The sequence below is a fragment of the Carassius gibelio genome, chromosome B3 (assembly GCF_023724105.1).
Source record: "Carassius gibelio isolate Cgi1373 ecotype wild population from Czech Republic chromosome B3, carGib1.2-hapl.c, whole genome shotgun sequence".
In the NCBI taxonomy this organism is placed as follows: domain Eukaryota; kingdom Metazoa; phylum Chordata; class Actinopteri; order Cypriniformes; family Cyprinidae; genus Carassius; species Carassius gibelio.
Window position 1 is genome coordinate 550269 of NC_068398.1, and position 144179 is coordinate 694447.

Here is a 144179-nt window from a genome sequence, read left to right on the forward strand (position 1 = left end):
GGTTAGTGAAGCTGTATTTGGACACACTATGGGTTAGTGAAGCTGTGTTTGGACACACTATGGGTTAGTGAAGCTGTATTTGGACACACTATGGGTTAGTGAAGCTGTATTTGGACACACTATGGGTTAGTGAAGCTGTGTTTGGACACACTATGGGTTAGTGAAGCTGTATTTGGACACACTATGGGTTAGTGAAGCTGTGTTTGGACACACTATGGGTTAGTGAAGCTGTGTTTGGACACACTATGGGTTAGTGAAGCTGTATTTGGACACACTATGGGTTAGTGAAGCTGTATTTGGACACACTATGGGTTAGTGAAGCTGTGTTTGGACACACTATGGGTTAGTGAAGCTGTATTTGGACACACTATGGGTTAGTGAAGCTGTATTTGGACACACTATGGGTTAGTGAAGCTGTGTTTGGACACACTATGGGTTAGTGAAGCTGTATTTGGACACACTATGGGTTAGTGAAGCTGTGTTTGGACACACTATGGGTTAGTGAAGCTGTGTTTGGACACACTATGGGTTAGTGAAGCTGTATTTGGACACACTATGGGTTAGTGAAGCTGTGTTTGGACACACTATGGGTTAGTGAAGCTGTGTTTGGACACACTATGGGTTAGTGAAGCTGTATTTGGACACACTATGGGTTAGTGAAGCTGTATTTGGACACACTATGGGTTAGTGAAGCTGTATTTGGACACACTATGGGTTAGTGAAGCTGTGTTTGGACACACTATGGGTTAGTGAAGCTGTGTTTGGACACACTATGGGTTAGTGAAGCTGTATTTGGACACACTATGGGTTAGTGAAGCTGTATTTGGACACACTATGGGTTAGTTAAGCTGTGTTTGGACACACTATGGGTTAGTGAAGCTGTGTTTGGACACACTATGGGTTAGTGAAGCTGTATTTGGACACACTATGGGTTAGTTAACCTGTGTTTGGACACACTATGGGTTAGTGAAGCTGTATTTGGACACACTATGGGTTAGTGAAGCTGTGTTTGGACACACTATGGGTTAGTGAAGCTGTATTTGGACACACTATGGGTTAGTTAACCTGTGTTTGGACACACTATGGGTTAGTGAAGCTGTGTTTGGACACACTATGGGTTAGTGAAGCTGTGTTTGGACACACTATGGGTTAGTGAAGCTGTATTTGGACACACTATGGGTTAGTGAAGCTGTGTTTGGACACACTATGGGTTAGTGAAGCTGTGTTTGGACACACTATGGGTTAGTGAAGCTGTATTTGGACACACTATGGGTTAGTGAAGCTGTATTTGGACACACTATGGGTTAGTTAAGCTGTGTTTGGACACACTATGGGTTAGTTAAGCTGTGTTTGGACACACTATGGGTTAGTTAAGCTGTATGTGTGTACATAATACAGGTGTACACTGTATATATTTGTTACGTATTATACGTATATAAATACTAATGCATTCATTAATACATTATATATATGTTTATATGTTAAATATATTGATACATATAAAATATAAGAATATAAACATATGCACCATAATATCAATTGTTTGTACATGTGCATATGTAATGTAAACAGACATTCTTTAGGATGCGATTGCTCTCGACAGCCCTAGGGAGTACGTTAAGCTGTGTTTGGGTGGGTTATAGTTACCCTGTACTGGGTGAGGAACACAGAGCCCTTCTTGGTCCCCTTGAACAGCTCATTTTTGGGCGTGATGTCACTGAAGGAAAGCTCGACGTTCTTGCATTCTCGTAAGATGCTGAAAGAGCAGGATGAAACAGGAAGTGAGGTCACACTGGAAAGTCAAGCACACATCTGTTCCCAGAACAGCACCACAGAGTTTCTCAACACATGTGAACAAACATGTTACTACAGTTCCTTCAGAAATCACCCACACGGTCTGTCTGTCCTGGTGAGGATCGAAAAACCCCAAATAACACTGTTCTGTTCAGATACTCTCAAACATCACTGACCAATATAACTCTCTACCCCATCTATCACATATGAAGAATCACACTTAATGAAGGCCTCGACTGGATACACTTCATCAGAAATCATATTTTCACCATCATCATGTTTAATCTCCAGCTAAAGAACCAAGCCAGGCTTTCTCTTCCAGGGCCAGAAGATGACTCTGTATCCCTGTGTGTTATTTTCAGGGAAAACATGTTTACTATTTTAATGATGTCTTCACTATGTTTCTGGGCCTTGAATGTGTGTGTTACACTGGGTTTATGGAGGGTCAGAGACCTCCCGGATTTCATCAGAAATAAATTAATTTGAGTTCTGAAGAGGGAACAAAGGTGTTATGGGTTCAGAACAACATGAGGACGAGCGATTAACGTCATAATTTACATAATTGGGTGGACTGTCCCTTTAAATCAGACATCTTAACGTCGAGGGGCAGAATCTGCGCAGTCAACTAAACAGTCACTAAATCATACGATTGACATTCATTAATGTACCAAACTACATCTCATCCATGACATCACAGACAACAGATGACAATATGCGTGTGTGTGTATGTGTTCTTGTCTATCGTGTTATTGTTATCAGATGCGGTGTTTGTCTCGTAGTTTGTTGTTGTTTGTTTGAGGTGTAGTTGGTACCTCTCTCCGGCCTGGATCAGGACTCCTCCGTTTGGGTGATGGTTTCGGTTCAGCGTCATGTCGATCAACACTCGATGAAAACAGATGTTAGTTTCAGCGCGACGCTATTCAGTAAAGGAGTGTGTTATTAATCCGTGATCAGTGATGAACGCTTCGATAAACAGCTGCGCACTTTATTTCCGGCACCACGTGACTCCTCTCTCCGCCCCGCGCCCGTCACGTGACCTGCGCTGCGCTATGACGCCAGCTCGGCAGTTGTATTTATTTATTTATTATTTTATTGAACCTACTGAACAAAATATACATCTACAATGGCACTGATAAATGTAAATAAACAAATATTAAGTCACATAACAGACAAAAAATTACATAATCTGGGAGGAAAAAAAGTGCAAGAGAGAGAAAGAGAGATTTCATATATTCCAGTGAATTTGGCACTGACTGAATTTCTGTCTCCAACTAATAAGACATATTTTAAATTCAGAGTAAACACACACACACTCTCTCTCTATCCCTCTCCTTCTTCTTCTCTTCTTCTTTATTTATTTAAATGTCTGTCGTTATGGGGTATTATCCTTTCATTGCTATAATTACATTCCTTTATTAAGAATATAGCCCTGTGTATAATTCATATAGAGTCATGCAGGTTTATCAGATAAATGGTCAGTCAGTTCTTATTGTTGACTGTGATCTGTAATAGTTATATTAGTTATAGTAAAGCTGCACTGATTTCACCTTAGCAGCTGAAGGCTTTCTGTTATTCATTCATTCATTTTCTTTGACTTCATCTGGAACTGTTTACATTCATCTGAATAATAACACCATTTACTGTCTTCTAATTTATATCTAACATTAGAACTGAACTTTATTTCTTCATAATTCAGTAACTTTGCAACATTGATGCTGTCATTTTCCTGTTCCTATTCAAGATGCTTTGAAACAATCTGAATTATAGAAAGCTCTATAGAAGTAAATAATTCATTGGAGGAACAACAAAATATAAAAATAATTAAATAAAATCAATTAGATTTCATAAACATTTTACCGGAATTGAAAACCTATATAATGACAAACACGTATATTTTAATCTGAAAATGACACTGAAATCACACATTGTTACTTTATACAAGTGATAATTAATGTTCATCCTGAAATGGTTATGTTCTGTTCCTCTTGGACTTGTGTTTGTTTTCATTCATCCCTTCTGTTCCCTGATCTAGTTTCTGTCTCCCCTTGAGTCATTATGCTCAGGTGTGTCTTGTCTTTTATCCTAATCTGTCCTCCTATTTAAGTTGTAGTCAGTTCACCGTTTCTTTGTCCAGTATTAGTTGTCTATTGACTACATCCCTATGTGTTTCTCTTGGTGCCTATTCTTGGATTTACTCTCTTGTGGACTATTTGACTTGATGCTTTTGTTCTTTGTGCGTTTATTATTCACCATAGCATGACAGAATACCAGGCCTAAACAATAGTATGCGCTGTCAAGTTTTGAATAGTGCTTTTTTATAATGCAGATAGTGTCAAAGCAGCTGTGGCCTAATGGTTAGAGACTTGAACTAGTAACCAGAAGGTTGCTGTCTCGGTGCTGGCAGGAGTTGTAGGTACTATAGGAGAGGAAGAATTGTATAAACTTGTTAAATCATCTAAACCTATGGAATGATATTCCGGACATTATTCAAAAGGAATTGCAAATTGTATTTGCAATTGTGTTTTCAATTTGTGGACGCATAAAATGTGACATATTGCAAATGCAAATCGTGCATTACCGTTTGCATTTTCATTTAAGAGAACGCAGTGTCTGCCAAATTTAATGCAAAGTCCGTTTGCAACTGTGTTTCCCATATCTTACGAGCTGTGAGCGTGTTTGCACTGGGACGTGATCCTCAGACAGAAGGAGACGAGGATGAGCCGTGTTTGGATCCAGAATCACAGGAGCTGATGACACACAATCAACAGATCATGATCAAGAGTGAACACAACACAGATGATTATGAATTATGACACTTGTCCTGTTGTTTAAACACACCAGACATATTCCTCTTGTCATTGTCTAAATGACTGTCAAAATAACCTGAAGTTTTAAAAAGACTAAAACTAAAATTAAAATATTATTTTTTATATATATTTCAAATTGTCAGCAAACACAAAGGAAACACAAGGGTAAGTGAAGACAACAGCAGGTTTATTAATGTTACAGGCAGGTGAAAGCCATACAAGGCATACAAGTTGTGGCCTAGTGGTTAGAGAGTTTGACTCGTAACCACCTCCACTGCTCCGGGTGTGTGTTCACTGCTGTGTGTGTGTGTGTGTGTGTTCACAGCTGTGTGTGTGTGTTCACTGCTGTGTGTGTGTGTGTTCACTGCTGTGTGTGTGTGTGCACTTTGAATGGGTTAAATGCATACCATGACCATACTTAGCTGTATGGCACGTCACTTCAGTCCCAAGATGAGTATGCCTGGAACTAATGGGGTATTGGAGCCTTATCTTGTCAGAGTAATCAAGCTCTTTCCTCTTTGCAGGTAAACCGTAAGCAGCTTGTAGGTAAGTACGCATAGCCACTTGGAGAGCAGACAATGTGACAGCAGGGAGCTTGATTAGTAGTGACAGGTGGTCTTGAACAGTAATCGGGTGACTGGGACCTGGTGAGCGTGGTGGGTGGTGATGTTGGATCCCTGACAGTACCCCCTCCTCTGTTGGTGACTCCTGATGCCCGTGATGATGAATGTGAATGGGTTTTGAGCTCACTCCAGCCAGTGGCGCTACTCCTCCAGAGCCAGTTTGATAGTGAGCAGTTCTCGGTTCCAGATGTCGTAATTCTGCTCCAATGGGGTGCGCTTCCTGAAATAAAAGTTGCAGGTCTGGGTGTGTAAGGATGGGAGCTGTGCAAAAGCCCTACTTGAGCTTCTCGAAGGCGGCCAGGGCTTTAAGGGTCCAGGACAAAGACTTGGGCTGCTTACAGAGCAAGGACGTGATGCGTACAGTGAGAATGTGGAAGTTACAGATAAATATACGGTGGAAATTGGAGAAGCCCAGTAAGTGTTGGAGTTCTTTGATCGACTGGGGTCTGGACCAGTTATGGATGGTTTGGACATTTCCCTGGTCCATCTGAATCCCTTCAGGGCTGGTGATGTAGCCAAGGAACTGGATGGTGGTCTTGTGGAACTCCAGGTATAGGTGGTGCTTCCTAAGCTGTTGGAAGACCTGCATGAGGTGGTGGCGACATTCGGCCAGGTTGCAGGAACAAATCAGGATTAAGACAGATGATGAGTTCACTAGGCCAATAGGCATGATTCTACCCTTAGAGAGTGTGGCTCCAAGACACTGCCTGTTTCCTAAATACATCCTGGAATGCCGTATAATCAGATGGAACTGAGGGGCTATCCTTGGGCCCTGGGCTTTCAATGAGAGTGGAGTTGACTTGTGAGACAGGGCGTCCCAGGATGATGTCTACTGTGGGTCCCTCCAGTACCAGAAACAAGATGGTCTCTCAGTGGAACTCCACTTGAAAGGAGATGGGAGTTGACCCGCCCTCGCCCTAGTGTTTTTCCTTGGATGGTTTCAAACTGGAGCTCCTGGGCTTGTCTCCCAGTGTAGGTGAAGGTGACTTAGGAGGACTTGGGAGATTAAGTTTCCTCAGGATCCCAATTCTATGTTGAGAGTTCTCACCACTGGGCATGGGGCGTGTGAAGGGCATGTCTTAATGGAGTGTCCAGATGATCAACAGTTCAAGCAAGGGCTGATGACCGATGTCATGCATTGTGTCATCATAGATCATGGCCATTTAGGCCTTGGTTTCCTGAAGATGGTACTCCTCTGGTACTGCTTGGTGACTTCAACATCCACTTAGATAAACCCCAGGCTGCTGACTTCAAAACTCTGCTCACCTCATTTGATCTCAAGCTAGTGTCCACTACAGCGACTCACAAATCAGGCAACCAACTTGACCTCATCTACACGCGCTGTTGCTCTGTGGACACCACTTCAGTTACTCCACTGCACACATCTGATCACTTCCTCATTACTGCTAACCTAGCACTTACTCCTGAAGTGGCACACACTCCAACGCAGGTCACCTTTCGACGGAACCTACGCTCACTCTCTCCATCTCGCCTATCTGCTGTGGTTTCATCCTCTCTTCCACCATTCTCTCAGTTTTCTGCTCTGGACATTAACAGTGCTACGGACACTCTTTGCTCCACTTTAACATCTTGCTTGGACAACTTTTGCCCACTGTTGTCTAGACCAGCACGCACTGCCCCATCTGCCCCCTGGCTGTCCGAGGTTCTCCGAGAACATCGCTCTAAACTCAGGGCTGCAGAGAGGAAATGGCAGAAATCAAAAAACTCTATGGACCTCAGTGTGTATCAATCTCTCCTCTCTTCCTTCTCTGCAAATGTCTTCACAGCTAAAACATCCTACTACCACAACAAAATTAACAGCTGCTGTGATGCTCGGACACTCTTCAAGACTTTCTCTTCTCTTCTTAATCCGCCGCCTCCACCTCCTCCATCGACTCTTACAGCGGACGACTTTGCAGCTTTCTTCACAAATAAGACCATCAGTGACCAATTCTCCACACCGCAGACTGAGGAAAACTTCACAATGACCGATGCACACTCTTTATCCTCCTTCTCCCCACTCTCAGAGATGGACGTCTCCAAAATTCTCCTGTCCAATCATCCTATTACTTGTCCACTTGATCCTATCCCCACTCACCTCCTTCAAGCGATCTCTTCTTCAGTCATACCTTCACTTACTCACATTATCAACTCTTCTCTTCAATCTGGAACATTTCCCTTAGCATTCAAGCAGGCTCGGGTAAGCCCACTGCTCAAGAAACCATCTCTAAATCCAGCGCTTCTTGAAAACTACAGACCGGTATCCCTGCTTCCATTCATTGCAAAGACACTTGAGCGAGCTGTGTTCAACCAGCTTTCTATGTTCCTTGGACAGAACAACCTCCTGGACAGCAACCAATCTGGCTTCAGAAGTGGCCACTCAACTGAGACTGCTCTGCTCTCGGTTACTGAAGCCCTGCGACTAGCAAGAGCAGCTTCAAAATCCTCGGTACTCATCTTACTGGACCTGTCTGCTGCTTTTGACACTGTTAATCACAAGATTCTCCTGTCCACCCTCAGAAAGATGGGAATCTCTGGAACTGCTCTCCTGTGGGTTAAGTCCTACCTCTCTGACAGATCATTCAGTGTGTCTTGGAGGGGTGATGTTTCAAAGTCACACCACCTTGCTACTGGGGTTCCTCAAGGCTCAGTACTTGGACCACTTCTCTTCTCCATCTACATGACATCTTTAGGATCTGTCATTCAGAAGCATGGCTTTTCTTATCACTGCTATGCTGATGACACCCAACTCTACTTCTCATTCCAGCCTGATGACCCGACGGTAGCTGCTCGCATTTCAGCCTGTCTGAGTGACATTTCTAGCTGGATGAATGACCATCACCTTCAGCTTAACCTTACAAAGACTGAACTACTGGTGATTCCAGCTAACCAATTGATTCATCACAACTTCTCTATACAGCTAGGCTCGTCAACCATAACTCCTTCGAGGACAGCCAGAAACCTAGGAGTTGTGATGGATCATCAGTTAAGCTTCACTGACCACATTGCTACAACGACCCGGTCCTGCAGGTTTGCCTTATACAACATTAGGAAGATTAGACCCTTCCTGTCAGAGCAAGCAACCCAACTTCTTGTCCAAGCTCTTGTTCTCTCCAGACTGGACTATTGTAATGCTCTCCTGGCGGGCCTTCCTGCATGTACTGTCAAGCCCCTGCAAATGATCCAGAATGCAGCAGCGAGGGTTGTCTTCAATGAGCCAAAAAAAGCTCATGTTACTCCTCTCCTCATCAGGTTACACTGGCTACCAGTAGCTGCTCGCATCAAATTCAAGGTACTGATGCTTGCCTACAAGACAACCACTGGCACGGCACCAACTTACCTAAACTCACTGGTTAAATCCTATGTGCCCTCAAGAAGTTTGCGTTCTGCAAGTGAACAACGCCTTGTGGTGACATCCCAAAGAAATTCAAAATCACTCTCACGGACCATTTCCTGGACTGTGCCCAGCTGGTGGAATGACCTCCCAATCTCAATTCGTACAGCTGAGTCTTTACTCATTTTCAAGAAACATCTAAAAACGCATCTTTTTCGCCTGCACTTAACCTACTAACACCAGTACTTTTCCTTTTCTTGTCTCTTTTTTCATTTAATAAAAAAAAAAAAAAAAAAAAAAAAAAAATTATATATACCTGGCTATGCGTTCTATACTAGACTAACTGAGACTTGTCATGGCACTTGTATTCTGTTGTTGTTCTCTTGTTGACCTGACTGCTTCTATTGTTCTCATTTGTAAGTCGCTTTGGATAAAAGCGTCTGCTAAATGATTAAATGTAAATGTAAATGTAAATGGATGTGTGAATTGAACCCCTGCTGGTAGGCGGTCAGTAGCACAGACTCGTTTAATCCACTTGCGGCTGCTAGAGAGTTGAACTGAAATGTACAATCACTCACCAAGGCTTTACATTGGCGCAGGTGAATGAGCTGGTCAGACGGAGACCACCTTGAAGTGGGCAGTGAAGGCATCAAAGGAATTAATGATGATACTCTGTGAATTTAAAATAAATAGAGTCTAAATAGTGTGCGCCAATAGAGGTGCTTGTTGAGAGAGGAAGGAGAGTAGAAAAGCCACTTTGGACTTTTGTGGTTGCATCCGGATGTAAAGTGACACTTGGAGTAAAAAATGGCTACATTCTACCACCTCACCTAAATAATGAGAAGGAAGGGCCGCGGGACTGGCAGGGTTAAGGCTAGATGGCACACAGCAATAACTACTGGGCATGCACACATCAATATAGCATCATTTATCACACAATGTATAACAGTGGTTACTATTTTTTCATTATTGTAAGGGGTAGGTTTAGGGTTGGGGTAGGTGTAGACTAGGGCTGCACGATTCTGGATAAATTGAGAATCACAATTTGTTTTTTGGTCTCATATAGAGATCACGATTCTCCTATGATTCTTTTTTTATTATTATTACTATTATCATTATCTCAAGTATATAAATTAATACTTTTATTTTGCAAGGATTCTTTAAATTGATTTAAGTGTGACAGACATTTATAACAAAATATTTATATTTCACATAAATTTTGTTCTTCTGAAATTTCTATCAAAGAAACCTGAAAAAAATCTACTCATCTGTTTTCAACAATAATAATAATAATAACAATGAATAATAATCAGACATGTTTCTCGAGCAGTAAATCATCATATTATTCTGATTTCTGAAGATCATGTGACACTGAAGACTGGAGGAATGATGCTGAAAATACAGCGGAGCATCACAGAAATACATTACACTTTAAACCAGATTCACACAGGAAACAGTTATTTTAAGTTGAAAAATATTTCAAAACTTTACTGTTTTTGCTGTACTTTTGGATCAAATAAATTCAAATAAAAACATTCTTATGGTTCAAAAACTTTTGTCTGGTAGTGTATATATAATATATTTAAACCCCCAACAATGTTCCATCGTCTATATATAACCATGTGCAAAGGACAACATCAATATTACTGAATAAAATCAACGCACAAGATAAATCTGGCAATTATAAAGCATTGTTGCTTTTTAGAACAGTAAATCATGCTCGTATTTTTTTGATCGTCAATCAAAACTAAGTGGAATACTAGGTTGACATTTAAACATTCAAAGTGTTATTCCTAAAAATTATCAAATACACCATCTTTTACATAAATCAAAATTGGAATTTTTATGTTTATCAGAAACATGGTTGCATCAAAATTCCCCTGCTGATATGTTAAATGTGTGTATTATGGTTATGCTGGTGTGTAATCAAGGCGCACGAGGAAGACCATATACAAAAGGTACTTTTAATATTCATAGGAGAATAAGGGCACATCCAACATAAGACAATATACAAACATAACTCAGGTTACAAACACGGACCAGGAGGAACTCAAGACAGGCTATTTAAATGAGGGAGAGATCAGGTGAATGGAGACAGGTGGGGATTAATCAATTAAAAACATTCTTATGGTTCAAAAACTTTTGTCTGGTAGTGTATATATAATATATTTAAACCCCCATTTTTTATATTAGTTTTTATTTTATATAATTATTTTCAATGACTCACTCATAAGTCATAAACCATTTCCATTGTTTCATTACTGGATGAATCAGCGTTTTTTAACAATTCTCCTGAATTAATAATTAATTAATTGACAAATACATTTTTAAGACACTTGTCGTTATTTGAATAACATCGACACAAACGTTATTTGAAGTGCAGTACTTTCAAAAGGGATTTGCTCTATTTTGATCGCTGCCATATAGACATCAATGTTTATATCTGAACTATAAACTTTATTCAAGAGTGCGGGGATGGATGTGGTTTGTTTATAAAGCTTTTTCTCTGGTGGTATAAATAATGTAACAATTTACTGTTTTTAAACATTAAAATAATATACACTTTTATTTCATAGTTCTTCAACAGGTAGGCAAACAATGTCATCATTTTTCACTTTTTTCTCCTCAACAGGTAACGTTACGATCAAACACAACAGGTAAGTATCCACAAAAGTATTCAGCTAATCAACAAACAATGCGCAAAATATCAAAATCAGCTGCACTGGCAATGAACCCATAAATACACTGCTTAACAATGGCAGTTTTAATTTAATATCTGATTTAATTTAATATCTGAAAAGAAGGTAGAAAAATATAAAATACATAAAAGTCAGTTGGATAGTCTTGAAAAAAACAAACAAAAAAAATAGACTGGGACGCAAATTTAACATATGAGGGTGTTAAATTCATTAATGCCAACAAAGTGTTCAAGTCTACGCAAAAGAATGCTGTGGTCAATTGTGTCAAACGCAGCACTAAGATCCAATAAAACTAATAGAGAGATACACCCACGATCAGATGATAAGAGCAGATCATTTGTAACTCTAAGGAGAGCAGTCTCAGTACTATGATACGGTCTAAATCCTGACTGGAAATCCTCACATATACCATTTTTCTCTAAGAAGGAATATAATTGTGTACACACAGTGCCAAAGCTACCAGTACCTGGTTTAAGGACCATGGTGTCCCTGACCTTAACCATATAGAAAATCTATGGGGTATTGTGATGAGGAAGATTCGATATTCCAGACCGAAGAATGCAGAATAGCTGAAGGCCACTATCAGAGTAACATGGTCTCTCATAACACCTGAGCAGTGCCACAGACTGATCCACTCCATGCCACGCCGCACTGCTGCAGTCATTCAGGGGAAAGAGACACAACTAAGTACTGAGTGCTGAAAATGCTCATACTTTTCATCTTCATATTTCTCAGTTGTCCAAGATTTCTACAAATCGTTTCTTTGTATTGGTCATATTAAATAGTATTGTAATTTTCTTAGATACTAAATTTGGGATTTTGCTTAGTTGTCAGTTATAATCATCAAAATTAAAATAAATAAACATTTGAAATATATCAGTCTGTGTGTAATGAATGAATATAATATACAAGTTTCACTTTTTGAATGGAATTAGTGAAATAAATTTTTTGATGATATTCTAATTATATGACCAGCACCTTAACATATTGTCGGTTTAGAAGATTTAAGAAGTTAATCAATCAATCAATCACCTTTATTTATATAGCGCTTTAAACAAAATACATTGTGTCAAATCACTGAACAACATTCATTTGGAAAACAGTGTCTCAATAATGGAAAATGATAGTTAAAGGCAGTTTATACAATTTTTCATCTCCTATGGTAGAGAATGAGTGGAACTGTTCCTCAGGGGTCTATAGTGCACTGTCTGATGTGATACTGTAGCTGACGGCTGAATGGTTTATCTCTAATAGTATCAATATTAGTAGTAAAATAGACACTTGTTGTAAACACTTATTGATGCTTTATTTTTTATTGATTTAGCCACTGTATTGAATAAATACCTGGGGTTATGTTTGTTTTCTTCTAAAAAAAAGATGAAAAGTAATCGGATCTAGCAGTTTTTAATGCTTTTCTGTAGGATAGGTTACTTTCCTGCCAAGCAATATGAAATACCTCTAGTTTTGTTTTCCTCCAGCTGCGCTCCATTTTTCGGGCTGCTCTCTTTAGGGTGCGAGTATGCTCATTAAACAATGGTGTTATGACTGTTTTACTAAGTCTTCCTTGAGCGTAAAATCTACAGTATTAAATCTAGAGTATGATTTCGTCAATGAGTAGGTCCTGAGATGTGTTGTCTAACCCCAATAGAGTTCAGAATGTGTATAAATGCTGATCTCAATGCATCTCTTTCATTATCAAAATGGATATTAAAATCACAAACAATTAAAACTCGGATGTAAAATCACCAAACTCTTTAATAAAGTCTGTATGGTGCCTTGGTGGCCTGTATACAGTAGCCAGTACAAACATAACAGGGGATTTATCATTAACACCTTACTTCAAACGAGTTATACTTGAAGCCTGCCCTCTGAGAAATACTGAAACGTTGTTATAAATTGAAGCAACACTTCCACCTTTGCCTTTTAGACGCGGCTCATGTTTATAACAGTAATCTTGGGGGGTGGACTCATTTAAAATAATGTAATCATCAGGTTTAAGCCAGGTTTCTGTCAAAGAGAGCCCATCTTGATTATGATCAGTTATCATTTCATTTACAAAAATGTATTTTGTAGAAAGGGACCTGATATTCAATAAGCCGAGATTTATAATTTGTTTATCCGTATTGCATCTATTTTTTATTTGTTGAACCTCAATTAAATTTTTTGTAATTTTTGTATTTTCTAGTTTAGGGAACAGACACAGTCTCTATAGTGTGATATCTAGGTGAAAGAGTCTCTATGTGCTGAGAATTAACTTCCTGAGAGATGGTGGTTCCCCGGAATCTGAATGACTCCACTGCAGTCACAGGGCTGTTCATGATGGTGAGTGGGGGGAGTGCAGGGGGGTTTCTCCTGAAGTCCACGATCATCTCCAGTGTTTTGAGCGTGTTCAGCTCCAGGTTGTTGAGACTGCACCAGACAGCCAGCTGCTCAACCTCTTGTCTGTAAGCAGACTCATCATGCTCTGGATGAGGCCGATGACTGTAGTGCCATCTGCAAACTTTAGGAGCTTGACAGAGGGGTCTTTAGAGGTGCAATCATTGGTGTACAGCGAGAAGAGCAGAGGGGAGAGAACACATCCCTGTGGGGCACCAGTGTTGGTGGAGCGGCTGTTTGACATGAAATTTGGTCTGGAGGGCTTTTGGGATGATGGTGTTGAAAGCCAAACTAAAGTCCACAAACAGGATCCTCACATAAGTCCCTGTTTTGTCCAGATGTTGCAGGATGAAATACAGTCCCATGTTTACTGCATCATCCACAGACCGGGTATGTCATAAGAATGCATTAAAACTTAAAATAAAACAACTCGAATCTCTAATTGTTTTCATTTTTTTATGAATATAATATGATACTGATATTTTATTTACTTTTATGTGATATGGAAACATACTTAGATATAAACACAAAAAGATAAATGCCTTGATCTCGTAATCATTTGTGCAGTGTGCACACTTATACAATAATAAGAGAGAGGTGTATGTATTTCATTCTTTTAAAGTACCTCCCACCTGCATACAGAACTACATTTTGAGGAACTGCGAGTCAGGATTTGAACCGGTCATAGGTGGGACAGTTGCACTAGGCCAGGGTTCTCCAAACTCAGTTCTGGAGGGCCACTGTCCTGCAGAGTTTAGTTCCAAGAAGATCCAAAACTCCTGGCTGAAAGTTTCTAGTATGCCTAGTTGGACCTTGTTTAGCAGGTCAGGTGTGTCTAATTGGTTTTGGAGCTAAACTCTGAAGGAAAGTGGCCCTCCAGGGCTGAGTTTGGAGAACCCTGCCCTAGGCTATCAATGCAGACAAGAGTCCCTGTCCACATTCCACACATCAAAATGACTGTGATGTGGCACAGGGATTCACTAGGAAACACAACAAAATGGCACTTCATGAAATAAAGGTTTCTGACCCCTGGTTTAGATTGACACTTTTTCCACACTTCTTGGGTGAACTCAAGTGACAGTTAAGGGATTTTTTTAGTTTGAAACTCTTTCCACACTGATCACAACTGAACAACTTCTCTCCGGTGTGAATTCTCATGTGATATTTGAGGTTCACTGCTGTTGTGGAGCTCTTTCCACACTGATGACAGGTGAAAGGCTTCTCTCCAGTGTGACTTCTAATGTGGATTTTAAGATGTCCTCTTTGAGAGAAGCTCTTTTCACACTGTTGGCATGTGAATGGCTTCTCTCCAGAGTGAACTATCATGTGGACTTTAAGGTATGCATTTTCAGCGAAGCTTTTTCCACACTGTTGGCAAGTAAAAGCTTTCTCTCCCGTATGATTTCTCATGTGGACTTTAAGATGCTGTTTTTGTGTGAAACTCTTCCCACACTGTTGGCAGGTGAAAGGCTTCTCTCCAGTGTGAATGCTCATGTGTAGTTTTAGGTTTCTTTTTGCAGTGAAGCTCTTTCCACACTGAGTGCATGTATATGGCTTCTCTCCAGTATGCATTCTCATGTGACTTTCAAGATTTCCTTTTTGTGTGAAACTCTTCCCACACTTTTGGCAAGTGAAAGGCTTCTCTCTGGTGTGAATTCTTATGTGGCGCTCAAGGTTTTCTTTTTCAGTGAAACTCTTCCCACACTTTTGGCAAGTGAAAGGCTTATCTCCAGTGTGAATCCTCATGTGACGCACAAGGTTTCCTTTTTCAGTGAAACTTGTTCCACACTGTTGGCAGGTGAAACTCTTCTCTCCAGTATGAATTCTCATGTGGCGCTCAAGGGTTCTTTTTTCAGTGAAGGTCTTCTTACACTGTTTGCAGGCGAAAGGCTTCTCTCCAGTGTGAATTCGTATGTGCTTTTTAAGGTTTCCTTTAAGAGTAAAAATCTTTCCACACTGTTTGCAGATAAAAGGTTTCTCTTCAGTGTGAATTTTCATGTGTCTTTTAAGGGTTTCATATTGGCTAAAACTTTTTCCACAGTGTTTGCAGCAGAAAACTCTAGTTCCTGTCTTCTGAGCTCTTATTCGTGTGGAAACCTCTTCAGTCTGTGAGCAGCTAAGATATTTTTCTTCAATTATGAAATCACAACTTTTCTCAAGCAGGTAGTTCTCTTCATTTTGATTCAGTTCTTGACCCTCGTCTTTTAGCACCTTCAGGTCTAAGGTGAATAGAAACAAAAACAAGTTAAAAGATTGGTGCACCCCAAAATTATAATTTCCCCATGATTTACTCACCCTTCAAATCATCCTAGGTGTAAGACAAATATTCTTATTTAAAACTTTATAAACAAAACAACCAGATTCTAGATCTATGCTGATACATATTGACTTCCGTGACGTAGTGCTCCTTTGATGTGATTATAATGCGTAGTATATTGTAGGAGTGTGCTCTACATCACAGAAGTTTACGCAAGTCAAATGTGAATAACCGTCAAAATCTCCTTTACACTTCCTATTCACTTCAATTATAAAGCTAGCAACAACGAGGATATATATACATATAAACTCTGATTGTGTTCGTCTGAAAGAAGAAAGTCATATACACATAGGACAGCTCAAGGGTGAGTAAATTAAGGGGTAATTTTCATTTTGGGGTGAACTATTCCTTAAGCCTAGACTCCAGGTCAAATAAAAGCCATAATTAGGAAAACCATATAACATGAGTTAAGCTTTGAGAAAGAAACAAACCTGTTTGTTCCTCAGTATCTTCATGTTTGATGCTGAACACTTCTGTAATCCTAATGTCTTCACTCTCCTCTTTAATAAACGACATCTTTATAATAGTGTGTCATGTGGATGATTATCTGTGAGTTTGGACAAGATGAGAATAATTAACAGAAAGAAAATAATCCAAACTAATTGTGTTACTCAGTGGGGATGCAATTAAAAAAAAATGTTATACTAAGCATTACACAATGTTACATTCAGTAATAGAACATTCATTTAAGAATTCTCTTTAGAAGCATAAAATATCCTGAACAGTTTGGAACACTTCAAATGCTCAAAACACAAACCTTTCTTCAGCCAAATCACAACAGAGCAGGAGGAGGCACAGTCTTATGATGTCATATCTCCCCTCCAAAATAAAAGTCCCCATTCACACGCTAAAATCAGAAATGTGCAGACATATTCAATTACAAATAATAAAACACACCAACGATGCTCAGAGTTAAATTCTTGTTGAAATACAGATTTAAATGTTAAATTAAAATAAAATATGACATTTTGTAAATGGCTACATACATTTTATTTCATCTTTTTTTTATGAATATATGTATAAATCTTTAATTCAACAAATATATTAATAGTTATCAACTGGCAAAATTAATTATGATTGTGTATATCCTCCCTGATTATATTTTTCTTATAGTAGATTAGTGTAGTGAAAAACTTGAGTAAGGACATCAGCCAAATTACCTAATAGGGTTTTCTTAAAAATAAAAAAAATACAATAAATAAATAAAACTGATAAACACATGCAAATAATAGTTTTTTATTGGACATAAAAAAGGACCACAAAGGAAATTCTATGACTTTTTTGTTTTTTCACTTGTGTGAGGCGTACTTGAATTTTTTTTTTAATTGTCTTAAAAAAGCAACAAAAACACAAAAGAAAACATCAGCAAATGTTAATGTTTGTTAAATAATATAGATTCATCTTTTTAAGTGTTCCTAACAGCAATATAATATAAAATGTCACAAGAATGTAAATGCAACATAAAACCAACTTAAATTTAAATCTACCCCAAACTATAAATTTTATTAATGGGATAAACCCCTTGAGATGTAACATCTCTTTTTCGAGGGGGTCTCACCATATAAAGTTAAGCAATCGTACATCTTAGGATCATATAAAACATAACAAAATCACAATTAACATTTCAAACAACATTGTTTAAACATCCAAAAAGATGTAATGGATCTAATGTCTGCAGGCAAGTTATTCCAATCTATAGGTGCTTTAAACATAAATGCTCTTTTGCCAATAGTTATTTTTTGTTTGTTTGCTCGAGGAACACACACACACACAAAAACCTGAATAGATTGCAGAAGTGGATAATTTATTAAACAAGGTACAAAATATTGTTGCAGGTAACTGGGATAATTAAAATAAATATATTTAAATTATAAATTGAAGCCAATTAATGTCTACTAACATACAGTTATGTCCATTGAAGTGCATCATACATTGAACAATGATGAGTAAAGAAAAGAACAACCCAAAACAAATCTGCAAACTCTTTTATATGCTATATTAAGAGGGGCAAGATCTGATTTTGAAGCTGTTTGATAAACCACATCAAAGTATTCTATAAATAGAAGTATTAGTTGAGAGGCAATTTTCTTACGAACACTATTTGTAAAACACTTCTCACTGCTGTGTGTGTGCACTTGGATGGGTTAAATATAGAGCACCAATTCTGAGTATGGGTTACCATACTTGACAAAATGTCACGACTTTCACTTTCACACTTTTGAGAATGATATAAAGTACCAATTCCAATACTGACTTTGTGCAAAACATTATTAACATGTGATTTAAAAGAAAGTCCAGAATAATGCCATTTTATATAATCAACTTTATGCAATGGAGTACCATCAATACATGATACACCATGAGAAGTAGGATTTGGATTTAAGTCTCTGTCTATAACCAAAAATCATAATATATGACTTGTATAAGCCTTAATTTATTAGCCAAAAAACACTCTTGTAACATGTTAAAGAGATAACTGAATTTGTATAGAATTGAAATTAGAAACATATATGATGGTATCATCAGCATAAAGTTGAACCTTATTGGGTATTAATGGTAAATTATTTTCATAAATAGAAAAAAGAAGCGGTCCAAGTATAGAACCTTTGTTGAATCAAAAAAGCTGATTTATTCCCATCTATGACAACTCACGGTTTTCTATTATGCAAATATGAATTAAACCACAAAACTGTATTTTCAGAAAAACGAATAGCATAGTTTATCTATGAACAAATAATGGTACACCAAATCAAAAGCTTTAGTTAAATCAAGAAAAAATGCACCTGTGATTTTTTTTTTTTTTTATGTGAGTTTGCCATCGTCTGAAGCTGAAAACACATCATTAGTAAACTTAAGAAGAGCAGTTGTAGAATGATTAGACCTAGTAACCAAATTGAGATGATGCTAAAATATTAACACATAAATAATTAGAAATTTGATTATAAATAATTTTTTCAAAAACCTTAGATATAGAATATATAATAGATATAGGTCTATAAGTATTAGGATCAAGAACATCACCTCCCTAATAAATTTGAGTAATGCGAGCACATTTCCAAATAACTGGCAACTCACATGTGCTCAAAGAGAGGTTAAATAAATCAGCAAGTGGATACATTAGAATATCTGCTTCTGTGACACACATGTATCCATTTTGTTCTGTTATGGAAACCAACAAACTATATATTACTACAAATTATGGGAACTTTAAATGAGTAATAATTTGGGTCGTATACAATAAGAGAGAGGTGTGGGCATTTAATTCTGATAAAGTAACACCCACAGCACACAACTATATATTTTGAGAATTCCTTGTTTTATTAAGTTACTGACAACTTAAGCCCGAGACACACTACACAATTTTAGCAATCCTATAAGATCATTGTCTCACTATGCGACTTTGGTTTAATAAACTTGGCTATGACATGCGTGTGCTGGGGCATCTCAAATTAGAATGTTGTGGAAAAGTTCATTTCAGTAATTCAACTCAAATTGTCAAACACGAGCATTAAATTTATAGCACACAGACTGTATATAGTATATTAAGTATATTAGTATATTAAGTATATTAAGTCTTTGGATCTTTTAATTGTGATGATTTTGGCTCACATTGAACAAAAACCCACCAATTCGTAGGCTACGACGCACTTTCTAGAGAAGAATAACACTTTAAATACAGTTGATCCTTTACGCTTAAGGAAGGTTAAGGAAAACAGTTTGACACCATGACACCAAAATGGAGCGCAGCTGGAGGAAAACAAAACTAGAGGTATTTCGTATTGCTTGTCTTGGAGGGGTGATGTTTCAAAGTCACACCACCTTGCTACTGGGGTTCCTCAAGGCTCAGTACTTGGACCACTTCTCTTCTCCATCTACATGACATCTTTAGGATCTGTCATTCAGAAGCATGGCTTTTCTTATCACTGCTATGCTGATGACACCCAACTCTACTTCTCATTCCAGCCTGATGACCCGATGGTAGCTGCTCGCATTTCAGCCTGTCTAAATGACATTTCTAGCTGGATGAATGACCATCACCTTCAGCTTAACCTTACAAAGACTGAACTACTGGTGATTCCAGCTAACTCATTGCTTCATCACAGCTTCTCTATTCAGCTGGGTTCATCAACCATAACTCCTTCGAGGACAGCCAGAAACCTAGGAGTTGTGATGGATCATCAGTTAAGCTTCACTGACCACATTGCTACAACGACCCGGTCCTGCAGGTTTGCCTTATACAACATTAGGAAGATTAGACCCTTCCTGTCAGAGCAAGCAACCCAACTTCTTGTCCAAGCTCTTGTTCTCTCCAGACTGGACTATGGTAATGCTCTCCTGGCTCTCCCTGCATGTACTGTCAAGCCCCTGCAAATGATCCAGAATGCAGCAGTGAGGGTTGTCTTCCATGAGGCAAAAAAGCTCATGTTACTCCTCTCCTCATCAGGTTACACAGGCTACGAGTAGCCGCTCGCATCAAATTCGAGGTACTGATGCTTGCCTACAAGACGACCACTGGCACGGCACCAACTTACCTAAACTCACTGGTTAAATGCTATGTGCCCTCCAGAAGTTTGCACTCTGCAAGTGAACAACGCCTTGTGGTGCAATCCCAAAGAAGTTCAAAATGACTCTCACGGTCCTTCTCCTGGACTGTGCCCAGCTGGTGGAATGACCTCCCAATCTCAATTCGTACAGCTGAGTCTTTACTCATTTTCAAGAAACATCTAAAGACTCATCTTTTTCGCCTGCACTTAACCTACTAACACCAGTACTTTTCCTTTTCTTGTCTTTTTCATTTAATAAAAAAAAAAAAAAAAAATGTATATACACCTGGCTATGCGTTCTATACTAGACTAACTGAGACTTGTCATGGCGCTTGCATTCTGTTGTTGTTCTCTTGTTGACCTGACTGCTTCTATTGTTCTCATTTGTAAGTCGCTTTGGATAAAAGCGTCTGCTAAATGATTAAATGTAAATGTAAATGTAAATGCTTGGCGGGAAAGTAACCTATCCTACAGAAAAGCATTAAAAACTGCTAGATGTGATTACATTTCTTCTCTTTTAGAAGAAAACTAAAACATAACCCCAGGTATTTATTCAATACAGTGGCTAAATTAACGAAAAATAAAGCCTCAACAAGTGTTGACAATTCCCAACACCACAGCAGTAATGACTACTTTACTTCTAAAATCGATACTATTAGAGATAAAATTGCAACTATTCAGCCGTCAGCTACAGTATCACATCAGACAGTGCACTATAGACCCCCTGAGGAACAGTTCCACTCATTCTCTACTATAGGAGAGGAAGAATTGTATAAACTTGTTAAATCATCTAAACCAACAACATGTATGTTAAACCCTATACCATCTAAGCTCTTAAAGGAGGTGCTTCCAGAAGTAATAGGTCCTCTTCTGACTATTATTAATTCCTCATTGTCATTAGGATATGTCCCCAAAACCTAATTAAGCCTCTCATAAAAAAAAAAAAAAAAAAAAAAACACAACTTGACCCCAAAGAACTTGTTAATTATAGACCAATCACGAATCTCCCTTTTCTGTCCAAGATACTAGAAAAGGTGGTATCCTCACAATTATATTCCTTCTTAGAGAAAAATAGTATATGTGAGGATTTCCAGTCAGGATTTAGACCGTATCATAGTACTGAGACTGCTCTCCTTAGAGTTACAAATGATCTGCTCTTATCATCTGATCGTGGGTGTATCTCTCTATTAGTTTTATTGGATCTTAGTGCTGCGTTTGACACAATTGACCACAACATTCTTTTTCATAGACTTGAACACTTTGTTGGCATCAGTGGAAGTGCATTAGCATGATTTCAATCGTACTTATATGACCGCCATCAGTTCGTAGCAGTGAATGAAGATGTATCATATCGATCACAAGTGCAGTATGGAGTACCTCAAGGCTCAGTACTAGGGCCGCTACTCTTCACGCTTTATATGTTACCCTTGGGAGATATCATCAGGAAACATGGTGTTAGCTTTCACTGTTATGCTGATGATACGCAGCTCTATATTTCCTCGCAGCCCGGTGAAACACACCAATTTGAAAAACTAATGGAATGCATAGTCTATATAAAAAACTGGATGACGAGTCATTTCTTACTGTTAAATTCAGAAAAAACAGAGGTGTTAATTATAGGACCTAAAAACTCTGCTTGTAATAACCTAGAACACTGTCTAAGACTTGATGGTTGCTCTGTCAATTCTTCGTCATCAGTTAGGAACCTAGGTGTGCTATTTGATCGCAATCTTTCCTTAGAAAGCCACGTTTCTAGCATTTGTAAAACTGCATTTTTCCATCTCAAAAATATATCTAAATTACAGCCTATGCTCTCAATGTCAAATGCAGAAATGTTAATCCATGCATTTATGACTTCAAGGTTAGATTATTGTAATGCTTTATTGGGTGGTTGTTCTGCACGCTTGGTAAACAAACTACAGCTAGTCCAAAATGCAGCAGCAAGAGTTCTTACTAGAACCAGGAAGTATGACCATATTAGCCCGGTCCTGTCCACACTGCACTGGCTCCCTATCAAACATCGTATAGATTTTAAAATATTGCTTATTACTTACAAAGCCCTGAATGGTTTAGCACCTCAGTGTTTGAATGAGCACTTTTACATTATACTCCTCTACGTCCGCTACGTTCTCAAAACTCAGGCAATTTGATAATACCTAGAATATCAAAATCAACTGCGGGCGGCAGATCCTTTTCCTATTTGGCGCCTAAACTCTGGAATAACCTACCTAACATTGTTCGGGAGGCAGACACACTCTTGCAGTTTAAATCTAGATTAAAGACCCATCTCTTTAACCTGGCTTACACATAACATACTAATATGCTTTTAATATCCAAATCCGTTAAGGGATTTTTAGGCTGCATTAATTAGGTAAACCGGAAACACTTCACATAACACCGTACTTTCTACATCATTAGAAGAATGGCATCTACGCTAATATTTGTCTGTTTCTCTCTTGTTCCGAGGTCACCGTGGCCACCAGATCCAGTCTGTGTCCAGATCAGAGGGTCACTGCAGTCACCCGGATCCAGTACGTATCCAGACCAGATGGTGGATCAGCACCTAGAAAGGACCTCTACTGCCCTGAAAGACAGCGGAGACCAGGACAACTAGAGCCCCAGATACAGATCCCCTGTAAAGACCTTGTCTCAGAGGAGCACCAGGACAAGACCACAGGAAACAGATGATTCTTCTGCACAATCTGACTTTGCTGCAGTCTGGAATTGAACTACTGGTTTCGTCTGGTCAGAGGAGAACTGACCCCAACTGAGCCTGGTTTCTCCCAAGGTTTTTTTCTCCATTCTGTCACCGATGGAGTTTCGGTTCCTTGCCGCTGTCGCCTCTGGCTTGCTTAGTTGGGGTCACTTCATCTACAGCGATATCATTGACTTGATTGCAAATAAAGACAGACACTATTTAAACTGAACAGAGATGACATCACTGAATTCAATGATGAACTGCCTTTAACTATCATTTTGCATTATTGAGACACTGTTTTCCAAATGAATGTTGTTCAGTTGCTTTGACTCAATGTATTTTGTTTAAAGCGCTATACAAATAAAGGTGACTTTGACAATTCAATACCAATATACTGAACCATCTGTTTATGCTTTTCTAAATCCCAAACAGAGTCCAGACATCAGTAAAGTATGCATCTATGAACATGTTTTATAGGCTTTTTTAGATTTGGGAAATACACATGCATTACAGACGTTACAAAAAACATTTTGGAGACATAAAACCATCATTTTGGTTGGCCACCTACTGTACATCATAAGTGAAAAAAAATATTTAGAAACATTCTAAGTCATTTTAGAAGAAACAGTGAAGAACAACATTTTGTATAAACCTAAGTCTTTCTTAAAAGTGTTTCTTCTTTAAGCTGCCTGAACAAGAACAGTTTGTAAAAACCTCTGCTTTTCTTTATGAAAGAGTAAGCAAACGGCAAGTAACTTATATGCATGTGTAAAGAACATGAAACTCATAAGGAAGCACAACAATACAATTTATATCATGAAGCAAAATTCAAAACAAGGAACTCTATCTTTGAGCTGACCTGAATCCCAGCTGAATCTGCTGGTTTTGAAGATTAACTTTATTCACTGTGAAAACTTTAGATAATGTTTCTTCATCATGTCACTTGTGATGACAGATGTATGCAGATGATATTTCATAGCTTGATGCATTACTGTGTCATCTTTTTGTAATGATGCGAAACAGAGCTGAAAGATCTGAAGATGATCTACTTAATGTGATTGTTTTTTATATGTCTGTTCAGGGCAGAAGATTGACTGAAATGCTTCCCACATGCAGTGCATTGATACGGTTTCTCTCCAGTGTGAATCCTCTCGTGTGTTTTCAGATGTGATGACTGACTGAATCTCTTGTCACAGTGTGAACACTTGTAAGGTTTTTCTCCAGTGTGAATCCTCTGGTGATGTTTTAAACAGGTCGCTGAAGTAAAAGTCTTCTCACACTCGAAGCACACATAATCTCGCAGACCAGTATGTGTTTTCTGATGTATTTTCAAACTTTGCAGACGTGAAAAACTCTTTCCACACAAAATACATGAATGTGGTTTCTCCTTTGTATGAACTCTCAGGTGTGTTTTCAGGTCTGAAGTACTCAAAAATGTTTTCCCACATTGATCACATGTGTACAATTTCTCTCTAGTGTGGATGTTCATGTGCCTCTTAAGGTTTGCTGATCGTCCAAAACTCTTTTTACACTGACCACAAGTGAACAGCTTCTCTCCAGTATGAACTTTCATATGCACCAAAAGATTTCCTTTTATTCTGAAACTCTTCTCGCACTGATCACATGTATACGGTTTCTCTCCAGTGTGGATCCTCTCATGTATTTTTAGAGTTGCTGACACACTGAATCTCTTGTCACAGTGTGAACACTTGTAAGGTTTCTCTCCAGTGTGAATCCTCTCATGCAGTTTTAAACTGCTCGCTGAAGTAAAGGTCTTCTCACACTCAAAGCACACATGCTCTCTCACACCAGAATGTATTTTCTGATGTTTTTTTAAATGTTGTAGATGTGAAAATCTCTTTCCACACAAATGACATGAGTGTGGTTTCTCCTTTGTATGAACTTTTAGGTGCTGTTTCAGGACTGAAGCTCTCAAAAATGTTTTCCCGCATTGATCACATGTGTACAGCTTCTCTCTAGTGTGGATGTTCATGTGTAACTTAAGACTAGCTGATTGTGTGAAACTCTTCCAGCAATGATCACAAGTGAACGGTTTTTCTCCAGTATGAACTCTCATGTGAACATCAAGAATATGTTTATATTTGCAGCTCTTTCCACACTGAGTGCAGGTGAAAGATTTATTGGCTCTTGTTTTCTTTAATATTATCTGTTTGCTTTCACAGCTACTCGAAGGGTTTTCTCCAGATTTGAAGTGATTTTTCTCCTCAACTTCAATCAATTCTTCATTGTCCTCATGTTCTTCAATCAACACTGAAATAACACCAAAAACGGTTCATATGTCAGTAAATCATGAAAAAGTAAAGAGACATGAAATTGGACCCTGAAATAACAGTGTAAACTAGTCAATTTCTATATAAAATTGTGATATTTTGATGAAATTGTATAAATGCATTTAGTACATTATATATATATATATATATATATATATATATATATATATATATATATATATATATATATATATATATATATATTGTGATTTCTTTTAGGCATAAATCTCATGTTTCTGTAGGAAGAATTTTTAAATAAATTTGACCAAGAACACAATTATCTAACAAATAATATAAAGTACCCCTTTCATAGAAAGGTTCTTTTATTATTTTATTTAGTTTTACTAATGAAGATCTCTAAAGATATTTCCAACAAACAAAATCTAAATCTACTTGTATATTTATAACCATCAGCATTGTCAGAGAAGAATCAAGAATAAAGACCAACCTGTTAGTTCTTCAGTATCTTCAGTGTGTTTAATTCTGCAGGGTTCTGGATCTCCCATCTCCTCTCGGTCCTCTTTAATTAACTCAAACTTTACAGATTTATTCCTGAAGCTTTGATGCTCGTCTTCACTTGTAAACTGATGGGAATTTTCCAGCTGAATTTCTGTGGAAGAAGCAGATTTGCCATAATAAACAAGAAACCATGATGCAGTGTCTCTTTGTGAATCAACATACCACTCATGATATTAAAAGAGACACAAAAGTAAGAGTGTAGAGCACATCAATTTAAAATGTTAATTCAGTAACATTGAATGCTGTATTGCCACAGCCGTATCACTCTGCAGCCCAAGACTGGTCACCCGCTGACGCTTAGCAGGGTTGAGCTGGTCAGTACCTGGATGGGAAACCTCCTGGAAAAACTAGGTTGCTGTTAGAAGAGGTGTTAGTGAGGCCATCAGGGGGTGCTCATGTAAATACAGTAAGATTGTTATTAATGCCGGCACTAATGATGTTCGACTTCCAGTCGCAGATCACAAAACATAACATTAAGGAGGTGTGTGAACTTGCAATTATGATGTGAGACAGTGTAATATGCTGTGATCCCCTCACTGATCCCCTCACTCAGATGCATAGAAGATTGTCATCCCTAAATGGCTGGATGTCTAAGTGGTGCCCACAGAATAAAATAGGTATCATAGACAATTGGACGAGCTTCTGGGGCAGACCTGACCTGTTGAAAAGAGATGGTCTTCATCCCTCCTCTTCTCTCTAGAAATATGGCACATAGTCTTAGAGTTTATACTTGACTAACTGGGGCCCAGGTCAGGGAGCAGACAGACTGGCTAAACCGACCGTCTGCTAGCTGCCTCCCGTCACAGAGGTCAGTTAATTCTCAGCACATAGAGACTCTTTCACCTAGATTTCACACTATAGAGACTGTGTCTGTTCCCCGAACTAGAAAATACAAAAATTGTCAAAATCAATTTAAGAGTAACAATTTAATTGAGTTTCAACAAATACAGAACAGATGCAAAATTGATAAAGAAACGATAAAGCTTGGCTAATTGAATATCAGGTCCATTTTTACAAATGCACTTTTTGTAAATAATATGATCATTGATCATAACTTAGATGTGCTCTGTTTGACAGAAACCTGACTAAAACCTGATGATTACATTATTTTAAATGAGTCCACCCCCAAGATTACTGTTATATACATGAGCCACATCCAAAAGGCAAAGGGGGAGGTGTTGCTTCAATTTATAACAACGTTTTCAGGATTTCTCAGAGGGTAGGCTTCAAGTATAACTCGTTTGAAGTAATGGTGCTTCATATAACATTATCCAGAGAAACAAGGATTAATGATAAATCCCGTTATGTTTGTACTGGCTACTGTATACAGGCCACCAGGGCTCCATACAGACTTTATTAAAGAGTTTGCCGATTTATATCCGAGTTAGTGCTGGTTGCAGATAACGTTTTAATTATTGGTGATTTTTGTTGGTCATGCGGTTCAGGCTTTGGTGACGCAGGTGTCCGAGCTCACCCAACAGTTCCAGCTATTACAAGCTCCTACTGCGCCACTCACACCGCCTGTTCCTCCAGCACCATCAGAGACCCCCTCCCAGCCAGAACCACATCTCCCAATTCCGGAGTCTTACTTGGGTGAGCCCAACTTTTGTAGAGCTTCCTTAACCTGCTGTGACATGCACTTTTCCCTCCAACCCAGAAACTTTGCCAATGAGAGGGCCAAGGTGGCCTTCGTGTTAACCCTGCTCTCTGGGAGGGCGGCATTATGGGGAACAACGGTGTGGGAGAACCAGGACCCATGCTGCGCCTCGTTTCAGTCACTCTCCGCCGAGATGAGACGGGTCTTTGATCGGGCCGTCGCCGAGGGGGAGGCGGCCAGGAGGCTTGCTGAGCTACGTCAGCATGAGAGATCCATCGAGTTCCAAACCCTGGCGGTGGAGTGCCATTTGAAAGAGGAGGCGCAGTGGGACATGTTCCTGAATGGGCTGGTTGACCGCGTCCAGAAGGAGATCTAAGCCCTGGATCTCCCTACTTCTCTGAATGGGCTCATAGGACTGGCTTTGCGGGGCGACGCACATCTGACGCGGATGGACTGGTCCTCTAACTCCATTCTAACCTGGTGTAAAAGATGTCATGAGTCTTGTTTAGTCTCTGCCTGTCCATCTGTGTCTATGTCTGTGTTACAGGAGGAGGCGGTGGATTTGTCTAACTCTGCATCGTCCCTACGACTGTGCCATAGAATTACTGTCAGGTAAGTCTCCGCCTAAAGGCAAATTATATTCACTTTCTGTTCCGGAAAGGGAGGCTATGGAGAAATATATTTCTGATTCTCTAGCTTCGAAGTTCATCCACCCTTCCTCTTCTCCAGCGGGGGCGGAGTTCTTTTTTGTGGTGAAGAAGAACGGATCACTGCGACCTTGTATTGATTACAACATCACGGTAAAGAATACTTATCCTTTGCCATTGATGTCTTCAGCCTTCGAGAGGTTTCAGGGACCATCGATTTTCACAAAACTGGACTTACGCAATGCTTATCATTTGGTCCGTATCAGGGAGGGGGATGAATGGAAGACCGCCTTTAATACCCCCAGAGGGCACTTTGAATGTTTGGTCATGCCCTTCGGGCTTTCCAACTCCCCAGCGGTCTTCCAGGCACTCGTCAACGACGTGCTGTGAGATATGATTGATCAGTTCATATATGTCTACCTGTAAGACATATTGATTTTCTCTTCTTCTCAGAGGTTGCTAGAGAATGGGCTTTTTGTCAAGGCGGAGAAATGCGAGTTTCATGCACAGTCGATTCCATTTCTGAGGTATATCGTGTCAACTGAGGGAATACGCATGGATCCCGAGAAGGTTAAGGCTGTGGTAGAGTGGGCAAGTTCAGAGGTTTCTGGGATTCGCCAACTTCTACCGGCGTTTTATTCGCAACTTCAGCCAACTAGCCGTACGTCTGACCGCCTTGAGCTCCGCCAAAACTGTGTTCAGGTGGTCAGACACAGCTGAGGCTGTGTTTGCCAAACTGAAGAGCTGCTTTGTTTCAGCCCTCTCTTGATCACCCCTGACCCAGCACATCAGTTTGTGGTGGAGGTCGATGCGTCGGAGGTGGGGGTAGGGGCGGTGTTATCTCAACGTTCTCCCTCAGAAGACAAGGTCCACCCATGCGCGTATTTTTCTTATAGTTTATCTCCTGCTGAACGAAATTATGATATTGGTAACCGAGAATTGTTGGCAGTTAAGATGGCATTAGAGGAATGGGGCCACTGGTTAGAAGGATCAGGGGTTCCTTTTATTGTATGGACAGATCAAAAGAATTTAGAATACATTAGCACTGCCAAAAGGTTGAACTCCAGGCAGGCTCGGTGGGCACTTTTTTTTCGTACCACCCGGGTTCCAAAAATATTAAACCCGACTCTTTGTCACATTTTTGACCGTTCCGAACGCCAATCCACTCCCGAGTGTATTTTTCCTGAGACATTAGTGGTCTCCACACTCACATGGGAGATCGAATCGAAGGTCAAGACGGCCTTAGAAGGGTTAACGCCTCCGCCCGGGTGTCCACCAAATTGCTTATCTTGGCCGGAGGAATTGGGGTCCAACGTTATCCAGTGAGGACATTGCTCTAATGTGGCTTGCCATCCAGGGGTTAAACGAACTAAATTTTTGGTCAAGCAACGATTCTGGTGGCCACTTATGGCTCGCACCTTCACAGTTTTGTTTTGGTTTTGGCCTGGTCCCACATCGCTCTAGATTTTATTGTCTATGGTGGAGTACGCCCACAATACCTTACCAATATCAGCTACGGGCCTATCTCCTTTTGAATGTAGTGTAGGTTACCAGCCACCTATTTTTCCCAGTCTGGAATCCGAAGTCACGGTCCCCTCAGTTCACGCCTTCGTCCAGAGGTGTCACCGCACTTGGACTAGAGCCAGCGAAACGGTCTAGGTATCCCGTATACATCGTGGGTCAAAGAGTGTGGCTTTCTACTAAGAATATTCCTCTCCGCTCCGTATCTAATAAATTGGCTCCCAAATTGATTGGCCCATTTACTGAATAGCACTGACTCGCGAGAGAAGTGATTCCAAATTACGCTTTGCTGATGCTCTCCACACACCATGTGATTGGCTGTATGCTGCACGTGTTACACTTCTTAATCCCCCCTTTCTTAAGCACTCCATAGTTATTTGCAAACACCGGTTCAATCTCTGAATTGACCGAGTATGTTTATATCGAGCCGGGTCAGCCCACTGATCCTGATCTAAACCAGGCTGGCTTAATCGGGTTTTGTCAACTCAAAACAGGTGCACCTCAATAAATTAGGATGTCATGGAAAAGTTAATTTATTTCAGTAATTCAACTGCAATTGTGAAACTTGTGTATTAAATAAATTCTATACATACAGACTGTAGTAGTTTAAGTATTTGGTTCTTTTAATTGTGATGATTTTGGCTCTCAATTAAAGGGGGGGGGGTACAATAGTGTTTCATGTATTCAGAGTTTTTCACAGTGTTAAAGAGATGGATTCTCATGTTAAGCATGGCCAAAGTTTTCAAAAATAATTTAGAAGAATGACTGAGAATTTCTGTGCTGAAAAACTTACTTCCGGGTTGATACAAGTTTCGACTGTTTTTTTTTTTATCGTGGATCTAATGCGCATTTCTCTTTGCACATGTTGACCCGAGGAGAGCGAGACCGCGCACATCAATGCGCTTCCTCGGGAGATATTCGGCAGCGATGCATAGGATTTGTTCAAGAATGTCTCCAAATAACTTCGTTTTTTGATGTGAGGAAAAGTTTACTGTGTTCAGCTTCCCAAAGAACCCAGCATTACATGAACAGATGATGCAGTTTGTTTTTCTGGGGCAGCAATGGAGTATAGCAAGTGCCTCTGTGTGTTCTCGTCATTCAGTGACAAATGTTGTATAAACAAGACCCAGGTCGACGCTGGATTTGCACATCGTTTGCTATTAAAAAATGATGAATATTATACTATCATAGACTATATGCTATAAAAAACGATGAATGTTTGTGTCTTACCCTCCTTGTGAAGGGTGTCAATGATTGTCTTCTGGACAACTGTCTTCCCCATGATTGAGTAGCCTAGTGTTCCAAACTGAGAGACCATTTTGAAGACTCAGGAAACATCTGCAGGTGTTTTGAGTTGATTAGCTGATTAGCATGTCACCATATTCTAATTTGTTGAGATAGTGAATTAGTGGGTTTTTGTTAAATGTGAGCCAAAATCATCACAATTAAAAGAACCAAAGAATTAAACTACTTCAGTCTGTGTGCATTTAATTAGTTAATACACAAGTTTCACAATTTGAGTTGAATTACAGAAATAAATGAACTTTTCCATTACATTCAAATTTATTGAGATGCAACTCCGCAACTCTCGAGTATTCATCTCGCTACATTCTACAGGCCACTGAGGTTTATGGCTGTTTATTGCTGTTGTGGATCTCTTTCCACACTGTTGGCAAGTTAAATTATTCTCTCTCATGTGACTTCTCATGTGGAGTTTTCACGGAATTAGATAATTTGTCTTTGTCACGTCACTTGTAATGAAAGATTTATCCAGATGATATTTTATTGTTTAATGCATTACTGTGACACATTTAGTGAGAACGCATCATCAGACCTGAAAGTGCTGGTTGTGAAGATGATCTACTTACTGTGATTATTTTTTGTATGTCTGTTTAGGGCAGAAGATTGATTGAAACACTTCCCACATGCAGTGCAATGATACGGTTTCTCTCCAGTGTGAATCCTCTCATGTGTTTTCAGATGTGATGACTGACTGAATCTCTTGCCACAGTGTGAACACTTGTAAGGTTTTTCTCCAGTGTGAATCCTTTGGTGCTGTTTCAAACAGTTTGGTGACGTAAAAGTCTTCTCACACTCGAAGCACATGTAGTCTCTCACACCAGTATGTGTTTTCTGATGTTCTTTCAAACTTTGTAGACTTGAAACCCTTCTCCCACACAAATTACATGAATGTGGCTTCTCTTTTGAATGAACTCTCAAGTATTTTTTCAGGACTGAAGCTCTCAAGAAAAATTTATCGTATTGATCACATGCGTACAGTTTCTCTCTAGTGTGGATGCTCAAGTGCCTCTTAAGGTTTGCTGATCGTCCAAAACTCTTTTTACACTGACCACAAGTGAACAGCTTCTCTCCAGTATGAACTTTCATATGCACCAAAAGATTTCCTTTTATTCTGAAACTCTTCTCGCACTGATCACATGTATACGGTTTCTCTCCAGTGTGGATCCTCTCATGTATTTTTAGAGTTGCTGACACACTGAATCTCTTGTCACAGTGTGAACACTTGTAAGGTTTCTCTCCAGTGTGAATCCTCTCATGCAGTTTTAAACTGCTCGCTGAAGTAAAGGTCTTCTCACACTCAAAGCACACATGCTCTCTCACACCAGAATGTATTTTCTGATGTTTTTTTAAATGTTGTAGATGTGAAAATCTCTTTCCACACAAATGACATGAGTGTGGTTTCTCCTTTGTATGAACTTTTAGGTGCTGTTTCAGGACTGAAGCTCTCAAAAATGTTTTCCCGCATTGATCACATGTGTACAGCTTCTCTCTAGTGTGGATGTTCATGTGTAACTTAAGACTAGCTGATTGTGTGAAACTCTTCCAACAATGATCACAAGTGAACGGTTTTTCTCCAGTATGAACTCTCATGTGAACATCAAGAATATGTTTATATTTGCAGCTCTTTCCACACTGAGTGCAGGTAAAAGATTTATTGGCTCTTGTTTTCTTTAATAATATTTGTTTTCTTTGACAGCAACGCGAAGGGTTTTCTCCAGTTTTGAAGTGATTTTTCTCCTCAGCTTCTCTCAATTCTTCATTGTCCTCATTTTCTTCAGTCAAATCTGAAATAATAAAAAAAAAAACAGTTCATTTGTCCGAAACGGAACCCTGATATAACAGCATAAAGTAGTCAATTGCTATACAAAATTTTAATAATATTGATGCGATTTTATATATATATATATATCTGAAACTTTCCATAAGTGAAGTACATTGCTTTTTAATAGAAAGTCATAGTCAGAAGTCAGAAGAACACTGACTGCAGTAAAGCAGGTTTGACGAATCATTGGTCTGGCGTTTGTAAGTTAAACTAATTTTCCACTAAAGTTGAGTCTGGGGTGTGTGCGATTGTGTGACTAGCGAAAACGATGCATATTTAGATGTTTTTTTTTTTTTAATAGCTGAGATCAGGAGGTCATTTCACCAGCTGGGCACAGTCCAGGAGAAGGTCAGTGAGAGTGATTTTGTGCCTCTTTGGGATGGCACCACAAGATGTTGTTCACTTGCAGAGCGCAAGCTTCCGGAGGGCACATAAGTTTGAACTAGCGAGTTTAGGTATATTGGTGCAGTGGCAGTGGTTATCTTATAGGCAAGCACAAGTACTCCTTGAAGACCACTCTGGCTGCTGCATTCTGGATCAGTTGCAGAGGTTTGATAGAACATGCAGGAAGGCCCGCTAGGAGAGTATTACATTAGTCCAGTCGGGAGAGAACAAGAGCTTGGACAAGAAGTTGCAGGACCAGGCCATTGTAGCAGTGTGGTGTGTGAAGTTTTACTGATCATCAATCAAAACTCCTAGGTTTCTGGTGGTCCTGGAAGGAGTTATTGCTGACAAACCCAGCAGCATAGAGCAGCTGTGATAAAATTATGGGTTTGCTGGAACCAGAAGCAGTTCGGTCTTAGTGAGGTTGAGTTGAAGGTGATGATCTTTCATCCAGCTAGAAATGTCTCTCAGACAGGCTGCAATGCAAGCAGATACCGCCGGGTCATCTGGTTGGAATGAGAAGTAGAGTTGAGTGTCATCAGCGTAGAGGTTAGAAGAAAAGCTATGCTTCTGAATGACAGACCCTAATGACGACATATAGATGGAGAAGTGAAGTTGTTCAAGCACTGAGCCTTGAGGAACCCCAGTAGCAAGAAGTTATGGCTTAGAAACCTCACCTGAAGGATCTGTCAGAGAGGTAGGAATTAACCCACAGGAGTGTGGTTCCAGAGATGCCCATCTTTCTGAGGGTGGACAGGAGAATCTGGTGGTTAACGGTGTCAAAAGCAGCAGACAGGTCCAGTAAGATGAGTACTGAGGATTTTGAAGCTGCTCTTGCTAGTCGCAGGGCTTCAGTAACTGAGAGCAGAGCAGTCTCAGTTGAGTGGCCACTTTTGAAGCCAGATTGGTTGCTGTCCAGGAGGTTGTTCTGTCCAAGGAACATAGAGAACTGGTTGAACACAGCTCTCTCAAGTGTCTTTGCAATGAATGGAAGAAGGCATACTGGTCTGTAGTTTTCTAAAAGTGTTAGATTTAGAAAGGGTTTCTTAAGCAGTGGGCTTACCCGAGCCTGCTTTAATGCGGAGGAAAATGTACCAGAGTGAAGAGAGGTGTTGATAATGTGAGTAAGTGAAGGTATGACGGAAGAAGAAATGGCCTGAAGGAGGCGAGTGGGGATAGGATCAAGTGGACAAGTAGTAGGATGATTGGAAAGGATAAGTTAGGAAATCTCTGTCTCCGAGAGTGCAGAGGTGGAGAGAAAGTGTGTATTCGTCGTTAAGTAGTTATCATCAGTTTGTGGTGTGGGGAATTGGTCAGTGTTGGTTCTTGTTTTATTTGTGAAGCAAATTACAAAGTCATCAGCTGTAAGAGTTGATGAAGGAGGAAGGGGAGAAGGACAGAGAAGAGAAAGTTTTGAAAAGTGTGCAAGAGTCAGAAAAGTTGTTAATTTTGTTGTGGTAGTATGTCATTTTTAGCAGCGGAGACATTTGTAAAGAAAGAAGAGAGGAGTGACTGATACACACCAAGGTTGGTAGAGTTTTTTGATTTGCACCATATTCTCTCTGCAGCCCTGAGTTAAGAGTGAAGTTCACAGAGAACTTGAGACAGCCAGGGGGCAGAGAGAGAGTAGTGTGTGCTGGTCTGGATGAAAGTGGGCAAAAGTTGTCTAAACAAGATGTTAGAGTGGAGTAAAGAGCGTCAGTAAGACAGTTTGTGTCCAGTGTTGAAAACTGAGAGGGTGAAGGAAGTCAGGATGAAAGCACACAGAGTGTTGGTTTTGATCCAAGTCTCAGTTAGGGCCAAGAGTTTGAGAAGGTATAGAGTGGCAATTGAATAATTAAATTATGATTTGTAAACAGCAGACTGACAGTTCCAGAGTAGAGGACAGAAGGATAGGCTGTAAATGATTAGGATTGGCCTGCCTCCAACGTACAGTGTGTGATTTTGGAGTGTTCGTGGTAATAGTCGAGATTCAAAAGCACATAGTGAGTACAATTATCCTAAACAAGTAGATGAGAACAAGTTGTACAAAGAGTAAATAAAGGTAAAGAAAGGGGAAAAAAGCAATAATCAAGTGCCTGTCCTTCCTCGATGGAGTCGTGCAGAGTTGATGGTCTTTGCACGAGGGCTACCATGGAGAACTAACCAATTTTGTACTTGCCTGGGTACTCACAAAAAGGAGATGAGATGAAGGAGAGTTGGGCTCCACGCCGAGCTCTATGACTAAAGGGAGCTCCTGGCTGGATTCTGGAGAGCATTCTGGAGCCTTTATTGGATTGTACTTGACAGTAGAAGTCATCTCTAGATGGGGACAGGAGCAAAATCTGTGTCGAGTTTGGGGGCTGGAGCCATTTCTGGGCTCCAAGACATCCCATCATATTCCACCAGTACTCCCAGGGGCACTTACTGGGTTATTGAAAGGATTTGCATGGGCTGATCAACAATGGAGCTCATACTGTGTTGTCTTTTGATGTTCTAGTCTTCTGTCAGTGGTACACAGATCAGAGAGAGAGAAGAATAATGTTGCAAACAGGCTTTAATTAACACAACAGCATTGATAAGGCAACATGTGATCTTACACTTCACTGCTGGTCATAGAAAAATCTTGAATCTTGAATAAGCATAACAGATTGAGCAGGAGGAAGATCAGACAGGTGAGGAACCACACACGTTTATAGGACTTGATGGAGAGATAAACGCTTTCCTTTCATTCCTTGTTGGAAGAGCACACGGAACTTGGAGATGGAGACACAGAGCTGACTGGAGATAACGAACTGGAGATCGGAGATAGGAGAGACTTGGGAGTGCAAACAAACAACCGGTAAGTAGATGTCAGGTGAGTAACAATTCAAGCCGAAAATCTGGAAGGTCTGTGTGTGTGTGTGTGTGTGTAGTCCTTTTAACCAGTGCAGGTGGAATGAGAGACAGCTGGTAATCGTGACTGAATGATTGGTGACAATGAGCAGGCGAGCAGGAGGAGGAATTGTGGGAAATGACTGGTTACAGACAAGAGATTTTCTGGTTACAGACAAGAGGTTGAGCAGCTGGCTGTCTGGTGCAGTCACAAAAATCTGGAGCTCAACATGCTCAAAACTGTTGAAATGATGGTAGACTCGCCATCATGGACAGAAGTCATTCAACCACCATCACTCAGGACCTGAAGTGGGGCACTCACATTGACACCATAGTGAAAAAAAGGCTCAGCAGAGGTTGAACTTCCTTTGACAACAAAAAAAAAAGTTCAACCTGCCACAGGTGCAGATGACACAGTTTTATACAGCTGTTATTGTGTCATTTCTGTGGTCTTCTATAACTGTCTGGTTTCTATAAATGTCTGTGCGCCAGAACATCTAGGCATAACCCCCCCCCCCCCATGCCATCTCCATCTTAAACAGCTAACACACGAATTATTACCAGTGTTCTGTAATTTATTTCTTTAATTCATTCTCCATCTCTAATTATTGTCTCCCTGTTCTCATGTTGAATATGTCTGTAGTTGTATGTATGCATGCATGTACCAAGAGCAAAAAAAAATAAAATCTGACAGTGATATACAGTATACCGTCTGTGATAATATGGTTAGTGTTGTTGTAATGATGTGCCATCTGACATTATCAGGTAGATCTATTAGTCCATTAAAATTGTAAATTCAAGGCATTCTAAATTGTAGACAGGCAAAAATGCTACTGTATGCTTTTCATATTTATATAATTCAATTATTCATCTATATCACGGAAAGAGTATATCACGTTTTTCTGCAGATATCAGCGTGATAACAAATGTAATAATAAACAGTTAAAGTCGGCATGAAACGGAAGTTGAGATTGTCATTTTTTCCTTGCTGTGACGTATATCCGAGTTTAACGGCTTCTGAAATTATAAAAAAATGTAGGGCGGGGCTTGGTTTCGTCCATCGGGGAATTGATTGGATCGTTGGAGGTTGGGCGTTGCAAACAAAATGAAGGCAGATTTGAATGCTAGTTTACATTCAGTTGTGGAGGATTTCTCTCCACCGTTACCCTCCCATGAAGGATTTTTTATTGAGGAGCCCGGCGACGAGAATGAGGACGAGGAGCTAAATTTTCAGGCAAGAATCAGCCCATATTTATACGAGCCTCCTGCAAACCAAGATGAGTCGAGTGAAGTTGTCGGTCAAGTTCACCCTCGAGAGTTTCTCTGAGAGGTGGCGCAAAAAACGAGAAAGACACCTATAGCCGCACCCTCATCGGCTCTGGCCGCACCCTTTCGTCATGGCACGTGACCGAAAGAGAAGAGAGGTCGTTTCGAGGGGGGATGGTAGGGTAATGTATTTGATTAAAGATTATAAGGGTACATGAATTTAAAAAAAATAATGAAGTACACAGATAAATCATTTATAATAAACACTACAATATTACATATAAAAAGAAGATTTTTTCAAATTTGATTTCATGCCGACTTTAAAGTTAGCAATAAGAGTGACTTACATTTCTAGTTTTTGTCAATTTTGCCAATAAAAATAGTTCCAAATTAAAGATCACAGCACTGTTTTGCATCTTTTTTGAGTAAAAGTTTACTTAATGAATGAATCAACATTTTGAACAAATAGGTTGAATAAAGGATTCAGTGATTCACTTATTAACAACAGTCAAATGCTTTATTCCTTAATAAATCAGCCGTTGACGCAATGACTCACTCATTAACTGCCATATAACTGTCATTTTCTGCCATATACTGGCGTTTAAATTGAGACTTTTTTCATGTCTTAAATCATTTAAAATAACAGTATTTAACCTTTTAATTTTAAAAACTGCAGTATAAATGCATCCATGTCCCCACTGAGATACATAAAATTTGTAAATACATCTAAATGCTGTTTCAGATGCAGATTCCAGAAATGTTTTCTTGGCATAAAAATAAGGAATAAAAGACACCAAGTACTGGATGAGGTGCTCCTTATTCTTACCCAAAAATACAAAATTGAACAAAAACTTAAAACTGAACATTATCTTGCTACTCACGCTGTGTATGAAATTTTACATTTTGCATTTACTTGTACTTTAACTTTCAATAATTAAGTACATTTGAGATTTTAAAAATACTTTTCTTAAGTATAATAAATATCACATACTTTAATACTTTTACTCAAGTAATATTCTGAAGGTGACTTTAACGTCTGCCAAAGTAATTTTCTGGTAAGATCTCTGTACTTTTGCTTGAGTATGACTTTCAGGTGCTTTATACACCACTGACACACTTTAATACTTCCTTTTTCAATAAAAACTCTTTCCACACTGAGTGCATGCATAAGGCTTCTCTCCAGTCTGAGTTTGTATGTGCTTTTTAAGGTTTCCTTAATGAGTAAAACTCTTTCCACAGTGTTTGCAGATGGAAGGTTTCTCTTCAGTGTGAATTCCCATGTGTCTTTTAAGGGTTTAGTTTTGAGTAAAGATTCTCCACAGTGTTTGCAGGAGATACCTCTAGTTCCTGTCTTCTGAGCTCTTATTCGTGTGGAAACCTCTTCAGTCTGTGAGCAGCTAAGATATTTTTCTTCCGTTTTGAAGTCTGGATTTTCCTCATTCAGGTACTTCTCTTCATTTTGATTCAGTTCTTGACCCTCCTCTTTCAGCACCTTCAGGTCTAAGGTGAATAGAGACAAATACAAGTTAAAAGGTTAGTTAACCTCAAACGAGAATTACCCCAAGATTTACTTACCCTCAACTTCTTTCAGACGAACACAATCAGAGTTATTTATCAATCAATCACCTTTATTTATATAGTGCTTTAAACAAAATACATTGCGTCAAAGCACTGAACAACATTCATTTGGAAAACAGTGTCTCAATAATGCAAAATGATAGTTAAAGGCAGTTCATCATTGAATTCAGTGATGTCATCTCTGTTCAGTTTAAATAGTGTCTGTGCATTTATTTGCAATCAAGTCAATGATATCGCTGTAGATGAAGTGACCCCAACTAAGCAAGCCAGAGGCGACAGCGGCAAGGAACCGAAACTCCATCGGTGACAGAATGGAGAAAAAACCTTGGGAGAAACCAGGCTCAGTTGGGGTCAGTTCTCCTCTGACCAGACGAAACCAGTAGTTCAATTCCAGACTGCAGCAAAGTCAGATTGTGCAGAAGAATCATCTGTTTCCTGTGGTCTTGTCCTGGTGCTCCTCTGAGACAAGGTCTTTACAGGGGATCTGTATCTGGGCTCTAGTTGTCCTGGTCTCCGCTGTCTTTCAGGGATGTAGAGGTCCTTTCTAGGTGCTGATCCACCATCTGGTCTGGATACGTACTGGATCCGGGTGACTGCAGTGACCCTCTGATCTGGAAACAGACTGGATCTGGTGGCCACGGTGACCTCGGAATAAGAGAGAAACAGACAAATATTAGCGTAGATGCCATTCTTCTAATGATGTAGCAAGTACATCTGGTGTTATGTGAAGTGTTTCCGGTTCACCTTATTAATGGAGCCTAAAAATCCTTTAACGGATTTGGATATTAAAAGCATATTAGTATGTTATGTGTAAGCCAGGTTAAAGAGATGGGTCTTTAATCTAGAATTAAACTGCAAGAGTGTGTCTGCCTCCCGAACAATGTTAGGTAGGTTATTCCAGAGTTTAGGAGCCAAATAGGAAAAGGATCTGCCACCCGCAGTTGATTTTGATATTCTAGGTATTATCAAATTGCCTGAGTTTTGAGAACGTAGCGGACGTAGAGGAGTATAATGTAAAAGGAGCTCATTCAAATACTGAGGTGCTAAACCATTCAGGGCTTTATAAGTAATAAGCAATATTTTAAAATCTATATGATGTTTGATAGGGAGCCAGTGCAGTGTGGACAGGACCGGGCTAATATGGTCATACTTCCTGGTTCTAGTAAGAACTCTTGCTGCTGCATTTTGGACTAGCTGTAGTTTGTTTACTAAGCGTGCAGAACAACCACCCAATAAAGCATTACAATAGTCTAACCTTGAAGTCATAAATGCATGGATTAACATTTCTGCATTTGACATTGAGAGCATAGGCCGTAATTTAGATATATTTTTGAGATGGAAAAATGCAGTTTTACAGATGCTAGAGACGTGGCTTTCTAAGGAAAGATTGCGATCAAGTAGCACACCTAGGTTCCTAACTGATGACGAAAAATTGACAGAGCAGCCATCAAGTCTTAGACAGTGTTCTAGGTTATTACAAGTAGAGTTTTTAGGCCCTATGATTAACACCTCTGTTTTTTCTGAATTTAGCAGTAAGAAATTACTCGTCATCCAGTTTTTTATATCGACTATGCATTCCATTAGTTTTTCAAATTGGTGTGTTTCACCGGGCTGCGAGGAAATATAGAGCTGCGTATCATCAGCATAACAGTGAAAGCTAACACCATGTTTCCTGATGATATCTCCCAAGGGTAACATATAAAGCGTGAAGAGTATTTTATAAAAATACCCTGCACCCTCAAGCATTATAATTGTAGTGAATGAAATTTTTAAGCTTAAAAATCATCCAACATCATAAAACGCACTTCACACAGCTCCAAGAGGTTAATAAAAGTGTGTAAGACAAATATCTTTATTTAAAACTCAATAAACAAAACAACTAGCTTCTGGAGCCATGCGGATACACATTTGACTTGTGTTAATATTCGTGACGTAGTGCACACTCCTATGTGCTGTGCAGCTCATGTGATTATAATGCGTAGTACATCACAGGAGTGTGCACTACACTACATCACAGAAGTTAGCGTATGTCAAATGTGAATAACCATCAAAATCTCACCCCCTATTCACTTCCATTATAAAGCTAGCAAAAACCAGGATATATATTTTTTAAATAACTCTGAATGTGTTCGTCTGATAGAAGAAAGTCATATAAACATAGGACAGCTTGATGGTGAGTAAATTAAGGGTTAACATTAATTTTGGGGTGAACTATCCCTTTAGCCTAGACTCCAGGTAAAAAAAAAAAGCCATAATTAGGAAAATCATATAACATTCTTCAGAAACATCATTAATTCCTGTCAAGCTGTACTGTGAATAAGAATCAAATGAGTTTAGCTTTGAGAAAGACACAAACCTGTTTGTTCCTCAGTATCTTCATGTTTGATACTAAACACTTCTGTAATCCTAATGTCTTCACTCTCCTCTTTAATAAACGACATCTTTATAATAGTGTGTCATGTGGATGATTATCTGTGAGTTTGGACAAGAGGAGAATAATTAACAGAAAGAAAATAAATCTAAATGTGTTATTCCTGTGCAATTGCACTTTGCTCAAAACAAATAATTAATAATAAACTACAAAATTTCATACTAAGCATTGCAATGTTACATGTAATAAAACATTAATTTAAGAGTTCTCATTAGAAGCATAAAATATCCTGAACAGTTTGAAACACTTCAAAAACACAAACCTTTTCTTCAGCCAGAACAGAGCAGGAGGAGGCACAGTCTTATGATGTCATATCTCCCCTCCAAAATAAAAGTCCCCATTCACACGCTAAAATCAGAAATGTGCAGATATATTCAAATACAAATAATAAAACAAAACACATCAACGATGTGTGTGTGTGTATATATATATATATATATATATATATATATATATATATATATATATATATATATATATATATATATATAAAGCTAGGGCAGATTGAAAAAGGCTTGCTTTACTGCTCAGTCAAAAATAAAAAGACTTCCTGATACATTTTGTCAACTGCTTTCTGGATAATAGGGCTTGGGCGCCGCATTGCATTCTGGGACGTGGCGGTCCTGCTGGTAGCTTCGCGAATGTAAACATTCAGCAAGAATGATGCAGAGTTGGGAGAAAGAGAGAGGATGGTACAATCGCGAAAAGGTTGTGGGATTTAAAGGGATACACAAAATAGGGATGTCAGGGACCGGTATGTGCACAAAATCAGCACTATTAACGGTTTGGATCCATATGAAATTCCCAACAAAGAGTGGAGCACCGACGATTACTTGCTGCCACACTTTTGCATTACAGATATCCTCGGCTACATTGTTTGTTTTGTGAGCGCCTACACTTCAGAACAGTTCCGAAGCTACAAGTCATTGGAGTCTCATGTACAGTTCACAAATGGATATGTTCAGGAGTTGCAGATCATAAAACCGGCAAACAGTATACGTTACAGTAATCTGGACAAAGGTAAGCTGCGCTACACCTTGCTGTTTGGTAAACGTTAGCGCTAACATCCATTCACACATGTACTTTTAACAAAAGTGTAGTTAGAAGCTGTCAACCCTCCCGTTTTCATCCGGGGTTCTCACGTATTTGAGCTCTTTTCCCACTGTCTTCCCGTTTTAGTATTTTCCTGTAAAATATCCCGTTAGCCCTTCGATCGGACCTGTCAGTCTCTGTACTGTTGTCCTGTTGCTACCCCTTGCCCTTCCAGCGAAACAGATGTTTTCAAAGCATTGTTTTGCTCACTTGAAAGCAACCTTTAGCGTAAGGTTGGGCTTTTTAAGATAGCGTGGTTGTTGTGAGAGCACAATTTCACGCAAATCTGCAACTAAAGTCACGTTAGACCTAGCTTCACAAATCGCTTAACGTTAGTTAATGCAGCAGTTTTGTTTTTGCTGTCAGCAGAGGGATAGCAACAAAAAGATGAATGTTGAAATTTCCCGTATTTTGGATAAGTAACCCGAGAAATTTCCCTTATTTTCAATGTTGACTTAAGCTATATAAATGAATATTCAGATGTTATGTTCTCCGTGATCGCGCCTCCAAGCAGGAAAGCGGTGTAAAGTTAATCCATTCTCATTTTATTTTCCCCATGGCGATTATGTGTTGCGCTATTACACCCCACAATACAGCAACGGTTTACCATGGTTGAAATAGATTTTTAATTAATCAAATTAAGACACACGAATGAGAGGGAGTATGTCTAAACACTGCGCAGTAGACCGAGTAGCAGTAAAGGACGCTATCAACGTGGTGGCCATGCCAAGTAATGACGTCACGACGCCCAAGCCCTATTCATGAAGAGAATCCTAGTCATGAACTTTACTGACATCACTTGTGGAACCAGATTAAGAACATCTTGTTTCAGTGAGTATCACTGATGGAATCTCGTTGGATGATTTATCTTCTCAATTTTATTTTATTTGGTTTTTAGGAATTTAACCCCTATGACATGATCTGGGAAGATGGCGCCGTTGTGGTTTGCATGCCGTCTATCGCTCAGCATAGGCCCGAGTTTGTTTGTTTTAAGCTCATTTATGAAGTGTTTAACACAGTGTGCTTCACCAGTTTTAACATATGACCGATTCACCCTTTAAAGTTGGAAGAAATTTCATATAAACAACTCATCAGTTTTCATGGTGCTCCACCTCCCTTTCTGAAGTCAATTCCGGACTGTATACGCCACTGGCCTTGCTCCCTGCCGGGCAGAAGGCGAAAGAGACGACGTGGACGACAAGGTGGCCTAGCTGTTAAGCTAAAATGCTACCCGTTCTTCCCCAGGGAGCTTTATGAAGGACTTCGGGATATGTTACCCGCGCTGGCGTTCTCTGGAGCCAGTGCATGGTTGGATTGTTCCCGTGTTTCCCACCTCGCTGGAGCCGCTCCTGGTTTTTCGCGCGCCTCGCACTGCGCGGGGAGGAGTGTGTCAGGGGAATCTTCGGCTGCTGCCTCGAGCGAAACAACCTGCGGCCTCTCCTGAACTTCCAGCGCTGCTCAGAATGGCTTTGATTAACGCCAGGTCGGTAGTAAACAAGACTTTCATTATAAAAGACTCTGCTCGCCACCTAGACCTTCTCTTTTTGACTGAAACATGGATTACTCCGGGGGATATTAGTGCCTTTTCTGAAATGGTTCCGTCAAACTCTCTGTTTTTAAATTCACCGCGTACAACGGGACGAGGTGGTGGTCTGGCCTCTATTTATAAAGACATTTTTTCCTGCCGTCCCGTAGTTTCAAAGGAATACCAAAGCTTTGAGCTACAGTTGTTTACTCTGGAGCTATGCGACCCTGTTCTGTTTGCACTGATTTATCGTCCCCCAAAACCTAATTCAAATTTTCTGAAGGATTTTGCTGACTTTTTGGGAGATTTCATTGCAAAATATGACAAACTAATGATTGTTGGGGACTTTAATGTTCATGTCTGTTGTGCAGCAGATTCCTTAGCAAAGGAATTTATCAATCTGCTAAATGCATTTGATCTGATGCTTCAGATCAATGTACCCACTCATCAGCATGGCCATACACTGGATTTAGTGCTAACTTACGGCTGCTCTCTGAATGAACTAGAGGTGTGTGAAAATGGTTTCTCTGACCACAAGACTATTATGTTTACGATTCCATCTTTTAACAAAACTGTTACGCCGATGTATTCGGCTCGCCAGTCGCGGCTTATCACATCAGCTACCAGGGAAGCTTTTCGCTCAGCCTTTAGTGAAGGTTTGCTACAAAGTGACGTTCTAAACACCGATGCAAGTGCTGAAGAACTACTTCCCAGTTTTAACTTCACCTGTGTTCATGCTCTAGACCAAGTGGCTTTAAAGACTCATCTCCATAAACTGAAATCTGAGCCTTGGCTTAATGACACAACTCGCACTCTTAGGTGTATTTGCAGAAGATTTGAACGAAAATGGAGGAAGGACAGACTTCAGGTTTCAATGCAAATGTTCAGAGACTCACTAACTCAATATCAGAAAGCAGTGAAAACGGCGAGATCAATTTATTTCACTGACATTATAAACAAGAACTGTCATAAACCAAAAACTCTGTTTAATGTTATAAATTCCACCATCAACCCCTCCACTGGTCTTGATATAGAAGTGGCATTAGTTTCCTGTGAAGACTTTCTTTGTTTCTTTGTACAGAAGACACATGGCTTAAGAATGGGGCTAAACCCAGTTTCATCTGACCCTTCAACTCTCTCTAGATGTACTGCTGTTTTTAGTTGTTTTACTCCTGTTACAGATAACCATCTGATAGAAATAGTGGATCACATGAAAGCATCTGGTTCCCCAACTGATGTAATGCCCCCTCTCTTCTTTAAGCAAGTTATAGATGTGGTTGTTCAAAATCCTCTGTCTTTGATAAATCACTGTTTACAAACAGGTACTTTTCCAGAGTCGCTTAAACATGCAACTGTCTCTGCTTAAAAAACAGGGTATGGATCCTACTATTCTGACAAATTTTAGGCCCATCTCTAATTTGTCTTTCATTTAAAAAATTATTGAGAAATCAGTTCTTGATCAAATACAATCTTTTATGGCTGAAAATTTGATCTTCAAGGTTTTCAATTCTGGGTTTAGAAAACATCACTCTACTGAGACTGCTCTGCTGAAAGTTTCAAATGATATACTGTTAACATGTGACTCAGGCAACTATGCGGTTTTACTCCTTTTAGATCTCACCACTGCATTTGATACTGTCAATCACGCTGTACTTCTCGATCGACTGGAATATTGTGCTGGCATTACTGGCAGTGCCCTGCAGTGGTTTAGATCCTATCTGACAAATAGGACCTTTTCAGTGAAGTTAGGAGATCATACCTCAAGTAAAGCTGCGATAACCAGTGGAGTTCCTCAAGGATCAATTTTAGCTCCCTTTCTTTTCTCTCTCTATATGCTCCCTCTTGGCTCTATCTTCAAAAAGTATGGGCTATCATTCCATTGCTATGCGGACGATACACAAGTTTATCTGCCTCTAAAACGGAATGCACTGGATGGACTGAATGCACTATTGCTTTGTTTGAGTGATGTAAGGGCTGCAGAGAGGAAATGGCAGAAATCAAAAAACTCTACGGATCTCAGTGTGTATCAATCACTCCTCTCTTCCTTCTCTGCAAAGGTCTTAACAGCTAAAACATCCTACTACCACAACAAAATTAACAGCTGCTGTGACGCTCGGACACTATTCAAGACTTTCTCTTCTCTTCTTAATCCGCCGCCTCCACCTCCTCCATCGACTCTTACAGCGGACGACTTTGCAACTTTCTTCACAAATAAGACGAGATCCATCAGTGAACAATTCTCCACACCACAGACTGTGGAAAACTTCACAATGACTGATGCACACTCTTTATCCTCCTTCTCCCCACTCTCAGAGATGGACGTCTCCAAAATTCTCCTGTCCAATCATCCTACTACTTGTCCACTTGATCCTATCCCCACTCACCTCCTTCAAGCGATCTCTTCTTCAGTCATACCTTCACTTACTCACATTATCAACTCCTCTCTTCAATCTGGAACATTTCCCTTAGCATTCAAGCAGGCTCGGGTAAGCCCACTGCTCAAGAAACCATCTCTAAATCCAGCGCTTCTTGAAAACTACAGACCGGTATCCCTTCTTCCATTCATTGCAAAGACACTTGAGCGGGCTGTGTTCAACCAGCTTTCTATGTTCCTTGGACAGAACAACCTCCTGGACAGCAACCAATCTGGTTTCAAAAGTGGCCACTCAACTGAGACTGCTCTGCTCTCGGTTACTGAAGCCCTGCGACTAGCAAGAGCAGCTTCAAAATCCTCGGTACTCATCTTACTGGACCTGTCTGCTGCTTTTGACACCGTTAATCACCAGATTCTCCTGTCCACCCTCAGAAAGATGGGCATCTCTGGAACTGCTCTCCTGTGGGTTAAGTCCTACCTCTCTGACAGATCCTTCAGTGTGTCTTGGAGGGGTGAGGTTTCTAAGTCACACCACCTTGATACTGGGGTTCCTCAAGGCTCAGTACTTGGACCACTTCTCTTCTCCATCTACATGACATCTTTAGGATCTGTCATTCAGAAGCATGGCTTTTCTTATCACTGCTATGCCGATGACACCCAACTCTACTTCTCATTCCAGCCAGATGACCCGACGGTAGCTGCTCGCATTTCAGCCTGTCTGAGTGACATTTCTAGCTGGATGAATGACCATCACCTTCAGCTTAACCTTACAAAGACTGAACTACTGGTGATTCCAGCTAATCCATTGATTCATCACAACTTCTCTATACAGCTGGGCTCGTCAACCATAACTCCCTTCGAGGACAGCCAGAAACCTAGGAGTTGTGATGGATCATCAATTAAGCTTCACTGACCACATTGCTACAACGACCCGGTCCTGCAGGTTTGCCTTATACAACATTAGGAAGATTAGACCCTTCCTGTCAGAGCAAGCAACCCAACTTCTTAAATGAGGCAAAAAAGCTCATGTTACTCCTCTCCTCATCAGGTTACACTGGCTACCAGTAGCTGCTCACATCAAATTCAAGGTACTCAAAATCACTCTCACGGACCTTTTCCTGGACTGTGCCCAGCTGGTGGAATGACCTCCCAATCTCAATTCGTACAGCGGAGTCTTTACTCATTTTCAAGAAACATCTAAAGACTCATCTTTTTCGCCTGCACTTAACCTACTAACACCAGTACTTTTCATTTTCTTGTCTTTTTCATTTAATTAAAAAAAAAAATAATTATATACACCTGGCTATGCGTAACATACTAGACTAACTGAGACTTGTCATGGCACTTGTATTCTGTAGTTGTTCTCTTGTTGACCTGACTGCTTCTATTGTTCTCATTTGTAAGTCGCTTTGGATAAAAGCGTCTGCTAAATGATTAAATGTAAATGTAAATGTAAATGTAAAGAAATGGTTGTCTCTAAACTTTTTAAATTTCAATGAGAGCAAAACAGAATTGATTGTTTTTAAACCCTCTGTTTCTGTGACTTCTACAATTCCAAATTTGGGTGAGTTATCACCGTATGTTAAGCAACATGTAAAAAATTTGTGTGTTGTATTTGATGAGCAAATGAAATTTGATAGACAGATTAATACTGTGGTTAAATCTTCCTTTTTCCAACTGCGGCTTCTTGCTAAAGTAAAATCTTTCCTATCTTTTAAAAACCTTGAAAAAGTGATACATGCTTTCATTACCTCCAGATTGGATTACTGCAACTCACTGTATGCTGGAAATAGTCAAATAGCTCTTTCTCGTTTACAGCTGGTTCAGAACGCAGCAGCAAGATTTCTGACCAGGTCTCGTAAGCGGGATCATATCACTCCAGTTTTACAGTCTTTACACTGGCTGCCTGTACACTATAGAGTTGATTTTAAAATTGTATTAATTGTGTTTAAGTCACTACATGGTATGGCCCCTTCATATATATCTGAACTTTTAATTGAACGCAGTGAAACAAGATCTCTACGGTCATCAAACCAGAGACTACTGTTTACACCAAAGACGAGGCTGAAGTCCAGGGGCAGTGTGTTTTCATCTATCGCCCCAAGACTTTGGAATGAGTTGCCCTCTTCTATTCGATTAGCTCCCTCTGTGTTCATTTTTAAGTCAAGATCAAAAACCTGTTTGACAAAGCTTTTATTTCTGGCTGAAGCACTTTGTTTTACCATGTTTTATTTATAGTTTGCAGTTCCTGGGTCTTGTCCAGGTGAAAGCTGCCAACTTCTCCACCCCATTTCCAGAATGAGATTCTCTGACTACCTTTATCTCCAAAGGACTGTTGTTGAATCTTCCAAAAGTTTTGGCTTGGGGTCCTTCAAATGTGCAGCAGCACTTTCCACTGCAACAATAACATGAGGCTGCCCGCTGACGTGCCTGACTTTAAAGTCAAAGTCACCTTTATTTATATAGCGCTTTAAACTAAATACATTGCGTCAAAGCAACTGAACAACATTCATTTGAAAAACATTGTTTCAATAATGCAAAATGATAGTTAAAGGCAGTTCATTATTGAATTCAGTTATGTCATCTCTGTTCAGTTTAAATAGTGTCTGTGCATTAATTTGCAATCAAGTCAATGATATCGCTGTAGATGAAGTGACCCCAACTAAGCAAGCCAGAGGCGACAGCGGCAAGGAACCGAAACTCCATCGGTGACAGAATGGAGAAAAAAACCTTGGGAGAAACCAGGCTCAGTTGGGGGGCCAGTTCTCTTCTGACCAGACGAAACCAGTAGTTCAATTCCAAGTTGCAGCAAAGTCAGATTGTGCAGAAGAATCATCTGTTTCCTGTGGTCTTGTCCTGGTGGTCCTCTGAGACAAGGTCTTTACAGGGGATCTGTATCTGGGGCTCTAGTTGTCCTGGTCTCCGCTGTCTTTCAGGGCAGTAGAGGTCCTTTCTAGGTGCTGATCCACCATCTGGTCTGGATACGTACTGGATCCGGGTGACTGCAGTGACCCTCTGATCTGGATACAGACTGGATCTGGTGGCCACGGTGACCTCGGAACAAGAGAGAAACAGACAAATATTAACGTAGATGTCATTCTTCTAATGATGTAGCAAGTACATCGGGTGTTATGTGAAGTGTTTCCGGTTCTGGTTTACCTAATTAATGCAGCCTAAAAATCCTTTAACGGATTTGGATATTAAAAGCATATTAGTATGTTATGTGTATGCCAGGTTAAAGAGATGGGTCTTTAATCTAGATTTAAACTGCAAGAGTGTGTCTGCCTCCAGAACAATGTTAGGTAGGTTATTCCAGAGTTTAGGCGCCAAATAGGAAAAGGATCTGCTGCCCGCAGTTGTTTTTGATATTCTAGGTATTATCAAATTTCCTGAGTTTTGAGTACGCGGCGGATGTAGAGGAGTATAATGTAAAAGGACCTAATTCAAATACTGAGGTGCTAAACCATTCAGGGCTTTATAAATAATAAGCAATATTTTGAGTAATTGAGTAATTAAGCGTTTGAGCTCCGTCACTATATTCTTTTCATTGACTATTTTTAACTTAAAAATCTATTTTATACATCATCGTTTCCGTTTATATAATGTGTGAATATATCCTCTATTGTATTCTACAACAAAAACAATCAGAGCGCCTCGGTATCACTAGTTTTATTTTGATCTCCCGGGTCCGCTATTAGCTTTTAGCCCGTTAGCATCAGCAAGCGTGGTTGCTGCTAACTGCGCTTACATTGCTAATACTCTATTCACACACATTACCTCTGGACGAAGGCGTGAACGGAGGGGACCGAAACCTCGGATTCCATACTGGGAAAAATAGGTGGCTGGTAACCTACACTACACTCAAAAGGAGATAGCCCCGTAGCTGATACTGGTAAGGTATTGTGGGCGTACTCCACCATAGACAATTTTTGGCTCCAGGAGGAAGGATTCTTGGAGACCAAACATCGCAACACCCTTTCCAAATCTTGGTTGGCTCTCTCGGTTTGACCATTGCTCTGGGGGTGAAACCCTGAGGACAGACTTACAGTAGCTCCCAGTAATTTACAGAATTCTCGCCAAAATTTAGACACAAATTGGGGTCCCCTGTCAGAAACCACGTCTATCGGGAGGCCAGGTAAACGAAAGACGTGGTCTATGATGGTCAACGCTGTCTCCTTGGCTGATGGCAACTTGGCCAAGGGAATAAAGTGGACTGCCTTCGAGAACCTGTCCACCACGGTTAAAACAACCGTGTTGCCCTGGGAGGGCGGGAGGGCGGTAATAAAATCTAATGCGATGTGGGACCAGGGTCTCGAAGGGACCGGCAGCGGTTGGAGTAACCCATCAGGGGGCCGATTGGAAGTCTTACCAGTGGCACAAACCGAGCAAGCCAAAACAAAATTGTGAATGTCGCGAGCCATAAGTGGCCACCAGAATCATTGCTTGACTAAAAATCTAGTACGGTTAACACCTGGATGGCAAGCGACATTAGAGCAATGACCCCACTGGATAACGTTAGACCTTAATCCCTCTGGCACAAATAAACGGTTCAGTGGGCACCCAGGCGGAGGCGTTACCCTATCTAAGGCCGTTCTGACCTTCGATTCGATCTCCCATGTGAGAGTGGAGACCACTAATGTCTCAGGAAAAATACACTCGGGAGTAGACGGGCGTTCGGAATGGTCAAAAATACGTGACAAAGAATCGTCTATTATTGGAACCCGGGCGGTGCTAAATAGTAAAGTCAAAACGTCGGAAAAAAGTGCCCATCGAGCCTGCCTGGAGTTCAACCTTTTGGCAGTGGTAATGTATTCTAAATTCTTGTGATCAGTCCATACTATAAAAGGAACCCCCGATCCTTCTAACCAGTTTCGCCATTCCTCCAATGCCATCTTAACTTCCAACAATTCTCGGTTACCAATATTGTAATTTCGTTCTGCAGGAGATAAACGATTTGAAAAATACGCGCAAGGGTGGACCTTGTCGTCTAAGGGAGAATGTTGAGATAACACCGCTCCTACCCCCACCTCTGACGCATCGACCTCCACCACAAACTGACATGTAGGGTCAGGGATAATCAGAATAGGGGCTGAAATGAAACAGCTCTTAAGTTTAGCAAACACAGCCTCAGCTGTGTCTGACCACCTGAACGCAGTCTTGGCGGAGGTCAAGGCGGTCAGAGGCGCGGCTAGTTTGCTGAAGTTGTGAATGAAACGCCGGTAAAACTCTGCTTGTAATAACCTAGAACACTGTCTAAGACTTCATGGTTGCTCTGTCAATTCTTCGTCATCAGTTAGGAACCTAGGTGTGCTACTTGATCGCAATCTTTCCTTAGAAAGCCATGTTTATGCATTTGTAAAACTGAATTTTTCCATCTCAAAAATATATCTAATTTACGGCCTATGCTCTCAATGTCAAATGCAGAAATGTTAATCCATGCATTTATGACTTCAAGGTTAGACTATTGTAATGCTTTATTGGGTGGTTGTTCTGCATACTTAGTAAACAAACTACAGCTAGTCCAAAATGCAGCAGCAAGAGTTCTTACTAGAACCAGGAAGTGTGACCATATTAGCCCGGTCCTGTCCACACTGCACTGGCTCCCTATCAAACATCGTATAGATTTTAAAATATTGCTTATTACTTATAAAGCCCTGAATGGTTTAGCACCTCAGTATTTGAATGAGCTCTTTTTACATTATAATCCTCTAAGTCCGCTATGTTCTCAAATCTCAGACAATTAGATAATACCTTTAATATCAAAATCATCTGCGGGCGGCAGATCCTTTTCCTATTTGGCTCCTAAACTCTGGAATAACCTACCTAACATTGTTCGGGAGGCAGACACACTCTTGCAGTTTAAATCTAGATTAAAGACCCATCTCTTTAACCTGGCTTACACATAACATACTACTATGCTTTTAATATCCAAATCCATTAAAGGATTTTTAGGCTGCATTAATTAGGTAAACCGGAACCAGAAACACTTCACATAACACCGTACTTGCTACATCATTAGAAGAATGGCATCTACGCTAATATTAGTCTGTTTCTCTCTTATTCTGAGGTCACAGTAGCCACCAGATCCAGTCTGTGTCCAGATCCAGGATCACTGCAGTCACCCGGATCCAGTACGTATCCAGACCAGATGGTGGATCAGCACCTAGAAAGGACCTCTACTGCCCTGAAAGACAGCGGAGACCAGGACAACTAGAGCCCAGATACAGATCCCCTGTAAAGACCTTGTCTCAGAGGAGCACCAGGACAAGACCACAGGAAACAGATGATTCTTCTGCACAATCTGACTTTGCTGCAGCCTGGAATTGAACTACTGGTTTCGTCTGGTCAGAGGAGAACTGACCCCAACTGAGCCTGGTTTCTCCCAAGGTTTTTTTCTCCATTCTGTCACCGATGGAGTTTCGGTTCCTTGCCGCTGTCGCCTCTGGCTTGCTTAGTCGGGGTCACTTCATCTACAGCGATATCATTGACTTAATTGCAAATAAATGCACAGACACTATTTAAACTGAACAGAGATGACATAACTGAATTCAATGATGAACTGCCTTTAACTATCATTTTTACATTATTGACACTGTTTTCCTAATGAATGTTGTTCAGTTGCTTTGATTTATTTGAAATTAGTCATTCTTGACCCAAATTTTTCATCTAAAAAAAAACATATTTAAAAGATGGCTAAAACTTTGAAAATTAACATTGTACATTTTAGATATATTTTGAACTTTCTGACTATAGATGCATCTAATTTATATTAAATGTGATGAAAATTCCGCACTTTCATTATTGCATGATGAGTTGGTCACAGGCATGTAAAACAGCAATAAGGCCCATGAAATCATTGTATAAAAGTTCATGACAACAAATTTCAGCTATTTCATCAGTCATATTCTTAAAAAACGTAGTATATTTAGTTTTGAAAACATAATTAAGCTTTCTTAAGTATGGCCATCAGACAGTGGAACAAGTTGGCAATAGAGTTTTTTATTCATAAATTTTTACACTTTTTTTTTTACATCAGGCCAAAAAATGGCTTCTTCTAAAACAAACATGTTCACATAATGCATTGTAATTGATGTATACATGAGAGTGTATTTGTTAATGAATGTTGAGGAATAAAAGGGTCTGGTAATTTTAATGCTGTTTTGGGGTAAATGTATTATTAATATGTGTATCTATTTGTCATCAGCCTGCCCAGGGACTACAGGTGGAAATTAGCATAAGCGCTACAACCTGGTATAATGCATCTCTCCTTTCTAAGGTTAATGTATATTTTACAGTGTACCTGTTCAAATAAATAAATAACATAAAAATACAAAAGCCCCTTTCACACTGCCATTCCAGAAAATACACGGGTAATGTGTCCCGGCAATTGTTCCTGGGTTGCTACATTTTGCCCCTTTCACACTGCCAGTGATTACATGGAATATGTGCGTGCGTACACACACAACCCGTAAAGGTCCTGTAAAGACACGTGACATAAGGATATTTTTATCCTTGCGAAAGTTGATCAGCCTTCAAAACACCTGGTAAAAGAGTAGCACGCTAATGTGCATCATCACTACGACACCATTTACGGCATTATTTTTGTTCACACCGAGTTCATTCCAGGACTGAACCCAGCAATGTTACTAGGTCTCCGACCCGGGATCAATCCTGTTTGCGTTCACACAGAAGGTGATCTGGCAATTTTCCGGGTCCAACGTGCAGTGTAAAAGGGGCTAAGGCGTCCTGAACAAGAGCAGTTTGTAAAAACTTTAATGAAGAAAAGCAGAAGAGTAAGCAAACTACAAGTGACACATATTCATTATGTGAACAACAGGAGATATAATTTATATCTTGCAGAAAAATTAAAAACAAGGATTTTATTTTTTACATTATTCTTTGTTGAGGAACTCCATCTTTGAGTTTATCTAAATCAATCAGTTGATTCTGCTGGTTCTGAAGATGAAGATTAACTTTATTCACTGTGAAAACTTTAGATAATGTTTCTTCATCATGTCACTTGTGATGACAGATGTATGCAGATGATATTTCATAGCTTGATGCATTACTGTGTCATCTTTTTGTAATGATGCGAAACAGACTGAAAGATCTGAAGATGATCTACTTAATGTGATTGTTTTTTGTATGTCTGTGTAGGGCAGAATATTGACTGAAATGCTTCCCACATGCAGTGCATTGATACGGTTTCTCTCCAGTGTGGATCCTCTCATGTGTTTTCAGAGATGTTGACTGATTGAATCTCTTGTCACAGTGTGAACACTTGTAAGGTTTCTCTCCAGTGTGGATCCTCTCGTGTCTTTTTAGGTCTCCTGTCTTACAGAATCTCTTGTCACAGTGTGAACACTTGTAAGGTTTTTCTCCAGTGTGAATCCTCTCATGCAGTTTTAAACCGCTCGCTGAAGTAAAAGTCTTTTCACACTCAAAGCACATGTACTCTCTCACACCAGAATGTATTTTCTGATGTATTTTCAAATATTGAAGACGTGAAAAACTCTTTCCACACAAATGACATGAATGTGGATTCTCTTTTGTATGAATTCTCAGATGTGTATTCAGGTCTGAAGTACTCAAAAATGTTTTCCCACATTGATCACATGTGTACAGTTTCTCTCTAGTGTGGATGTTTATGTGCCTCTGAAGGTTTGCTGATCCTGAAAAACTCTTTCCACACTGACCACAAGTGAACAGCTTCTCTCCAGTATGAACTGTCATATGTACCAAAAGACTTCCTTTTGTTGTTAATCTCTTCCTGCACTGATCACATGCATATGGTTTTTCTCCAGTGTGGATCCTTTTATGTTTATTCAGGTGTCCAGACCGATTGAGTCTCTTGTCACAGTGTGAAAAGATGAAAGATTTATTGGCTCTTGTTTTCTTTAATATTATCTGTTTGCTTTCACAGCTACTCAAGTGGTTTTCTCCAGTTTTTAAGTGAATTTTCTCCTCCACTTCTCTCAATTCTTCATTGTCCTCATTTTCTTCCGTCAACTCTGAAATAACAGCAAAAAGCATTTATTTGTCATTAACTCATTAAAAAGTGAAAAGACACAAAGTTAAACCCTAATGTAACAGCGGGTTCTGTATTTGATTTAGTAATATAATTGAATATCTCTAAATATATTTCCAATTACAACAAACACAATATAAATCTACTTAGAACCATCATCATTATTAATGAAGAATGAAGAAGAAGCACCAACCTGTTAGCTCTTTAGTATCTTCAGCATATTTAATTCTGCAGGGTTCTGGATCTCCCATCTCCTCTCTTTCCTCTTTAATAAACTCAGACTTTACAGAAATCTTCCTGAAGCTTTGATGCTCATCTTCACTTGTAAACTGATGGGAATATTCCAGCTGAATTTCTGTGTGGAAGCAGCAGATTTGCCATAATCAACAAGAAAAAAAGTAACGTGACATTCAGCCAAGTATGGTGACCCATACTCAGAATGTGTGCTCTGAATTTAAACCATCCAAAGTGCACACACACACAGCAGTGAACACACACACACACACACACACTGTGAGCACACACCCGGAGCAGTGGGCAGCCATTTATGCTGCGGCGCCCGGGGAGCAGTGGGGGGTTCAGTGCCTTGCTCAAGAGCACCTCAGTCGTGACTGTAGTTAAAGGCACTGCAGTTATTATATCACTATATTAAAAGAGTGTAGACACAAGGGGTGGGGGGGGGGGGTGATGGATAAGACACATGCCTTAGGTGTGAGAGATCCAGGTTCGAATACACTGTGAAACACCAATGTGTCCCTGAGCAAGACACTTAACCTCTAGTTGCTCCAGAGGCGTGCGACCTCTGACATACAGTACAGACCAAAAGTTTGGACACACCTTCTCATTCAAAGAGTTTTCTTTATTTTCATGACTATGAAAGTTGTAGAGTCACACTGAAGACATCAAGGGCTATTTGAGCAAGAAGGAGAGTGATGGGGTGCTGCTCCAGATGACCTGGCCTCCACAGTCACCAGACCTGAACCCAATCCAGATGGTTTAGGGGTGAGCTGGATCGCAGACAGAAGGCAAAAGGGCCGACAAGTGCTAAGCATCTCTCGGGGAACTCCTTCAAGACTGTTGAAGACCATTTCAGGTGACTACCTCTTGAAGCTCATCAAGAGAAAGCCAAGAGTGTGCAAAGCAGTAATCAAAGCTAAAGGTGGCTACTTTGAAGAACCTAGAATATGACATATTTTCAGTTGTTTCACACTTTTTTATTATGTATATAATTCCATAGATAATTCCACATGTGTTAATTCATAGTTTTGATGACTTCAGTGTGAATCTACACTCTAAAGAAAACTCTTTGAATGAGAAGGTGTGTCCAAACTTTTGGTGTGTACTGTATATAGCAATTGTAAGCTGCTTTGGATAAAAGCGTCAGCTAAATGAATAACATAATGTAATGTAAAAGTATGAGTGTCGAGCACATCAATTTAAAAGTCTCATACAGTAACATTGAATGCAGTAATGCCACAGCCATATCACCCTGCAGCCTAAGACTGGTCACCCGCTGAAGCTTAGCAGGGTTGAGCTGGTCAGTACCTGGATGGGAAACCTCCTGGAAAAACTAGGTTGCTGTTAGAAGAGGTGTTAGTGAGGCCATCAGGGGGTGCTCACCCTGTGGTCTGTGTGGATCCTTATGCCCCAGTATAGTGGCCTCCTAATAATCCCCAACCATTGAATTGGCTCTATCATTTAGAGTCTTTTATGATTTTCTGGTCCTGTTGGTGTCGCTGTTGGACAGTGTTTTCTCTACTTCCTGTTGGCCTTCTGTAGCTAATCATAGCTCCGTGTAGCTGTTTTTATTTTATTTTTTTCTCTATAATCTTTCTTACTATCACTGTCTGTTTGTTTGTTTTTTAAGTTGTAAAATATAACTTAATTCACACCATATTTCTGATATTATCGATCAGTCTTATCAGATTAATTTTGATCGTTCACTCTTCCGTGACTGCAGCACACCTGCAAAGCGTTAGCACTCGTTAGCTTGTCATTAGCGTTTTCTTTTCTCCTCTCCTCTCCTCTCCTCTCTCACGCTGCAGTTTTTCACAAGTTCATCAAACAACCGCAGTAAGAATATTTCCTCAAGCACGGTGAGTAATGGCTTCTCCTGCAATTGTTATTTGCACCTCTTGCCACATGTACAGTTTATCTATCTCTGTCGCTGATGAGGGATTCACATGTGATAAATGCAGGGAAACAGTTAGGCTGACAGAGAAGATTTCAGAATTAAAGACACGCATCCAAACTTTAATTGAGGACAGTAAGAGTGTTAGGGCTCTAGATACAGCTTTGGATGCGTCTAGCTCAGGGATTCCTGTACATTGTCCGGTTCCAGCAGAGCCCCTGCAGCAGGGCAACTGGGTGACGGTGAGGCAGCGTAGTCGTGGGTCAAAACACCGCTCTTCTGTTCCGATCAAAACATTAAACAGGTTCTCCCCACTCAGTGATGCACCCACTGAGAAACCTGATGAAAGTGCTCTAGTTATTGGTGATTCTATTGTACGGAACGTGAATATAGAGACACCAGCCACCATAGTCAAATGTTTACCGGGAGCCAGAGCGCCTGACATCTTGGCAAATTTAAAAGTGCTGGCTAATGCTAAACGTAAATACAGTAAGATTGTTATTCATGCCGGCGCTAATGATGTTCGACTTCGCCAGTCGGAGATCACTAAAAATAACTTTAAAGAGGTGTGTGAACTTGCAAGCAAGATGTCAGACACTGTAATATGCTCTGGTCCCCTCCCTGCTTACCGTGGTGATGAGATGCATAGCAGATTGTCATCACTCAATGGCTGGATGTCTAAGTGGTGCCCACAGAATAACATAGGTTTCAGAGACAATTGGATGAGCTTTTGGGGCAGACCTGACCTGTTTAAAAGAGATGGTCTTCATCCCTCCTGGGGTGGCGCCACTCTTCTGTCTAGAAATATGGCACATAGTCTTAGTGTTTATACTTGACTAACTGGGGCCCAGGTCAGGGAGCAGACAGACTGGCTAAACCGACCGTCTGCTAGCTGCCTCCCGTCACAGAGGTCAGCTAATTCTCAGAAAATAGAGACTCTTTCACGTAGATATCACACTATAGAGACTGTGTCTGTTCCCCGAACTAGAAAATACAAAAATTGTCAAAATCAATTTAAGAGTAACAATTTAATTGAGTTTCAACAAATAAAAAACAAATGCAATATGGATAAACAAATGATAAAGATTGGCTTATTGAATATCAGATCCATTTCTACGAAAACACTTTTTGTAAATAATATGATAACTGATCATAATATAGATGTGCTCTGTTTGACAGAAACTTGGCTACTTTACTTTACTTTATTGGTTTATAGTAATGTGGACAACCTCTTTTAATCAAAAGAGCAGCTTTAGCCTCTACGGCTAATTTCCAGCTGTAGTCCCCAGCCAGTTATTAATTGGCATACATCAATAAATACATTGCAATTAATACAAGGCTTAAGCAAGAGCTTAGACAGACAAACAAGGTGGTACAAAATTGAAACAGACAAGCAGGCACAAATTACAAAGACATAAAAGCAGGTCAAGCAATAAACTAGAGAAAATTGACACCAAAGATAATCATGCAAAGGCCACATTGAAGCACATATAAGACATAGCATTGAGACAGTCAGCAGAGATCAAGTGGCAGAAGCATGATCATGTCACATCTAGTGCGCACATCACATCTAGCATATTAATGTGTGCAGGTGTAATTGTCGGTTAGCCAATTTTTAAGGTGTGCAGTAAAAGTCGAATACATATGTATGTTTTTAATTGTAATGGGCAATGAGTTCCAGTTATGTATTGCAGTAAAAGAAAATGATAATTGACCAAATGCACTTTTTCTTAGTGGGATTACTAGGTCGCCACGTGTGGTGCTTCTGGTATTATGACTGCTGTTATTACGTTGGATTATGAATGAATTGAAAGGAGGCGGAGCGGTATTATGTAAAATTTTGTGAACCAGACAAATATTTTTGTATTTGATTACATTTTCCCAGCTCAGCAGTTTATAGTTTTTAAGGATTATACAATGGTGTAAACTGTTAGGCTTCTGGTCCAAGATTTTAAGAGTTTTTTTATAAATAGTTGCTAGTGGCTTAAGTGATGAGCTGTTAGTTTGTCCCCAGCTTGTCAGACAATATGTTAGATGTGACATAATCATTGCATCCATAAATAATTTAGCAGCATTAAAAGTAAGGGCACTTCTAATATATCTAAAATTAGCTAAACTAAACTTGACCCTATTGCAGACTTTCTTAATATGTGTTTTAAAAGAGAGATTAGAATCAATAATAACGCCCAAATATTTAAATTGTGGCACAATAGTAATGTTTTGACCCGAAATTGATATGATTGACACACTATTACATTGTCTTTTTGTAAAAAACATTCCCACAGTTTTATCTACATTTAATTGAAGACATGAGCGATTTAGCCAATTGGTGATCTGGTCCATGGCTTTGGTCAATTTTGTGGCAGCCAGATTTTTTGTCTTGGCATGCACATAAATTACAGTATCATCCGCGTACATTATTGTATTGATGTCAGGGCAAACTGATGGCAAATCATTAATATATAGACTAAACAAAAGCGGGCCAAGTATTGATCCTTGTGGCACCCCTGTGCATAAATTAAGAGCTAGTGAACGATGGGTGTTTACAGAAACAAATTGAGTTCTACCAGTTAAATATGACTCAAACCATTTAATTGCAGAGGGGGAAAAATTAAAAGTAGAGAGTTTGGCAATAAGGACCTGATGGTTGACTGTGTCAAATGCTTTACGGAGGTCTAAAAACACAGCGCCAACAACACCTCCCTTGTCCACCATTTCTCTAACAGTCTCTAAAAAGTAACAGTTAGCCGTTTCTGCGGAGTGATGGGCCCGGAAGCCAAACTGCATCGGATGAAGTGTGAAGGGACTATTATTAAGAAAAGAGACGAGCTGTTCTGACACACATTTTTCAGCAACCTTAGAGACTACTGGAAGAATACTAATTGGGCGGTAGTTAGATATGTTCCGTGGGTCATTTGACTTAAATATGGGAGTTACAATTGCAGTCTTCCAGGTGGTTGGAAATATCCCCTCTAGTACTGACTGATTAAAAATTTGTGTGATAGGATAAGATAGATGTTCTTTCAGGCATTTAAGCATTTTCGAGTCCATTCCATAAATATCTTTTGTTGATGAGATTTTAAGAGAATTAATAATTGCCTGAGTTTTTACTTCACAGATAGGTTGAATGCTAAAAGAAGGCATGCTTTCATCTATTGTGACAACATTTCCAGTTATTGGGGAAAAATTCTGTGCGATTTCATTCACAGAATTAATAAAATATTCATTAAAAGCTACAGCTATTTGAGCTGGGTCTTGAATTAGTTTACCATTCAGGTTCAATTCTAACTGGTTTCTAATCTTATGGCTAATTCCCATCACATTCTTAATCTGTTCCCAGATCAGTTTTGTGTTACCTTTTCCCTCATTAATAATTGTCATAAAAAAATTGGCTTTAGCCTTTCTTATCACTTTAATCACTTGATTGCGTAATGAAGTGAACCTATACCTATCACTATTTAATTTTGTTTTTAATGATCTTTTTAAAGCGGAATCTCTTTCTTTCATCAAATTAAATATTTCAGTATTGAGCCAGGGGAGTGCATTTGCTTTTTTCTTTCCTTTTACCTCTCTAGTAAACTCCTTAACTAGGTTTTGTAGCTTGGTAGAAAACATTTTGCTAACTTCTTCTATGTTAATCCCAGTAAATATATCTATCCAATTAGTCTGCTGTACTGCCTTTTGAAAATTATCCATTTCATTCTTAGGAATCCTAAGTTGCTCCACGGGTTTATTAGAATGATGAAATCGCTTTTTTGTAAGTTTTCTCGACAGTAGAGTCAGATTATGATCAGACAGTCCAGTAATAAAATTAAATGTTTTTACAATTCTTTCAGGCTTGTTACTGAATATTAAATCTATCTGTGTCTGAGACGATGTGGTTATTCTAGTAGGACCTTCCAACAATTGAGTAAAATCCAGACTATCTGTAATCTGTTTAAGGGATTTCCTATTAGTCTTATTAAGCCAGTTACAGTTAAGATCACCAAGCAGTATTACCTCAGTTTTAAAATCACATGCTTGAAGTAGCTTTTTAAAAGTGATATAGAAATTATTATTAGAGGAGGGTGGACGATATACAACAATTAACACAAAAGACATTTCAGGTGAGAGCAGTATATTCACCCCAATACACTCCAAATCATGGTCAAAAGGCCAACATATCTGCTGACAGTTAATGTGATCTTTTATGTAAATCATTACCCCTCCCCCTCTTCCCTCACATCTATCCCGTCTAAAAATATTATACCCTGGTACATGTAATGCAGCAGATGGAGAGTTTTTATGTAACCAAGATTCTGTCAGACCTAAAAAATCTAAGTTGGAGTTAATAAGAAGATGATGTACTTCTTCAGACTTTGGGCTGAGGCTACGGATGTTCATATGCCCTCCAAATAGACCCTTTGGTTTGAGTTGTTGATCCCAGATCAGTCGAGAGTGATTGACAGTTTTAAAAAAGTTCAGTTTGCGGTGTTTTTTCAAAGCAGGGTTTGTAATGTTTTTGAAACGACTGTGGGTTGTATCGTGCAGATTTTCACGCTTACCTTGAGCGCAATCACCAGTTACCTTGACATCCGCACGATATGATCGATTAGGGTCAGAAACGCAGGGCAAGGAATTTGTAGTTGTTTGCTCCTCAACGGCGACAGCCCCGCCGTCGTCGGTCCACGCGCTGAAAGATGGCCAGTCAAGGCCCTCAGCACTCACCAAGCCCGGCGTCTCAGCCCGTTTCGTCCGAGATCTTCGCTCCCCGTCATTGATAAATCCACCTGCCGGTCGATGCAGAATGAGCCCCAGCCCCTCAGGGGCGACTAGTGCGCTCGCTGGTGCCTTACAGCTGGCGCCCCGGAAAATCGGACCTGGGCACGGGTGCACATCTCCGGACAGCAACAGGTAGAGTATGATGATAATCCCACTGTCACTTTGGTGTGTGCCCCGGACTGCATTATTTCGCTTGTGTTGAACCCGGCCGACCGCAGTGTTTACAAACGTCTGCATTAAAATGTGCTTTCCATAACCGAAATGCTTTACTGACCTTGTTTCTCGATACACTGATATATTATGGGGAACTTGCTGTGTGTTTACCCACTGTCCTGAATCTGTGAGGTTTAAAATAATTCCAAAAACTAAAAGTGCCAGGAGAGCTCCTGACGCACCTGTCCCGTTGACTGCCGCCATATTCAGGCTAAAACCTGATGATTACATTATTTTAAATGAGTCCACCCCCCAAGATTATTGTTATAAACATGAGCCGCGTCTAAAAGGCAAAGGGGGAGGTGTTGCTTCAATTTATAACAACATTTTCAGGATTTCTCAGAGGGCAGGCTTCAAGTATAACTCGTTTGAAGTAATGGTGCTTCATATAACATTATCCAGAGAAACCAATGTTAATGATAAATCCCCTGTATACAGGCCACCAGGGCACCATACAGACTTTATTAAAGAGTTTGGTGATTTTACATCTGAGCTAGTTCTGGCTGCAGATAAAGTTTTAATAGTTGGTGATTTTAATATCCATGTCGATAATGAAAAAGATGCATTGGGATCAGCATTTATAGACATTCTGAACTCTATTGGTGTTAGACAACATGTTTCAGGACCTACTCATTGTCGAAATCATACTCTAGATTTAATACTGTCACATGGAATTGATGTTGATAGTGTTGAAATTATTCAGCCAAGTGATGATATCTCAGATCATTATTTAGTTCTGTGAAAACTTCATATAGACAAAATTGTAAATTCTACTTCTTGTTACAAGTATCGAAGAACCATCACTTCTACCACAAAAGAGTGCTTTTTAAGTTATCTTCCTGATGTATACAAATTCCTTAGCATATCCAAAACCTCAGAACAACTTGATGATGTAACAGAAACTATGGACTCTCTCTTTTCTAGCACTTTAAATACAGTTGCTCCTTTACGCTTAAGGAAGGTTAAGGAAAACAGTTTGACACCATGGTATAATGAGCATACTCGCACCCGAAAGAGAGCAGCCCGAAAAATGGAGGGCAGCTGGAGGAAAACAAAACTAGAGGTATTTCATATTGCTTGGCGGGAAAGTAGCATATCCTACAGAAAAGCATTAAAAACTGCTAGATCTGATTACTTTTCTTCTCTTTTAGAAGAAAACAAACATAACCCCAGGTATTTATTCAATACAGTGGCTAAATTAACGAAAAATAAAGCCTCAACAAGTGATGACATTTCCCAACACCACAACAGTAATGACTTTATGAACTACTTTACTTCTAAAATCGATACTATTAAAGATAAAATTGCAACCATTCAGCCGTCAGCTACAGTATCACATCAGACAGTGCACTATAGACCCCCTGAGGAACAGTTCCACTCACTCTCTACTATAGGAGAGGAAGAATTGTATAAACTTGTTAAATCATCTAAACCAACAACATGTATGTTAGACCCTATACCATCTAAGCTCTTAAAGGAGGTGCTTCCAGAAGTCATAGGTCCTCTTCTGACTATTATTAATTCCTCATTGTCATTAGGATATGTCTGCAAAACCTTCAAACTGGCTGTTATTAAGCCTCTCAAAAAAAAAACACAACTTGACCCCAGAGAACTTGTTAATTATAGACCAATCTCGAATCTCCATTTTCTGTCCAAGATACTAGAAAAGGTGGTATCCTCACAATTATATTCCTTCTTAGAGAAAAATGGTATATGTGAGGATTTCCAGTCAGGATTTAGACCGTATCATAGTACTGAAACTGCTCTCCTTAGAGTTACAAATGATCTGCTCTTATCATCTGATCGTTGGTGTATCTCTCTATTAGTTTTATTGGATCTTAGTGCTGCGTTTGACACAATTGACCACAACATTCTTTTGCATAGACTTGAACACTTTGTTGGCATCAGTGGAAGTGCATTAGCATGGTTTAAATCGTACTTATATGACCGCCATCAGTTCGTAGCAGTGAATGAAGATGTATCATATCAATCACAAGTGCAGTTTGGAGTACCTCAAGGCTCAGTACTAGGGCCGCTACTCTTCACGCTTTATATGCCACCTTTGGGAGGTATCATCAGGAAACATCGTGTTAGCTTTCACTGTTATGCTGATGATACGCAGCTCTATATTTCCTCGCAGCCCGGTGAAACACACCAATTTGAAAAACTAATGGAATGCATAGTCGATATAAAAAATTGGATGACGAGTAATTTCTTACTGTTAAATTCAGAAAAAAGGTGTTAATCATAGGGCCTAAAAACTCTGCTTGTAATAACCTAGAACACTGTCTAAGACTTGATGGTTGCTCTGTCAATTCTTCGTCATCAGTTAGGAACCTAGGTGTGCTATTTGATCGCAATCTTTCCTTAGAAAGCCACGTTTCTAGCATTTGTAAAACTGCATTTTTCCATCTCAAAAATATATCTAAATTACGGCCTATGCTCTCAATGTCAAATGCAGAAATGTTAATCCATGCATTTATGACTTCAAGGTTAGACTATTTTAATGCTTTATTGGGTGGTTGTTCTGCACGCTTGGTAAACAAACTACAGCTAGTCCAAAATGCAGCAGTAAGAGTTCTTACTAGAACCAGGAAGTATGACCATATTAGCCCGGTCCTGTCCACACTGCACTGGCTCCCTATCAAACATTGTATAGATTTTAAAATATTGCTTATTACTTATAAAGCCCTGAATGGTTTAGCACCTCAGTATTTGAATGAGCTCCTTTTACATTATACTCCTCTACGTCCGCTACGTTCTCAAAACTCAGGCAATTTGATAATACCTAGAATATCAAAATCAACTGCGGGCGGCAGATCCTTTTCCTATTTGGCGCCTAAACTCTGGAATAACCTACCTAACATTGTTCGGGAGGCAGACACACTCTTGCAGTTTAAATCTAGATTAAAGACCCATCTCTTTAACCTGGCTTACACATAACATACTAATATGCTTTTAATATCCAAATCCATTAAAGGATTTTTAGGCTGCATTAATTAGGTAAACCGGAAACACTTCACATAACACCGTACTTTCTACATCATTAGAAGAATGGCATCTACGCTAATATTTGTCTGTTTCTCTCTTGTTCCGAGGTCACCGTGGCCACCAGATCCAGTCTGTGTCCAGATCAGAGGGTCACTGCAGTCACCCGGATCCAGTACGTATCCAGACCAGATGGTGGATCAGCACCTAGAAAGGACCTCTACTGCCCAGAAAGACAGCGGAGACCAGGACAACTAGAGCCCAGATACAGATCCCCTGCAAAGACCTTGTCTCAGAGGAGCACCAGGACAAGACCACAGGAAACAGATGATTCTTCTGCACAATCTGACTTTGCTGCAGCCTGGTTTCGTCTGGTCAGAGGAGAACTGACCCCAACTGAGCCTGGTTTCTCCCAAGGTTTTTTTCTCCATTCTGTCACCGATGGAGTTTCGGTTCCTTGCCGCTGTCGCCTCTGGCTTGCTTAGTTGGGGTCACTTCATCTACAGCGATATCATTGACTTGATTGCAAATAAAAACAGACACTATTTAAACTGAACAGAGATGACATAACTGAATTAAATGATGAACTGCCTTTAACTATCATTTTGCATTATTGAGACACTGTTTTCCAAATGAATGTTGTTCAGTGCTTTGACGCAATGTATTTTGTTTAAAGCACTATATAAGGTGATTGATTGATTGAATCTCTCTCCTCTCCACCTGAAGCTGGTGTATGTCCAAGTGGATACTGCACACTGGTGATGGTTGAAAAGAGATCCTGATATGGTTGTAAAGTTCTTTGGGTGAACAGCAATACACAAAGTGCTATATAAATGCCTCATTCAACACTGCATTCACATAAATGCTTATTCACATGTTCTATGTATTCCTGTTGTCTTTAACAACTACAGGTAAATATCTAATACACAAGAGCACGTGTGTAAATAGACCACCCAAAACAATCTTTTCATGTCATCACACAGCTGCTAAAGTTGCTTTGACAATCTGTATTGTAAAAAGTGCTACAATGGTTGCGTTAAAAATATATAAATAATATATATTATATAAATATTCCACATTTCTGACACAGGACCTAGTACACAGACTCCTTGTTTTTGGGCAGGACAGCAGAGAAGTGAGGGAAACTAGATTGGACTGCGAGTCAGGATTCGAACCCGGGTCACCAGAGGGACAGCAGCACTATATGTCAATGTGATAATCACTAGTCCAGTGGTCTCCAAACTCAGAACCGGAGGGCCACTGTCCTGCAGAGTTTAGTTCCAAGCAGCCCCAAAACTCCTGGCTAGTTAGACCTTGATTAGCTGGTCAGGGGTGTTTAACTGGTTTTGGAGCTAAACTCTGAAGGACAGTGGCACTCCAGGACTGAGTTTGGAGAACCCTGCCCTAGGCTATCAATGCAGACAAGGGTCCCTGTTAACATTCCACACATCAAAATGACTGTGATGCATGTGGATACTCCGTTCATGTGTAAGTGAAAGTCATGACATTTGCCAAGTACGGTAGCCCATACTCTGAATTAGTGCTCTGCATTTAACCCATCCAAGTGCACACTCACAGCAGTGAGAAATGAGCATACCTTGAACACATTTGGAGCAGTGGGCAGCTATATATCCAGCAATTGGGGGTTCAGTGCCTTGCTCAAGGGCACTTCAGTCATGGGTATTGAGGTTGGAAGAGAACACTGTTCATTCACTAACCCACCTACAATTCCTGCCAGCACTAAGACTCGAACCAGCGACCTTCAGGTAACAAGTTCAGCTCTCTACCCATTAGGCCACAGCTGCCCTGGTACCTGGTCAATTAATGTGTTTTCTCTGATCACACAGATATCTAATTGTAAAAACAGGACCAGGGCATATGCCCTCAGAAAGAAAATTCCTGTCATATGCAAATAAACTGACAGTCAACACTTATAAGCTACTACTAAATATTGTAGAAACTTAATTTTCTGTAAAGTTGCTTTGCAATGATTTGAATCATAAAAAGCGATATAAAAATAAACTTTAATTGAATTGAAAAGAGAGAGCATTTTTCCACATTACAAATTAAACCATACAAAATGCATCTGGTTTTTGAAGTCACATATGTAACCTTTTTCGCCTAAAAAAACATGCCAGAATATATGTTATAACAGCTTGCAGTAACCAGATGTGATGGCACTACTGCAACACACATCACCACAGACCTGGGCGTCACAATGTCGTCGACGTGCAAACTGAACAAATATTTAAAATATATGCTATATGGGTTGTGGCACAGAGATTAACTAGGAAATGTAAAAACGGCACATCATGACTTTTTTTTCACACTTTTTACGTGAACAAGTGAAAGTTATGAGGTTTTTATCAAGGTCTTTGAGGGACTGGCTAAAAACCTAATCTGCTCCTCCATACCGGATACTTTGGACCCTCTTCAGTTTGCCTATCGCCCAAACAGATCCACTGATGATGCCATCTCTCACATCCTGCACTCTTCTCTCACACACATTGACAGCAATAACAGGAACTATGTAAGGCTGCTATTTATTGACTATAGCTCAGCTTTTAATACTATAGTCCCCATAATGCTAGCTTCTAAAATCATAGACCTTGGCCTGAATTCTTCACTCTACAACTGGATTTTTGATTTCCTCACCGGCAGACCTCAAGTGGTGAAACTAGGCCAGTACACCTCCAGCTCCATCACCCTGAACATAGGAGCCCCACAGGGCTGTGTCCTGAGTCCCCTGCTCTACTCTCTCTACACACATGACTGCGTGTCCTCGCACAGCTCCACATCCATTATCCATTAAATTTGCTGATGATACTGTGGTTCTGGGCCTCATTCACAACAATAATGAGACCACATACTTGGATGAAGTAGAGAAATTAACATCATGGTGCCAGAACAACTGTCTCTCTCTGAATGTGAGCAAAACTAAAGAACTGATTGTGGACTTCAGGAAGAGACAGCAGCAGCCCTATACTCCTCTTATGATCAGCGGGACCCCTGTGGAGAGGGTAAGCAGCTTCAAGTACCTTGGTGTAAACATCTCGGAGGACCTGACTTGGACTACTCACATTCAAACACAGGTTAATAAATCCAGGCAAAGACTGTACCATCTGCGACAGCTGAGGAAATTCAGGGTCTCACCAGCAATCCTGAAAACTTTCTATTCTGGGGCTATAGAAAGCGTATTGACTCAGTGTATCTCAGTGTGGTATGGGAACAGCTCCAGTCAAGACTGCAAAGCCCTGCAGAGAGTTGTGCGCTTAGCTGAGTGCATCTCCGGGTCTGCTCTCCCCTCTCTGCAGGACATCTACCTCAAACGCTGCAGAAGTAGAGCTGTTAAAATCATCAAGGACTCCATCCACCCCAGTAACCATCTTTTCACTTTGCTGCCATCTGGTAAGTGCTACCGTAGCCTGATGGCAAAAACCGAGAGACTCAGGAGGAGTTTCTTCCCCCAGGCCATCAGAGTCCTAAACTCAAAACCAGCTTCTTAACATCCTCATGCCTCCACTTAATGTTCACTTTATCTTTTTCACTTTATTCACTACCTCACATAGACACACTGACAGTGTCACCCTGTTTGCACATTTGCTTCTTGTACATTCCTGTGTATCTTAATATTTAAGACTACAGTTTACATTCATGCACATTATTTTGCGTTCTATATTTAATTCTACAGTATACATCTTTTTTATATTTTATTCTTATATTTTTATTATTTACTTTTATTTAATTCTTACATAGCTATATTTATGTATATTTTCATCTGTGTTGTTTTCTTTAATAATTGCACTGTCCATGGAGCGGACCTGACTCACATTTCACTGCTGGTTATATATGCTATATATAATTTTGTATGTGACAAATAAAAATCTTGTGGCCTGTAACATGAAGCCGGTTTCCATTTTTACACAGGTAAGTTTCACATTTAGCTTGAGCAAACTCTTACTTTTCAGACTTAAGAAGATGGGCTGGGGTTTTGAACAGGTTTAGTCACCATGGTAAGTTATGATACAAGGCTACCCTGCTCCGGAGCAGGTTTTATCCTGGGTTAGAGATATATATACCCTGGAGAATATATTTTGTGCCTCTTTTCGTATGGCACCACAATGCGTCATTCACTTGCAGAATGCAAGCTTCTGTGCGGTGCATACGTTTGAACTAGTGAGTTTATGTATATTATTGCAACTCCAGTGGTCATCTTGTAGGCAAACATCAACACCTTGAATTTGATGTGAGTGGCTTTTTAGCATCCAGTGCAAATCTGATGAAGAGAAGTGTAACGTGAGCTTTCTTGATAGTACGTGCATGAAGGCCCGCCAAGAGGCCTAGTCTGTCTGGAGAGAGACAATAGTCTAGTCTGGAGAGAGCTTGGACAAGAAGTTTTGCAGCTTGCTCTGACAAGAAGGGTCTAATCTTTCTAATATTGTAAAAGCCAAATCTACAGGACCAGGTCGTTGTACCAATGTGGTCTGTGAAGCTTAACTGATCACCAATCAAAACACTTAGGTTTCTGGCTGTCCTGAAAGGAGTTCTGGTTGACCAAACCAGCATTATAGAGCAGCTGTGATGAAATTATTGATTCACACCATGAACACACACCCGGAGCAGTGGGCAGCCATTTATGCTGCTGCACCCGGGGAGCAGTTGGGGGTTCAGTGCCTTGCTCAAGGCCCGAGACCCACAACCCTAGGGTTAGGAGTAAAACTCTTACCACTAGGCCACGACTTCCCTTTAATCTGAACTCTTCCTTGCTGGTTAACGGTGTCAAAAGCAGAAGAAAGATCCAGCAAGAGGAGTACTGAGGATTTGGAAGCTGCTCTTGCCAGTCTCAGGGCTTCGGTAAACGAGAGCAGGGCAGTCTCAGTTGACTGGCCACTTTTGAAGCCAGATTGGTTGCTATCCAGGAGGTTGTTCTGTGCAAGAAACATGGAGAGTTGAACACAACTGGCTCAAGTGTCTTTGCAATGAATGGAAGGGATATGGGTCTGTAGTTTTCGATTTAGAAAGTACTTGATTTAGAAAGAGGTTTTTAAGCAGTGGGCTTGCCCTAGTTTACTTAAATGCTGTGGGAAATGTACCCGTGTGAATAGAGGTGTTGATAATGTAAGTAAGTGAAGGTATGACTGAAGAAGAAATGGTCTGAAGGAGGTGAGTGATTATGTTGTGGTAGTATGTTGTTTTTAGCAGTGGAGACTAGGGCTGTAGTACTCGAGTCCGGTCTTGGACTCGAGTCCGGACTCGAGACATTTTTCTGTCGTCTCGGACTTGTCTCGGACTCGTTGAATTTGCACTCGGACTTGTCTCGGACTTGGCCATTGGACTCGCCAAGTCTTCTAGTTGGTCTCGACCGAGTCCAGCAAAAAAATAAAATAAAAAATTTCTCCTTCAAAACAAAACCACATTTGCATGATGTCACGACTGAAAACGTGTGTAAAACGCTAGGCGCGCCGCTCTACTTATTACCAAATGACTCTGTAGCCTGCGCTTGCGCTCCAGTGGCGTCTGCTGTTGCTGGGCAACCATGACCCGCTCTTCATGATGACGCAGAAGTTTCAGCAAAGAATAAATGGAATTCCAGCACTTAAAATCACTTGCAGTAGCTCTGCTAATAGATTCATTTAAAAAATGGCTATCCTTGTACAACTATGATCATCTGTTTCTCCATCTTGCCTTAGCTTTCAGTATTGTTCCGGGAAAGGATGTGCATGACCAGCGGTGCACTTACTGCGACCTGGAAAGTTTAGATGTTTCTAATTTAATTTTTTACCTGTTAGATTGTGTTTTATTTACGTCTACACCTAGATAGCCTTTTTTTTTTATCAATAAACGCATATTAAATGTATAGCCTTATGCAACAATTACATATGCAAATTTTAAAAACTTTATATATGACATTACATATTTACATTTTCATGTAACAGCCAGTATTTGTATCTGTAACAATCACAAATTTTTTCCTATCTGCATTCGGATACAATATCGTACAGTTACTTGATAAGACTGTTATGACTTTTTATATATTTTTTCGTAGTTATCACTGAACAAGTATGTCGTGTTAAACTGAAATAATTATTAATTTCTAAAATAATATTTATCATGCAAGCAGAGAGATGTCATGACAAACGTTTAGTGATCATTTGAACACGACTGAATCTATTCAATGCACACATTCTCATTACGCAGAACACTTTAAGCGAGTCTTAATGTTAATGAACTTCACTAAACAGATGTGTGTGTTCCGCGCAAACCAGCAAAAGGTAAATATGCAAACATGTAGGACAAGTAGACAATGTATCCGTATCGAAGCTGATTATTAGTCTACTCTTGAGAGAGAACCGATTTGTTTTTTGAGAGACTGAGACGCGCAGCGCGGCTGTTTGATTGGTGAGCGCGCTGTGCTTCGTATCATGGTAGCCTAAGCTTTCAATATTTGCCTTTTAAATATATACAAATAATATAACGTGTAGCTATGATGTATTATTATAGGTAAAATTACTCTTGCAACGCTCTGATTTCTGAGAGATGCACAGAGAGGCGACAACAATGCGGTGTTTGATTTGCGCTCTTTTCACTCATAAAGTTTACATTCATTCACTTCTGGCGCTGATGCCCTGGCTCACCTGTTATCTAGCAAACACCAGACTCTGTCAGCTTTAGCCAAGTATTCAGGCAGAATTATTCCTTGTGCGTTATTCGTTTTTTAAGCCATTATACTTGCCATTCCGAATAAGGCATTCGGCTTCAGGCACAACCCTAATTATTACATATTTTATTTTTACATGCAACATAGATAAGGTCATATAGTAACAGCTCCACGCAATATTGTAATTCTAAAATTCACGTCGTACTTGCAAACACTTTGTATGCATTATGGTTAATGCATGCTGGAGTAGTCGATTGTTTCTGACAGTGCTCGACTAGTCTATGCAAGCACTAGCACAGTATGACAAAAATTTCGCTGTATTTATGTGTGCATGCACCCGATTCGAATGGCGCATGGCCAGTAGAGCCAAACGTATCCATTCTAGCCTTGCTGCGCGCATTTGTCATATCCCGAGCTTTGCGTGTGTCTGTGCACTGTGCCAATTAGGCATAGTCATATACATTTTTGACCACAGATATAATGTCAACAAAAAATAAAGTACATAAAAATGATTTGACCTTACAGTTCCAAACTTTGTTTGTTTATCCAAGTTTAGCTCCCAGGGTCGGACTGGGGGTAAAACCAGTACTCATTAGCAAGGCCCCAAAGGAAGAGAGGGCCCTTGAAAAGTATGAATCTGAAATATATATTTTTTACCTGGATATTTTCATGGGTGGGGGCAATGGGGGCCCATCAGGACTGCCTATGCATAGGGCCCAGGATCTTGTTTAACGCCCCTGTTAGCTTTAACCCTAATTATACACTCTTGAACCTAATCAAGCTCTTACTAGACACACTAATCTTCCAGGTGTTTTAAGGCCAGTTGGAGCTAAACTTTTCAGGACATTGGCCATCCAGGATGTAGTTTGGAGACCCCTGTCCTACAGAGTTGTTACTTTGCACATGCTTTTTGATCATTACAAATAATAATGTAAAATGATTTTCTTAGAATAGGAGATATGCTGTCTCTCGCATCACAAACATTATCAGTAGTTAAGTATGTGGTCTTGAAGAGGACCCTTTTTTCTTTCATTTGGACTCGGTCTTGGACTTGGACTCGAAACTTTTGGACTTGGACTTGACTTGGACTCGAACCTCTTTGGACTCGGTCTTGACTCGGTCTCGACTAGTCCTGGACTTGGACTTGACTTGGACTCGACAAAGCCGGACTTGACTACAGCTCTAGTGGAGACATTTGCAGAGAAGAGTGGAGTGACTGATACACACTAAGGTTGGTAGAGTGTTTGGATTTGCACTATTTCCACTCTGCAGCCCTGAGTTTAGATGTCTTCACGGAGAACATCAGACAGCCAAGGGGCAGAGGGGGTTGTGCCTGCTGGTCTGGATGAAAGTGGGCAAAAGTTGTCTAAGCAAGATGTTAGAGTGGAGCATCACTGTTTGTGTTCAGTGCTACAAACTGAGAAAGGGAAGGAACTGAAGATGAAACCATAGAGGATAGGCGAGAGGGAGAAAATTGAGCGTAGGTTACGCCGAAAGGTGACCTGTGTCCGGAGTTAGTGTGACGTAAGAATTGTTGAGGAAGGGGCCTGAGGTGTGCAGTGGAGTAGCTAAAGTGTTGTCAGGTGAGATAGGGAGACCAGCACCTCCAGCACAGTCCCCCCCTTCCCAATCGTGCGAGGGCTGTGGCAAAAATTTTGCTTTGTAAACAGCAGACTGGCAGTTCCAGAGACCAATTGGAATAGAGAGCTGGGTTTTCTGTCTTTTTTGCTTGTTTTCGGTTTTATCTGCTGTGCACAAATGCAGTGCACTACTAATGTACAACAGACAGGAATTGCTGTACATCGCCAATTCAGCCAACCATCTTGAATTTAATGTTTTTATACCTCCGGAGCTACAACACATTAGTCGCTCCCAAAGTCAATGCCACCACCCCCAGGAAGGCCCCGCAGCACCAAGCTAGAGCAAGGTAGCTGACCCGAGGAGAGCACTCCGGAGATGGCAACGCAAGCGAGGCAAGAGGGGAGGGCTTCATGCTAAGCTAAAAGTTTGCACTAGCCGACCGCTACCCAGCCTGTTGTTAGCTAATGTGCAATCTCTGGAAAACAAACTGGACGAGCTCACAGGAAAGCTTACATCACAAGTGGGAAATAAGAAAATGTGCTCTGATTTTCACAGAGACCTGGCTCTCAGAGAAAGTCCCGGAATCTTCTGTTCTACTACAAACTTACTCCCAATAGTGTGAATTCCCATGTGTCTTTTAAGGGTTTAGTTTTGAGTAAAAATTCTCCACAATGTTTGCAGGATATACCTCTAGTTCCTGTCTTCTGAGCTCTCATTTTGAGGTGAACTCCCTTGTATTTGTTTCTATACACCTTAGACCTGAAGGTGCTGAAAGAGGAGGGTCAAGAAATGAATGAAAATTAAGAAAAGTACCTGGTTGAAGAAAATTAAGATTTCAAAACAAGAAAAATATTTTAGCTGCTCGCAGAACAGACGAACACAATGATAGTTGTTAAAAAAAATACCCTGCACCTTTAAGCTTTATAATTGTAGTGAATGGAAGAAAAATACTAACCCTGGTGCCATGTTGAACTACATCTCAACTGCGTCACACCAATAGGCTGTTTCCGTTTGGCGAGATATTCTCCAAACTGGCACCAGGGTGAGACTATGTCAGTCTTTGTACTTCCGCTCAATATATGCGTTTTGCGGCTTAATCTCCTGATACGTAAGTCAAATGTTAATATTCCTCAAAATTTCACCCCCTGTTCAGTGACACTATAAAACTAGAAACAAACAGGATATATTTTAAAATATTCTGATTGTGTTCGTCTGAAAGAAGAAATTCATATACACATAGGACCGCATATACACATTTACTCATCTTAATTTACTTGAGGATGAGTAAATTAAGGCGATAATTTTCATTTTGGGGTGAACTATCCCCAAAACTAACTATAAATTTAATTTAATTTTAAACTATCCCTTTAGCCTACACTTCAGGTCAAAAGCCATAATTAGGAAAATCATATGACATCATTAAGAAACATCATTAATTCCTGTCGAGCTGTACTGTGAATAAGAATCAAATGAGTTCAGCTTTGAGAAAGACACAAACCTTTTTGTTCCTCAGTATCTTCATGTTTGATGCTGAACACTTCACTTTCTGGAGTATTGTTGTCTTCACTCTCCTCTTTAATAAACAACATCTTTATAATAGTGTGTCATGTGGATGCCGGATGGCATTAATCCAAGAGTCCTTAAAGTCTGTGCTGATCAGATTTGTAGGGTGGTACATTATTTTTTTAATTTGAGTCTGCGCTTGGAGAAATTACCTGTTTTATGGAAGACATCATGCATAGTACCAGTACCCAAGTTAATAAATCCCAAGGAGTTCTCACATTATAGACCAATATCTTTAATGTCACAGTTAATGAAGGTGTTTGAGAGATTAGTACTAGATTACTTAAAGTCAGTATTGTGTGGTGCTGTGGATAAACTTCAGTTTGCTTATAAAACTGGTGTTGGGGTTGACGATGCACTTATATACCTCTTGCATAAATCTTTAAGTCATTTAGAGACCCCGAACAGTACTGTCAGGATTACTTTCTTTGACTTCTCTAGTGCATTTAATACTATTCAGCCCTCACTATTGCAAAGTAAGATGGAAAATGCTGGAGTACATCATGGTATGGTAAATTGGATAATTGACTATCTTTCAAATAGACCACAGTATGTGAGGAGGTTTTAGCTCCATTTTTGTTCACTTTTTATACATCAGATTTTCAGTACAATTCTAAATCATGTCACCTTCAGAAATTTTCTGACGACTCAGCAATTGTTGGCTGTATAACGGACCATGATGAGAGTAAATATAGGGAGCTACGAAAGAGTTTTGTGGACTGGTGTGAGAAAAATGGTCTTAGGCTAAATGCAAGTAAGACAAAGGAAGTTGTAGTTGATTTTAGTAGTTTTCCTCAGCAAGTGGTACCAGTAAAAATAAGAGAGTCAGAAGTTAAGATTGTAAAAACGTACAAGTATTTGGGTGTATATTTGAATAATAAGCTCAATTGGTCTGACAACACGATGCATGTTTATAAGAAAGGTCAAAGTCGTATTCATTTGTTAAGGCGACTGAGGTCCTTTGGTGTAAGTCATGTACTACTTAAGACCTTCTATGACTCTGTGGTCTCATCTGTGATATTGTACTCTGTCACAAGTTGGGGAGGGGGACTGCTAGAAAAGGAGAAAAATAAGTTAAATAAACTAATAAAGAAGGCATGTTCTGTCGTAGGGAGTGTGTTACCCACCTTTGAGGTGATAATGCAGGATAGAATGATTGGGAAACTCTATTCGATGATGAATCATGATTGTTATCCTTTAAATGAAATAGTTGGTGACTTTATGAGTACCCACAGCTTAAGATTGTTCCATCCACGCTGTTACAGGGAGCGTTATAGGAAGTCTTTTTTCCCCAACGGCAATTAGGTTGTATAATCAGTGTTATTTAAGATGACATGCTTTTTAGGATTTATGTTTTTGTATATAATTACATTGCTTTTGCAACTTGATACTGGAGAACAAGTTTTTATGTTGTTTATGTTGTTTTAAAGTTGTTTTAATTTATTCATTGTATGGTTGTGCTGCTGTGACATCTAAATTTCCCTTTGGGGATTAATAAAGTTAAAGTTAGGTTGAAGTTAGGTGATGAGAAAGAACCGTTTTGAGTCCAAGGATCTTTGGTGAATGGAAAGTCAAGGCAGAAGGCTTAGGGTTTCCTTAGAAGTGTTCTAGCTCACATCCTCACAATCTAACCAACCCACAGACTATCTGAGCTATTGTTGGGGCCCACAGAGGCATGCCCATACCAGCTCAGACTCTCCACACGGACAGAGAAGACTTGGCAGAAGAAAAATAATCTGGGTTGGAACTGTGTGTGAGCCTTTTAAAGTCTGAGAAGATTTACGCCACTCAGGATGGGCTTGTCCTATGGGAAAGGTTGAAATTCCAAGTGGGAGGCTGGAAATACTGGAGAGTTTCTACGAACCTTTGTGTGAAAGCATGGTAATTTGCATATGTAACTGGATCAGAAGTTGATATTAGTGTTGTCACGATACCAAAATTATTGTTTCGATACCGATACCTACTCAAGAATTGCGATTTCGATATTTTTTCGATACTTTTCCTGAAAAGGGAAAATACACTCAAATATCATTGCTGTGCTTTATTTTAAAACCGGGACAACACTCTAAACATATAACACAGTAATAAATAAACATATGAACAGCAGATATATTAAACATTTGAACAAAATATGAAATATCAAAATATAAAAAATAAAATAGAGCAATGACATTCAAGGTAAAGAAAGAATAAATTTAGCAGCATTATCTCAGTTATCATAAGAAACATAAGAGTAATAAATTTATCTTGATTCTGAACTTTGAATAAAAATATGAACAGCGATTATATTAAACAATGTTTCTGAAGTCAGAAGATTAAATGTCAAAAGATAAATAATATCAATTTAAGCAATGGCATTCAAAAAAAAAAATTTAGCAGCAAAATCTCAGATACTGTAACTTATTCTGTCAGTTGTGCAACATTTTCTTTCAGAGGAGAAAAGTCAGCCAGTGAGCTTTAGTGAGCGTCATCTTTAGTGAGCGTCATCTTCTTCTACCAGTCGTGGACCGATGGCCACAGTATCACTTGTGCTCGCACATGCAGTCTAGTGATGCGCAGGTCGGGTTTTTTTCCAAACCACGGGACCCGCTTTTATGAAATTATTTGGCCCGCCCCAGCCCGCAAATAAAGTAACATTTCTTTACCCACCCCGACCCGCGCATCGGGGACATCACAGAAGATACGTTGCTACTAGACTCATCGTATTTCTCGTTCACTGATGTTCCTCCCTCCCCAGCAGCGCGAGCTCGACGCTATTAGCAGCACATGCGCAGCTCGTGAACAGCTCTGTGAACTGTTTCATCCTGTCAAAGAGTTACTCAAGATGTGAAGGAGCATGTGATTTGTTGAATGTAGTGAACGAATCCGCCCTTCACTGAACGAGATCGAGAGATCTTCTCATCCGTGAACGAGTTGAATGAACTTATACATCTCGTTCGTGAATGAAATGAATGAGTGTACAGGGTCGGTGAGCCAAGCATGTAAATCTCGATCAGCAATCAGCAGACACAAAGCGCAGTGCTGCTGTGCAGATATGCTCATATTTAGCATACAGAACATAACTCCACGTTTAATCCCAGATTAATGTGAATATTATATATGAACTGTCTGACCAAACAAATCGCTGTAGTGCTTTTTTGCTGCTTGCATGAGGAGAAAAAACAAACACAGGCGTCCATAGGGAGGCACTGGAAGCGTGCGTAGCACACACCAACATTAGGGATGCACCGAAATGAAAATTCTTGGCCGAAACCGAAAACCGAAAAAGAGAAAACCAAGGCCGAAAACCGAAACCCCGAAAGAAATTATGCCAATTATTAGTACCATTGCATTTATTGCTATGACCGTGTACTAACTTTACTAAAATTAAGACATTGCAATTAAATAAATTAATATTAAAGTTTCAAAGATAATTACTATTACATAACTTATTTTTAAAAAAAAACATAAAAATACATAATTAAAAATGATTTCGAAATATTTATTAAGCACATTGCAACAATGCACAGTATAAAATAAAATTCAAACTAAAAATGTATCCCACAGTGCATTTGAAATGTTTCTCTGTAGGACTAGAAAGTGCATCACTTCTCCAGTATAGGCAAGACTGTTATCACTTCTGCGGATGGGGACTTCAGACAGATAACCATCTAGCTGTTGAGCAGTTGAGCTTGTCATCTGCCTGACATTTGAGAAATATTTGAGAGAGTGTATTTAAATAGGGCCAGGGCATAAATAAACATTTTTATCAAATTAAAGCAGAAATCTAGCATAAATACGGCTACAATCTGATATTATGTATGTATGTATGTTTGTGTGTGTGTGTGTGTGTGTGTGTGTGTATATATATATATATATATATAGTAGCCTAAGAACAAAATAGCCAACGTATTATTATTATTTGAGGCACTTTCTTGCAGAATTCCACTGAACATATCAGACAGCGAGGGTGCATGCCACTCATCTGGTGCAGAGACCAGTCTTTTCTGCGCTCTGATCTGTCTCCTGCGCTTGGCGCTTCTCCGTCTCCACGCGGGTTCTCCACATCCAGCGCGGCCTGGATCATTTCTCGTGCGCGCTGCCTTATTTCCGCATCCAAGTAACGTTAATGGTTTTTATAACGCGGATCAAGCACATTCGCGATGAAGTGCAGAGGATCCGAAAAGATCTCAATGAGACGTGTGCTAACAGACTCTATAAGACTGTACTTTTCTTTGTTTTTACTTCGTGATCCGTCTTAATTTCTTTCTTAGGAGACGCTTTAGTGCTGCGAATAAAGGAATAAGAAGAGAGAGAATGTTCTCACTGGTGTTAAGTGAATGTCGCGGGGAGCTCGTGGTCTGCGCTATGCAGGTGCACGTGCAGGTCGCGGTTTCTGTTTGCGTCATCACAACATTTCGGCCGTGTTGTTTCGGCGATAAAAGTCTATCGGCCGAAAATTTTCGGTGGCCGAAATTTCGGTGCATCCCTAGTTATAACCAACACATGCTCCTCTCAGGAAATGCTAATAAATAATCTATTAGTAGGAAGGGTCATAGGCATCAACATGTTTTAAACGAATGAAAAAAACAGCAATATAATATTCCTTGTGTACTTTATATAAACACCCCAAATAGAATCATAACAAATAAACAACATTCAAACCGTATTGCAAAAACACACTGCACACAAAGATATTATATATATACATATATATATAAAAAAGTGTGACATAGTCCGGAAAATACGGTGTGTGTATATATAATATATATATATATATATATATATATATATATATATATATACACACACATACACATATATACACACACACACCGTATTTTTCGGACTGTAATTCGCACCGGAGTATAAGTCGCATCAGTCCAAAAATACATCTTGATGAGCAAAAAAACATAAGTCGCACTGGACTATAAGTTGCATTTATTTAGAACCAAGAGAAAACATTACCGTCTCCAGCCGTGAGAGGGCGCTCTATGTCTTCAGTGTAGACTACAGGAGAACTGAGCAGCACAGAGCGCCCTCTGGCGGCTGGAGACGGTAATGTTTTCTCTTGGTTCATGTCAAATTAATTTTGATAAATAAGTCGCACCTGACTGTAAGTCGCAGGACCAGCCAAACTATGAAAAAAAGTGTGACATAGTCCGGAAAATACGGTGTGTGTATATATATATATATATATAGAGAGAGAGAGAGAGAGAGAGAGAGAGAGTTCTGTATATTGGTTAAGGTAAGATGCAAGTCTTGATTGTCTTCAAAGAATCAACGGATGTGAAGGTTTGATGGTAAACGAAACCCAATAATTGTAGATGACAGTCATCAAACATATTTACTTCCTGTCAAAGGGAGTCCACAGCAACAATCAAATCATGAACCTCGTAGAAGTATTCAATGTGGCATAATCCCAACCGGGACCACAGGTTGATACAAATCTTCTCAGCAGATACAAAAAGTCCTTCCACAAAACACAAAATGCCTCCTGTTATTTATCTGACAAAAGCATATTGTTGAGGTGGCAGTTAATCTGCACCTCCGGCATCCGTTAATTTTGAGGAACGAATTGGCCAGCGTTTAAAGAATTATTGGGGGTTTTATGTACAGATGCCTCACTGGAGGGGAATGTGAGTATGCAGGTGGGAGAGACTGAACCACTGAGTACTGCCTCAGGGGAACAGAGCGAAATCGAGAGAATTATTCTCTCGGAGCGCGATGATTTCCCCCTGGAGCCGGCTCAGGATGAGATGCTGAAACGTGTTTGAACGGGTCAGGACCATCGACGGTCAGCATCTCCATCCTGGGCAGCCAAAAATCCATATTTTGCAATAATTAAAGATAGGTTGTATTGAGTGACCCAAGACGCTCAGACAAAAGAAGATACAACAAAGTTATTATTTTCTAGGAGCCGCTGGGAAATGCTTTTTCAGACGGCACATTCTAATCCAATGGCTGGTCATTTAGGACAAGGAACGACACTAAATCGCCTTAGGACCCGAATTGTTTAGGCCGGCATTCACGAGAATGTGCACAGGTGTATCAGTTGGTAAACCCACAGGCCACCCTGTTTCAAAATTATGTGCAAAGTGGCAAAGACCATTTGAGGTCACACGGCAAGTTGGAGAGCTCGATTATGAGGTAATACGCTCAGATAGGTGAGGAGCACGTCAAATTTATCACCTCAATCTCCTAAAAAACTTGAATAAGGGAGAATCAGATATGTTGGGAAAAGTATTTCAGGAAGAACTGACGCATATCCAATGCCACGGGTTGATGAATTGCTTGACCGGCTCGGTACGGCTTGTTTTTTTCCCACATTGGACTTAAAGGGTTATTGACAGATCCCTTTGTCTCCATTATGCAGAGAAAAAACAGCTTTCACGACACCGTTTGGGTTACACCAATTTGTTACACTGCCTTTTGGGTTGTTCGGCGCGCCAGCTATGTTTCAGCGACTGATGGACAGGGTGTTGCGGCCCCATGGTGCATATGCTGCTTATCTAGATGGTATCATTATATTTAGTAATGACTGGCAATTATATTTTTTGCCTAATTATTCGGACCTCACCAGCCCCTGGACTGATTTCACTAAAAAGGAAGCACCAGATACGGTTCAGTGGACGGAGCCGTGCCAGCAGGGTTTACCCAGGTGAAGGCTGCTCTGTGTGGCGGGCCGTTGCTTCACTCTCCTGATTTCTCTCTCCCTTTTCTGTTGCAGACGGACGCGTCAGACAGGGGGCTGGGGAACGCTAGCCATAGAAAGCTAGTGTTTTGTAGAGGATTTTGTTCTTTTTGTTTTGTTTGAGAGTAAAAGTGAGAGGGCCAAGTACTTTTTTTCCCATAAAAAAGAAAACAAACAGATAAAATAGAATTAGAACAGAGAGAGCTAGACTTATTTTAACTTGATTGTTTCTTTATTTCTTTATACAGTACGTCCCTGAAACTTTCCATGAATGAGGTATATTGATCTACAAATTATGATTTTATAAACATCATAGGCACAAATTCCATGTTTGTTGTAGGAAGAAAGTTAAAATGTGTTTGTTCAACAACACATTTGTCTAACATAATTTTTTTTTTGCAACAAAAATACCCAGTTCACAGGAAGTGTCCTGAAGTATTATAATGATATTTGGATTGCTGTATGAGGAATGACCCGAACTTAGAGTAACCCCCCCCATATAAAAGTGTAATATGAACTCTAAGTGGAGGAGATGGGGTGGATGCTGATAAAGCTTCAATGGATAGAGGTAAGTCAGCTGTATTTATACCCTAGTGTTGATTGTCTTAAGTGTGCTCCACCTGTGCTAATTAGGCTAAGTATCTGACGCGCTCCTCCCAAACCTTGTTAATAAAATATCATAAAGAATAAACACCAACCTGTTAGTTCTTCAGTATCTTCAGTGTGTTTGATTCTGCAGGGTTCTGGATCTCCCATCTCCTCTCTTTCCTCTTTAATAAACTCAGTCTTTACAGATTTATTCCTGAAGCTTTGGTGCTCGTCTTCACTTGTAAACGGATGGGAATATTCCAGCTGAATTTCTGTGGAAGCAGCAGATTTACCATAATCAACAAGAAATCAAGAAGAAATCAAGAAGTGTTGTCTCTTTGTGAATCATTATATCACTTTATTAAAAAAAGTGTTGAGAGGACTGAACTATTTTCTTTAAGTTAAATTATTATTAACTGAACGCATCTCTGACTCCTGGTCTTCATTCATCACATCTCATCCTTGGGTTTTAACTATAATTCCCCTACAATTCAGATACACAGGAATCTACAAGAGGCAAATGTGCAAACAGCCTAGTGAATGATGAATATCTTACTGATAAATAATATATACCCTGAACACAACTGATAATAAATGAGGCTCAGTCATCTATTAACAAACGTGTGTGTTTATTTTAGCACTTCCTCAGTGAATACACAGCCTGCTAAACTCAAATAAATAGAGATGTGACGAGATGATCTCTAAAATCACAGATTTTATAATGATTACACTAAAATTTAATAACGATATGGACTAGTATCTGTAAATATAAAGAAGCAAAAGGAGATTTAAGTATGAATTAGATACCACTTCTGATACGATAGCTTTGTCTATTTGCCGATTCCGATATCTTAGATATCTATCCGATATATTTATATTATTCTTAAACTAATAACAATAATAATAGGGCTGTGCAAAAAATTGAATTCTATTTTCATTCGCATCTCATCTGTTAAGGCGCTCCTGTAATCAGAATCAGAAAGAGCTTTACCTTAATAATATATAATCATAGTTAGTAACATCTCCAGCTCGTGCGTTCAGATCAGGGTTGCCAGGTTTTCACAACAAAGCCTGCTGAAGTTACTTCCCAAAACTAGTCAAACACTAGCCCAATCGCTTTCCATGGGGTTCTCCGATAGATATTGCGTCCCGGGATTAAAATACACATTTTTTGGCATGTTCCCTTGGTAAAATTCACATCATAGGGGCTAAATATCACGTTATTGGGATCGCTTCAAACTGCGGACATGAAAAACAACCGAGGACTTGGCAACACTGGTTCTGGTGGACAGGGGGACATTCTTCAGAAATATCAAAAGACACAAACCTTTTTGTTCCTCAGAATCTTCATGTTTGATGTTGAACGCTTCTGCAATCCTGATGTCTTCACTCTCCTCTTTAATAAACGACATCTTTATGTCACGTGTATCTAAAGAGAGAAGAAAACGGAACTGCTTGTTGGATTGTGGAAAACAGTTCGCTTTCACTGAAACACTTATGTTTGAAATGTTTAAAACACAAACCTTTCTTCAGTCGAATTACAAGCTCCAAGTCTGGTTTGCAGCGCAGCCTTATGACGTCACACAGACGTTCCCAAATAAAAGTCCCGTTCACGCGCTCAAATCAAACACACACGAATAATAAAACACATAATCAGGGGTGTTCAGAGATTAATTCCTCCACTATATGTGTTTTAATAAACGTTGGCCAATGTTAAACTATTTACTTTTATTTGTTTATTTATTTGTAAAGAGCTTGATTAGAACAAAGGTTTGTCTTTTTACAGCCGGAAAAAGCACAGACACACACATATATGCAATCCTAAAAGTGTTTGAGTGCTTTCTGTGTCTCTTGGGGGTAAGCAGAGTGGGGCAGGAACTGTTCGAGACAACTGGGCTGACCATTGGTCAGTTTAATGGAATGAAGGAGGGTCTTTAGTAAGCTTCATCCGCTCATGTGGCGATTCGGTCGTTTATTACAGAGTAACTACAGAAATGACAACAGTAAACACCTCCTGGATCTTCATGAAGCAGGTGCCATGAGCACATACCGACACCTACCAGGTTTATTTGATCTTTTCTTCAAAAAATTAATATTTACAAGCACAATAGAAAAAATAAATAAAAACCTATGATGTAGACTACTGTTGTGGACAGCTGTTGCTTATTTTGATCAATATATTTTTTCCTATTCATGTCCCCTGGTGTGGGGATTGTTGAAATCATTTCCCCTGCTGATTTTGTACTTTTGCCCAATGAGAAAGAAATGATCAGTCTATAATTTTAATGCTATGTTTATTTGAACAGTGAGAGACAGATTAACAACAAAAAATCCAGAAAAACACATCCATTTCCATTTTTATGGTTGAAATAATGATTTGACCCCTTCACAAAACATGACTCTTGGTACTTGAAGGCAAAGCCCTTGTTGGCAGTCACAGAGCTCAGGTGGTTCTTGTAGTTGGACACCAGGTGATTGAGGTTTCCATGCTGATGTGTTGCAGCTCCCGTCACACTATAGGAGGAATGTCTGTTTTGGAGAAAACCACGTTTCTGTCACAGTCTTCCGTGAGTGTTGTGTTTGTTTGGTGTCATGTGCTCTCTCCTGTCTCTTTCGGTGCACGGCTGTGCATGAGCTCTCTTGATGATGAGAATAAGCTAATGCTGACGGAGCGCGTGCGTCTGAAGTATACTTTAGCCTTCACGCGATCAGCAACTGGCTGTTTTCTGCCTTATTGCAACTCTCTGTTCTAGACTTGCACAATGCCATTTATGTGAACATATGAAGTCTATTAAACGCCCATTGACACAGGCCAGAGACGCTGAAGACATCTTTTTTCTTATTAGGAAACAAATCAAAGAAAAAATATATTAATTCTACGGTTTTAAATATTCAGCATGTTGCTCAAAAACAAAATATATTGTGTCCAGTTGTTAGCCAACTAAAAACATAACTAATCTGTTTGATTGATCAATCCATCTGAGTGATTTTTCTCTTTGTGTTTGGTGTTTATTAACATTTAAGGAATAATTCACCCAAAAATGTAAATAGGTTATTGTTTTGTTTTGTATATCGTCATGTAACCACACAAAACTAGTGTAGGGGAATTTACAGTTAAAACCCAAGGACCAGATATGTTGCAATGAAGACCAGGACTCAGAGATGAGTTCAATTAATAATAATAATTTTACTTGAAGAAAATAGTTTGCAATTTCATCAGCAGAAGTCAGCTTCAACACTCTCGAAGGAGTTCGCAGGCCGCCCCCCGTACAATACAAAATCAACCACAGTTATACCCTGACAGAGGATACTAATTGCGTCAATACAAGAGTCAACAAAATTCTGATTGGTTCCAAAACCTAGATAAAACTCTCCAAAGACGTAGATCTGATACGCTGGACACTGGCAGTTGATCGTTTGTCCTGGGACTGTCTGAGCTTCTCCCTGTACAGACAGATACTAACACACGTACACAGAGAACTTATCTAAAATTCAAGGCTTTCTAGCACTGGCGAGTGTCTTATCATTACGGTTGGATACACACACATAATATGTGGACATTAATCTTGAGGAAAAGAAATACAGCACACATAAGGTTACACATTTCACTCTTGCCATAACTTGATTAATAGTCAAACAAGAAATCATGTTATAATATAATTAATATCAGAATGAAGGATATGGCAAATCGGCATCCACTCCTTCAGTCCCCCGTTTTAGATCAATGTGGGGTCTAATACCCCACATCTGGTCTAATAAATGAGGTCAGGTGTAGTTGTGATGCATGCTAAGAATGCAGGCTGTTGGTCAACTTAAGCAGGTGCATATACTTAAGATCTCTGGTACTGGCTGACATTTCTAGTAATAAACACATTATTTTGTACAAAATACTTCCCATAATCATTCTTACTTCCCATATACATTCATCTACTTACTTAATCCCACAATATCGCCACTTGCACTAGTCTTTCTTAAATACCTCTCTTCCTACTACAGCTACTTCACACTTACCCTCTAAAACAAAACATTTATCCAACAGCCTTAAGACTAAATTTGCATATTCATTAACCAGATTTAACAAATCATTAAAGAAAACCGCATACACTATAACCAATTCATTTTTTTTTTTTTTTTTTTTTTTTTAACCCTTAAGAAGGATATTTGCCTTATTTGTTTTCTTTTAGCATGTTTTATACAACTATGATGAATTTTAGTTAATTTGGTCATATCTTAAAATAAACTCATTACAATAAACGTATATATATTATTCTCTGGAAGCCGGGCTAAATGAATAACCACTGTTATTGCATTCCTGACATATGTCAGACCCTCAGTCACCTCACAGATACCAAATATAGACATTGCTTATAACCTAAATCCCAGTAAAGATACCCTTATTTTATGAAAATCTATAATTTTCCCCATCAATGGTACAATTATAGAGATTGATTATCTATTTTACCCTTTCATTCCAAACTTGGTGTTAAAAACACAAAAATAAACAAACCAAAAATAAGTAAGATCAATATTGAGCCATCTTAAAAAAATAAAAATAATCATAATCATAATCATTATTTCCTCGAAAACCTAGAGCAGTTCCTAGTTTATTACTTAATAGCCCTTTTATTAAGTTTTACTTTCACCACGAATCCATTTGCAGTCATCATAGTTCACATGCTGTTTAAACATACATTAACCATTAACCCAAACTTGTCATTGTTAACAACATTTGATCAAAATTACATTTTAAGTATCGAAGTGTCTAACTTCAAAAATACAACTAACCTATCCACTTATTGTCATGCATGTATGTTATACCAGGACATTACTGTTAACCATACTCATTGCCTTATTATTACCCTTTTTTTTTTTTTTTTTTTAAATGTAAGTCTTGTCAATTTTCATACCATATTACTGTACTCAGACTATATTAATGACACATTCAGAAGCAAATCCTCAATACCTCGTATTAAGTCAATTTAGTTCTCACTGTTTTGTCAGTTAGAAATGCTTACACATCAGCTACGTGATCAATGTCTTTAAAACCCTTGTTCATGTTTGTCATTTGGCAGTGATATTTATTTACTCAAAATTATTATAAACTGAAAAAGAGCACACAGATTTCCCAATACTATTACTAAATGAACAATACTATTACTTAGTTCTAAATGCCCAAATATTTATTAAAGAGACATCCTCAGTTTCTGTAAATCTGTATTGAAACAGTATACATTATCAAAAAGCCCTGTCAGTGTTCACAATATTAATTTGATTTGACCTGACAGGTGTTCATAAGCAGCTCCATAGAGCCTATTACAATTGTTTTGTTCAAACAAAATTTATTATTATTATTTTTTTTTTTTGCTGTGCTATTTCAATTAATTCAAACCTCTTGTTATGGATTTGCTCCATTAAGGGGCTATCCTCACGTTTTTGTTCAACTTATCTCTGTTCTACATAAACCACTACATAAAGCTTTTGCACTATATTACACAAGCAGGATTCACTCCTTTGTTTTCCCACCAGGCTTCTTTATGTGAGGGTGCTCTCTGGATAATTTGGTTAGTGACGTAGCCAATCTGTCACTGTTTTTCTGCCGTCAAGTCTAAAATATTTACCTTCACCATTCAAACAACAAAGTGTTAACTTGTTAAAATTTAGACCCTCATTTAAATTTAGGCATGGATTTTAAACCCATTTTGGACGGCAAACTTAAATTTCACAAATCCAATCATATAAACACTCTTTAACATATTAATCCAGAGAGTGATTTAAATCAGTATTATAAAAGACAAAACAAGTCATTATTACCAGTAGCAGACAGAGCTGGATAACCAATCCACTTAAAGCTCGTCCCATGTTTGGCATTGTCTTTTCATTAGTTTCACTCAGAATTATCGACTTCTGTAAAGTAATTTCACTTAACACATCTGTAATGATAAAACACTCATTCCAGAGGTTAGTGACTCAATTGAAACAAAACAGGAACAGAATTGTCCCCCAATAATATATATATATAGCCATCCTCATGCATGCACATACTTAACACATTTATATTTTAACAGCTCATATTTAAGGTTTTCCATTTGGTATTAAATCGGAAGGATTTAAACTCAAACATTGTCTGTGCATTTTACCAAGTTTGTACCTAATCTCTTATCTAATCTCAAAGTTTGCCTGTTCATTAATGATTTTTATTTTGAGAAAAATCAGCTGGGTTGTTTTGGTCTTAAAATTATTGCTCTGTTTTGGTTACTCTTTCTTAGCAGGCCAATAATAGAAGAAGAGCACTATCCCTGCCTCCACTCAAGCACTCTCTCTCTCTCTCTCTTACTGTGCAAAATATTATTTATTTATTTATTTTGACAATTTTTGCCAAACTTTAACTTAGACTATAAAATAAAATTCATTACAACATATAACCCTAAATTATTCAAATAAGTTAAAAATGTCAAAGTTTCTAGATCTAAAATCTCAGTTTAAACTGTTTAAAATACATAATGCTAGGAACATTTCTTTAAAATTATTTTTACCTTACATGCTTAATTCCCTTAACCTTTGTTATCTAAACCATCTCTTGATTAAGCAGAAGCAGTCTTCATTTTTAGCCACCACCATATCTTGTTATCATCTTGTGTCATGCCTAATGACCTGCATGAGGAAAGACTATGATATAGACATATTAGTTCAATATCATTTTAGCCTCATAAGAAATTTTTGTCTCAAAATAATGGCTGTCATCACATGGTCTCAGATGGTTCTTGAAAGCCCATTGCCATTAACTTTTTATAAATAAGCTCCTTGTCCTCAGGGTGTGATCCACTGGCATAGTTGCATCAAGTTGTGGACGCTTGTCACAACAATCAGTCAAGGAATGCGGTTGCTGGTGATCAGGTCTGGAGGAGCTCACATTTTGAGGCAGATTGCTGTACTTCATACAGTTCCCCTCTTAATGATGCTCTAGGCCTATCAAGCATCCGCTCAACTCCACTACCATCTCACATATAACACCTCCCTTCAGGGCAGGTGCCCAGTGGCGGTGACCCCCTGCCTTAGGTTGTCCCCTATTGGCCAGAAGAGGATCTTACCCGTCATTGAGAAATCACCTCATGCACACTGGTAACCACTCTTTCCCGTTGCAACATCCTCGACACTCTTCTTCCAGAATCCAGTATTTCCTGCAGCTTAGGAAAGGTGCACTCAAGAACCATGAGAGCCATTGACAGCACCTACTAGTGTTAAAACATTGAAAAGGGTTAATCAAACTAATATTTAATTGCTAAAATCAATTGGATACCTCCGAACTATCATGCTGAGATTACTCAGTCAATTTATTTTTCACACCCGTCCATTCATTGTAATTTTCTGTTGCTTCTTTAGCTGGAGCCATCAGGCCCTGTATGATGGTGGAGACTAAAAATAAGACAGATAAGTTACTGGTCATAGAACAAATAGCAATACAACTGTTTAACTATGCAAAATTATTACATCTATAGCTCAGGGTCTGTATTATGATTTTAAAGACCTCATGTTTCATCAACAATTGCTCCTAAATTGTTATTCATTATTTTTACAATCTCTTATTTCTTACATGCATTGGGCAGTTGAACATTTAACTACCAATTGCCCTCTTAATGCATTAAATCTGAACTCTTTTTATCATGTCCTTTAGCATCTCAGTGCCTATGATTTGACTGAAACACTGTGCTGTACTATAAATATCTTATCACTTAAACACAGGCTCAGATAATGGCATTTTAGCTTACTTTGAATGAGAGAGAGAGAGAACTCTGAGGGATTCAGGACTCGTAACAATGCATTTTCATTCATTTTAAACCTAATTTCATCATACTATCATTTTACAAAACTTGTCAGAAATTATATGCATTTTAAAAAATAAACATCTTTATATTTGTATTTTTACTTTATTTTCGCAACTCAAATGTTTCTCAAAGTTCTTTGCAGTCATTGTCATTACTTTTACATCAACTTGTATTTATTCATTCACTTAATTCTGGCCATGGCTTCTGAATTTCAACATTGGTTTTAAATCTGTCAGAGGTTATCTGACCCAGGTATATTACTTTGGGTCTTGCTAGCATGCTGTCTTCAAAGTTACTTTGAAACCCCCGTTTATTTTACTTGTTTACAACTATATCATCTCATTAACAAACAATAATTTTCTTTTCTCTTCATTTCATTTTATTTTATTTTATTTTTATGATGCTGCGTGGCTGCAATTTTGCAATCCAACAATAAAATTAATCTTTTGGCCAAACATTAGTAAATATAGGAATTACATTTTTTTTTTTTTTTACTCAGAACATGTCTCTGGTACTTTCAAAGCTTAAGCCAGAGTCATGGTGGGGGCCAGCATGAGATAAAACAACGGCTTCATTGTAGTCAAAGTAATTTTATCTTTTTTAATAAAACATAAGCTTCTAAGTTTTTCCAAAATGCCACTGCCAATTTGTGTGCCTACAGTTTTTTTTTTTTCACTAACCCAGAATTCTGTTCAGTATTCCTTGTCAGGACTTTCAACAATTATATAGGAACTGGAACAGGTCTTATGATATCATTCTTTGTCATTTAAACCTTCTATGCACAGAGAATCAGATTAAATCATCACTCAGTTACTTCTGGGATTATTTTTAACAAATCGGCACATACATTTATAAATGTTTATTTCTCAGGTTCTTTCTAAGTTTAAAGCCAATCAAGTTTTTGTTTTAACAATACAATCAGAATTAAAGCTCAGACTGATCATTCTTTAAATGAATTCAGAGAATATATATATTTTTTTAAAGTCAGAGCTTCAGAGCCAAACTGTTTACAGCATTTGCTCTCTTCTGTTTCATTATTTCTATCAGGGCTGACCAGGTTACCTAATTTGTCAGTCATATTTCTATCATAAACCAAAAACATATTGAGGCGGCGATCTTACCAACAGCACTTGACTTCTGCGTGATGAAATTGCAAAGTATATTTCAGAATTTCCATATACTGGTCCAATCCAATCAGGGTCATGAAAACTACATTTTAGCTCTTTTGGGGTTGTTCCTGAGGCATCCCAGATCAATCAATACTTTCCCTTTGCATATATCCCTATATTTTTATAGGTGCACATATGAATTATCACTATTTATTTTTAAACACTAATTTTGGATACTCTTTTCCCTAACCACTGACCTGGCCTATTTCTAAGCTCGGGGCGCCCCTGTCTGTAATGGTGGGTGATCGAGAGTTGGAAGAGCGAGATACGACTAGAACCCCCGTCTAGCGTCTTACATTCTTCTCGGGATTTCCCATACCCCTACTTTGGCTTACCCGGCCGTAAATGCACTGCCCTTTATGGCCTCTCGTGCTTTTTGGCTCTCTGTGCTTGACCCCGCACTCCCTATTTACGGCCCTATGTGTCCCTTGTCCCTCGGTGCTTGACCCAGCACTGCCCTTTACGGGTTCACATGCCTGTTAAGAATGCGTTTTCGTCCTCCCCTGGACTGTGCACACCTAGAAACAAATTTTTACGTCTCTCTCTAAGACCTATAGGTGTGCATCTGTTCCCTCTGTAACTGTACACATCTCTAAATATCTTATATCAAGACCTACCGATGTGTACTTGTACCCCTTATACTCACAAGGTTACTTATTTACAGGTATATTGTGACACCAATTTACCTACTCCACCCTGGAGCTGGTGTCTACCCCCTCACGTCTGAGTGAGTCTATCGTTCCTCCTTCTCTCGACCCCCTCCACTTACAGACAGTCCCTAACCAATAATATTAAATCTAAAATCTTTCCTACCTTGGTTTGATGATTGATCAGGGATGTCAACAAAGAACTATTGCCCGCCGATCCTCCACCATTAACTGTAGGGGAATTTACAGTTAAAACCCAAGGACCAGATATGTTGCAATGAAGACCAGGACTCAGAGATGAGTTCAATTAATAATAATAATTTTACTTGAAGAAAATAGTTTGCAATTTCATCAGCAGAAGTCAGCTTCAACACTCTCGAAGGAGTTCGCAGGCCGCCCCCCGTACAATACAAAATCAACCACAGTTATACCCTGACAGAGGATACTAATTGCGTCAATACAAGAGTCAACAAAATTCTGATTGGTTCCAAAACCTAGATAAAACTCTCCAAAGACGTAGATCTGATACGCTGGACACTGGCAGTTGATCGTTTGTCCTGGGACTGTCTGAGCTTCTCCCTGTACAGACAGATACTAACACACGTACACAGAGAACTTATCTAAAATTCAAGGCTTTCTAGCACTGGCGAGTGTCTTATCATTACGGTTGGATACACACACATAATATGTGGACATTAATCTTGAGGAAAAGAAATACAGCACACATAAGGTTACACATTTCACTCTTGCCATAACTTGATTAATAGTCAAACAAGAAATCATGTTATAATATAATTAATATCAGAATGAAGGATATGGCAAATCGGCATCCACTCCTTCACTAGTTTTAAACCTGAATGAGTCTTCTTCTTCTGCTAAACAAACACTATTTTCAGTTTCTGGTTCACAGTGACTTCCGGAGTATTACTATCAATGCTAACGTGGACCAGCAACATTACTACCTTTTTTAATACCTTCAAAATAGTTTTTTAACACCAGCGCGACTTCAACTGCAGTGGCGTAAATTAAATATCTTTCCAAATGGAGTAACATATTGCATCACGACGTGACGAGGTCATGATAACTTCACATCAACACTGGACTCAAACACTGTCACAGAGACCAGAAGAGAGATAAAGACAGAAGAGGAACATCTTCTTCATACATCATCAGTCAAATGGTTTTACAGAGGGAATTCGGTCTCTTTTTGTCACTCCATAATTCAGAAAAATCAGGAAAACAATACATTTTCACAATTTTGGGGGGAATAAAATGTTGTATTTAATCAAGAAAATTATATATGGACAAATCCCTCTGTAAAAACCTTGGGAACATGGGAATAAAGATGTAAACTTTGGTGTGCGCGTGCTACTGATTTGTGGCTCAGTGTTGGAGAAAAAAAAACTCATTTTGAGAAAACGGCCTTTACAAATATGTGTTGTAATTGAAATCTATTGACACAAATAGATAAAGTGCTATAAAACAAATACTTAAGTGTCTTGTGGATGTTTTCTTTCCATTAGTCTGAATAAACACTTTATGAAAAGCCAAAAAGCCCCAAATCTAACCCTTGTCAGGTGCATCCCTGCGTAAGCGTTACAGGACGTCCATGACACGAAGCCCACTATTTAGAGAAATTAAATAAAATATAATTTCCACTACAGTGGACCCTATTTCTATTGGAAATGATAACGGTTGTTGAACGAAGAAAAGCCCTTCGTCTGTTAAGGAACAGAAAGACAGAACAAGAAGACTTTTTTTATTAAACAATTGAACATTATAAACGTTTAAATAAGAAAACTCTGTTCTTTACACTAAAAGAAATGCATTATTGCACATAACGTTAAGCTTCATAACTGAAGTATTTACATGTGTACGAATGAAGCTCAGACACTCAGATCGCCTGAGACGGAGAGCAGAAACAGTGTATTAACACACACACACACACACACACACCTCATCCCACTCCAGTCGTAGAGTATGAACGGTGTTAGATATGGAGGCACGTGGTATAGTGATGATATGCAGATGAGGCTATGCGTAATCAAACTCAACGGTCAGTTCCCGTCTCCTCTCGGGGGTGTTTGTCTTGGTCGGAGGTATTTAAAGGACTGCAGACAGAGGATCAGGGGGATTCTGTAGCCAGATTGAGTACATGGGTAACAGAGGGGGACTACTGATGACACTGGAGAGTTAGGGAGCGTGGGGCGCACGTGGAGTCAGATTAGATAATTAAATGGAGTCGGATCAAATCTTAAAACGGAGTAGCTAAGATTCGAACTGGGTTTGAGTTTGACCTAAAATGAATAACTGTACGCGCTGAAAGACCTTCATCATCCAGCACCGGACACCCTCCCCGGGCCATTATTCCCAAACGGAGGTAGCTGTGGGGGTCAGGGTCAGACAGAAGTGTCCTGCGGGGTCATGTTGGGACTGGGCTTGACATGCAGCGGAGGGGGAACAGAGGAAGCCTCCTCTCACAGGCCTGGGGTGTTCATCTGTGCCAGCTGTCTGTCCTCCAGTTCAGAGAGCAATGTCAAAAACTGAGCTTGGGCCTGGGCCTGGGCCTCACGGGACAGTCTGGTTAGTCTAGGCACCAAACTCAGAGCGAAAGAGTACATCTCCTGGTGCGCAGCGGGGACGGGGACGATGTCCAGGAGCTGCTCATCCTCACTCACTGCTGGTCTGCTGCTGTCAGGGGCAGGTCTGGTTTGAGTGGGGGTGTGGGCCGGGGAGAGGGGTGTGGACGGGGTCTGGGCTGGAGGGGTAGCGGTGCGCTCCACAGGACGGGCTGGGGAGAGGGGTGTGGACGGGGTCTGGGCTGGAGGGGTAGCGGTGCGCTCCACAGGACGGGCTGGGGAGAGGGGTGTGGACGGGGTTTGGGCTGGAGGGGTAGCGGTGCGCTCCTCTACTGAGCTCAGATCAGTGGAGTCCTGTGTGTCTTCCAGAGGTTCTCCTGGACCCAGTTCACATCTTGAGCTGAAACAGAGTAACAGTGGTCCTTGTGATAATTCAGTAACACCTATCTTTAGAAGGTATTAAGTACCTCTAGAACCAAAACCAGGAGATTCAAGTAGATACTGACCTTCTTGGACTCAAATGAGGCAGAAGAAATGACATTTCAACCTCGTATTTCCATTCCTGGACTGTCCCACCGTCAGAGACACTGGGAGGAAGCTTTTGGTTGTGTTTCACAAGAGCATCTCTCTGCTCCTTCCAGCTTCTTCTGCTATCATCATCATCATCATCATCATCTATGGGGAGAAAATATCCTCTCATCAATACTACTAACACTATCAACACAGTTCGGGGTGATTACTGTGTGCTTCCTCCACCAAACTGATGTTCTGCGTGGCACCTCCATTAACCACAAATATCCTTCAACTAACACCCTTTTTCTGTTCAGAAGACAATGTAATCGTGACTAAATTAACAACTGGACGCTAAAATATATATATAAAAGGATTTGTAGGTCAATTAGGTATTTAGTTATGTATTGAAGGGGTTTATAAAAGGCAAGGGCAAGCAGGAGACAGCAGTGAAGTGTGTGCTGGTGACAAACATTAGCTGGTTATAGACTTTATACTCCCTGCACCCTCAAACTTCGATTGGACCACATGTAGGATCGTACAGTGGTCGGTATTTCTCCACCTCTTTAATTAACCTGCCATCATCTGTGGTTACACACTCAAAAGTGTCAAGTCACATGATTTGGATCACCCTTGTTCACATATGGGGAGAGAGTTGTGGAAGGCTGTAGATAAAAAGACACCGTCAACAGTATTGACGGCAAAATAGATTATGTTTGACAGGTCCAATTTTTGAAAATAGATAATTATTTATTAAATTACATTTATATCTGAATTTATGTCAACCTATAGACTTTCAAACATCAAAATGTCATTAATATGCATGTACAAAATGACTTATAAACATTTTCCTATGCTATTTTGCCTGGAAACACTTTCCAACACTCTTGCGTGTCGCGTGAGAAATAGGCGTCGGTTCTATTTCTAGCATGCATGCGTTTTCTGCGTCTCATTGGGAGCCGAATTAAAAACAGACGCTTACACCACAGCAGAGACGCTTACGCCACGCATCCAGTGTGTCACCGGCCTTAGCTATAATGTCACTTTTATACGCTAAGAGCTGAAGGGGTTAAGGAACGGTTGACTGTACATCATTAGAAAGGACATTTTACCCTATAATAATCGTATACCCAACCAGAACATGACCGACCTTCAACGTTGAAATACAGTTGAAGTAAAGTCAGATGTGGTTTCAACGTTGAAAATATTATTAACCCTCTGGAGTCTAAGGGTATTTTTGGGGCCTGGAGAAGTTTTGTCATGCCCTGATATTTGTGCTTTTTTCAGTTTCTTATAAATATCTAAATGGGTAAAGTCTAATATCACTGTAATCAGCACAAACTGGGCTATAATAATATGTGAAATGCATGTATGTACATGATTGTATTTCTGGGAAAAAAAAATTGAAATTCATCTTGTTTACTCACTCACAGAAAACAATATATTGATTAAAATTTTCTAAGACAATTTTTGTTGGTAAAAGTCATATGTGAGTAGGCGTCAGCTATCATGAATATCATTGTGATTTACACCTGAGAAGAGAAAGGCCTGCATAATGAGCTGCATAATGAGCCGCATAATGAGCCGCATAATGAGCTGCGTCACTGTGAGGGAGGAGTTACAAGAAAGAATGTGAGGACAAAATAAATCTATATAATTTTATGTTTGTAGTTTATTTAGAATATATTTAATTATCCCACAACATAATTTAATATGCACTTGGGGGAGCAGTTAAACAGTTTATTAGGAACAATCAAAGCTGACTTTCAAACTGAATTCTTTGCATCATTACTCCAGTCACACAATCCTTCAGAAATCATTTTAATATTCTGATTTTCTACAAAAACATTTATTGTTGTTATTATTATTATTATTATTATCATTATTAATGTTGAAAGAGAAAAGAGTTTTTTTAGGGTGGATAAATTGAAAGAAAAGCATAGTTTTTACATTTGTTACAGTTATCTATTTGTTACATTTATATTATTTACATCAAGCTTTTGAATGGTATAGTATTGTATATTGTTATTGAAACTTCATAATATTTCACTTGATTATACATTTAGTCAGGAAGTATAGTTTGGAAAAAGTCTAACTAGTAAAATGTTTACACGTTATGTGAAAACTAGAACATATAAATAAATAAAGTGCGGGGCGTGGTCACATTAGAAGATAATGAAGGGAGACGTTAAAAACATACATCGCGTTGTTTTCATATGGATTACTTTATCACAGAATATTTGTTTTCTGCGGCACTTGTTCAGTTTTAAAGTAGACATGTCAAGCTTTCTATAGATATCTCTCTCATGTCTCTTCGTTGAGTATTCACGGAGTTACAGTTCATTTTAATGACGTGTTTGTAAATGAAGATCAGAGCAGACAGAACACCTTGTGTGTTATCTCTATTTTATAAGTGCACAAAGTTTTGTTGTTATTATGTCTGTATCCAAAAAAAAGATTCGATTGATGTATTGCTCTTATCTGTATGATTAAAACTGAAAGTGTAACTTAAGTTCTATTAGGGGTTATCAGGAGAAAATTACTCATAACGCGTATACGCATTAATCGACTCGATTAATACTGAAATATTATTATTTTAATAGCATTTAACAATATTTGAATCATGACACCTATTATAAAATCTAAAGGTATATGTTAAATATTATCATCATTAACAATAAAACTAAATACATTTGGCTGCTTTATCACACTGAAACGATTCCCATTTGTAGTTTTGTTTTATTACTTCGATCATGATTGGTTAATCTGGCTGTCATTCAGGAAACTGGACAATGAATCATTTCGCGCCTTTTTAAAATATGACCGTTTATTGTCGTCTTTCTGTGAGTGAATCCAGAATTATTTCATATTTGCCTGTTCATTTTTTTTATTTTTAGTGAATTTGAGTCGTGACATGTCAAAGGAGAACAAAAGCTGTGAACACAAGAAGGGTCAGGTGTGTTCTGCGAGGTCCTGCAAACATACTGACAAAATAAGGTAAGAAAATCGCTATCTTTATTATCTTTTGAAAATAGTAAAGTATAACCAGAGTTTACAAATGGGTAGCATAAAGGACATGTAACCTGCAGAAGATAAATAAATACCCGTGTGTGTATTTTGCATTGCTTTATCACAGATGAATAAATGAAAATGAATTAAAAAATAAATTACACTTGTTTAAAGCGGTGGTTCTCAAAGTGTCAGGCTCAAAATTAATGTTAATACATTTTAATTTAATCTTTGAGTAAAGGTTTTTATTAGAACAAAACTTCCTCATTTTTTACCTGTAGAGCTGTAGCTGAATAGTTTGGCCTACTACGCTGCTGAAATGTAATGTTGGTCATTATGGTGGAACTTAATATTTAATAACAAATTTCTGAAGTGGTAAAAGGTTTCACAACCACTGGTTTAAAGAAATGGTATAAAAGTGAAGAACTTTTCAGTAAACTCTTTCTTCTTTCCCCTTGTAGAGTCATCGAGGATCCAGTTTATTCTTGAAACATTGGTAAGAAATGGTTCATCTGCTACATTGCACTGTCACTTCTGCTAGAGATGCTTTGACCTTTTGTGATAGGTTTTGATGAATGTTTGGAAATGTAAACTAATACTTCCTACTGACATACTAAAGCAAAAGATATAAATAACTGGCTCAAACCCCTTTTTTGTGGTTTTAAAAGTATCGAAATGGCACCGGTATCGCATAAAACCCGATCGATACCCAACACTAATGGTACCTGACGTTGTTTCAACGTTGAAATGCCAGCTTGGTAGTAACAGTATACGTGTCTTATTGGCTTTAATGGACATTCTTCAGAAATATCAAAAGACACAAACCTGTTTGTTCCTCAGTATCTTCATGTTCCTCGGTATCTTCATGTTTGATGTTGAACGCTTCTACAATCCTAATGTCTTCACTCTCCTCTTTAATAAACGACATGTCACGTGTATCTAAAGAGAGGAGAAAACAGAACTGATTGTTAGATTGTGGAAAACCGTTCGCTTTCACTGAAACACTTGAAATGTGCGCGTGCTGTTAGGTGCGGAGAGAGAGAGAGAGAAAGCCGCGTATCACGGACAGCGACACTGAACCGAGCTCTCTTCTGCGAAGTTCATCTCGAAGTCCCTCCTGCACCCGAACGAACAAATGCAAATCACAGTTTGAACAAACAAAAAGATGTGAAAGAGCCCAATTCAACACCACGGTGTTCTGGTGTTCAGGGCTCACGCAGAGAAAGGCGTCTCGAGAAGCTAAAAATAAGCGTTTTCAAGTTTTTTGATCAAAACACTTGAACATCGAATTTCATATTTTTGCTCTAGTGCCGACAAATACATACGAAATATGTCAAAATATCCACCTTGGAAATTATGCTCGAAAAAACTCAGTTATTTCTTAAGTGAAAGTAAACAGTTGAGGAAAAATGTGATGTGTATTATATTGGATGCGTTCATCGTCTCTTAAAGTGACCGCGCCTAATTTAGCTACTGGCTGCTGTAATGTTAATCCAAGAAAATGAAAATCACTCACTGCTCTTGACTACTTTGTAGTGTTAACAGTCAAACCAAAAATTATTCAGACACCAGATATAATTTTTGAAATATATAGCAAAACTAATAATGTGAGAAATGTTGAAGGTGTCTGAATAAATGTAGGCTTGATTATACATTTCATCTTTACATTGAAGACTATCCAGTGCTATTTTACATTTAATTATTGTTTTTCTGTATCTTGACACCTACAAACTTGAAAAAAAATTAAACAATGTGTAAATAGCACAAATAAATAAAAATAAACGAACGTACAAATGAAACAATTTCAAACAGGGCTCACTGGTACGACCTTCACGGGGTCCCTGCTGACCCCAGCTACGGCCCTGCTCACACCTGTTTCACACACAGCTACGGCTCTGCTCACACCTGTTTCACACTTACTCCGTCTGCAGTGCGTCTGCAGTCCGTGTGTGTTACATATGTGGTGCAGCATGGACTCGATGTGCTTTCACACAGGACGCGTTTGCAGATCGCTACTCTATACGTAAACGATCACTGCACTGCTGCAGACGCAACGCTCCTGGAACGCAACTGGAATCCGTTAACATGGGTGCCTAAAAAAATATGCAACGCATACGCACTGCAGACGGAGTATGTGTGAAACAGGCTTAAGGTTGTTTGCACCTTGTGTAATGTGGAATTAGTTTACAGCTTTCTAAAGCAGTTTGTGATGCATTTTGGAAACAGGAGATGTACATTTCTAATGCACCATCTAGCTTGATAAACCCCTTCTCAAAGACTTACTGTTTGTCAATTTTATTTGGGTAACACACATATTCTGAATGCCTTCGGCAGAATTCGAATGAGCCATTTTAATCTAGATTAATTTCAAGATCACAGTGAGATTAATCTAGATAAAAAAAATTAATCTATGCCCACCTCTAATAATAGAAATAAAAGGTTAAAAAGAACTGCATTTATTCAAAATAAAAATTCTAATAATATATGAAAGTGAAAGTGACGTGACATTCAGCCAAGTATGGTGACCCATACTCAGAATTTGTGCTCTGCATTTAACCCATCCGAAGTGCACACACACAGAGCAGTGAACACACACACACACACACACACACACTGTGAGCACACACCCGGAGCAGTGTTCATCATTTAACAGTTGGGGGTTCGGTGCCTTGCTCAAGGACACCTAAGTCGTGGTATTGAAGGTGGAGAGAGAACTGTACATGCACTCCCCCCACCCACAATTCCTGCCGGCCCGAGACTAGAACTCACAACCCTTCAATTGGGAGTCCAACCCTCTAACCATTAGGCCACGACTTCCCAAAGTGATATTTTCTTTACTATCACTTTATCAATTTAACACATCCTTGCTGAATAAAAGTATTGATTTTATTAAAAAAAGAAAGAAAAAAAATTACTGACCCCATATTACTGACTAGTAGTGTATATTGTTATTACAAAATATTTATATTTTAAAAACATAGCTTCTTTTTTTTCTTTTTTCTTTTTTATTCATCAAAGTATCCTAAAAAGGTGTCACATGTTCTGAAGAAATATTAAGCAGCAGAACTGTTTCCAACTTTGATAATGAATCATCATATTTAAAGTACATTTAAAGTATAATACATTTAAAAACAATTATTTTAAATTGTAATAATATATCACAATATTACATTTTTTTCTGTATTTTTGATCAAATAAATGCAGGCTTGATGAGCAGAAGAAACTTCTTTCAAAAACATTAAAAATAGTAATGTTTCCAAACCTTTGGTCTGAACTGTATGTATATATATATATATATATATATATATATATATATATATATATATATATATATATTTAAACACACATACACAGAAAACAAGTAGACAGAATAGTAAAAAGACCATAGAAAGCTAGTGTTTTGTAGAGGGTTTTTCTTTTCGTTTTTTAAATACAAGCAGTAAGAAAATGAACAGAGTAAAAGTGATAGAGGGTAGTATTTTTTTCAGAACAGAGAGAGCTAGACTTATTTTAACTTGATTGTTTCTTTATTTCTTTATACAGTACGTCCCTGAAACTTTCCATGAATGAGGTATATTGATCTACAAATTATGATTTTATAAACATCATAGGCACAAATTCCATGTTTGTGTAGGAAGAAAGTTAAAATGTGTTTGTTCAACAACAATTGTCTAACGATTTAAAAAAAAAAAAAAATAATAATAAAATAAAATAACTCAATTCACAGGAAGTTTCCCTAATTATTTGATTTAGTTACATTTATTGCAGTGCCTTTTTTTCCAATCAAAATAGCGGTGAGAATCAAAAAAATTTCCAAACAAAATACTGTGTAATATGAACTCTAAGTGGAGGAGATGGGGTGGATGCTGATAAAGCTTTAATGGATAGAGGTAAGTCAGCTGTGTTTATACCCTAGTGTGCTCCACCTGTGCTAATTAGGCTAAGTATCTGACGCGCTCCTCCCAAACCTTGTTAATAAAATATCATAAAGAATAAAGACCAACCTGTTAGTTCTTCAGTGTGTTCAGTGTGTTTGATTCTGCAGGGTTCTGGATCTCCCATCTCCTCTACACATATATCAATGAAGCTTTGATGCTCGTCTTCACTTGTAAACGGATGGGAATATTCCAGCTGAATTTCTGTGGAAGCAGCAGATTTACCATAATCAACAAGAAATCAAGAAGAAATCAAGTGTTGTCTCTTTGTGAATCATTATATCACTATATTAACCCTTGTGCATCCTTGAGGACATTTTTGGCTTTTTCAGTTTTGTTTTTTTGATAACTTTGCCTGTGTTAATGCTAACTGCATAAAATTTGCCACAGGTGTGTATTTTTATTGGAATTTTAATATTTCACCTTCATTTCCTTTAAAAAATCTATTTTCTACTAGGTACACAAAATACTTCCTCTCAGGACCTTTTGGACAAAAATGTCCCCATTGAAACCCATTAAAACTGCAATTTTTAATCCCGTCTACATTCAACTATAAAATGATGCAATCTTTGTTAACAGGCTTTCATTCTGTTGGCAAGGCTTCAAAATTTACATTTTTACTATATTTTACCAGATGGTGCCATTTTTTCAGGTTTGGCATATAAAGCAAATTATCGCTTTATTGTTGTTTTCGGATTATGCATATTATAGAGCCAATTAGATATATTATGAAGCTATAATTGTGTGGGTCTGTTGGTATGGATGTCAGAGTGTGGTTTGTGTGTACTGAAAATTTTATGTTTGTGTGTGTGTGAACAGTTTGAATGAAAAATATATATATTGTACTGGAAATCACAAATCCCACCCCATGTAAATTAGTCATACAGAGTTACAGACCCTGTCATGTGGAAACTGAATAAGGTCAAAAAGTTACTGAGCTTTGAAGATTTTTTTCATTCAAACACATTTCTTATTACTTGTTTGCACTTTTTCATTTGTTATTGTTTTTGTTCAAAGAAAAAATGTGAGCTTGATTTTGATGTAGTAGTTCAGAAGCCCCTCAAAACCTTGTTTTTGTTTTCACCTTGAGAAAATGGCGATTGTTTTGTCTGGTAGATTTTAGTTGAGACGGGTGCTTTCACAGCCAAACCTATAAATATCAGTGGCTTGAGTGCCTTGTCATTTCATAGTTTGCAAGATGAAGAGACGTTTCACAGCAAGGGAAGCTCTGGATCTAGTTGTGGCCACCAACAGTGAGCACCCGGGTACAAGTGAGGATGAAGAATTGACTTCAGAGGATGAAGTGGAGTTTGCATTAGAGTCTGACTCTGATAGCTCTTGTTCCTCTGATGACAGCACTGAGAGTGAGGACACAGAAGAGACTGCAGATCTTCAGTGGAATTCAAAAAATGGGCAGATTCTCTGGTCTTCCACTTACACTGAGACGCTGCGTTACAATCCTGCCAAGGGTATGACCCCGGGTCACACACACTATGCAACTGCCCGCATCACAACTTTGCAGTCCTGCTTCGACCTCTTCATTACCGAAGAAATCATTCAGCTTCTTCTGGAGAACACTAATTTACACGGGATGCGTTTTGTGATGGATTGGATTGATTTCGATTCCACTGACATTCAGGCATACATCGGGCTGCTGATTCTGGCCGGCATGTACAAGTCCCGATATGAATCAACAAGAAGCCTGTGGAATGTGGAAAACGGACGTTCCATTTTCCGAGCCACCATGTCCCACCATAAATTCAAGCTCCTGAGCTCCACCCTGAGGTTCGATTTCAAAGGCCGATGCAGATTTCCCAGTACATGCTCAGCAAGCCTGCCAAGTATGGCATAAAAATTTGGGTCACCTGTGATGTCACCACATCCTATGCATGGAAGTTGCAAATTTACAGGGGGAAGTCTCCTGGAAGTCCTGCGGAGGTGAACCAAGGAAAAAAGGTCATTCTGGAAATGGCCGAGGGGCTCCAGGGGAACACTGTGACCGGTGACGATTTTTTCACCTCCTATGGACTGGGGGAGGAGCTTCTAAAGAGGAAGATGGCCCTAGTTGGCACAATTCGCAGGAACAAGCCAGAGCTTCCCCCAAAGCTGCTGCAAATAAAGCATGGAGCACTTCTGTCCTCCCTCTTTGCTTTTACTAAGACACACACAGCTGTGTCTTACATACCCACGTTTTTGTCCTTTTGGACCTGAGTGGTAGTTTTTATTTTAAATCTGATACTGCATAAAAATATGAAAGCATAAAAGTGAATGTCGTAGTTAACCATTTACATATCCAAGGATGTAATATTTAAAGGAAAAAAAACTGCTTAGCATTTAGTATATGGAAATGTTTTATTATTATTATATTTTTTATAAAAATCAACAGTGGCATTATGTAAAGAAACCAATGTTTAAGGTGTTAAATTTCTGAAAACTAATGAATGTTTGGTTATTATGATTAGAACTGATGCTGGAAAAAAATCTAAGTCAGTGAAAGTGGAAAAAAATATTAATCAATAATATTTTTATGACACTTTTTTGAAAAGGACATTTTTGTCCTTTATGGGCCTGAGTGGTAGTTTTATTTTTAAGCTGACACTGCAAAAATAATATAAATGCATCCAAATTAATATTGTTGTTAATAATTAACACATCAAAGACTGTAATAGTCAAAGAAAAAAAATCTGCTTAGCATTCACTATATGGAAATTAATAATAATAATAATTATTTTTATTTAAAACAAAAGTGCCATTATGTAGAGAAACCAGCATTTAAAGGTTTAAAATTCTGAAAATTAATGAATGTTTGGTAATTAGGAATAGAACTGGCGCTAGTAAAAAATCTAAGTCAGTGAAAGTGGAGATAAATATTAATCTATAATATTTTTATGACACTTTTTTGACATGGACATTTTTGTCCTTTATGGACCTGAGAGGTACTTTTATTTGTTATCTGATACTGCATAAAAAATATGAATGCATAAAAATGTATGTTGTTGTTAATCATTGACATATCCAAGGCTGTAATAATCAAAGAAAAAATGATCTGCTTAGAATTCAGTAAATTGAAAATAATTAAATTTTTTATTTTTTTCATAAAAAAACAACAGTGGCATTGTGTAAACAAACCAGCATTTAAAGGGTTAAAATTCTGAAAATTAATGAATGTTTGGCTATTATGATTAGAGCTTATTCTGGTTAAAAAAATGGCATCAGTGAAAGTGGAAAAAAATATTAATCTATAATATTTTTATGACACTTTTTGGACATGGACATTTTTGTCCCCTATGAACCTATGTGTAACTTTTTTTAATTGATGCACAAGGGTTAAAAAAGTGTTGAGACAAAAGTACGAGTGTAAGGCACATCAGATTAAAATGTTCTCTGTGCTTTGCTTTTTATTTCTGTACTTTTCTCTGATTTTTAATTCAGCAGATCAGCACAGTGCTTAACCCTTTAACTGTCATATACGGGACACCTACATTTACTTCACTATATTACAATTATATCTAATCTAATCTTGACAAACAGACAAATAGATTAGATGAGTTTGAATGAGTTAAAATTGACTAGAAATAATTCATAGAAGCGAAGCTTGATTGAGTTTAATGGGATTTGAAGCTTAGCTTAGCATCCTGTCAATGAAAGTCTGTGGGATTTTTTGGGTTTAGTCTGAAGAGCTGGGCTGAGTTTGAAGTTTGTAGAGTTAAAGCTCTAGGAGGAGTTTTTAGTCTCAGTTTTAGTCTCAGAAAAAGAATAATAATAACTAGAAGGTAAAGTTCGACTTTCAAACTTTGACGTTGGCTTGGCAAAAAGAGCCAGAGTACCTGTGTGTCCAGCGTTCTTGAGCTGCCTTGCTAAAAAAAAAAAAAACTACAACAGCTGTTTTCTGTTCTAATAAAAGCCTAGGCTATGACAGTAGCTTCGTCAGAATTGGCTAGCTGGATGAGAATTAAGTCATGCCTTTTTCCCCTGTTAGCTATTTCACAGTCCTGTCACTGAAGCATTGTGGCATGACCTGAGCATAACCTGAGAATGACCTGAGACTACCTGCAGTGTTTCGACACAGCGCCACCTAGTGGTCAGGAGATATGAAAAATGCATATTTCTGCTTATAATTATATTCTGAATGGTTTGGCCATAAATCACAAAACTCTTTAGATTCAGTCGGTAATGTCGAGTCGAATGAGATCCAATTTTCCCATGTAAGCCCAAATCTGATATTTTTCAACGTATATACATATACTTCACCCTCAACTGCTAAATAATCAACACTACCACCATCATTACCTTAACTTTATTTTTATGTTTTTATATTTTACCAAAAAGTATTTGTGGTTGTGGAAATGACCTGGTAAAGGCGGGTTCTGGTGAAAATAACATTTCAGATATAAAACCTGTAGTAGAATTATAAATTATGGAAATGCAAAAATGAGTCATGACCTCATTGTGTATGACACCACGGTGATTGGCCTCATCAGTGACAATGATGAGACTGCCTACAGGGAAGAGGTATGCACTTTACTGTCCATTACACTAGTGTAAATGATGTTCATATGTTTATAGTTTCTTCCTATAGTGTACATACACTTTTACATAATCCATCTTTATAATATGTTCATAGTTCACCTATCTGTATATCATGCTGATAGTATTTAAAATCTGTAAATTATGTCCATAATACTTATCTGTATAGTTATCATATTGTAGACCTTGTATATTCTGTACTTACTGCTTATTGCACTTCTGGTTAGATGCATTTCGTTCCTTGTACCTTACAGGTGCAGTGACAATAAAGTTGAATCTAATCTAAAAATGAGGACCATTTTATACCATAATTACGTCTGCGTTTTGTTTTGTGTTTTTTGGTCGCTTACTGACATTTCTTTGACAGACTCAAGTCCTTGCTGTTTTTTCTTTTCATATCTTTTGTCTGTCTTTCCTTAGGAACTCAGCATATTTAATTGGATCAGATTTTAGTCTCTCCCTGAATAGTCTGGACTTCTCTGCTGAGGTTTTGGGTGCCATCTTAATGAACAACTATGTCAGATTTAGTTGTAAACAATAAAATATCTCAATTTAAAACATTCTTTATGACATTATATGTAAAGTTTGTGTGTCTACACTATATTTTTAGTACTATAGGCAAACTACTTTACTTTTAAGCACAGACAATGTCCTTGCCAAGCCGACCTGTCTCTATCACTTACATGGAGATTTCCCTCTAATATCTCATGTTTGACTAGCCTGTTAGTGTTAGCATTAAATAATCTCAAATATCACCTGATGACATTGTAAAAATCCAGAAATGTTTCCGTGGGAATTAATTATGAGCGGTTCAGAAATGACATACAATCAACATATTGGCAGTATTTCTCAAATTGACCTTGATATATCTCCAATGTATTAACCTCTGCTGGGACCATTCTTGCTTTTCATTTATTAGATTTGAATGAATTGGGTTATTATGCATACTTTTTTAATTTAAAATTATACCAGTATTAGATTAAGTGAGATAAGGTTGAAGACCCAAAGTCTGGCCTAGGGACAGAGGCAAAATAGTAAAAAACACATATAAAATACCTCATATTTTATATAAAAAGACAGAATTTATTATTTTTTTTTTATATATATAGGTTCCCTTACACATGTATTAAGTGTGAAAAAAGTGGATTTTTTTTTGTTTTTTTATATCTGTCAAGGACAGAAAAGTACCCTATTTGGAGAATCACCCGGTAACAGTATATGTGTCCTAGTGGCTTTAATGGAGGACATTCTTCAGACACAAACCTGTTTGTTCCTCAGTATCTTCATGTTTGTTGTTGAACACATCTGCAATCCTGATGTCTTCACTCTCCTCTTTAATAAACGACATCTGCATCTCACGTGTATCTAAAGAGAGGAGAAAACTCAACTGATTGTTGGATTGTGGAAAACAGCTTCCCACTCCCTATTAATCCTATTGTACCGTACCATTGCAGTACCACCAGAGCTCCACTGGGGGCGATCGCCATAGGTGCAAAATGAATGGGAGTCTATGGGGCTAGACGGCTAAATTTGTCCTTTCACCCGACTGCCGTTTAGGTGATTGTAGGTTTTGCAAGTTCAACATGGGTTAAAGGTCGAAAGTTGAATGAACGAGTACTTATGTCCTTTCGATTTCTTACAGGTTGAGTTGTTGCCCATAACATGCTAGCATTCTGCTAATGAACGCTGATTGGTCAGTGAAGGACTGACTACGACCAGAGATACCACTTGATGGCATCCGAATCAGAATCAGCGGGATCGGAAGGTTAAGGCCGACTTTTTCGCCCAAGTTTTTCTTTGCGACGCAGCAACTTTTTGTTTGGTTGCTGGCACTTTTATCTGCCTATAGTTATGCATGTACTGTGTAATTTACACGGATAATAAAATTTAATTTGCGTACTTGTTGTGTTATTCTTGTGTTAAGAAATACCGCATACATATGGTATAGTATTGCCATCTTAAAAATGAAAAAATTTATATCCTGAGAAAAAAAAAAGATTTTGAGGGGTATACCACCATTGACCTCCATTCATTCTGCACTCGTCCTGTGAGCGCCCTCATATGGAATCAGAGTGGAACTGCAACCAGTTTAGAAGCCGGAAGTGTAGTGAGAGGGAAACTTCTCGCCCGGTTTACGCCGCAGCCTTATGACGTCACACAGACATTCCCAAAGAAAAGTCCAGTTCATGCGCTCAAATCAAATACACACACGAATAATAAAACACATATCAGTGGTGTTCAGAAATTAATTCTTTAATTTGACCGTCTCTAAACTTCTGAATGCACATGACCAACTGTTCAGTGTTTCAGTACTTCACAAAAAAAATCATAAGTAGCCTACGTATGGATGAATGATCCATCAAATGACCACTAAATGTTAAAGGTTTTGCCATGCTTAGGCAGACAAAAAAAGTCAACTCGTGAATATCATGAGACGTCGCTGTCAAGATTTAATAGACGCTCACGAACATACGAACATGCGTCAGTCCAAAAACACGTCATTACGAGGAAAAAAAACATAAACAAGTCGCATTTATTTAGAACCAAGAGAAGACATTACCGTCTACAGCCGCGAGAGGGCGTTTCTGACACCACTTTGTTTGTGTTCCCATAGAGAGACGGTTGCGTTGCATGAAGCGGGAACACCACGAAGGTCCTCCAGCAAAATCCTGTATGTTCATCTCCTTGGCCACTATCAGAGCGTGGAGCCGTAACTGCACTGCTGACAAGCGTCTCCCGGCAGCGCGCTGCTCCAGAACCCATCTGTACACTCGTTTCTCCAGCTCTGGCCATCTTGCTTTCAGCCCGCGATTAGCTTTCTTTGTTTTCTTCATTAGAGTTAGAGTAACCTCCATTTTACGCCAGTCCCTCACAAGTTTCTCACTCACTCCGAACTTTCTTCCTGCTGCTCGATTACCGTTTTCGGCTGCATATTTTACTGCCTGCAGTTTGTATTCTGCAGAATAGGATTTTCTTTTGTGGGGCACTTTGTCATGGAGTGCTACCCCGTCCAAAAACAAGACTACCGACTTGTCGCCGGAATCCACCAAACAGTTGCCGGTATCCATTGAGTTTAGCACCGATAGTCCGCTGTAGCAGTCGATTCCGTTGCCCTCGGAATGTCTGTTTCCCTTTACGCAAACATACTACAACTATTGCGAATCAGAAATAGCGTGCACAAGAGGATGTACGGCAAGTCAAATGGTTCAAAATACTTCTTCTTCTTTTTTTTCTTCTTTTTTTTTATGGCGGTTGGCAAACCAACTTAACGGTGCATTACCGCCACCGACTGGGCTGGAGTGTGAATCAGGAGATATTGGATCTTAAAAAATAAATAAAAATAAAAATAAATCCTACTTGGCTAACTCTGTGTCTCTAAGAAACCTTATAACAGATTTACAGTACAGTACTTTGTGCTCTGAAATAAAATTATGCTCTACAGTTTCTAAATGACTGCAACATTGGCATTTCCCTGTTGGATGTTTCCCTATTATCTTCAATGAAGAATTGAGCCCAGTGTGTCCTATTCTTAACCGTGTAATTATACTTTCTTTTCTTCTACTCCTACACTCTGTCCTTCCTATATCCACTTCTAGTTGTATATTATATAAATGCTTCCCTTTATCTTGATCCACCCAATACTCCCCTGTCAACACACCCATGTGGGGCCCATAAGGGATGGATATGGGCTGGTGAGTGGGCCCCATCTGGGCTGCCCAGATGGGGCCCAGTTAATTTTGTCCGGGGGTTCCATGGTGGCCCCATGTGGGCAAGCCCAGATGGGCTGAAGGTGGGCTTCACATGGGCCCTAGCTAAAACCTACTTGGGCATCCCAGGTTTCTCCCATCTGGGGCCCACACTAGCTGGGCCCCATGTGGGCTGATTATGGGTCCCTGCTATTATACCCATATGGGTAATAACCATTATTATTATTATTATTTTTGGGGAATTGGAATTTGAACAAATTCAAATTTTCATTCTTATTTTACAGTCAGTCCATACAGTTCTTTAACAATTGTAAGATGTTAATATTTTTGTTACACAGCCAATATCCCCGAGTCTGGTGGACCCACCACATTATTAGGCTTTTAAATCAATACAGCCACAACAATTTATGTAAAAATAGTTAACAGATGTTTACTTTAGCTCAATATTACCAATATGGTTCTTATTCGCCATTTACCCCTGTGAGATAACAATTATGATCATATGATAGTTTTTTTTTGTGTGTGAGAAAACATGGAAATTCATTTATAAATAAAAAAAATAGAAACAAGATTTTTTATCATTATTGGTGCTCATTTCTTAGAACTTTATTTAGAACAGGTGAAAGTGCTTGAAATGTAAAAATTTTGTTACTTTGTGTGTGAATAGCAGGTGCAGAAAAAAAAACATTCGCGCACACAGACAAGACACAGCAGGCCCAGTTAGGAGAAGGACACAGTTAATAAATAGCGTAACTTTTTCTTTTAGCAAACATTGAAAATGGGTCTCACAGACCCGAACACCTTGGGTTAAACAAGCTAAAATAACAAGGATACCAGTAATAGAATTAATTACATTTTATTTAAGTAAAATTTATGACAACATGCTTTTGCACAGTGTTCCCTCACTGTCACAAACAGAATTAGTTTCTTTCCACCTCAAACGAGCCTGAAGCCTGAAGTCCTTGTTGAGGGGTTGACTGTCGGGCCTGTCTATTACCCCCCCGGTCCCTAGCACCAATGAGCCACTTGGAGACCGCCTTCTCGGCATCTTTACGGGTGATTTGGCTGGTCATGGCGTTTTTCTTTAAGCCTCCTTCAAGAAACAAATATAACGGTGACTTAATTCATATGTGCCAACACAACACTCAGCCAGGACTGTAGACAACTATGTTAAAAAAAGAGCTATATAAATTAAGATTATTATTAGAAATAACACTCTTGAACACACAAGCTAAGCAACTGAGAGACATGTGCGAACACACTGCTCAGCCAGGACAACAAACGCTTCATTCACAATATTTAAAGTTGACATGTTTATAACGTTAGGGTATTGTGACACCTTTCTATTATATGTACAACTTAAACATTATCCACATGCACACCTACCATATATTACTTCATACAGTTTTAAGGCCTTGAACTCTCTCTTCCAATTTCGGCCCACAAAGTTATACTGCCTGGATAGGCCATGGTCTAGGAGAAAAGTCATCATCCTTTTTGTGGCCTCGTCAACAGTCCCCCCTCCTATGTCAGTCACAGCTGCAACCTGAGGGGGAACAAAGGCAATACAAAGCAAATTTATCTACAGTATATTGCTCACTGGAGTAAACCACTCAACATGAAAGAACTGCCAGAAGCATGGGTGTGAGCTAGGCGTGGAACGGTACATGTATTCGTATTGAATCGAAATGGTAGGGGCATCACTACATTGATTAAAAAATAAAAATAAAATGTTTTTAATGGTAGTATTATTTTATACAGAAATAAAGTATTTATAATTCAGATGAGAATAAAGTTAGTGTTAATTAAAATGAAGGAAAACAAATATATTGATCTCAAATATAGCAAATTAACTTTAAATTCATTCAGATACAATTACCAAACATATCTCAAGGTATTTTTTGTCTCTTTATTAATTTAATAAACTAATTATCTAAAACTTGTCAAAAAGTTGTGAGCACACTTGGGAAGTTTCAGATCAAATTCACTGCAAGCCCCCCAATAAAATTTAATTGAGTTGCACTACCCTAGACTTAACATGCATACCAGTTCGGACATGAAGTTTGGGTTTGCCAGTTTTTCTTCCATGATTTCCACATCCCTAACTGTCTTTAGGGGGAAACCCTCGGGGGTAGAAGAGAAGGTGGTGCCGATGTTGCCACGCTGTTGTAGAAGCGTTTGTAACATCCTCCCCTGGATTTTTTGTGTCTCTTTCATCTCCTCAATCAGTGTTAAGATGCGAACAAACATGTTGCCCCTGATTTGTCTTTGAGAGGTTTCTGGTGACGTGGTGACGTGGTGATGGGTTGAAACATCAGGCCATCTCAGGTTACCCAGAGGTGGTGGAAGTGTCGGCCTAGCAGATGATGGTAAAGAACTGAGGGTGGATGGAGGCGGTGGAGGTGTCAGCACAGACCTGAGGGTGGATGCACCATACAAAAATCAACACTGTAAAAATCTCGTACAACAACAAAAAAAATCTTAGTACTAATTTCTCCTAGCTTTTTCTTTTTGACTCAACTTTTGTAAATAACAGTACGAACTGAAAATAAGTTGTCTGTGATAGAAAAAAAAAAAAGTTGAGTTAAAAGTTGAGTCAATTAGTTGAGTCAACTTGACATTATTTGTTTTCTGGAGATGTGCCACTATTCTGTAACAAATCTTTTGAAGTTGAGGCAATTCAACATCTTGTGTCTATTCGAAACAAAAGTTCTTATTAAGAATAAACAGGTTCAGATGTTCTAATCTTTTTTGTCAGAAATAAGATTAGTGATTTATTCTAGTTTATGAGGCTGAAAACTTGATCATCTTGGTTTCTTTCTACGCAACAAATTATGTGTTTTGCTAAACACTGTTCAAAGACCCCAAACTCGCACAAAAAAAGCCAAGAATCAAACCACCCAACCAAAGGAAATGATCATCACCTAAATGGTAAAAAAATTTACAGTATGGAGGTGATTACCTGAGGGTGGATGGAGGTGTAGGCCTGATTTGGCTGCCGGACCAATTCACATCATCCTCATCGTCACTGGACAAAATCACTCGTCTAGAAATTTATAATATACAAGCACATCAATGAGTTAAAGCACTTTAAAAAACAGTTGGTTAAAAAAATATATATATACATTTTGGACAACAGATGATACCACTAAACATAGGGTTCGTACACATTTCCACCAGAGAATTTCCATGACTGATCTATATACAGTATGACAACACTCTGGGTACCAGAGAGACACTCACATGGATCCTTAGCATCTGTTCCAACACCCCATTCCACCTTCAGGCATGCACACATCCATTTGTATACATCTCTTTTAACCCTCTAAACATGTGATTGTTACTTTTATTAATTGATTACATTTAATTTTATTATTGGTTAATTGTATATCTGTTGTCTACCTCCCTAGTTTTGACAGCTTTGAGCCAAATACCGTATTTTTCGGGACTATTAGTTGCACCTAAGTATAAGTCGCATCAGTCCAAAAATATTTCATGACGAGGAAAAAAACATATAAGTCGCACTGGGCTATAAGTCGCATTGATTTAGAACCAAGAACCAAGAGAAAACAATACTGTCTACAGCCGCAAGAGGGCGCTCTATGCTGCTCAGTGCTCCTGTCACCTATCAGATCGGCTGCATATTTATCTACCTGCAGTTTGTAATCTGCAGAATAGGATTTTCTTTTGGGGGCATTTTGTTTGCATTCAGTCTTTTTCAGTTGTCTTTAAGTTAATATTTCAGTTAACAGATTTCAGTTGTTTTCAGTAAATGTTTTCAGTGGTATGCTACAGGAGCACTGAGCAGCATAGAGCACCCTCTCGCGGCTGTAGACGGTAATGTTTACTCTCGGTTCATGTCAAATTAATTTTGATAAGTCACACCTGACTATAAGTTGCAGGACCAGCCAAACTATGAAAAAAAGTGTGACTTATAGTCCGGAAAATACGGTACACTTAACAAAACTCCCACAAAACTTGTCCTTCCTGTGTCATTGGGAAATTCAAATTTTCATCATCCATTTAGTAGTAGTAGTTCAAATACCCTCACCTCTTTTTGCGCCTCCCCCTTCCCATATTCTCTGTAGAATCAGATTCGGTTGGTACATCTGTGTTCTGTTCATACTCGACTAATTTTGTGCGGGCAATTTCATACGTTGCTTTGGGAGACAGACAAATGAGTGGCAATTAGTTTCATTCAGAGCTAATTTAAACTGAACCAACAGTGAACTCATCATGTCAGATAATCTCGTACAAATGGACACCTTACCGACTTTTCTCTTGACAGTCAACTTGTATGTCGCCCAGTCAGTGTGAGGGTCCTGTTGCTCTATGACCGCCTTTGCCATGTTCATCCTTGCTGGTGGCCAGTAGCATTCATCCTCCTCAGGCCCGATAAACCACTTGGTCGGTATAACTGCCAATCCTCCACTATTTATAAATTCAACTATCGCGAAAGGTAACATGCTTAAAGAAAAACAAATACATACAAAAAAAAATTAAAACAAACAATAAAAAATAATAATAAATAGCACACTAGTGCAGGAGTGGCAATGCCACGTATCCAGTCTTGAGTGGCAATAACACCATTTTTGTTTTTAACTCCTCCACAGGTAACAGCTGCAAGTCTTCAGATAAATTAAAAACAAAAAGAATTCCAAGACATGATGAGTCCATTGGATAGGTGAAAAAGGATTTGGCAGTTTCAAAGAAATTACACAGGACTTTAACAATTCCAGAATGTGACAAAATGTTCCGCACAATAAGAATCCTTCCCCCTACAGAAAAACAGTCATCGCCACGAGAGGAGGAGATCAGTGTCTGTCCATCATTGTAACGCCTGTATTGTTCCCATGTTGCAATTGAATTAATCAATGGTCCAGAAAAGTGGAGCTGTTTAAGTGGGCTGAAAACTGATGTGGTCTTTTGGCTTGCCACTTTCTGCTTCTCATGGATTCGCCTGACGAGTTGTTGGACAGGGTTTTGAGGCCGACGGACAAGTTTTTTCAGTTTACCTAAAAATGTCTCAAAGGGAAAAGCTGAAACACTATCTAACGGGCCGAAATTTCGTGCATCTTGAGCTAGGTGGATCAATGAATGCATGTTATAGCTGACAAATTCAGCACCATAAATTGCAGCAAAATCTGTTACAAAGAGTTTCAAAATCTCCTCAGCATAGTCACAATTGTCAGGAGAACATAAGGCCGGACTCAGAAGTATTCTCATAGATACTGATAGAAGTAAAAAGTTTCTGTACATTATACTGGGTATATTATTGAGGAGAACAACAGGCCCAGTGTAAAGTAAAAATTGCCGAAGCTCTGTAGCTTTCCATGTGCTGAATTCAAACAAGGATCGTGGTTTCCTTGCAAAATTGCTAGGTAGATATTGCCTGATAGAAACCATATATGCTGACATTACAACAAAAAACTTCATAGATTGCCTGCATTTCAGCGGCCCCTTCAACCAAAGAAATATTAACTTACGCATTGCCCCCAAGCAGACAAGGTGCATATAATCTAACACAAAACTGGTAACTAAACCTATACCCAGGTCATTTAGGGGGGAGGCTGACAGTTGGTGCTGTTGATAGCCTTGCCTGCCAAATTGCTCATCTGTCCTGAGCTCTGCTGATATTTCAGGATAAGCCACCTTCCCATTAATGTACTGGCCTTTTTGAGTGCACCTCTCACACCCATAATAGCCCGTATGGCCTTTGGAGCATTTAAGAAAGGCACGAGCAGGTGCATCACAAATAAAAGCATCAGGTAATGGTACCCTGAAATGTACACCATTGTACACAATACCACTCTGAGAAATTGCTTTCATATCTACAATGAATTCTTGTAAATACTCTTGCACATTTGCGGGTTTGGACACACCAGAGTACACTCCAATTACAAAGACACTACACTCTGGAATTTCCTTAATCATACCCAGAATAGGCCACAGACTCAAACTGGAGCTACGGAATAAGGGCAATCCATCGATGTTAATTCGAAGTGTGAGAGTATCAGTCACATTTGCTAAATGTCCTAAAGATGTTAGTTCAGCTATGAGAGCATTTTCGATTCCAAAGTGGTAGTAGGACCCCCCAGCCATATTAGCCACATTGCAAGATCTGTCAGTTGACATAAGAGTTCTGCCATCCATTGGGATATCAAGACCCTTTCTCCTTAGGATTTTAAGAAGTGCAGACAGTGCTGTTTGTGGTATGTTGAATTCTGCAGCCCACTCTGCAATCCCATGCGAATCATCATCATTGTCATCTTCCAAGTCAGAACACACATCTCCATGCAAATCACAGTCACTATCACAACCAGGCATATCACCTGGAACCCAGTTTTCAGAATCCAAATCATCAAATGAGGAACTGTTAAAATCATAAAAAGAATCTGAGGAATTTTCATCTTCTAAATCAATTGATGAATTCTCAAAACAGTTCTGATCACAAGCATCGTAGAAAGTGTCCATGGAATCTTCGCTTTCAGTATGCTCTAACAAATCATCCAGTTGGTATTCGTTTTCAGAATCATGTGCCAACAAATCATCAATCATAGACTCCTTTTCAAGGAGACGCAAATGTTCCTCCACTTTCGCTGATATTTTCCTCCTTTTAGTTCTTTCTGAACACTCCATTATTCTATATTAAAAAAATAGAAAATAAAAAAAAACATTTTAGTTTTTAGCTATGATTACAGGGGATCGGGAATGACAAACTCTAGAGTACAATTGCAAATCATATAGTTTGGTAAGCTGGTATTAATGTGGCTGATTCTACCATCTGTTCTTAGTAGCCTTCAATTTGATAAGTAAACTATTTGAAAGATAGCATTTATCTCTCTGTTAAGGCCGAACCCTTTACTATCGTGTTTCAATTGATTTCGATTAATATGCGCGAGGGAGAGAGAGCCAGACAGCGCTCGTGCTGTTTGAAGACCGCAAGAGTGTGCGCGCGCGCGGCCAGGCGGGGCTCTCTCTCTGCTCGATCGTGTTTGAAGACGGTGAGAGTGTGCGCTCGCGGCCGGGCGTGGCTCTCTCTCTCTCTCTCTGCTCGTTCTTATTTTCGCCCAGCAGGCATTCACCGATCAAATGGCGGGACAAATGTTTTTGCTATGGCGGCCGCGAAAAAATGTAGGAAAACCCCTGTATCAGTCGGCCTTTGTAGCTAAAGTGCATGGCAATATGGAACTTAGGAAAACACTGTAGATTAATCCACAATATTAAACGACGCATTAAACAATTCACACGTCGCCTTAATGTAACAGACAAATAAACATATTTATTTAGATAAATGAGTCCCTTATTACTATGGAAAACCCTTCCACGTCGCTATTTGTTCCATTTAAGAGGTGAATTCATAGTGCAGCAGTTAAACTCCGCTTCTCTGCGTGCTCCCGCGGCCATGGGATGCAAATCCAGGCGGCAATGAGTGCCTTACAACACCCTAGCCGATAAAAGATTGCTGACAATCAAATGTACTTTCATCAGTGTTTTTGCTTTAACTGTAAATGCAACAAGTGCAAACATTAAAATGCCACCAGATGGTAAAAGCGGAGAAATGGACATTTTAGAGGGTTTTTTTTAAACAGCTTGCTAACTGCCTGTTCGACTGCCTTGCTAACAAGTTCGCAATCAAATCCTTCTAAACAATATATTCAAATCAACCACTCAAAATAAGCTATGCATGATATTTACTTGATAAATTAAACTCGTCTGTTCAACGCATGCTTAACCAGGTTTAATTGTTTACATTTGCGAAAAGCTAGTCCCTGGCCTCTTAACTAATACTTTCCAAAAAAGCTTTTGGTTAACATACATCATACTGTAAAATCATCCCCTGTTTATTATACATTGAAGCAGAGTCTTACCTGTCTTTTGTCCAGTCGACACCGTAATGGATCCTTAACGGACAGCAGACTCAAGGCGGCAAAATTGTTGCTGGGCAAACTTCTTTCGCTCAGTGATGGGGGTGGAGCTTTCCGGATGTGCGCTGCACACAATGCGCGCTGCTTAGGTTTGAACATTTTGTGCAACCTGCTGTGGCAAACTTGTCTGTTGAAAGTTGTATAGTGCTTCAGACCACTATTAAATTGCTATGGCTTCTAAATAGCTTAATAGTCTAATAATATTCATATAAAAAGTGACCCTAGCCTAGTGGCTATTGTTAAAAAAAAGCATCCATGTCTGACATAATTAATTTTGAATATATATATAAAAACATAATATCTTGTGGAGCCCTAGCTGGAGCCCACTGAGTTTAGCCCATCTACTGCCCATGTGGGGCCCAACAACAAAGCCCACTCTGAGCCCATGCCCAGCCAAAGCCCAACTAGCCCAAGTGAGGCCCATGTGGGCCCCAAGTGGACGTGTTTGCAGGGTCCTGCCATTTTGATCTTGCATATGCTTTAATGAATGTTTTAGCTTCAGATTCACTATATGGAACTTGTAATTAGGGCCCGAGCACTGCAGTGCGAGGACCCTATTGGAATTGCTCCGTTTCTTCTTCTTCTTCTTCTTCTCCGTAATGAAGCGCATTTTTAAAGGCCTAAACATGCTCCAAAACTCACGAAACTTTGCACACGCATCAGGACTGGTGAAAATTTACATCTGATATAGGTTTCAGAAGTGGGTGTGGCAAAATGGCCCGATAGCGTCACCTGTTAAATTTCAACGGAGTGCGCCTCGAGCTGTGTTTCACGTACATTTATGAAAATCGGTACACACATGTAACACACCATTACCTACAAAAAAGTATCTTGGTACATAATCCAAAACCCAACAGGAAGTAAGTTATTTTGAATTTCCTGTATGATTTTTGTGCAGTTTTTTCCATTTCCATGCCTCGTACTTTGACGAACTCCTCCTACAGTTTTAATCGGATTATCTTAAAATTTGGTGAGGGTCATCATAAGACCTTTGTGATGTTAAATTGCGAAGGTTTTGAGTTTTCGTCAAGGGGTGTGTCCCTGGTGACCAGACAAAGTTTGATGTTTCGCCGTGAAACAGGAAGTTGCTGTAACTCAGGCATGCAATGTCCGATCTTCACCAAACTTCACACGTTTGATAGGTGTTCTGTCCTGAACAAACAACCATGACCAAATTCAGTTATAGTCATAGCGCCACCTGCTGGTAACAGGAAGTTGACAAGGTTAACACTGTTATGGAATCCTTGGAACATTAAAAAGCATCAGCAAGTGTTAAATAGGCTTGCAACATACTAGATACATATTAATACATGCTAGCAACACTTAGCTAAGTGCTAAAGCATGCTACTAATGTAGTGAAAAAGGAAGTTGCTGTAACTCAGGCAAGCAATGTCCGATCTTCCCCAAACTTCACACCAGTGGCGATTTCTTTAAGACTGCAAAGGAAGCTCGGCTTCCCTTATAATGTCACAAAAATAATGGTCAAATATGTTCTATTGTATTAACATTTTATTGACTAAAAATGCGTTAGAAAACATTCATCTCAAAGACGAGTTCGTTCAGAATCAGTTACATATAGCAGGTCGGCTGACTCGATTTCCTTCTCATACATTCCCGCAGCGTCACAGTGCATTTCCCTATTGAAGCCCAGCGTCCATTGACTTCAATGGGGCTGCTTTGAACGTTTTTTTTCAGCACCTCGAAACACGGACGCTCAGCGTCTCTGGGGGTGAATGGGGAGTGGGCTGGCCCGGACTCCGAGGTTCTGCGTGATGATTGGAGGGTCTGTCGAAAGACTGCATCTCCTTTTGACTGACAGCGATTCTGTACTATAAGGAATCACTGAAGCTATTCGCGCTCAGTCCATAGACAGTACAAGAAATGGACACAGCGACCCCATTGGAACTCAATTGAGAAAAGTGAAGCCCATTTTTAGCGTTTTTTAGTACTTCCATTTCTGACGCGCAAACGAAGCTTGACGACGTCAGCAACCTGTCTGACTGATGTAAATCTTCTAGTAGCTGTGCGTGAAAACTGCCATCGTTAATCTTGCAGAGACGGCGAGCTTGAGCGGGGAGTTCTTTGTCGTGAGTGAGCAGAAGTAAGTAATCTGATTAATTATTTTGTATAGTATTTTAAAATGTAACGCCAGTATGCCATATTAAGTTAATTGCCTGTGAGCTTCTCCTCCTGTCTGTACGGTAATGCGACAGAGAGACGAGTGGTTATGATGCAATCATTAGCCTATTTTATACAAAAACGGTTTATACGGGGCCATAATGTGTACATATTATTCGCTGTCAAAGTGACGCCAAAATGAATGGGAGTCAATGGGAATGCTAACGCAAGTGAAGTTCTGCTACAAGATGGCAGCCCCCACCTGGCTCAGTCCCATCACGGATTTCTCAAGTTCAGTCGAAATAAAAACTGCTGCAACCTATTTCTTTGATATTTGCTTGATATTTCTTTAATATTTTTTTAGAGCGTTCATTCATTCATTCCTTCATTCATTCATTCATTCATATAACGTTAGTAGGCTAGGCTAGCGTCGTGAGTGAAACTGCGCATGATGGCAGACGGTGCTAATATTGTCGACCTGATTTTGGCGAAGCCATTTTAAAGTGTTCCTTACGTGGAAAAACTTAGAATTAAACAGCAGGGCAGATCAACACCTACGATTGATTTAGTGCAAAAGATAGGGAAAAATAACAGGTCTTTTCAGCTCTCCTGGTATGACAAAGTTAGCTGGCTGACTGGAAGTGCTGTGACAAATAAAATGTACTGCTGGCCATGCCTCTTGATGAAACCATCTCACGGATGTGTTGTTTGGTCAAAGGTGGGGTTTGGAGATCTGTCTAACTTTGACCGGGGATATAAATGACATGAAAAGAGCAATGAACATGTGAGTGCATGAGCAAGATTAAGTTGCATGGGCAGGATCAGGGTTGAGCATGCAATAAATGAAGGTGCTCGCATTCAAGTGGCTAAACATAATGAAATAGTCAAACAAAACAGGGCCTTCCTAAACCGCCTTATTGATGTGACATCCTTGCTTGGCCGGCAGGAGCTGTCATTTAGGGGGACATGATGAGAGTAGTGAATCATCCAACAAGGGGAATTACAGGGAGTTCACAGAAACATTAGCTAAATATGACTCTGTCCTGTCCACACAATTCGAGTCCTCAACTGTGTTTAATGGTATGTCCCATACTATTCAAAATGATTTGATCTCTGCTCTTGCAGCCACCGTTTCTGATCAGATCAGAGATGAAATTCAGGATGCTCCCTTTTTTGGATGGCAGGTGGATGAAACAACTGATATATCCTGCCGTGCCCAACTCTCTGTCATTGTTCGCTATGTGGATACTGCAGGTAAAATTCAGGAGCGCTTTATTGGATTTTTTGATGTTTCGGTGGGGCGAGATGCCCAGTCCGTTTTTTAAATATTAAATGAGAACATGCAGGGCTACAATTTTAAGGACAAGCTTGTGGCACAGACCTATGATGGGGCTGCTGTCATGGCTTCAGATCTCAATGCTCTGCAGGCCAAAGTGAAAGCAATAGCCCCCAGTGCAATGTTTGTGCATTGCTATGCACACTGACTGAATCTGGTGCTGTCACAGGGGGCTAAATGCTTGCCTGAGTGCAGAATTTATTTTGCATCACTCTCTGGATTTGCCACATTTTTTTCAAAATCCACAAAGAGGACATCTTTTCTGGAGTCTGCAGGCTGTTCAAGGTTGCCCAGAAACGCTCCTACTCGATGGAATTTCTCATCACGGATAGTGGGCACTGTGGCAAACAATTATGATGGCCTCCTACAGACATTTGAGAACATCATTGCGGATACAACAATGGATGATGATACACTGGATTGTGCCAAATGCTTTGTGAGGAAACTGGAGGATTTTGAGTTTGTGTTCATGTTGTACACATATGAACAAATCTTCTCTGAGACTGATGTGGTCTTTGATATTGTCCAGCAGAGGGCAATGGATGTTCTTTACTGCAAGAACAGAATTGAATCTCTTCTTGCATTTGTCAAAGAGAAGAGGTCAGAGGGGGCTTTCAAAGCCATTTATGCCAAAACAGCAGATCTCACATCAGACCCATGAGATGAGCCCATGAGAAAGCGCCGTCTGACCCAATTGCAGGATCCCCAAGTGTGATACAGAAATCTGTACATGGCCATCCTTGATAATATCTTGGAGCAGATTCCTCGACGTTTTTCAAATTTGGAAAGCATGCTCTTCTTAGAATTAGTCAATCCAGGGAAATTTGATGACATGAGACAGGTATTTCCAGAGGAGGCCTTCCAAAGTGTCCTGAAAAGTTATGGCCATCACTTTGATTCAGGAAGACTTCAAGTCCTGTATTCAGATCAGGACTTGCAGGGTAACAGGGGAAAGCTGTGTGATTACTTGGTGTTCCTTAAAGACATGGAGTTGGACAGTGCAATGCCTCAGCTTTACAAACTGTTCTCATTAGTGGCAACAATTGGAGCTACATCTGCAGGTGTAGAAAGGAGCTTCTTCTGTTTAAAGTGACTCAAGTCCTACACCCGAAACACAATGGGCCAAGGCCGTTTAAGCAGCCTAGCTCTGCTGGCCATTGAGAGGACACTGGTCACGTCACTTGAAAAGACTCCTAGTTGGTACGACAGGGTCACAGACCATTTTCTTGAAAAGGAACGTAGGGCAGAATTTACTTTTAAATAAATAGACAATTTTATGATTTAGGCCGAAAATGAGCTTCCCCTCTCTGATAGACCAGTAGCCGCCACTGCTTCACACGTGTAATAGGTGTTCTGTTCTGAAAAAACACCCATGACCAAATTCAGTTATAGTCATAGCGCCACCTGCTGGTAACAGGAAGTGACAAGGTTAACACTGTTATGGACTTCTAAGAACAAATTAAAAAGTGTAAACAAGTGTTAAATAGGCTGGCAACATACTAGATACATACTAATACATGCTAGCAACATTAGCTAAGTGTTAAAGCATGCAACTATGGCATTGAATAAGGAAGTTGTTGTAACTCAAGCTAGCAACATCCGATCTGCCCCAAACTTAACACGTTTGACAAGAGTCCCATACTGAACACATCAGCATGCCCGTATTCAGTTGTAGTCATCGCGCCACCTGCTGGCAACAGCAAGTGTCATGTTTAACAATTTTATGCACTATTTGGAACACAATAAAATTTGCCATTGTGTGCTAATCATGCTAGAAATATTTTCAAACATTCTAACAACACTTACTATGTGCTAAAGGATGCTATTAATATTATGAAACATGAAGTTGTTGTAACTCATGCATACAATTCCCAATCTGACCCAAACTTCACAGGTTTTATAAGAGTCCTGTCCTGAACACAACTAAAGTCCAATATTCAATTATAAGTATAGCGCCGCCTGCTGGCAACAGGAATGACTTATTTCATACTAACTTAAACATGAGATGTCTGATCTGCCTGAAAGTTTGCATGTTTGGTAAGAGTCCTAGCCTAAAGACATTTACATGGCGATATTCAGTTATAATCATAACACCACTTGTTGGCACCAGGAAATGTGGCAAAAATATTTACTAAAGGGAAGTCGTGGCCTAATGGTTAGAGGGTTGGACTCCCAATCGAAGGGTTGTGAGTTCTAGTCTCGGGCCGGATGGAATTGTGGGTGGGGGGAGTGCACTCACTATTTTATAAGCATATGGCCCAACGTTCACGGTTCCTCCTATAGGGACCGGGTGGTGGTGAGCCCGGGTGCGAGGGCCCGTTCATCGCTGCTTGCAGCTGTAATATTCTATTGTGTTTCAGTGTTTGTTTTGCAAGTTTATCAACCTCCTCATTCCCTTTCACTCCAACATGTACAGGTACCCAGAGAAACCTGATTTTTTAAATCCTTTGCATTTTAACTTATGCAAAACCAAACACATTTTATGAATTATATAATTTCTTGTATATTTCCCAGAGTTATTTAAATCATTTCCTCTACCCGTTCCAAGGCCAACAAAATTGCAACCAGCTCTGTTGTGTATACTGATAAATGATCTGTTATTCTTTCCTGAAATATTACCAGGCGGCAAGGAACTCGACCGGAAGTTGAAGTCGGGTGGGGGCTGCCATCTTGTAGCAGAACTTCACTTGCGTTAGCATTCCCATTGACTCCCATTCATTTTGGCGTCACTTTGACAGGCGAATAACTTTACATCTGAGGCGTTTAAAGACTTCGTTTGTCCATTATTTATTTCTAAAGATACACGACAATGTATAAAGGGCTCCATTACCTTCTATGTTACATTATGGCCCCGTATAAACCGTTTTTGTAAAAAATAGGCTAAAGATTGCGTCATAACCACTCGGCTCTCTGTCGCATTACCGTACAGACAGGAGGAGAAGCTCGCAGGCAATTAACTTAATATGGCGTACTGGCATTACATTTTAAAATACTATACAAAATAATTAATCAATCAATCAATCAATCACCTTTATTTATATAGTGCTTTAAACAAAATACATTGCGCCAAAGCACTGAACAACATTCATTTGGAAAACAGTGTCTCAATAATGCAAAATGATAGTTAAAGGCAGTTCATCATTGAATTCAGTGATGTCATCTCTGTTCAGTTAAATAGTGTCTGTTTTAATTTGCAATCAAGTCAATGATATCGCTGTAGATGAAGTGACCCCAACTAAGCAAGCCAGAGGCGACAGCGGCAAGGAACCGAAACTCCATCGGTGACAGAATGGAGAAAAAAACCTTGGGAGAAACCAGGCTCAGTTGGGGGGCCAGTTCTCCTCTGACCAGACGAAACCAGTAGTTCAATTCCAGGCTGCAGCAAAGTCAGATTGTGCAGAAGAATCATCTGTTTCCTGTGGTCTTGTCCTGGTGCTCCTCTGAGACAAGGTCTTTACAGGGGATCTGTATCTGGGCTCTAGTTGTCCTGGTCTCCGCTGTCTTTCAGGGATGTAGAGGTCCTTTCTAGGTGCTGATCCACCATCTGGTCTGGATACGTACTGGATCCGGGTGACTGCAGTGACCCTCTGATCTGGACACAGACTGGATCTGGTGGCCACGGTGACCTCGGAACAAGAGAGAAACAGACAAATATTAGCGTAGATGCCATTCTTCTAATGATGTAGAAAGTACAGTGTTATGTGAAGTGTTTCCGGTTCCGGTTTACCTAATTAACTAGGCAGAGGTAATATGTTGTGTGTCTGTGTGTAACCTGCTATCAGTACGATTTAGCTACATCAAGTCCAGATCAAATTATGGATGACTGTAGCTACATAGAAAAAGTTGTTAGGCTCGAAATTACAACCATTTTGGTCGCATGTGCTCGTGAAAAATGTAATCCGTCGATATATACAGTAACCTAAAAATATATTCAGGAGTAAGTTACTGCTAATTTGTGCGAGTGCAAGTAATGGTTGTTGTGCTAACGTTACCTGTTTCATTTTGTAAGCCGTCAGTAAAAGAGGTAGAACACGCCAATGCTGATAGTTAGGATGTTTTATTAATATTAATTAGGGCTGGGGGAATTAACGCGTTAATCTTTGCAATTAATTTGAAATGTTCTGCTCTGTCCTTCACGGCCCAAACGCTCAAATCATGTACCGATCAAGCACTGGAAAAGCAAAGTCTGCTCAAATAAGGTGACATTTCTCTGTAGACTTCTGTTTGCTGAGCTAGTATAGTCATGCTGGGCAACAATGTTAAAGGAATAGTTCACCCAAAAATTAAAATTCTGTCATTTTCTCTCCCTCAAGTTGTTCCAAACCTGTATTATTTCCTTTCTTCTGCTAAACACAAAAAAGGTATTTTAAAGAAGGTTGGTAATTAAACAGTTGCTGGTCCCCATTGACTTCCATAGTATTTTTTTTTTCCTACTATGGAAGTCAATAATGGTGTCCATCAGTCGTTTGGTTACCGACTTTATTCAAAATATCTTCTTTTGTGTTCAGCAGAAGAAAGAAAGTCATAAAGGTTTGGAACAACTTGAGGAAGAGTAAATGATGGCAGAATTTTTATTTTTGGGTGAACTATTCCTTTAAAATGACCTGCTCTGATCACATGCTCTGGAAATAATAGCTTTTTTAGGACTATAGTTTATTTTTATAATTAGTAAAAAAAAAATTTTTGAAAAAAAATCTTAAATTGATTATGTTGATTGATTATTGAAAAATAATAATACATTGATATATTGATGTTTAATATTATTTTAATATAGGGCTATTTTCTGTTCCTTTTTTTCCGGTGATTCTAAGTTTAATTATTGATGATTACAAGCTTGGAGGAAATGCAATTAATTACAGCAAATTGTGCAATTAATTAGTTATTTTTTTTTAAGCGATTCCCAGCCCTAATATTAATACATATCTTATTTAGTATTATATAGCAATATATTAATATAATAAATACCGGTACTTTGCTTGTTTCATTAATGGATGAATCACTGTTTTTTGAACGAATCTCTTGAATGATTCAATAACAAATACATTTAAGTCACTTGTCGCCACCTGGCGGTGTAACAATGCAATCGATATAATTGTTATTTCATGCTCCATGTTACTTTCAAAAGGTGCTTTTCTCTATTTTGATTGCTTCTGTAGACATCAGTGTTTATATACAAACTATACAATTTAATCCTAGTTCCAATTTCAAGGAACTGTTGAGTGGGCTTAGGTGATCACCAGCTGGTTTTGCTATTTTTAAGGAGGTCCTTTTTTATCAGGTAATATTGACACAAATAGACTGCTGAAGATGGACCCATAACATTCTACATTTTATGGCAACCCCAGAGTGGGCGAGAAATATTGCAGCATATAAACAAGACATTGTGGAAAGGAGCAGAGTGGACTATTTGAACTCCGTTATGATATAGTTTTGCAAAAATAACTCCGTATTCATTTGCAGAATGAGGGAAATTGAGGAAAGTGAGGCACTTCTTGTGCAACAGATGGATAGAGGCTGTAAATGCAGTTGGAATTGGGCTGAAACGTGAAACTACAATCAAGGTCCATGCAGTCAAACACACATTCATACTGTCTGCCTTTTTTCAGAAAATTGAAAAAAAGGGTTGTGCTAAATGCACTCTCTGCATGAAGGAAATTAAAAAAAAAAATAGTTATTTATCAATCAATCACCTTTATTTATATAGCGCTTTAAACAAAATACATTGCGTCAAAGCAACTGAACAAGATTCATTTGGAAAACAGTGTGTCAATAATGCAAAATGATAGTTAAAGGCAGTTCATCATTGAATTCAGTGATGTCATCTCTGTTCAGTTAAATAGTGTCTGTTTTTATTTGCAATCAAGTCAATGATATCGCTGTAGATGAAGTGACCCCAACAAAGCAAGCCAGAGGCGACAGCGGCAAGGAACCGAAACTCCATCGGTGACAGAATGGAGAAAAAACCTTGGGAGAAACCAGGCTCAGTTGGGGTCAGTTCTCCTCTGACCAGACGAAACCAGTAGTTCAATTCCAGACTGCAGCAAAGTCAGATTGTGCAGAAGAATCATCTGTTTCCTGTGGTCTTGTCCTGGTGCTCCTCTGAGACAAGGTCTTTACAGGGGATCTGTATCTGGGCTCTAGTTGTCCTGGTCTCCGCTGTCTTTCAGGGCAGTAGAGGTCCTTTCTAGGTGCTGATCCACCATCTGGTCTGGATACGTACTGGATCCGGGTGACTGCAGTGACCCTCTGATCTGGACACAGACTGGATCTGGTGGCCACGGTGACCTCGGAACAAGAGAGAAACAGACTAATATTAGCGTAGATGCCATTCTTCTAATGATGTAGAAAGTACAGTGTTATGTGAAGTGTTTCCGGTTCCGGTTCCCCTAATTAATGCAGCCTAAAAATCCTTTAATGGATTTGGATATTAAAAGCTGTAACACCTAATTTCTTTAAAGCTGTTACTCTGAGGGGTACAACAGATTTTTAACATGTACTGATTAAAAGACTCTTCACAACACAAATGATCTTTGTATCTTAATTTATTCTTCCCACCAGTGTACATGTTCATACAGGCACAAAAACCAACAAATAAACCAAAGTCAATTTAAACACCCTTCGTCTTCTAACTCAGTCAGTGATATGAAATAAACTTATCATTCCATATAGAGTTGAAGTAAGAGAATTGATGAGTGATAGTCCACAAAGTTATTTGAGTGCGATGCAATGTTTTCCTATATCCCCTAGTGTTGTTGGCATTGGATGAACCCAGAGTTGAATTAAGATGCATCCATTCAATTACACCCGAAGAAAGCAATCATTTGTAGGACAGACAAGTGTAGACAGACTAAATAAAGTCCTTTCTAAAAAGAAAGCAGATGGCTGACATCAGTAACTACATTGTACAGATGTTGTAAGATAATTAAACCAAACCATACTCACAGCTGAGCGGAAACTCAAAGAGTTCTCAACCAAGGACTTTCATAGAGGAAGCCAGTAGCATGAGTTCAACCAAATGGTTTCCCTCTACCAAATGAACTGACTTACTTCTTCTTCTTCTTCTTCTTTTTTAAATTGGCGGTTGGCAAACAACTTTTAAGTGTGCATTACCGCCACCTTCTGAAATGGAGTGTGGATCCTAATAGCCTTCACTCACTACTCTTTAAATAAAGAAATAGATAAATACATAAATATATAAATACAAAAAATAAAATAAAATCATAAATATCTAATATCTAATAAAATATTAATTTTAATACCTTACCATTCACATATTATTAACTCCAATATTTTAAGACAACTAAATTCATATCTTCCTAATGAGCCCTGTTTTATTCAAATACTCAAATATTGCACTATACCCCACATGCCCTGAATTTAGTTGTAAAATTTCATTCATTTCAAATCTAATTTTTTCTTTACTTAACCTTTCATTCAGCCTCAACCTTTCCTCCTTATACCTATCACAATTAATAATTACATGTTCTATGGTTTCACTAATATTACAGACCTCACACATCCCACTTTCATGTTTCCCTATTATTTTAAGCGTACTATTTAAACCAGTATGTCCAAATCTCATTCTCGATATAATGTCCTCTTCTCTTTTATTCCTATTATTTTCTCTCATTCCTCCTACCTGCTTCTGGATATTGTAGTACATTCTCGCTTTTGTTTCCATATTCCACTTTTCCTGCCACTTCTTCATCATTTCTTCTTTGATTATACTTTTAACCTCCGCCTTACTATAATTTATTACCATATCTATCTCTGTTTTTTTGGTTGCATTTTTTGCATATTTGTCTGCCAACTCATTTCCGTCTAACCCTATATGAGCTGGAATCCATATGAATTTTACTATTACTCCTATTCTTTTAATTCTGTAAACAGTTTGGGCTATTTCCAACATAATGTCCTGTCTCACGTCCGACTGCATGTTCTTAAAACTATTTAATGCACTGCTTGAATCTGATCCAATCAACACTTTCCTTGTTTTACTATTTTGTACCCACTCAAGTGCTAAGAGAATGGCCAACATTTCTCCTGTAAACACTGACAATTTATCATTTATTCTCTTGTTTAACATAACATTTAATTCTGGTATAATAAACGCAGCTCCTACTCGATTATCATCTGTTTTTGATGCATCTGTATATATCTTAATAAACATCGAATACTTCTCCCCTAGGTATTTACTATCTTGACTCCTGTCAATACTACTCTGTTTTTTAAACTCTAAAAGGTTCATATCTACCTCTAATTCCCCTAATAGCCAAGGGGGAACATTGGATAAAGGCACAATGGGGCTTATCGTCATATCTCCTATCCCTATCTCATTGACTGCATCACCTATTACCCAACCAAAGCTCTCACTCAATCGTCTTTCTTTTTCTTGACAAGGTTGTAAAACCTTCTGAGTCGGATGACTTTCTTTATGCCCTTTTAGATTTGCCCAATACGTTAATGCTATCTGATTTCTTCTAATATCCAAAGGCATCTCATTCATCTCTACTTGTAATGCTGCTACTGGAGTTGTTTTAAAAGCACCACAACAGCGTCTCAACGCCTGACTTTGAATCACATCCAACCTTTTTAATAATGTTCTTGATGCAGACTGGTAAATTGTACATCCATAATCAATAACTGACCTAATTAAACCAATATATACTGCTTTCAATGAAGTCCTACTTGCTCCCCACTCTCTACCTCTCAGACATCTTACTACATTTAGTATTCTTTTACATTTTTTAGCAACATTCTCAATATGTATTTTCCATTTTAGCTTTTTGTCAAACCATATCCCGAGATATTTAAAACAATCCACTTTCTCTAGATTTTTGTCATAAAGTTTAAGTTGAATCTGTTCTTGATTTTTCCTTTGTGAAAAACAAACTACTTTGGTCTTTGCTACAGAAAACCTAAAACCCCATTCCCTTCCCCAACACTCTACTCTTCCAATTGCCTCTTGCATCTTCCTCACTATATATTCTACATTTCTTCCCTTTTTCCACATAACTCCGTCATCTGCAAATAAGGAAACACTTATAGATCTATCCACTCTACTAAACACTTCATTTATCATAATTGAGAACAAAACTGGACTAACTATACTCCCTTGAGGAGTTCCATTTTCCACTAAATACTTTGTACTCAATTGTTTCCCTATTCTTACTGCGATCCACCTATCCGTTAAAAAGTTTTTGATCCAACTATACATTCTCCCTCTTATCCCCAACTGAAAAATCTTAATCATTTATCCTTGTTTCCACAACATATCGTATGCCTTTTCTACATCAAAAAATACAGATACTATACTTTCTTTATTAATTTGGGCTTTTCTAATTTCACTCTCTAAACATATAGCTGGATCTATTGTGCTTCGTCCCTTTCTAAATCCACTCTGGTAATCCTTTATTAGTTCCTTTGTCTCCAAATAATACTTTAATCTTTCATTTATCATTTTTTCCATAATTTTTCCCACCTGTGATGTCAGAGCAATCGGTCTATAACTATCTGCCAAACTCGGATCCTTGCCTGGTTTACATATGGGGACAATAACTGATTCTTTCCACTGTTTTGGCAAACAACCCACTTCCCAAACCTTATTATACAACTTTAGTAACATTTCTTTACTTTCATAACTTAACTTTTTAATCATACAATAACTTATTTGGTCATTCCCTGGCGTTGTATTTCCCAACTTTTTTAAGACATTATTCATTTCACCCATTGTAAACATCACATTTATGGTACTTTCATTGTCCCCATCATCCTTACTATAAGTCTTACTTTGACACTATCTCTTATTGTATTCTCCCTCTGTAACTTTTCCTCATTACTCAAATTACCATTACTATGTATTTTAACAAATGTCCTCGCAAGTAACTCTGCTTTACCTTTGCTCTCTACTATTATTTCCTCTCCTTCTTTCATTATAGGATAACCATACTCTCTTTTATTTCCTGACATTCTCTTAATCATACCCCATACCCTATCTAATGGTGTGCTTCTTCCTAGAGATTCACAATACTTCCCCCAGAAGTTTTTCTTAACTCTCTTTATTGTCTTCCTTACTACAGCCTCTTTCCTCTTATATTCAGTTAAATTCTGAAAGTTATGTGTTCTTTTCAGGATTTTAAATGTCTTATTTCTTTCTTTAATTACCTTTGTGCATTCTTCCGTCCACCACGGAACTATTTTCTTTCTTTTACTGCCTCCTCTTTTTGGTATCGACTCTTTTGCTGCAACTAAAATACTACTACTTATTTCTTCATTCAAATCTTCAATTCCTTGATTAATACTAACCTCCTTTAATTTTCCTTCGGACAATATTCTAAACTTGTTCCAATCCGCTTCTTCAAATTTCCACCTGCTTACTCTCTCTTCCATTTCCATTTCCTTTTCTATTCCAATTTCTGTAAATATAGGGTAATGATCACTCCCTATAGTGCTTTCCTTATTTACTTCCCAACTACTTAACCCTACCAAAGTCTGGGACACCAACATAAGATCTATTGCAGTTTCTGTACCCTTATTTAAATGTATCCTTGTTCCAGATCCATCATTTAGACATACTAATTCCTTTTCATCCATTATCTCTTCTAAAATTTCTCCATTCAAATCTTCTTTTTCACCCCATACCTTACTATGTGAGTTAAAATCCCCACACCAAATAATTTTCCCTCTCCACTCTTCCAGTATTAATTCTAGTTGAACTCTCTCTAGTTTTTTACATGGGTTATAGAAGTTAATCACTTTAATTTTTTCTTTCTTGTTCCATATTTCTATAACTATTACCTCTAATTCTTGTATTGTTTTTAACCTCCTATATACTATACCCTCTTTAATGAATATTGCACACCCTCCCCCAATTCCATTTCTTCTATCTTCACGTATGGTATTATAACCTTTAATAATGAAATCCAGATTAGGTTTAAGCCATGTTTCCTGAATGCATATGATTTCTGGTTTCTTCCTTAATTTATCAATATATCCCTTAAACTCATATCCATTTGCTAACAAACTTCTTGCATTCCATTGGACTACCAACATTAAGTTATGCTTTGAGAAGCTGTATCTGCGTTCCCTTCTCCCTGGTTAAGGTCAGCGTGTATCTTTTCCCATGACAAATCTTTCATGTTAAGGAACTTAGCTGCTGCCTTGACTGTGATTTTAATTTTCTCTGTTTTTGTTTTTACTTGTTCTGAGCAATTTATGACATATGCTAAGAACAGCACTATCCTATCCATTACTATTCCTGTGTTTTCCTGCCCTGACCTCGTTCCTTCTTTAGTCATATCAATTTCTTCTATTCCTCTTTCCTTATTACATATTTTCACAACTTCTGCATATGTTATTTTCTGATTTGATTTTACTTTTTGAACCTCTACTGCCTTTTTCCGGACTTCACATCCCCCGTACGCTGCAGTATGGTTTCCTCCACAGTTACAACACTTTATAGTAACATTACTCCCACATTCTCCATATGCATGATCTCCTCCACATCTTCCACATCTCTGCTTCCCTTTACATACATGTGCAGTATGTCCATACCGCTGACATTTGTAACATCTTAAAGGAGGAGGTATATATTCTCTAACGTTAAAGCTCATATATCCTACCATCACTTTCATAGGAAGCACCTCATCTTTAAACTGTAGCAGTACAGATTCATTATCAGTTTTTTCTCCATTTCTGAAAGCCTGCATTCGAGTGATTTCTGTGATCATTCCTCCTTTAATCACTTTTCTTAGTTCTTCCAGATTCTCTTCTATGGGGATTCCTGTTATCACTCCCTTAGTTCCTCTTTTCTCACCAATTATTCTTTTCTCCACTATTTCTTTTTTACATAGTGTTTGCAATTTCATAGTTTTATTTTTCTGCTCAGCATTTTTGCATTTCACCAATAGACTCCCATCACGTAACACCTTCGCCATTTCTATTTCCCCAATTGCTTTCTTCAATCCAGTTGTCAGAGTGATTGGGCTAACTGATGAAATTTCATTCCCCACTTTAAATTTAAGAATGATCTTAAATTCATCCATCATAATCTTTTTCCTCCCCTCTCGATTCTCTTCCTCCTCTTCTAACGCTCTTTTATTTGTCATCTGACTACTCCTATACTCTTTTCTCCCTCCTCCTTTCCTACTCGTACTCTTTTCCCAACCCATCTGCATATCTTCATCTTCAGAAAATCCACTATAATTTGCCATTTTGATCCAGTCACAAATCAGATTATGCCATGAACCCGCTACAAAAACAAACTATAGAAACGTATTGAAACAGAAAATACTTTGAAACAAAAACTTTCCTCTTCAACACTGTTCACCGCCGCCCGCAAACTGCCACCGTCAACTGACTTACTTCTTCTTCTTCTGAATTTTTATGGCGGTTGGCAAACCAGCTCATGGTGCATTACCGCCACCTACCAAACTGGAGTGTGGAGCTCAGACAAGCAAGGAAATGAAAAAAAAAAAAAAAAAAAACTAAATTATCCCGTATAACCCTATGTCTTTAATAAATTTAATAATGGCTCTATACCTCTTCCATTGCTCAAAATTACATTCCAAAAAGCTTTGTATATTGTAAGTGTTAATGTCCAATTTTTCCATTTCTTGAATAAGCAATATTCTTTCATTTTCGTACTGTTGACATGAAAATAAAATATGCTCTATTGTGTCTGATTCATCACAATTTCTACATTTACCTGTTGCGTGCTTTCCTATTTTAAAAAGGGAATAATTTAGTCCAGAATGTCCAATTCTAAGACGTGAAATGATAATATCTTCCTTCCTGTTCTTATATACACTTCTTCCATTTCCTACAAGTTGTTGGATGCTATTAAGATGTCTGCCCTTGCTATCAACATCCCATGCTTCTTGCCATTTACTATGAGTGACTTCTTTCACTTTAGCCTGAACCTCTTTTTTACTAAGAGCCACTTGTATGTCAACATCTGCATGATTTAAAGCTTGCTTAGCTAGTTTGTCAGCCACTTCATTAGCCTCTACTCCCACATGAGCAGGGACCCACAGAAACATAATAAGACTAGTATTACTATTTCTCAATAAACTTGCTAGAATATCATAAATAATATCTTGCCTAGTTGATTTTACTCCACTTGCAAGGCTTGAAAGTGCTGCATAAGAATCAGAACAGATGACTGCTAACCTAGGTTTTACATCCTCCACCCAATGAAGTGCTACCAGAATGGCAATAAGTTCTGCTGTATACACCGATACATTATCAGTTAATCTTTTGCTGATATCACATTGAAATTTAGGGATATGCACTGCAGAAGCAGTTCTTCCAGAGGCAGGACCTTTAGAACCATCTGTGTATATGTGCAACCACGATGTATAGCTTTGATCTATATATTGCTGTGCAATAATGTTCTTGGGGATATCCTTGTCATTGTTAATTTGCAAACTGACTTACTCTATGGTGAACAGGCTTATATATCCGGTCACCTCCAGGCAATAGCACCCTCAATCTGCTCCTAGAGGTACTACATGTAACCCAAATACATTACCTACGCAAACCACCAAGAAAAGTGGAGAGAAACACACAGTAGTCTAATGAGAAACAAAGTAACATTTTTGTCCGTTACAAAGCATATTAGTATGTCAGTGTAAGCCAGGTTAAAGAAATGGGTCTTTAATCTAGATTTAAACTGCAATAGTGTGTCTGCCTCCCGAACAATGTTAGGTAGGTTATTCCAGAGTTTAGGCGCCAAATAGGAAAAGGATCTGCCGCCCGCAGTTGATTTTGATATTCTAGGTATTATCAAATTGCCTGAGTTTTGAGAACGTAGCGGACGTAGAGGAATATAATGTAAAAGTTGCTAAACCATTCAGGGCTTTATAAGTAATAAGCAATATTTAAAAATCTATACGATGTTCGATAGGGAGCCAGTGCAGTGTGGACAGGACCGGGCTAATATGGTCATACTTCCTGGTTCTAGTAAGAACTCTTGCTGCTGCATTTTGGACTAGCTGTAGTTTGTTTACTAAGCGTGCAGAACAACCACCCAATAAAGCATTACAATAGTCTAACCTTGAGGTCATAAATGCATGGATTAACATTTCTGCATTTGACATTGAGAGCATAGGCCATAATTTAGATATATTTTTGAGATGGAAAAATACAAATGCTAGAAACGTGGCTTTCTAAGGAAAGATTGCGATCAAATAGCACACCTAGGTTCCTAACTGATGACGAAAAATTGACAGAGCAACCATCAAGTCTTAGACAGTGTTCTAGGTTATTACAAGTAGAGTTTTTAGGCCCTATGATTAACACCTCTGTTTTTTCTGAATTTTGCAGTAAGAAATTACTCGTCATCCAATTTTTTATATCGACTATGCATTCCATTAGTTTTTCAAATTGGTGTGTTTCACCGGGCCGCGAAGAAATATAGAGCTGAGTATCATCAGCATAACAGTGAAAGCTAACACCATGTTTCCTGATGATATCTCCCAAGGGTAACATTAACATTTGTTTCTCTGGATAATGTTATATGTAGCACCATTACTTCAAATGAGTTATACTTGAAGCCTGCCCTCTGAGAAATCCTGAAAACGTTGTTATAAATTGAAGCAACACCTCCCCCTTTGCCTTTTAGACGTGGCTTGTGTTTATAACAGTAATCTTGGGGGGTGGACTCATTTAAAATAATGTAATCATCAGGTTTTAGCCAGGTTTCTGTCAAACAGAGCACATCTATATTATGATCAGTGATCATATTATTTACAAAAGTGTTTTCGTAGAAATGGATCTGATATTCAATAAGCCAATCTTTATCATTTGTTTATCCATATTGCATTTGTTTTTTATTTGTTGAACCTCAATTAAATTGTTACTCTAACATTGGTTTGGACGTTTTTTGTATTTTCTAGTTCGGGGAACAGACACAGTCTCTATAGTGTGATATCTAGTTGAAAGAGTCTCTATGTGCTGAGAATTAACTGACCTCTGTGACGGGAGGAAGCTAGCAGACGGTCGGTTTAGCCAGTCTGTCTGCTTCCTGACCTGGGCCCCAGTTAGTCAAGTATAAACACTAAGACTATGTGCCATATTTCTAGAGAGAAGAGTGGCGCCACCCTAGGAGGGATGAAGACCATCTCTTTTCAACAGGTCAGGTCTGCCCCAAAAGCTCGTCCAATTGTCTATGAAACCTATGTTATGCTGTGGGCACCACTTAGACATCCAGCCATTGAGTGATGACAATCTGCTATGCATCTCGTCACCACGGTAAGCAGGGAGGGGACCAGAGCATATTACAGTGTCTGACATCGTGCTTGCAAGTTCACACACCTCTTTAAAGTTATTAAAACAACAAGATTATGTTTGAGAATAAAATTAAGTAATAAGAGGGTTATTTATCAGAATCAGAATCAGAATCAGAATGAGCTTTATTGCCAGGTATGTTTACACATACGAGGAATTTGTTTTCGTGACAGAAGCTCCGCAGTGCAACAGAATGACAGCGACAGAACATAAAACACATAATTAAAGAATAAAAAATACAAATAAGTAGATAGTGAATGACAATATACAAATTGACAATTGTAGGCAGGTATATTACAAAATGCAGTTATGTATGTACATGTATATTATGTGCAAAATTTAAGTGTATACTAAGTATGTGTGTTAGATAAATAAAGTGTGTGTGTATATAAATATAAAGTGTAGTGTGTTCGCAGTTATTATCAGCTGTTCATAAGATGGATTGCCTGAGGGAAGAAACTGTTTCTGTGTCCGGTCGTTCTGGTGCTCAGTGCTCTGTAGCGTTGACCAGATGGCAACAGTTCAAAGAGGGAATGTGCTGGATGTGAGGGGTCCAGAGTGATTTTGACAGCCCTTTTTCTCACTCTGGATAAGTACAGTTCTTGAATAGAAGGGAGGGTTGTACCGATGATTCGCTCAGCAGTCCGGACTACCCTCTGTAGTCTTCTGAGGTCAGATTTAGAAGCTGAGCTGAACCAGACAGTTACTGAAGTGCAGAGGATGGATTCAATGATGGTGGAGTAGAACTGTTTCAGCAGCTCCTGTGGCAGGTTAAACTTCCTCAGCTGGCGGAGGAAATACAACCTCTGCTGGGCCTTTTTCACGATGGAGTCAATGTGAATGTCCCACTTCAGGTCCTGAGAGATAGTGGTGCCCAGGAACCTGAATGACTCCACTGCAGTCACTGGGCTGTTCATGATGGTGAGTGGGGGGAGTGCAGGGGGGTTTCTCCTGAAGTCCACGATCATCTCCACTGTTTTGAGCGTGTTAAGCTCCAGGTTGTTGAGAGTGCACCAGACAGCCAGCTCTTTTACCTCCTGTCTGTAAGCAGACTCGTCACCGTCCTGAATGAGGCCGATGAGTGTGGTGTCATCTGCAAACTTCAGGAGCTTGACAGAGGGGTCCTTAGATGTGCAATCATTAGTGTACAGGGAGAAGAGCAGTGGGGAGAGAACGCAGCCCTGGGGAGCTCGGTGCTGATTGTACGGGTGCTGGATGTGTATTTTCCCAACCTCACTAGCTGCTGCCTGTCTGTCAGGAAGCTGTTGATCAACTGACAGATGGAGGTGGGCACGGAGAGCTGATTTAGTTTGGGCAGGAGGAGGTTTGGGATGATCGTGTTGAAGGCCAAGCTGAAGTCCACAAACAGGATCCTCACATAAGTCCCCGGTCTGTCTAGGTGTTGCAGAACATAATGCAGTCTAATGTTTACTGCATCATCCACAGACCTGTTTGCTCTGTAGGCAAACTGAAGAGGATCCAGCAAGGGCCCAGTGATGTCCTTCAGGTGGGCCAGCACCAGTTTTTCAAATGACTTCATGACTACAGACGTTAGAGCCACAGAACTGTAGTAATTTAGTCCTGTAATTTTGTGTTTCTTAGGGATGGGGATGATGGTGGAGCGTTTGAAGCATGAAGGGACTTCGCACAGCTCCAGTGATCTGTTGAAGATCTGTGTGAAGATGGGGGTCAGCTGGTCAGCACAGGATTTCAGACAGGCTGGTGTAACACAATCTGGGCCTGGTGCTTTTTTCCTTTTCTGCTTCCGGAAGACCTGGCGCACTGCATCCTAGCTGATCTGAATTGCAGGTGTGGGGGAGAGGGGGGATGCAGGAGGTGTGAATGGTGAGAGTGCTTGATTGGAGATGTGTTCAGGGCGGGTTCCAGGAGTTGTAAGTGGTGTGAACGGTTGTTTGGAGAGGCATTCAGAGCTGGTTGTAGGAGTTGTGAATGGTGTGAATGGTTGTGTGGGGAGGCATTCAGGGCAGGTGATGGGTGTTCTTTCAAACCTGCAGTAAAACTCGTTCAGATCGTCTGCTAGTCGTTGATTCTCCACAGTGCTGGGGAGTGGTGTCTTGTAGTTGGTAATCTCTTTTAGACTTTTCCACACTGATGCGGAGTCGTTGGAAGTGAACGGATTCCTTATTTTTTCAGAATAATTCATCTTTGCCACTTTGATCTCCTTTTCCAGTGTGTATTTAGCCTGTTTATACAAGACATTGTCCCCCTTCACGTAAGCATCTTCTTTGGCCTGACTGAGTTTTGCAGTGAACCACGGTTTGTCATTGTTGTAAATTAGTTGAGTCTTTGTAGGAATACACATATCCTCACAGAAACTGATATATGATGTTACGGTCTCTGTGAGTTCATCCAGATCGGTGGCAGCAGCTTCAAAAACACTCCAATCAGTGAGGTCAAAACAAGATTGTAAATCCTGCTCTGCTTCATTAGTCCATCTTCTTACATTCCTTGATACAGGTTTAGCTGCTTTTAGTTTCTGCCTGTAGGACGGTATAAGATGAACCAGAAGGTGATCAGAACGTCCCAAAGCCGCTCGTGGAACAGAGTGATATGCATCCTTTATTGTGGTGTAATAGTGATCCAATATATTACTGTCTCTTGTGGGACATGTAACATGCTGTCTGTATTTTGGCAGTTCATGGGAGAGATTGGCTTTATTAAAGTCCCCAAGAATTATTAAAACAGAGTCCGGGTGTTGTTGTTCTGTGTCTGTGATCTGATCAGCGAGTTCCTGTAAAGCTGAGCTCACATGCACCTGCGGAGGAATGTAAACACTGACTAGAATGAACGAGTGAAACTCCCGCGGCGAATAGAACGGCTTGCAGTTAATGAAGAGTGTTTCGAGATTTGAGCAGCACGTCTTCTTTAACACAGTTACATCTGTACACCACCGTTCATTGATGTAAAAGCATGTCCCGCCGCCACGCGATTTCCCCGCTGATTCTGCGTCGCGATCCGCTCTAAACAGCTGAAAGTCCGGCAGATGGAGCGCGCTGTCAGGTATGGTGTCATTCAGCCAGGTTTCCGTGAAACACAGCGCAGCAGAGTGTGTGAAATCCTTATTTGTCCGAGAAAGCAGAAGGAGTTCGTCCGTTTTGTTGGGTAGAGAGCGGAGATTTGCCAGATGGATGCTAGGCAACGGCGTTCGAAATCCGCGCTTCCTGAGTCTGACGGGCGCTCCCGCTCGCTTCCCCCGTCTGCGCGTCCTGAAGCGTTTGATCAGCGCCGCTGCTCCTCCGATAACAACGTTCACTAAAACGTCTGAATAATTGAAATCTGGAAAAACATCTTGTGGTGCGTTCTGCTGAATGTTCAGCAGTTCATCCCTTGTGAAACTGATGGCAGGAATATAACTAAAGACAGGACAAACAAACAAAAACACAAAAACATATGCAGAGCACATCACGGAGGCAGCCATCCTGTATCGGCGCCAGAACAGACAGGCAGAATCTGGACACTATGTATTTAGTTATAATTATTTGTTTTTTAAATCATGTTTCTGTTTATTTGTATGAAGGTTTTTTGTATTAATGAATTAATTTACTCATATATTTATTTTTTACTTTTATATTTACATAAAGATTTTGCTAGTAAGAGTCCTTCCTCACTGCTGTTCCACACTCCAGCTCAGTTGGTGGCAGTAATGCACCCTAAAAATATGGTTTGCCAAGCGCCGATAAACACAAGAAGAAGAAGAAACTTTCGCAGCTTTATCGCTATTTAGACAATTACAAGCTACACTTTACACAGATTGTTTGTTGTAGTAAACACTAGTGTCCAGATTGACTTACTGAATGTGATCTACAACTTTTAGAATGAGTGAGAGAGAAAGAGAGAGAGAGAGAATTTGGCTCCAAGGACTATTTTACAAACTTATTCAAAGTGGCATAGGAGGTAAAACCTATGACCTTATCAAATCAATGTACATAAAAATTGGCACCAAACGTACAAGGAATCTTTCCCAAGAGCGTGGTGTGAGACAGGGCTAATGCTTAAGCCCAACATTATTTAACATCTACATCAATGAACTGGCGAGTAGTCTGGAGCGATCACCAAAGATTAGATGCCTGATCAGATGAACTGAGAGATAAAGCACACAGGGCCTGTCTCCCCACCATCTTGGATTGTCGTCTTCCCAGCATTGTTTTGTACTCTTGTTTGTTTGTTTGGTTTTCATTAAATTGTTTAACTCGCACTTGTTTCCAGCTCCTCCTTCACCCAGTCGTCAAAGAACGTTCTCACCCAAAATGGAAGCAGCGAGCACCACCTCTTTAACTGACTTTATTCACCACAGCGTCAACAGCAGGGATCAGCAGCTATCCAAGCTCTGGTGGCACAGGTGTCCAAGCTCACCCAGCAGATCCATCAGTTCACCTCTCCTACTGCGCCCATCGCACCGCTTGCGCCACCCGTCCCCCGGGAGACCCCCCAGGATCACTTCCGGCCAGAGCCGTGACTTCCGGCACCAGAAAACTACTCCGGTGAGCCAGGTTTCTGCAGAACTTTCCTAAATAAGTGTTCCATGCACTTTGCCTTACAGCCCCGCACCTTCAGTGGCGCTCACGCTAACTCTACTGTCCGGAAAGCCGCCCTATGGGGGACGGTGGTGTGGAAGAACCAACATCCGTGTTGCGCCTCGTTCCACACCCTCTCGGAGAAGCGGCTCACCAGCTCTCAGACCTACATCAAGGGATCTCCTCCGTCACGGATTACTCCATTCAGTACCACACCCTGGCGGCCGCGTGCCAGTGGAGCGAGGCGGCGCAGTGGGATCGATTCCTGCATGGCCTGGCAGACCGTGTTCAAAAGGAGATCTACCTCCTCGAGCTGCCCCCCACACTCAACGATCTCATTGACCTAGCCCTACGAGTTGATGCCCGGATTAATCGTATGGGTCGACAGACCAGTCCTTTGCGCCATCCCATCTCTTCGGAAAGGGGCCACTCGAGTCGAGAGAACGCAGTCGGTCCCATCGACGACCACGAACCCATGCAGGTGGGTAGAGCTCGGCTGTCCCGGAGGGAGAGAGAGCGGCTGAGATCCCAAAGACTATGCTTGTACTGCGGAGGCTCAGGACATACCAACTATTCCTGCCCAGTAAAAGAGCCAGCCCGGTAGTAAACATGAGGCTACTATCGGGTGGGATCTCCGCTGGGAAGTCCTCAACAACATCATCGACTCTCCTTCCGGTGAAACTGCGGTGGAAGAATCACACACGACTGTCAAGCCCTTCTGGACTCAGGAGGCAAAGGTAATTTTATCGACTCACTCCTTGCACATCACCTGAACATTACCGTCCTGCCTGTATTTCTTCCCATCCATGTGACCGCACTCAATGGCCAGGAACTGCCTCACGTCACCCACTACACTGAACCCATCACTCTGTTGACTTCTGGCAATCATTGTAAAACCATGTCCTTTTTCCTCATGGATTCCCCCATAGCTCCCATTGTCTTAGATCACCCCTGGTTAATGAAACATAATCCACGTGTGGATTGGGGTTCCAGCTCAGTCACATTGTGGAGTGAATGTTGTCATGAGTCTTGTCTGGTTTCTGCTTGTCCTGTTGTCCCTGTCTCTGTCTTTCAGAAGGAGAACATGGTATTGTCAAACGTGCCAGCAGAGTATCTGGACCTGAAGGAGGTGTTCAGTAAGTCCCGTGCTGCTTCTCTTCCTCCGCATCGTCCCTACGACTGTGCCATAGATTTAGTGCCAGGTAAGTCTCCGCCTGAAAGGCAAATTATACTCTCTTTCTATTCCAGAGAGGGAGGCCATGGAGAAATAAATTTCTGATTCCTTAGCATCTGGGTTCATCCGCCCTTCCTCTTCTCCAGCGGGGGCGGGATTCTTTTTTGTGGGTAAGAAGGATGGTTCTCTGCGACCTTGTTTTGATTACCGAGAGCTGAACAACATTACGATAAAGAACACCTATCCATTACCACTCATGTGTCAGCTTTTGAGAGGTAACAGGGAGCATCCGTATTCACAAAATTGTATTTGCGTAATGCTTATCATTTGGTCCGCATCAGGAAGGGGGATGAATGGAAAACCGCCTTTAATACCCCTCGAGGGCATTTTGAATACTTGGTGATGCCGTTTGGGCTCTCCAACTCGCCAGGGGTTTTCAAAGCACTCGTTAATGACGTGTTGAGAGATATGGTAGATCAATTTATATTAGGGATGCGCCGAATCCAGATTTTTGGGGTTCAGCCAAATACCGAATCCACTGTTTAAGATTCGGCCCAATCCGAAACCGAATACCGAATCCTACTCGCATCCTTATTCCATTATCACAGTAAAACACACTAATGAAGTAAAAAACGTCGACTGCAATGTATTTTTCATTTTATTTTATTTAAACTGTAAAAAAAGAAAAAAGAATAGGCAACATTATGCCAGGATGACAAGTGAGAAAAACTTTTTTGAAAATTACCAAGCTTATGCTTACCCAAGTAAACAACCAAAACCTTTCAATAAAAGTGTTTTTCTTTTCTTTTTAAAAATCAGAATATGTGTGGCGACTTAACTGAAATTAATCTAATTGAACATTAACTCAATAAACATGGATAGTAGGCTGTTTAGTTTTCGTTTATAACAGTAGGATAGGCTACAATTAGAACATTATCCAAATATTACGAAAAATATTACGTAAGATCACACACATCTCCTGAATAATTAAATTAACGTAAAACCCTCTAATCTTTCACATGAAATGAGTTTCATTTAAAAAAAAAAACAAGACGCTCTGCATTAACAGGTGACAGCTGGTTGCGAGTGTGGGAACGAATGTCCCCATCAGTACTGAAAAGTCTTTCACTGGGCACAGAGGAAGATTTTTGCCATTTTTGCCAGCAGTGGAAATGGCTGCTGGTTTGTCTTCCACCACTGAAGTGGATCCTCTCTAAGAGGAATCAAAGGCTCACCAAAAAAAAACGTTTATCTCCACGTCAGCACCCGATGTGCCTCTCTGGCTCTGTATTGCTACGGTATAAATCGCCCCGCCG

General features: G+C 39.4%; 4 protein-coding genes across 4 annotated transcripts in view; all 4 read right to left on the reverse strand.

The window, feature by feature from the left end:
- Positions 1–2853, reverse strand: part of wbp2nl (WBP2 N-terminal like) — a 5952-nt gene extending 3099 nt beyond the window's left edge. The window contains exons 1-2 of the mRNA XM_052550620.1: positions 2607–2853; positions 1648–1756 (exon numbers count right to left, since the gene is read on the reverse strand). Coding sequence (XP_052406580.1) covers positions 1648–1756; positions 2607–2665 — 168 coding nt within the window. The 5' untranslated portion in view covers positions 2666–2853. The remainder of the gene's footprint in view (positions 1–1647; positions 1757–2606) is intronic.
- Positions 2854–12276: 9423 nt separating this feature from the next.
- On the reverse strand, positions 12277–109979 carry LOC127952011 (zinc finger protein 208). Its single transcript, XM_052550223.1, has 12 exons — positions 109338–109979; positions 108041–108142; positions 102320–102454; positions 83906–84007; positions 82689–82850; positions 38733–38894; positions 31636–32853; positions 25932–26093; positions 24242–25463; positions 16708–16711; positions 16382–16466; positions 12277–15852 (listed from the first exon to the last, which is right to left on the reverse strand). Exons 1-12 carry the CDS (start codon positions 109843–109845, stop codon positions 14639–14641), a joined length of 5076 nt encoding a protein of 1691 aa, XP_052406183.1. The 5' UTR covers positions 109846–109979; the 3' UTR covers positions 12277–14638.
- On the reverse strand, positions 39002–41698 carry LOC127952201 (uncharacterized). Its single transcript, XM_052550611.1, has 2 exons — positions 41666–41698; positions 39002–41444 (listed from the first exon to the last, which is right to left on the reverse strand). The coding sequence occupies exon 2, from the start codon at positions 40716–40718 to the stop codon at positions 39777–39779; it is 942 nt and encodes a 313-aa protein (XP_052406571.1). The 5' UTR covers positions 40719–41444; positions 41666–41698; the 3' UTR covers positions 39002–39776.
- Positions 109980–114546: 4567 nt separating the features above from the next.
- Positions 114547–116581, reverse strand: LOC127952176 (uncharacterized). Its single transcript, XM_052550569.1, has 2 exons — positions 114755–116581; positions 114547–114644 (listed from the first exon to the last, which is right to left on the reverse strand). The coding sequence occupies exon 1, from the start codon at positions 116416–116418 to the stop codon at positions 115021–115023; it is 1398 nt and encodes a 465-aa protein (XP_052406529.1). The 5' UTR covers positions 116419–116581; the 3' UTR covers positions 114547–114644; positions 114755–115020.
- Between the last annotated feature and the right edge of the window lie 27598 nt (positions 116582–144179).

Excerpts from the sequence above, each read along its gene's own strand:
- LOC127952201 (XM_052550611.1), bottom strand. The coding sequence starts at position 40,718 with ATGCTTGAGGGTGCAGGGTATTTTTATAAAATACTCTTCACGCTTTAT.
- LOC127952176 (XM_052550569.1), bottom strand. The coding sequence starts at position 116,418 with ATGATTAAGGAAATTCCAGAGTGTAGTGTCTTTGTAATTGGAGTGTAC.
- LOC127952011 (XM_052550223.1), bottom strand. The coding sequence starts at position 109,845 with ATGGATACCGGCAACTGTTTGGTGGATTCCGGCGACAAGTCGGTAGTC. Across the intron at positions 108,143-109,337 it reads CCCTCTCGCGGCTGTAGACG|ATACACGTGAGATGCAGATG; the intron begins GTAATGTCTTCT and ends TCCTCTCTTTAG. Across the intron at positions 26,094-31,635 it reads ACATACAAAAAATAATCACA|AAATTCAGCTGGAAAATTCC; the intron begins GTAAGTAGATCA and ends CTTCTTCCACAG.